The following is a 126,547-nucleotide window of genomic DNA, read 5'->3' as shown; positions in this document are numbered from 1 at the left end:
TTTTTTTTCTTCCATAATTCCCTGGCCATTCTTTTCTGAGTTCGGATGATCAGCTTCGCATAGCTGACTCCCAGCTAGTGAACCTAAGGGGAGAAAACGGTGTGGATATTCTCGATCGACCGAGCTAGGCTCATTTCTAATGTTGTATTAATTGACCAAACCATTTGAACGATAAAAAATTATAATAAAAATAAAACCAGAAACTATTTTGTCGACGGTTTTCTTGTTTTGTCATATTTCCGTGAAAATTACCCTTTCTTTATAAATAATATGATACCGGGAGTATTTCTAAATACCCTAAAATCTATCGTCCATATTTCTTTTTGACCTGTAGTTTAGGGATTTTTAACCCTGATTTGGATAGATGACTAAATAATAGATAATTGTAAGCTTAAATTTATTTGGTGGTATTATATAGTTATCTTAAGTTAAAACGTGATTTTACATATCAATGTTTCTTGCTTTCGTTATTGGTTTCTAGCTAGTTGATACTGCCATGTTTCCGTCTGTCGGTCAGTATAGTTGCTCCACTTTTTTTTTTCTGATATTTCATATATAGTTTCTATTTTTGGCTCTACGTTTATCCTTTTGTTTTTGAGAAAATAACATGATTAAGAAAATGATTTCTCACCTATTTCATTCCTATGTGCATCGACAATTTTGTAGAAAACAATTGAATCAAAATTTCCCTAGCTATATTAATAAACGAGGCCTGAAATTTGAAGGGACAAGAAGCTTCAGTCAGATTTTGTCGTGTTCTAAAAAAACGTTTCTTTTTATATACATTAATAACCCATTAGATAGATATTTAAAACAATATGAATTATGACATTTAGATATTTTTAATGTTAAAAACAAGCTTTAACCTCTCCGTATCAACAATCATCCATTACGAGAAAGCAAAGAGGGACGAACTAATTAAGAATGACTTATAGGAGAACTGATGGCCGGGGCACAGAGCAGTATTATGGTCACTCTTTGCATTAACAGAAAAATAAACTTAGCTTCATGGATCAGATTTATTCAAATTAATTAATATAATTGTTGTTGTAAAAAAAAATTAGATGCCAGCTTTCATTGTCCGAGAGCTGTGAAAAACAATAATACATGCCTTGATCTTCACCCCAAAGTCCGTGTCTGTATTCAAACCAAAATATTAAAGAATGTATTGTGCACAACTTGTGCTAAATAAAAGGGGAAGTTGCAAAGCAACAAACCTGATATATATTTAAATAAAAACTGTAAAATTTTCCGCTTGTTTGTTTCTTTGAAATGTCACATAGGATTCCATCCACTTGACAGCAGTGTGCATTTCTATTACACTAATTTTATCTCAGAGTAAAATAAAATAGAATAAAATAAAACACAAAATATAAAAATACCGTCCACACCTACAACGAACATACGTGTAGGTACGCCAATTAAGCTTATTAGCTTTGCGTGGCTTCCAAACCCCCCTGTAGTCAGTTAATTAAGGGGGAAAAGCAAAAGATTCGTCGGAAGTTTAATGCTAAAAACTACCCTCAGACAAACACCGTTGTTCGTATTTACGGTTAATTTATATCAGACAAAACGTATCTTGAGATATTCAAGGTGACTTTTGTCAAACTCAATATATGTCAGCCAAATTTTAGAGGTGTAGGATATGGGTGTATGTGTGTTTATTGGGGTGGATGTAGGTATGTTATGAGTGTCTTTTGTGTTTTGAAAAAAATTAGATCATGTTTGTTTTAGTTAGAGATTATCGTAATTGAGATTATTAAGTCATATTACTGTAAGCTGGATTATTATGAGCTAAAACAGAAAAAAAAAGTGGGTTTTATCTAAGGGGTAGTGGATCTAAAGTGACCAAATAATATAGAATAAACACTTTTGGATGGGCTTACCAAGCTATAGTAATGCGAGCTCTAGAGTATAATAATATGTTATAATAATTTATCAGTTTATTTCAGCTTACTCCTAATAAAACAGATTATAATAATTCTAAGATGAATCAAAATAGGGCCTTAATCCAGATTATCATATCATAATGCTGCTTGATCAATCAGGCAAAGTAGGGCAGGATTAGATTAGGAATTAAACTTTTTGGAGCTATCATGTCGCCGGCCGGTAGCGTCCGTCCGTCCATGCACCCGTCACACAGGATGCCACGTGGGGCCCACGCGTCATCGCGATAACATAAACAGGATCCAGCCACACACACACCGAAAGAAAGAAGAAAAAACTATAATCTGTAAATTAAGCTCAACCAATGGTGATAGATTAGGGCGATCTGCTTAACGAGCGGGGCCACTCGAGAGCGAGCAGGGTTTAAACTAAACGAGTGGTAATTAATCGCTAATAATTGATAATAATAATACTAATAGTTAGCAGATTGAGGTGGTGTGGTCGCTGTCTGCGTCCCTGCAGTATTTTTATTCCCCTGATGGGCATCCGGACAAGCGTCAAGAGGGGACACGGACATGCCATGTGCCACCTCATCCTCGTGATCCATCGCCCTAAATGCTACGCGCACGCCGGCGGCCCCCCGATCGGGTGTGGCTGACAGGTGGGGCCGTCTGTTAACTGTGGGGATATACTCGTCGGTCTTTCGAAACCATTAATTTCTAGTTTGTTTTTAAGTTTTCATTGGCATGCAAAGAAAAAAAGGTACAACGTAGGAAAATTTTGCTACATGACAAAAAAAAATATGTGTAATTAGGACACCGTAAAAAGATAAACTGACTAGAGGATATATTTTAAAACACAAATTACATGTGTTGTAACTACTCTAAAGTTAACTCATATCTTTGTGGTGTCTCACAGTTTGTGGTGTCTCACAGCTAGTTACTTATTCCGTCCAATAAAAAATCTAGCACTAGACGTGATATATTGATATATTCTAGTATTCATATTGATGAGATATGTCACCTCCAATATATATATATATATATATATATATATATATATATATTTGCCTGTTGTGCGACATATTTTGTGATGTGATTGGACATATGACGTGATAAACACCTCCATGACAAAACCCTAGTTGTCTAAGAGCATTCCCAACAGTTCATCTGTCTCATTCTCTATCCTAAAAATAGAGTATGAAAAATAAAGATCGAGCTCCATTAGAATATATATCTCATCTTCTATTTTTAAGATGTCATCCATATTTGGAGATAGAAACTCTATATTTAGACGTTATCTCTATCCTTAAAATAAATATGGAAAATATCATATATGAATGATTTGCTGGGGTACAAAGAGATATAGAGGATAAAACTGTTTTAAATGATCATCCAAATAAAGATATAGATGACTAAATTTAGATGATCTATCGGGAATGCTCTGAGTTTATGCCCGACCGAGCTATAAACCCTCGTTTATCAAGATCCAGACATGTGATCTTCCCTCCAAACATTAAGTAGTTTCAATGCTGGGATGTCATTTGACTTGTGAACAGTGTCTGATATGTCATTTTCCCCTTGTAAATTCAGCTTTCTTACGTAATCAAGTAGTCAAGTTATCCAAAAATATATTACCATCTTTGTTCTTAAAATATATGTCGTACTAGACTATGTGCATTCAAACCTTAAATAGGTTACGCCTAAAAAACCTTAAATAATTATTTATGCACGTCTTATATTATGAGACAGAGAAAAAAAAGTTATGCATTATATTATGGGATTGAGGGAGTATTTTGTTCTTGAAATATATGTGCTACTAGAATAAGTGCATTCAAACCTTAAATAATTATTTAATTAAAATTACTATGATTGACATGATAAAATGGTATTGGTATAGTTAGAAAAATACTTTCATATGGTTATATTTTTAATAGTTTTATAAACATACAGTAAGGGAAAACCATGTTGACATCAAAAATAAGTACTCCCTGTGGATTCGAACAATTGACACCAGTTACTATTTACTCTTTATTTGGGACTTTAACCATTCGTCTTTTTAGGAAAAATATTGTGTATATCAAAAAATATGTTATATGTGTGATGTATGATGTATAACTAGAATAGGTGCATTCAAACCTTAAATAATTATTTAATTAAAATTACTATGATTGACATGATAAAATGATATTGGTATATTGTTAAAAAATACTTTCATATGGTTATATTTTTAATAGTTTTATAAACATATAGTAAGAGAAAACCATGTTGATGTCAAAAATAAGTACTCCCTCTGGTTTCAAACAATTGACACCAGTTACTATTTATTTGGGACTTTAACCATTCGTCTTTTTAGGAAAAATATTGTGTATATCGAAAAATATGTTATATATGTGATGTATGATGTATAAATATACAGCAGTACCATTTTTAATATCGATTGATTGTTTAATTGTTATTAATGGTAAAGGTTGAAATCGTAATGATTAACTGTGACAAGTAACCGAAGACCGAGAGAGCAGTATGAAAAGAATGGATTTTTCTATCCCGCTGTAAACGGTGTGACAAAGAACTCTGTTGCATCGTACTGAGCCAGTACTCCTAGGTTTTAATCTTGAAGTTTGTGCCATAAAACTGATACCAGTCTAGCTTTGATCACTCGTCCTTCACATGATGTCTTGTCAGAGTTTTGTTTAACACAAGGCTAAATCTCATTCCTTTTTGTGAAATATTTTCTTTTTTTAAAAAAAAAGTGTTACTTCCTAAAGCAATGGAACACTCCCAAATCCCAATTTCACCTTTTGATCAGCAGCACATGCACATGCACATTTGCATACACACACTGCCTGTCTTTTGCTTTGGTCCTTTTGGGCTAGCTAGAAAAGCACTCATCCAACACATGACTTGTTGATCCATCCAACCCTTTAATTTTTTTTATCTGCAGCAGATCATCATTCAGATGGTTTGCAAAGCTGCCATTCTTTTAAGCATCCAAAGAAGATCAGATGCAAACTTTTCTCAGGCTACTGCTACAAGATGGCCAAAAAGAGAGGCACACATGAACACCAATCATTAGCAGATAATTGGCGCACTTGGCCTGGGTGCTTTGCTCTGAATCAAGTCAAACAACACCAGCCAAAGTGTTAGCGAGCCAGAGCCATCCATCACACACGAGTGCAAGAAATTGTGTATTTACTAGAATAATTTTATCATCCTTACAAAGATAACAGGAGTACCTTCTACGTAAAATTTGATACCTCTTGGCACCTTAGATACTAGAAGATATCAAATTTTATATAGACAGCAGTGCTATCTCATAGTATCTTCTTAAGGATAGAAAAAATGCTATATTTACTAAGCAATCATTCATTCATTCAGACTGCCAAAATTTTCTCCAGAGAATGGCATCTCCTTTTCCTTCCTTTTCCAACACATATCGATATCAAAATTATCAATCCGCTAGAAATTCCAGTTCACGTATGATTTTAAAAACCGGGTCAAGGAGCGAATTATGAGCCAGAATATAAGCAAGTCTGCATCAGGACAAGGACATGTTTCCCCCCCTCTTGCAGTCGCAGTTTTTGAATCTGGGAGTAGGAACACAATAATATGGAGAAGAAAACTCGAGTTTAAGCAACAGGGGCCATGGAAAGCAGGATCTTCTGATCCACAAATTGCAATTTGCATGCTCTCCTGACCAATGGAATCATGACCGTGTACTCATCGTCGTCGTCGTCGTCGTCGAAACAAGAACACAAGAAATTTATGAATATGGTTAGTTTGTTAGTACAAGAGATGATGGATAGAGGAAGATGATAGGACCAGGAAAAGGATATTTAGGATATGCATGACACACCTTGATGAGAAAAACAAGCACAGCTGCTTTCTTTGCTTGTTTGGATTTTGTGGCAAACAATGGGGACAAGCCACTGATCAAGGCTTCACAGATAATCGAATTCGTCGTTGTCGCCAAGTTGTAGGTGCTCTTGGATGCTTTGGCACTTCCGTTTCTAACTGAGAATGTAGGGTGGTGACAGCAACCTTAGCTGCACATTTGTCCAAACAAAATTGTGGTTTGGTAGGATATACTGATGATGCCATTGCTCTGTCACCAGTACAGCTCCAAGAAAGAGATGTGCAGTACAATATGATCTAGATGGCACTGACAATTAATTGGCCAATCTCCAGAGGTTTTGAAAACCCATAATTTCCTAAACCCTCCTGCCCCAAATGACTAGCCAGGGACAAGTCTGAATAATATAAGCTGCTAGCTGTTGCTCATAGATTTCCTTCATGATAATCTGGGAGAAAATAAAGACATGAATGGTCAAAGCCTCTGATTTGGACATGTAAATAAATACGCATACTACAAATCTAGAATAGTTAATCCCAGATTTGATCTGGACATGTAAATACCTGAAATTTGGCATTAAAAGTTTCTTATTACTGAGTGACAAGGCTTGAAAAAGGCATGTAACTATAAAGATTTTTTCTTTGCAATCGTCCCCCGGTTCTACCTCACTGTTCTTCCTATGGGCATTAGTTCAATCATATAGAACAGAATGACCTAATGAATTAACCACAGTCAAACAACAGTGGGGTAAACTGTACACCGTACATACAGGAAGTATCCTATTAGAAATTTAACAGGAGCAGACTTGCCCCAGGAAGACTGTAGCAGCTGAATGCAGAGGCCTTGGACTTCAGACATGAACTGAACGGATTCAGGAGTTCCTGTTTGCTGAGGAACGCTGCCAGTTTGATGAAGCAAATGTCGCAGTAGATCTGTGTTTGTCAGCCAGCCTGAGTTGCCCCTGTGGAGGATTAATACAAGTGCAGTGCTAGTGAGAAAGACAAGAAATAAAACGGTGTCAGATAGTGATCGCCCGATCAACGAATGTAGGCGCAGTCAAATTCACTTTCTTTTGAAAAAAACATAGCATGAAAACATTCTGAATACTCAGTTTGGTCCCATGCGACAAAAACAGGTCAGCGAAAAGGGTCAACAAGAGAGAAAATTTTGCACATATCATCGTTGTCGAAGCTGAACTGATCAAGACATAAATGGACTCTGGAATTTTCTGATAAGTAGTTAGGTCCAAAACTTGTACTAGATAATGTCCCAAAGTTCAGGTCAGCACTCAGCAGACAACTCATGTCATATGAAACAATTTATAGGCAGGAAGAAGGACGCAAGTTCATTGTTCCTAGCCTTTTTCATTTCTTTGGACTCATATCATATTTTTTTTCCTATCATGTTCTCTTGTGTAGAGAAATGACAATTCATAACAGAGCTAGAAAGCTGAAAGTGTCTAGTGTCATGATGCTGAAGAGGGACAAAACCAGAAGGAAGTTGAGCTAGAGATTCATCATGAATAGAAACGGTGAGCAAAGGCAGGAGTGACTTCATGAGTCCTTTTCCAAAAGAACTAGGACAGGCAGAGCTTTTGCCATGATCTTCCTACCTGTATTGTTGGTCTGATTAAATGAGTCAACCGTTGACTGAACAAAAACAGCAGAAATCTTCTCTGGCACTGCTGCCTAAGATGACAAAAGGGTAACCTGCCACGCACTAGCTGCAATCTTGGAAGGAGCCAAAGGATTTATTGTGTGAAGCAGATTTCTTGATGTCAAAAACTGTTTTTGTAGCAAACTTGCATGTGAGCTACAGAGTGGAGATATTATTTTCCTTTGTCCAGTGATATGAATTCAGTTGTCAGTGTTGCATATTTTGTCGAGAGCAAAGCAGAATTGCAATTACTGACCAGCAGCATGACAATGGAGAAAAAAAACAGAAAGAGAAAAAAAATGCATTGCTGACTTGCTGTTCGCCATTGTGACCTGCTGATGCCGGAGGAGTGGATTATATATAATAGGTTCCTCTTTATTCATTTTAACTCATCTTGTTTTTCTTTGGGTTAATGTCGGATTCTTTCTTTTTTTACTTATTCATGTTCTGCCATTTACATTTGCTGTCCACTACATACCATGAAGAAAATTATCTAGTGTATGACGCATAAAAAACGTGTAACATCTGTTCTTTTTCCTCGATAGATACCCACAAATATTAAGCACATGATACACATTTTGTCAGAATTTAGTGAGGTTAAAAATTTAGCATTGGCTTCTATTTCTGTGAGCATATGTAGAGAGACTCACAGATATGCGTGTGCTTGTCTTCCATCTAATCGGGAAAAAAGATATTTCTTTGCCTAATAAATAAATCACTTAGATAGGTATAGTATCTTCACATTCTTTTTTTTTTGAGTAAATTTCATAAAACTAGATTGAGTAGGAAAAAAAGGAAGAGTAAATTTTACAGAACTATAGATAATTTGAACAAATTGTCATTAAACTATATATTTTTAAAGATGCTAATATCACAATATTACAATTTCGACAGTAGATTTATCATAAAACTACAAAGTTTAAATGATATAGTATCACAAACTTATGAATAAATTTATTACAAAGTTGCATCTTCTGTAACTCCAACGATACATTAGTACTAGCAATTTGAACTCTATAGCGTTATGATAACTTTAATTACTAAACATATAGTTAAACATCGTCCTTAAAACGTCCTAAATAGAGAAATTAAATGGTTGAGAAGAGATGGTAGGTACATTAGTTATATTCATAAACAAATTTTGAATGCTAAATAACCTATATATTGGAACATAGTAAGTAGCTTTATAATAATAACTTTCATATTAGATCTATATAGTTTTATGATTTGTGATACGGTCTTAATTCTGAAATACATAGTTTTACAAAAGTTCAATCGTAGAACACCAGGACAGAGCTGCGTTAGGTGGGGGTTCCTAGGGGCCCGGTCCAAAAAAAAAAAAATTTAGCTAAAGTTTATCTATTTTTATCATATATACACCACACTCAATCCAAACTCAGTTACCCACAACCTGGACTCAACTGAAAGAAAAAATACAAATAAGTAGCACTTCTCATCATTTTGTTGGAGCTCCGCCTCTCGTAGCAAGCATGGTTTTGTAAAATTTAATCATCATTTTTCTATTCAACCTAGCTCTATAGTTTGGGCCAAGTAAATAAATACTTAAGCTTAACATCCCCTCAAGTTCAGAAAAAAGGGAAAAAAAACAGAAAAGGAATTCCTTTATCTCCAACGCAGACACAATCATAATACCAAGGAAAGCGACCAAGTAGCTACCGTCCACTCCTTTGGGGCTTCCGTTTTCACCTGAGTTGACATGCCATGGAACTTATCCATCTCCAACGCATACAGGTCGTTCAGGTCTTTTCTAGTCAGTTGCTTTCACCAGTGACACAAATATTCCAGTAACTGACCACCGAGATAACAAACCAACAACGCAGGCACGGCTCACATACGTGGTAAAAGTAACCTGCAAAAAAAAAATGACAGTTCCATCTTAACTAATGCACTTCTAATAAATGGGCCGTTGATACAACGAGAATATTTGCTAAGAACGATTCATTTCCAGGAGGTAGGGCCATTACATGAGTAAAAGATGGACTGTTTAGTGAGATAGACAGTCACTGTCACTTGGGCATGTGATGGCAGCAGTGGAGAGGGACATGTAGTTCAGGTGATTCCTTTGTATGGAAGGCACCAAGTGATGAAACGCCATGTGAGCCCTCCCAGGGGATCATGTGAAGCGTAATTCTGAACCGATGCAACAACACCAGCCGGAGATTTTGACAGCAGCTAGGTAGGCAGGGACAGATCCAAGCAAAGCTTGCGATGTAGTAGCAAACAACAATCACACGTTCCAGCTCATACCTGGGGCCTTATCTTCTGCACATGTGACCCACGGCACCAAAGATAGTCTTCAGTTTTTCACGAGCAATTCTGAACCAAGAGATAGGACGGAAATCCAGATTCCAGAGCGCTACGTGCATGTAAGCTTGAACAACCAGGCTGACGCTGGTGTCCTGTGAAGGACCCATGGTTCTGGCACACTTGTAACCCAAAATCATGTTGTTCGACGACTAAAACGGCAATCTTCTAGCTGCCATCGTCACATGGCAATGAAGTAAAGCTTTTGGCTCAAAAAACTTGATGCCCTGAATGCCCGATAAAAAGAGAGATTGATAGGTTAATCTTCCTCTTTTTTTTTCCTACTAATGATAAGCACAGCAGATGCTTGATAGAAAAGCAGCTGGAGAAATTGCTTTGTACAATGTGCATGTTCGTGTGGATGCATCTAGCAATAGACAGCCCAACAGAAAGAAATGTGTGCCGTAATGAATACACCTGACAACAGAGGTACCTCAAAAAAGTAGCCCTTGTACAGATATGAATGACACATCAAATCTCCATTCTCATTTGCTTTACTTAGTCATAAATGGTGTTTAGGAATTCCATGGCCCTAAAATAGAGAGATAAACATCAAATTTTCAATTCCAAATCTGCAGATAAGTTCAACACTCAATTATCACAGGGAATAATTACAACAAAGATCTAGTTCAATATTTCCACAGGAAGTAAACTGTGCAACTCATAAGCATGTAGTTTACGTGTACAGGGTATTTGAATGCATATTTAATGAAAGAGCACGCTTCAAAGTTTTTAACTTTCTGATTATGCATTTAGTCCAAAATTTATGATGAAACAATTGTAAATTTGATCTCTTATTTTATGGTAACTAGGTTGTATTCAATATTCACCTTTATTGAAGAAACATACTTAAACTCTGTAAAAGAAGATTAAGTAGTTGACTATTTCGTAGACGAACAAGCAACAAACTAGTCCACCAAAATCTCATAAACCTCCAAAACTGCACTCCACAAAGACAGACAAATGCACATGCACACAAAATAAACAGTTGTTACTACCATCATAATTCATAGACACTCATAAGTAAATATTAACAAAGAAAACACCAGTATGTGCACAAGTAAAAACAGAGAAGCGGAAACGAGATGGGAAAGAATTATAATCAATGTTCTAAAAGGTTCAAGTTCTATCACGATGAAGCTACTTGTGCCGTCATGAGAAGAGGTAATGTCATTACTCTTCTTACAGAAATTGTGATGACGGTATATTCCTACACCCACCCACTCTTGAATAATCTTCTGTGGATATATACATGCAGACATGTGCACCATGTGCCATTTGCGTATCTTCTTTTTTTAAAAAAAAAAAAAGAAAAAAAACTCTTTACTTTTGCATGTGATCATGTACCATATATTTTTATGAGGGTTATTCTCTATATTGTGAACTTATAAAGTTAAATAAAATATAAATTTGCCATCCATTGCAATGCACAGGTAGGCCGTGTTCTTCTGTGGGGTAAGTAACCAGCACGCAAAACGTAGCAGTGGACTAGCATATGATTAATTCATTATTAGCTATAAAAAAACTTGAAAAGTAGATTGATATGATTTTTTAAATCAACTTTCTTATATAAAATTTTCGCAAAATACATACCGTTTAGCAGTTTGGGAAGCATACGTGCCAAAAATAAGAGAATCTGGGTTAGTTAACCTAGGTAAAAAACAGGACCTACAATGCTAATTAACCATATAAGACTGAAAGAAAAAAAAAATTCTGAGAATGCAATAGTTTGCAGTTTTTTCAGGGTATTGTGGTTTACAAAATGTACTATAGTATCAAATACTCTAAGGAGTTTGAGAACAACAAATAGTTTTCTCAATGCCATTAGTGTTTTCCACTCCTGAACTCCTTTAAAAAAAGGAAAGTGAAGCAACTCCACAGCAATTTTGAATATCAGAAAGTCTTGGGGTATTATACTCTTGTCTGTAAGGTGGTTTTAAGTATATCTCTTATATGTGAGTAAATCTAAGTTTACAGATTGAATTACAAATGATTTTTAGCATGTATAAAATCTAGGCATGTGTCAGTACACATCGATGCTTCCTGTACCGACGTGCTAGTTCCATGCACCCAACATGTCTGAATTTCCTTTACAATGACAAACTAGACAGACAACCTTTTTCTTTAAATACAAAACTGAGGTAAATACTGCAGTTGCCAAAAAAACTATGGTTTTTGCTATACTGTATGCATGCAACTTGAAGTATTGTAGTTCTTTAAGTCTGTAGCATCCTAGATTTGTATATCTGTATGAATGTTACAGGTGGAAAAATATGAATGTTATAGTGTCCTAGAATTCCTAACAGCTAAGAATGAGAAGTTAAAACCATCAGTGTTATCAATCATCTTTTAGGAAAAAAAAAAGCAATAATTGAGTAACAGAGTAGTACTGACATAATATATATCTGTATATCAGCAATGAGAGGGAGCAATTAATGATAAACATTTCTTTAATTAACCCAGAACAACTTACAAAGTGTCTCATGGGCTCTCAGCCCAGGAACAATGACCCAATTATCCAGGACGCGCTTTACCATGGAGCTAATAGCTTGTGGGCCTCCCAAAGGGAGGCCTGCTACGCCAAAAGCAAGAAGAAAAGAATCATATCAACTTTTTCATGAAATTACAGATTACTGACTCAAGGGGCATATTTACTGCAACATTAAGCCTACAACTCAGAACCATCCACTCAATGGAACTAACCTGTGGATTGAACTGAGGTACATTCATTTGACAGCAGCTAATCTTCAAAATCTGACAGTAAATCTTTGTCCCAAATTCTGCAAAATAAGTCCAGAATGAACTTTCTTGGTAACTAAAGCACGATAAAACATCACAGCAATGCTGTTCTTTTTCCTACCTATCAAAACAGCAGTTGCAAGATGCAGTTACAACAATAAAACTGGTGCGCAGAATATCAAAAAATGCTGCATAATCTCATGGGCCTAGGTTCATCACTGAACATCATCCAAGTATGCTGCAAAATCAAAGGAACATTTATTGAACTACCAATGCACATGTGTAGTCTACAGGGTATCAAAGGTATAGTAGTAGTTTCATACTTCACTCTATTTGCCAGGACTGAACAAGAATTCCTGCAAAATCCTAGACGCCTCTGAAACTTCATTCTCAGTGCTTGCTAAGCTGGGCACTGAAGCAGTGGTAGGCAAACTATTTTTCTTTGGCTCTGAACACGCATGTAGATTAGCTTGTTTTGATGAGCTGTTCTCATCCAACAGGGGAGCTGATCTAAGTCCATTGTGCTTGGCAATTTTTTCTCCTTCTGCAGGTAGAGGTTTTCCAAAGTTCTGATGTTGACCACCAATTGGATTCTTATGCTTCTCAGTGGACAGAACATCCTGATACAGAATGTGAGAATCTGAACTGGCTTTATTGAAATGAAGAAACTGTATACCCTTTGGGATACGACCAGGTGCCTTTTGAGCATTTCCTGAGATGCCAGCAAGATTTTTAAGGATGGAACGATGTTCGGTAGGAGCAGAAGGTTCACCACTGTACACTGTCGAAGTTTTCTGACTACTTGTTTGGTCTCGGTAGTTTACTTTTTCAGGCACTGATGACGCATTAGATTTCTTTGCATCTGGTGTTAAGGGACCTTCTGCAGTAGTTATCTGACAACAATTGCACAGTATGCTTAATTCACAGAATTTGTTAATATTTAAATTCTATCAGGCTATAACACCTGTAATTAAATAAGAGAATAATTTGTCAAATTACGTACCACATGAGAAAATTTGCATTTATCACCTCTGATGCACATTCCATTTTCTATAAAATTGTGGCAAGGGTACTTTGACAACTCATGATCATAAGGACAATCATCTCCTTTCAAACAAGATCCGCGTGCAAAATGCGTACAGGGCTGCCAAGAGAAAAAAAAGAACTATTAGAATAAGTTTTGCAAACCCTCAAAAACTAAGGTAGGTACAACAAGAAGTTCCCTACCAATACTTGGATCAAGATTTGGGTACACTTTAGTTTATGATTTAGTACTATACTAGCTAAATACCCATGGGCTGCAAGGAGGTTTATGATTCAGTACAGTACTAGCTAAATACCCATGTGCTGTAAGGAGGTACTGAATATTGTTTTCTCCACTCCAAGGTGTTGAATATTGACCAACTTCGTGGCCCCACATGTCATTTGGTGGGTGGTGGCAGATTTACCACTCACACCACCACTTGAGTCATTTTTTAGAGTATAGATAGATAAGTATTCATAATATGTGCAGGGTGGACCTGTTCTTTGCATGGTTCAAATTAATGTTGATGGCACATTTTCATCTAACAAAATAGGTGGTAAGCATTGGTGTGTACGAAATGTGCTCATGCCTGTGTGTGGGAGGACCATATAGAATACACACATATGTTCAACAGAATACACAGATCTTATTGTAATACACTATGAGTACTGCAAGCATACGATGAATTTCTATGAAATGGATACCTTGGATTTTGTCAAAGGTGTCGTATCGTGGGAGAACTTGCACATATTTCCCTGCAATAAATGAAGAAAATTAGTTATTTAGTAAAGTGAATCCTGTGAAAAATTGTTTACCGATACTTTGCAACATATTTATAATTTTATATATAGCACATCTAAAAAATAATAAAACGGACAGATTACATTGTGGAAACAATATGATTATATAAACTGCCTTCATGTGCTAGGCTCTCAGGCAGCACACCAATGCAGCAAATATACAGACCTAGGCAGGGCTAGTCATCACCAGGTACTACCTAGTGCACATTGAATATAAAATATGCATCTTATGCAATAGATATCGCTCATTACTAAATTATATAAATACAACTAGTGTGTCCAGAAAACTGCTACAACATGTTTCAAGGCAAGGGCATGTTCTGTGAAGTTCACAACAACAAAGAGTATTAATTCTTGTTGATACAAAAGAGAAGCAGAAGATGACTAAATCTGTCCAAACTGAGAAACAGGTTAAATGGCCAATAAACTCACCTGCTGGCACTTCCCAAGCAAGTAGAAGCGGCAATCCTGCACCACCTTAGGCTTTATAACTGGTTGAAGTTTCAGTCTTTTCACACCTTCAGCTTCCCGTTGCAGTGCTCTTTTAATTCGTTTATTTTTCTGCATACCAATAGCATTGAAAGCAATCTTAATACTTCCAAAGGTAAAAACAATTCGAATACCCAGTTCAACAAATAGATTGAACTCAAATGGTACTGAGATCAGAACATACCGTCTTTTTAGCTTTTCTCTCCTCTGTCAACAGGCGCTTTCTCTTGTTCCCATGTTTGGGAGCCTGAAATATTGATATAGAACAGACTGAAAATCCATATTTATGTAGCTAAGCAGAAAATCTTAACACACAAGAATCAATTTATTGTATATCATGTTCTTAAAAAAAATCTTGCAATGTAAATTGACTGTGATGAGGTTACAAAAACAGGCATGCTGCTGCATGAAGTGTAAATTTTCATAATCAAACTGCATGCATTGTATTCTTCTAAGTTTAAGAACTTCAAGCAAGGCATGTATGGCATGATTGAAAAATAAGCTACTGAATACAGTCAAATATTAGACATCAAACAAGAAGTTACAGCTGCCTAGCAAAAAAAGAAAAAAAAAACTAATCAAACTTGTGCATAAAGAACATGAAGCAACAAAAAAAAATAAAGAACATGGCATGCTTGTACTTAATTCTGGTTGATAAATAAGCTATATACATTCAGCAATACCTTATCATCAGGCAAAGGTGTCTCATTCCAATCCACAACTTCATCATAACTGACTGCTTGTGCCCTGGCACCATGCATTTGGGAATCATCCTTGCTATTACATTGCGTGTTCATCACAAAGTTGACATCTCCTTTTTGAGGTATCAAATGCAAATTGTGACTCCTTACATCATAGCTGCATGATCCATTCTCCCCCATCTTTCTACTAACAAAATCCTCTTTCAATTCCTCACCTTTTGCATCTTTATCTTCAAGTTCTGAATTGCCAGAATCATCTACATCTAAATTTTGCATATCATCCTCAATCTCTCCTTCCTCAAAATCACCACCATCTAGATCACCGCCATCTATTGACACATGGTCTGAACTGATCAGAGACGTGTCGTTGCCAATCCCATCTCCCGATTCTTTCACCTGGTATCTGTCATTGCCAATCCCAGCTCCCAATTCTTTCACCTCCTCAGCTACTCTGCTATCACTCTGAAGCTTGCCTCCAGTTACTCCACAGCTCGGTGCTGAGCTTATGCCGGCATTGGCATCACTGGCATCATCAATCAACCCTGAAAAATTGGTCATCATCGCATCGAGTTGCAACAGATCATCATCATTACCCATCATTTCATTCACCAATTCATTATCCTCGCCGTCTAAGCAAGCCTGCATCGACCGCAAGGCATCGTCTTCCCCCATCAGTGTAGCTCCAGCCCCCAACTCCTCGCCACCGTCACCAGCCTTCGCGGAGGTACTTCCTGTTAGAACTAACTCTTCCACACTCTCCACCCGCTCAACCCCTTGGACTCCACTCTCCGGCGTGCCGTGCGGCACCACCCCCGGATCGGTGGTAGAATTCGCGGCGCCATCCGGGAACCCGGACATCAAAGGCGTCTCATGGGGCGTAGGTTTCCCAAGAGCCGCCTCCACCTCTATATTAGTACCCGGGTCGAACCCCGCGTCTTTAGGCGGCGGCGGCGGCGAACCCCCATGCGGGAGCCCGCCGGAGTCGCCGAGGGGGACGGCGGCGGCGGCAGGCTCGCCTTCCGTGCGCAGCGAAGGGTGCAGGTGGAGGCAGTGCGAGAAGAGCCGGGAGAGCGCGCGGTAGGAGGCGCTGTCGAGATGGGCTCTCCGGCGAGAGAGGACACCGGGGGCAGGGGGGGCGGCGGCGAGGGAGCCAGGAGGCGCCGCGGGCGGCGCGAGCGCAGGCTCCTCCATCGCGGAAGGGACCGAAGACTGGGGAACCACTGGACAGGCCGGGGTTAGGGTTTAGGGGTTCCGAGCGCTGCGCCGCCTCGCCTCGCCGCGGGAGCTCGTCGGCGGCGGCGTGACGGCGCGACAGGAAGAGGAGAACCCATCGCAGGCAGAGGCGGCAAAGGGTGTGATGGGCCACGGGCTCAGAAAGAGTACATAGCCTTCTTATATGGGGGAAGAAGTCCACTGCAGGTCCCTTGTCTTGTCATCATTGAGTTTGGAGAACTTCCTTAAACCGCAAAACCCTGCTCCTTTTGTCCAATATACAAGGGATGTTTCTCTATTTAGAAAGATTAAGTATTTAGAAAGATTAAGGATGGAAAAAAATGATTGATTAAGGATAGAAAGAAATGACTAGTATGTCATTTATTAAATGAGTGGTTATTGGGATGGGAAGGTAGCTGAGGGGTGTGATAGAAAAGAAATTTAAATGTGAACCAATAGGTGTGACAACTATTATCCTAAAATATCTTACTTTTAAGAATAAGGTGAAACATAATAGTCTCTTAATATGTTTGGACGGAGAGTATGTTGCAAAACAGGGTTAGTTTAAGTCTTTTTGATATTATGGCCGGTTGTTTTCATAGATATTGCAAGTTGACTCGGGTGCACTTACGCTGAATAAGTGCTTAGATAGCAAAAATAAAATGGACCAATATTTCATCCTCTCTCTCCCATATTATTCTTCCCTTCTCTCTCCCTTTTTCTCTCGGGTGTTCTCGATGGCAAGGGACAAGGACATTAATGGTATGGCAGTGTGCCGATATGTGAGATTATGTGATGACTAGCTCTACCATCGTGAAGTTGGCAACCACAGTGGCATGACTAGCGAGATGGGGTTGGTGGGAGTAAGCTTAAAATGGGCTAAGTTGTGCTCCTGTTGTTCACGCAAGCACTCGCAATTGTAGCGCTAGTGACGACCTTCTCATTCCTTACCATTGTGCCCTCTCTCGATAACTACAAAAGATGATAGCAGTGGTACTCCTAGGAAGCCTAAGGTTAATGGAGGTTGTGGATAGGGTGCTGCTGGTGCTTGTGTCGCGAAGGATATAGGTGTTCATAAAGGCACCACCTCACCATTGTGTTAAGCAAACCTAACGCATCGCCTTGACCTTCTCCTCATCAGCTGACCTGTGGAGCTCAAGCTCGTTGGCACCCTCGCCTCCCTAGTCCTTTGCCACCACAAACCACCATGGTCACCTTCTTAGAGACACGACATGCCTCTAAGGCCCTTCCTCGTGTGGCTACCCTACGGAGCTTGAGCTCATCGGCTCTAGGGCTGGATAACGAGCCAGCTCGGCTCGGCTCGGCTCGGTCCAGCTCGCTAAGATAATGAGCTGGCTCGGCTCGACTCGTTATCGTAATGAGCTAAAAACCTAGCTCGGCTCGGCTCGTTATAAAGCTCGAGTTGGCTCATTAGGCTCGTGAGTCATGCATAAAAAGTTAACCTAAATAATTTTTTAATAGGTTATATAAGCAAATTTTTATTTCAAACATGCAAATTATATGAAATTGTATTTAAATATTAAAGTTTGAACCAACAAATCACATGGTGAACCTATGAAGTACTAAACACATGCATTCCAGGGTGAAATCAATGAACACTGGTGAATCTTGTGTTTTTGGTCTAGCTCGTTAGGCTCGCGAGCAGCTCACGAGCCAACTCGAGCTGGCTCGTTATCTCTAACGAGCTAAAATGCTAGCTCGGCTCGTTAGAAAAATAAAACGAGTCGAGTCGAGCCGAGCCGAGTTTGTCACGAGTCGAGCGAGCTAACGAACCACGAGCTTTCTGTCCACCCCTAATCGGCTCCCTCGCCTTTGTCCTCTCCTTGAGGGAGAGAAAGGGGGAGGATGAGGTGAAAGAAGAAGAGGAGGAAGTAGAGAAGGTAAGGAAGGAAAGAAGGTTTAATATTTTGTTGACATACAAGACCTACATGAAAGGACATGTAATCTGGTAGCTACAGTGAACTGAGTAGCACCTAAGAGTTTTGAGTTCAAATTTTCATAGGAGCCAATTTCAAATTTGGTTGTTTGAGGGGCTAAATTCGTAATTTTAAAAATGTTGCATATATTCAGTTGAATGTAGATGTCAGCTAAAAAGTACCCTTTTGTTGAAAAATATGAGACCAACAATATTTTTTAATAAGTTTTTCTAATTGAAGTGTCACATAAGATCCACGTAGTAGTCATTCAAATTTAATGTTTCACTCAAATGTGGGCACCACTTTTATTTTCACTCAAAAGAGTGGACTTTGGTCAACTTGCCGTGCTAAAACCACGAGCAATACTGCCCAAGGATCTCAATTAACCTGGTTTTGTAAGAAGAAGGATGTGTTTTATTTTGTGGTTCAAACATGTTTTTTTAAACTAGACAACAATATGAGGTACAGGTGGACGTTCGGTTGTTTCGTTTGCTCGGTTCGGTTTCTCCAATTCGGTTTATATCGAGCAGGAGAATCCTCATACATTCGTGGCACAATGAGCAAAGCGTTAATAGGCCTCGTATCTACTGACCATGTCACACGTGCATGACGTACGGTCCACGACGGTTAATGGGTCCCACGACTACTTGGAAAAAGAAAATTATGCGCATGCATACGATAATCACTTGGGACAAGACAGCTAATCAACTCCTACATGAGGACTTCTGTTTGTTCAGTGTCTTCGGTTTACAACAAATATAAACCGATCTCTAAGCCGAAGACCGACCCGGATCAAAACAAAAATCAAACTTCCAATCGATAACTGAAAAAACTGCTACTTAGGTTCGGTGCGACTCAATGTTCGGTTTTTTTCTCACCATCCACCGCTAATAGAGGGTCCTCTGAACTTTTTTTCTTTTAGGCTATGTTCGGTTATTCCCTAAGAGAGAGGGATTGAAGAGGATTTAGAGAGAATAATTCTACACCACAATAGGTGTGGAATAAATCCCTCCCTAATCTCTTTGAATCCTCGTGTGATTGAGATTAAGCGAACATGGCCTTAGGGAGCCCAGAAAGTAAACTCGACTAAGTTAGTGGGCCTAATGGGCTTTGCTGCAACTGGTTGAGTAAGGTGGCCTTTTTATCCTATCATATCAAGCAATGCCATGCTCTGAAAAAAAAATATATAAAGCAATGACAGCAAACTTCGCAGCCAATTTGATTAGTTGAGCACACGTATAAATGTAAAGAGCAATTTTCTCTATATTTCGCATATTAAAAAAACACTATAATTCACGCATCCATATTGGCATAACTGGAGTCCATATATTTTCTCAGCTACATTGCACAGACGGTATACAAAGTTATAAACATCACGATATATTTGCTGCATCTAGCAGAATTTACAAATAACAAAACTTTAATACGCCTATAACTTTTTACAAACACCTGGCTTGCATTACCAGAGTGTTTGTTTCTATATCTGAGCTCAGTGTTCTAGGAGCTCATGCTATTGACAGTACGGAGAGGGCCAGCCTTAAGTTGGTTGACTGAAGTGGGTAATTGATATACAGATATTCATACTCTATAAACAAGCTCCACTATTCTAACGGTAGATTGCATTTTCTCATGCCTCTAATGTTCCACAAACTGCATTGGCTCTACCAGGTATGGGCAATCATCAACCCAACCACAAGGCCTTCCGACGAACTCCTCGACATCGAAGCAAATCCCGGCCTTGTCTTCCTGCTCCATCCCAGTTTCAGGTAAGGCATCCAGCTCTTCCCAGACATCATCACACATATTGTCAATGTTCTGGACACTGAATTTAGGAGTGACCTCGTCGTTCCCAACTGTGCCGCAGCCAGTGCTCCCTGCAGAAACATCAGCTGACATCGCAGATGCAGCTTCCGTACCTTTGTTCAATGGCAAATCAGCATGATGTTCTTCATTTTCCATCAGCCGTTGTCTTTTTGCACTGCCTCTTAGGCCATTCTTCTTCACATAGTTGAGTAAAACCTGCTGCACGAAGACCGGGTTGGTAAGTACCCTGGCAAAGAAGTTGATGGTCTGCTGTTGCCTTCTTTCAATGTTTTGGACCATCTCCTCCATGGCAATGAGCTGAGATTTACAGTTGTTGTACTGCTGCTTAAGCATGATGACCTCAGCTCTGAGAGCTGCACGGTCTCTCTTCAAGCTGCCAACCTCACCAAGAGCCTCAGGCTGTCCAAAAACAACACTGGTTTTATTTCTTAGATGTGAATCCACGAGAGGCTTGGAAACACGCCTCCTCTTGATGTTTCTCAGCAGATGCTTCTGACCAGCTAAGAAGGCTTCATTTGCAAACTCCCACCGATCTGGATTGACCTTTCGGAATCCCTATATAGCAACAGCAGGCAGACATGGTAAATTTTTCCGGAAGTGACTGCAAGGACTTAATCTCAGTCTAGTAAGCCTGCAGCATTTAGGGATTGAAAATCAATGGTAGGTATGTGCCTATTCACAAAGGAATTAGTCTATAATTGTAGTCTGTCAGAATTAAACAAGTAATTGCACTCCTGTCTTTTACCTTTGAACCACAGGACCAGCGTTACCCAGAAGCTAGCTAGAAGGTTCAGCTAATAATGATTTATATTCAGTAGTTGCCTAATATACCAAATGTCTATCTACATCTAGACAAGTATAGCTGCATAAAGAAATTGTGGACAGCAAAAATGGTAAACACAACCAGCCAAAGAACTGAGAACACGGTGAAAGATGCAGTTAGTACTAACAAGTACAAGGTAACCGTCCTGTAGCTCATGAAATCAGAAATGTCCTGGTACATGCCTAAAAAGCATGGAGCTCCACATCATCAATAAAGATTTTAAAAAGGGAGCATAGTTCAGCAAGATCATGCTACCATCTCATCTTTAGTTTTTTTAACTGTTCAAGGCTGGACAGGTCACGAGGTATTTGGTCTTTCAGAGTGGTGGAAAAGAATTTGAGTACGACATATGAGCTACCTGGACACTTGTAATGCCCAGAAGAAGGAATATTATGTGCTTTATTTTATGGATCAGTATCTTGGTTGCAACGTGAATAGACATAACATATGCCAAATCCGTCATAGTGGAGCAGATGAAATCCAATCAAAGGCATCATCACAGAGGGGCTAAAATTGAAACCAAGAGAAAACAATTTGTCCCGTAGTACAGATGGGTCATGGATGCAAGTGATTAGCATGACTTTGCATCACACAAGTTCCATTGAATATTCAGCATCCCACTGAAAACATGGCTGAGAATTTCCATTTTCACGATTGAATATTCAGCATCCTACTGAAAACATGGCTGAGAATTTCCATTTTCACAGTAATACAAAATCTCTACTAGTAGTATGCAATAAACTAAACTAGAGGTAGAACAAAATAGTATATATAGAGGCGTAGCTTGGCTCTATACCATTCGAAGTCTAATCTTGACCAACCTAAGCATGATTTAAATTCTGGTGAAACTCTTGCTATTATCACCGATTTGACAAAAACAGGATGAGTGGACTAACTAATTGTATACGCGTGCTAATTTGCGGACACGAGCAACCTACGACGTAGGGCAGTTACAGCTCCATACTTCATACATGATATGGTTCTTGTTCAGTATGGAAACATAGTACGAATTTCGATTTCGAACGAACTGGAACCGTTTCATCTTTTTTTTCCTCTTCCAGATAAAATTTATTCGATCACTAACAAACAGGTTAGCAGCAGAGGGGAGTATGCACAACCAACACCAACATTTTATGCCGGAATCGAACATCCAAGAGCTGTTTGAAAAGAAATTCAAAATGAAATCACCGCAACCGCAAGGACGCCACGCGGGGGCAACCAGCCAGCCAGCATAGCAATTCATATACAGCAATCTGAATCCGGAGATGACCTCGAGCGCAGGAGAGGAGGGCGATAATAACTTACGTAGGTGTTGAGCTGGCGGACGAAGGAGGAGAAGTTGGCGTGCTTGAAGAAGCGCGGGAGCACGCCGGCGGCGAGCGCGTGCGGGTCCCACACCACGAAGGAGCTCCCCTTCCCGTCGGGCCCCCACGACCACGACACCACCGCGTCGGTGCCCGCGTCCGCCACCATCTCGTACGTCTTCGCCACGAACGGCGCCGGCCCGGCCTCCCCGAGCCCCTCCATCGGGCGCGGCGCCACGCCACCCACCTCCACATCCACCTCCACCCCCGCCTCCGCCTTCACCTCCCGCTTCACCGCCTCCGCAGGAGCCGCCAGTCCCTCCGGGCGGCTCGGCCTGGGGACGAGCAGTCGGCAGAGGGAGGGGGAGGGGGAGGGGGAGGTGGAGGACGCCATCGCCATGTGGCTGCGCGGCGCGGCGCGGCGAGGTGCTGGGGTTTAAGCGTTTGATGAGATTTTGTGAGGAGGACACGGTTTGTGTTTGCGTCTGTGTCTATCTAATAATAATAAAAGCGTTAAGCCCCACGGGGGGAGGAGGGGTCAGGCGGGAAGCGGTGTGGCGTTGTGCGCACGCGCATGGCTAACACGAGGCAGAGATCGCCGTGACTCACCGCTCTCTGCTGCTGCCGCTTGTGTCTCAAAAATGTCTGCCTTCAGCAACAAGGTTTCAAAAGCACATGTCACTGCTTAAAGAAAAAGGACAACGGTAGAGTTGTTTTAAAACGTTATTATAAAATTAGTACTAAAAAATCTATCTATTATATATAAAAAGTAATAAAAAAGGAGTCTTCACGTTTATTCTCATGGCTAAAAAATCCCACATTAATCGAGAGAAAATAAGAAAATTGAAAAATTGAAATCAGATAAGGAAAGAAAACTTTCTATAAGAGAAAACAAGAGATCAAAAAAACAAGAAAAAAAAAAGAGAAAACAAACTTTTTTAATCGTACAAGATAAGAGGGAATATTATATATATAAAATAATAGAAAAAATAGCCTTCACGTTTACTATCACGGGCTAGACAATCCTACATTAATAAAAAAACAAAAAAAATCTGATTATACATACAGTTTCAGAATTAAAAATAAAAAATATTATAAAATAGTCCATGTGTAAATATAGTTTAGAAAATCCAATTTCAGATTAAAAAATTAAAATAATTTATATTGAGGGAAGAGTCCATCTATAAACAATTAAAAATTAAGTATTATCAAGATAAGAGACCCCATATAATAATGCTAGCCACGCAATTTGTGTGGGCCGTCATGCTAGTTATAAAAATATCACTAGAACTATTAAATCAATAACATCCTTATACAATTAAAGAAAAAATTATTAGTAAATTTGCAAAAGTCCATTAACAAAAATAATCCTACTACGCTATCTCGTGAAAATATATGAGGCAATCGTTTGGTTTTTTTCTAAATGATATTTTTACAAATAAAAAATAATTTGTAAATAAACTTGTATATACATGTTCTTAGCCATCTAAAAAGTCAAGACTAAATAATAAATCATGATGAAAAACTCTTCCAAATCAGCTCTAAATTTAAGTTTAAAATTTTAAATTTTGACTTTCTAGAAAAAAATAAGGGCGTAATACTCATGTATAATTTTAGAAACTGGGAAGACGTTCGTGCTATATCTCTCGTTTTCCTTTTGGCATGTATCTATCGTAATATTCCGTCGCATGACATCACTGGTAATAACGTGCCACCGTTCGGTGTATTTTGTTTCTTTATTCGCTCTCGTTTTCTTACTTTGGTATCTCTCGTAACGTTCAGTGCCTCTTTTTCGGTGTGGTAGTGTGAGGGGGGTTGATTATTTGCTCTTTATTGCTTTATTTGTTTCTCTGTCTTGTCTTTCCGTCTATCATGATATTCGACTGCTATCTTTCCTATACTGTCATGGCCTGGGAGAGCAGGATGAACGCAAGGGTTTCTTATAATGATGGGGTTGTGTATAATTTATCTAGAACATCCATGATTGTGAGAATGTTGCAAAGTTTATGATAGAGCCTAATGACTGATAAAAGAAAGTCCAGGTACACCTTACCACAGCAAGTCTTTTGCAGTGAAAATGTTCGCCATCATTTTCTCGCTTTTGTTTACGCTTATAACCCAAAACTTAAATTGTCAATCTTAAATTTGAAGTTGATTTTAAGGGTTTTTTTACTAAAATTTATTTTTCAAAATTGACTTTTAGATCATTAAGAATACATATATAAATTTTTTATTCATAAATTATTTTTTATTTATAAATATGAGTTTGGTTTTTTATCACCCCTGTTGTTTCCAATCATATAATAGTGCCATAGATCCACATAGTGTTTTCCAGCAATGACGAATTAACAAACATCGAAGCTTAAAGTGTAGTGCCAAGACTACTATGTGGTACCTCAATTGGCTATTTGCAGTGTAGCCAGGGGTGTGGTTTCTTCTTAATATCAATAATCTATAAGCGGCTAACTGGTTGTAAATGAAAATTTAAAGTAGCACTCCTATATAGGAAAATGTGTAAAAGATTAAAAAAAATGATCTTATGTATTCTCTTAAAATATACTGGAGAGGTATAACTATGTCATACCATGTGAATTTTCAATATGAATTATAGAACATAACCAATCCATTCTAAAATATAAACATTTTAGGATTTAAATTTTATACCAAAATATAATCATTTCTACCCTGATTCATATTATTTTAATCGTTCTAACAATTCCAAAATCAATCAGATGCGAGAATCTAGTCAATTCAAAAATTAACCATTAAACTAACTGCAAAGAAAATTTTAATCTCTTTAATTTATACAAAATAATATTTATAAATATTTATATTCTGGATCAAAGTTAATACTCTCTTTATTTACTCTAAACATACTTCCTCCATCAAAAAAACATTTTTTAATTTCTATGTCTGTCTTATTTGAAAATTTTATATAAATGTTCAAAAAAATTAGTTAGACATAGAGTATTATTCATGTTTTATCATCTAACAGCAATACAAGTATTAATCAAAAAAAATTTAAATAAAACAACTTAAATGAGCTTATTTTCGACAGAGAGTAATAATACCCTAGTGTTCCACCGTGGAACAAAACAACAATAATCTAACTGACACGTGCGAGTTCACGCCTAGCAGAGATGAACCAAAAGCATGCGGACCAACCACCTGCTTGACTGCTGTCTCATCAGCTCAGGCAGCACAGTAGCCTCACTCTCAGCATCCGCGGCACACACCGGTAATCAGCTCCAGGGCATCCACGTACACACGGCGCTACAGCCACGTCGCAGCAGGTACAGAAAACCAGCCAAGCAAGAGAAACCAAACACGTCCTGCCATGCGCCGCGCAGGCAGAGAAACACCGGGTTTAGCTATCAAACATTCTCAATAATAACAATAATAATAATACTAGTTTTGAAGCGGCAGGTACGTCCAGAATTCTCCTGTCGACAAATGGCGACAGGAGTCATCAGGAGACACGAATGCAGCTTTGCAAATTTTCTTCTCCCCGTCTTCACCGGCCTGGAGGAAAAGATTAATCCCGGTTGGTTACACAGGGAACAAGAACGCCTGCCAAGCAAGCTCAGCATGGCGTCAGACTGCGATTAGCTCACGAATAAACAACAGAAATAGGAGGGTTGCAAATGATCTCACGCACAAAGACAGCAGCTTGGCTTTGGCCCCTGCCAGCTGCGGTTGTGCAGATGGAACTAGACATGGGTGCATACAACCTTTGGCCAAGAGCAGTGCCAATCAGTCCATTGGCTAGTTTATTTTTCATAAAGGAATTCGGTACATGGCACACTGCTTCTGCTGCAAGTGTGTCCCTCCACGGTGTGGGTGGTAAAGCATGCAGAAACTGAGTGTTCTTGGATGTTCATGGAATGGATGATGTGAAGTTGCCGAAGAACCTCCAGAGATGGTTATGAGTTTTCACTACACTGAAATTCTGTGCCTGCCCTTGGCAATCCTCCGAGCAATAACCTTACGCCCACCTTTGGTTGATTTTCTGTTTAAGAGAAAGAAGAGGAGAGGATATCAGTGCACTGAAACGCAAGCACCTGAACCACAGCTACACTCGCTGTAATTGGATTTTGGTAGCCCAAAATAACATGTCCCATAAGTATGTACAAAAGAGAGTGATTGTAACTTTAAATGTTAGCATCTTTTGCACGGGCCTTTACCCCTCACACAAGCAAAAACAACATAAAGTTCAATTAGATCAGCCGTTGTAGATACCGTGTAAGAAACCCATGGGTTCTTTTCCGCTTGATGGTACTGGGCTGGTATGTTCTTTTTGGAAGTAGCTCCAGGGGTTCATTAGCACCAGGATCCTTTCCTAAGAAGAGCAAAAGAGATAGGCAACAAATTAGAAACCATGGAAGCCAGTCTGACTGACAAAAATAACAATTTTATCCTCACTCACCATATCACAATCATATTCCTAGTATATGGAGTAACTCATTAACCATTTCAGTAGCGTACACATAACAATGGCTAGTAAGACACAATTTGAGCAGCAGAAGCACAACAAACAACACCATATGCCACCATGCAGATAAAGCCAGATTGCAAAATAAAATTAGAATGTTTTTCAAAATTCAAAACATTTACAGCCAGAATTTTAATTTGAAGTAACTGAACCACCACTACTTCATAAGTTCAGTAATAGTTAGGCTCCATAACCTCTATTCTATTATCGATATGAATGCTAATTTTCAGTTGGTTGATGAGTAACTGTTTACTATTCCATGTTTTCTGCATCTCTGGTTGGCATGCAAGCTTCAAAAATGGCACCAAGCCATCAATGAAATTGAACATAGTACATAATGGATTCCAATTATTGTACCTTTCTCTGCGTAACACGGTAATCGTTCATTAACTAAGTCTGAAGGTAATTCACCGTTCATTAACTAAGTGTGAAGGTAATTCACCAAACTATGTATGAACGGCATGGTTTCTTTTTCTCTTTTTCATAAAGTAGGTCACTAAGAACTGGTCCATTTTATAGATGAACAATATAATAGAACTGCAAACAGTACTACAATCTATGATTCACATCTACAGGGCCGGCTGAGGGCCTAAGCGGGAGGGGCAACCCGCCTAGGGCCCCAGCTGGGAGGGGGCCCAGTCAAATTTGTATTTATATGCTCATGTGGTTTTTTATCTGTTCTTTCTAAAAAAGTAGATGATTAATCAACTTGCGAAACTAATAGATGATGATAGTCTATTGGTTAAGGTTGGTAGCTCTATCATTTACTTTTTTGCTTATTTGCCATAGCCAAAATTTGAATTTTGAAACTTAATATTAGACTTACAGTTGATCTTAAGGTATTCTTATTGTAGTTTAATTTTTCCAGCATTGCCTTTTAAATCGCTAACACAAATAAAAAAATTAATCATAAATTATTTTTGTTGATTTGGTTCATTTTTTACTCATATTCATTTTCTTTATTTTAGTTTTCAATTTAGTGTCAACATTATTTATCAAAATTTAGAACTGAGACTATATTGCAAGTTAAATCTTAAAGAGTTAATACTTGGTTTATCATGTTAATGATGTTTATTTGTGTCCCTTTAGAGGATAAATGATTATACAATATATACTACAAGTAAAAAATATTAAGCCTAAAGAGCTTATGGCACCGAGTTCGCCCAGGGCCCTCGAAATTATAGAACTGGCCCTGCAGATATACGAAGTATACACTCTAGCAGACCAGATCAAACAATCACACAACTTATCATAATGATGTCAACCTTTTCAAAATTTCACATCCAATAAACAGGAAACAGAAGACATCTTCTCAGGTCATATTAATTTCAATTAATAAACAGATGTATATACTTCATGCTCATGCCACCGTTAAGCAGTAAAAAGATTGCAGAGTAATTGGCTGACGACCAACCAAATCAATCAACAGACCTTAATCAAATTAAAATTTCCTAAACCATTCTGACAGAATCGAACGAATGAAGAAAATGGCCTAACCCACTCTCACTGCCACAGGGTCAAGAGTGAACGAAGCACGGCAATAAAACATATATCCCAATTCATCCTGCACACAACCACAAGACGGCAACCATATCGGCATATACACGCTATGCGACTGCTACCACAGAGCACAAGCATTCATGTGGAAACCGTACCTTCGTCGATGAGGAACCGGAGCGAGGGGAGGCCGCAGGGGAATGAGATCTCTCCGGGCAGGGAGCTCAGCCTCGCCACCGCCTGCGCCTCGTAGGCCTCCACCGTCGTCTCCGGCGGCGGCGGCGGGATGACGTGCGGCTGCAGCCTAGCGAGCAGAGGCGGCGGCGGAGGGAGGCCGGCGCGAAGCGGGGACGGGGAGGCGAGGAGGCGGGCGAGGAGGGAGGAGCCCGCCCGCGCTAGGGTCTTCGCCTTCGCCGACGCCATCTCCTCAGAAACCCTAGCTAGTAGGAGCTTCCGCCCTTTCCGGTCAGCTCGAGCTATTGGTGAACTGGTTTTCGGGCTGAATGGGCCTGACGGTGTGAGCGTATACGGAGTCGAGCCCAGTTAAGGTGATAATGGGCCAGTACCCTATGATCGTGTCAGTGTGTCACCGCCCTACTTAATCTATACTTAATCGTGTCAGCGACGACTCATGGTGTTCTGCTCCATAGCCGGTTTTTTAACCACGATTTCGATAGCAAACAAGACACTCGGCGCTGCTGTACGTGACACGCTCCTCTGCACGATGCAGCTGTGCTCCTCGCCATCGCGATGCTGATTTCTTGTTGCCACGCTCCTCACCGTCGTGACGCTACCGATGTAGCCCTCCTCGCTGCCGATGCATGCTGCTCGCGCGTCTCCACGCACTCAACGATGCTCAACGACGCCGACGAGGAGCGCGTCCGCTGCATGCAGTTGCACGAACAAGCTTTCGGCGATTCCTGCCTTTGCACGCTCAATCTCGCTCAACGGTACAGATGAACAGAGAAAGAGTTATAATACATGTGAATGTGTTTGGTTTGTACTCACCATATATTTAATATATATTTAATGAAGTGTCCAGGTAACGTGGTATCCCTAGATAACATGTTTGGTAACATGTGTGCTACCTGAAAGGTACGAGGCTTGGTAACATGGTCCTCCCAGGTAACAAGCTTAGTAACATGAGTACTACCTACCAGGTAACATGGTACTCCTTAGGTACCATGTTACCTCATATATATCGTGTATGATATCTCAAGGTATTAGGTATGGTGCCTCGTATGTATAGATGTAGCATGTCTGATATCTTGAGGTATCATGCATGATACATGTAAGGTACCATATTACTTAACATAGTACCAAGTTGGTACCTTTTAGATATCACTTATGTTACACACTGTGTTACCTACGTAATTTCTATGAGTATCAACTGGTTTTAAAACAAAGTAGCAAAAAGCAAAGTACGATACCATGTGTCTTATATCTGTTATGTTATGTTTAGTCACACAAGGAAAGTACATGATACTTATTATGTATTATCAAGATGGTACTTTGTGGATATATACATATGTCTCAACATTACAAGACATAATACTACTAGTTTCAGACATGATATTGTTTAGGTATCGTACATGTTACATGTGAGGTAACATGTTGACTTATCATGGTACCATGCCTGATGCTTTAAGATATCATACATATATTCTTATTCTCTTCTTTAAACATCTTATATATGACGTTGCGTACTGAAATATCTCTACCATTTTCTGTGAACTTGATTTTTTAAGCTAAGATCCATCTCTCTTGAGAACTTCATAAGACATACATCGTACGCTGTCACAACCACTATCATGTGTTACTTGTCTACAACAACCATAAATCAGCTTGCATTTTCATACAGTTCAAACCTAAATAAACAAAACAAAAACATTCAAGAACGACAACTTATTTCACTGGAACATAGTTAAATTTTGACTGTGCAACAAACAAGACCATACATAAACATTAAAAAAAAAGAATGCTTAATTCAAACAATCAGTTAAACTTTGACCGAAACATCAACTAGTGTCCAGCACAGCTACTGTTGTGCCGATGCAACCAAATATCTCATATTCATACACGCAGTAAATATTTAACTTCATAAACCCTGTACGCTATATGTTCTAATGCAAGATATGAGTTAAAAGTTAACTGACAAGTGTTATCAAGAACACAATTGATGAAACAACGAATGAAAAATTTGTGAAAAATGTTGAATGTTGCTTACATCGTCGGAAGCGGCGGCATCTTCCCCCAACGATGCACGCCGTCTCCGTTTTTGCCGAGCTTGTGCTGCTCCATCCCCTCCAAATGATGATGTGGTTTGTTCAGCACTAGCTTGGGTCTGATCGATCACTACCTCGTATTCGTTCCGCGAGTCGGAAAACTTGATCTTCTTCACTTTTTTAGGCATTTTACCCAAAACCTTCATGATCAGGGATGTGAACTGTGTGGGAATGCAGTAAGCGATAAAACCCTAGGTGTTAACATGACAGGCGAATAAGTGAGATGGTAATTCAAAATATCGACGATGCTTGTACTGACCTGTTGTTGAACTGAGATCGATGGGAGAACGATCGCCGGAAAATCGCCGCGCCGTCGTCGGAGATCGCTTGAGTTGAGAACTGATGAAGCGAAGAAAACGAGGAGGGGTTCGTCGCAAACGAGCAGTGCGGGGTGAAACTAGAAATGAATCGTCCGAAAAAGACGTGCACGGCCATAACCGTGCCGGTTTTGATGTGCAATCTACCATAAGATTCACCTGCCGCTGTTAACTGTAGCTGACGTGACAGAACAACTATATTTTGGAAACCGCACGACACCGCCTCCCATTATCCACCAGCGCTACTAAGTTAAATTTTAACTTAAAGATCAATGGATCACTCGCCTTTCTCTGATTAAATTATAGTTGATACAATAAATCATTCAATATACGTTTTTGGCTTTCATCTACTGGTGATTTCCTGGATTCTGATGATCTGATCGGCGGCATAGAAGTGACGTGATCTGACGATCTGATCGGCGGTATAGGAGTGACACGATCAAGTTAGCGGCGACACTGGAGCGACACGATCAACGTAGCAAGTTTCCATCATTTCTTTGACAGAGGTAATCTTTTATTCCGTGAAAGATTTTTGAGTTTTGGTTTTTTCTACCATTCACCCCCTCTGTTAGGTTTGTTTGATCTTGTTTGATTTTGCAAGTGGTATCAGAGCCTCGTTTTTCTATTCAATCATTGCTGATCTTTAGATCTATTTGTCATGGCTAAAAAGTTTTCAAACAAACCTCACATCTTTAATGGACCTGATTTTGATTATTAGAAGAAAAGGATGGAATCTATATTACATCTCAGGGTTATGATATTTGGCATAAAGTTGATCAATCTTATGAGATCCCCGACCGCATTAACGCTCCTGCTTTAAAATTAGATTTTGAAAATAATTGCAAAGCACGCAATATTATTCTCAATGAAATTTCTCTCTCCGATTTTGATTGTGTTTCGCATCTTGCAACTGCTAATGATATTTGGAAAGGTTTAAATGATTTTCATACTGGAACTTCAAATATAAAAGAGTTGCGAAAAGATGTTTTCGAAAAGGAGTATATAAAATTTGAGATGGAACTTAAAAAATCTTTGGATGACTATTTATAAAATTTTGAGTGATTTTAGATCTGTTGATGGTTCTTACGATGTTAACTATCCTGCTTCTTATTATTCTCAATCTTTTTGAAAACATCGTAAGAAGCAGGATAGTTAACATCATAAGAAGCATCAACAGATCTAAAATTACTCAAAATTTTATTAAAACGAGCCAAATAGTCATCCAAAAATTCTCCAAGTTTCATCTCAAATTTTATGTACTCCTTTTTGAAAACATCTTTTCGCAACTCTTTTATATTTGAAGTTCCAGTATGAAAATCATTTAAAGCTTTCCAAATCTCATTAGCAGTTGCAAGATGTGAAACACGATCAGAATCAGAGTGAGAAATTCTATTGAGAATAATATTACGTGCTTTGCAATTATTTTCAAAATCTAATTTTAAAGCAGAAGTGTTAATACGGTTGGGGATCTCATAAGGTTGATCAAATTTATGCCAAATATCATAACCCTGAGATGTAATATAGATCCCATCTTTTTCTTCCAATAATCAAAATTAGATCCATTAAAGATGTGAGATTTGTTTGAAAACTTTTCAGCCATGGCAAATAGATCTAAAGATCGACAAAGATCGAATAGAAAAACGAGGCTCTGATATCACTTGTAGGATCAAACAAGATCAAACAAACCTACCAGAGGGGGGTAAATGGTAGAGAAAACCAAAACCTAAAAATCTTTCGCGGAATAAAAGATTACCTCTGTCGAAGAAATTGACGGAAACTTGCTACATTGATCGCGTCGCTCCTGTGTCGTCGTTACCTTGATCGCGCCGCTCCTGTACCACCGATCAGATCATCGGATCACGTCACTTCTATGCCGCCGATCTGATCGTTGGAATCCAGAAAATCACTAGTAGATGAAAGCCAAAAACGTAGATTGAATGATCTTGACTTTATTGCATAACTAAAATTTACAAAGCGCACCAACAACACTTCTTTCAAAATTATCGATCTACAATCAACAACTATTCTAAACTCTAATTTTCTAATTCTAAATCTCACAAAAAAGCACACCGGGGAGATACTCCTCGGTGTCTATTTATATCATAAAAATCTATCTCCAATAAGGAGTAGGACTCCTTATCCTAATAAAACTCATATCTTAGTTTTCAAAACTAATTCAATTTACCGAAATTGAATATCTTTCTTTCGATCTCCAAAGATCCGCATGCACATCCATCGTCAACCAAAGCAATACAATGCACTGCCTCCTCCTGACATGCATGCATGCTACCGTGCCAGGCGGTGTACTATCGGGAGAAAAACAAGTCCATGAAAAAAGAAGAAACTTCTATTTAGGAGAAGAAACTTCTATTTAGGAGGGAAACGAGAAAATGCATAGATCAATATCTGCATGAATAGCCGCTGCATAAACAACTCTAGCTCTAACTCAAGAAAAGAACTACAAAGAACAAAAGAAAGAGTTTCTCCTCTGCAAAGTAACAGCAAGTGAAATTAGCTCCCTGTCGGGATAGAGATTCTCTTGAACTCACTCACCAATACTTTAAGATCGTCAATAGTCACATCACCAAAAAAATGCACCGGAAGACATCATCCAACAGTTGCTCACTTCTCATACCATCGAACCTAGCTCTAGTCCTTACTCATCTCCTGCCATTTTGGTCAGAAAGAAGGATGGGACCTGGCGCATGTGCATCGATTATCGTCAATTGAACTCACAGACCATCAAAAACAAGTACCCCCATCCCAGTAATTGAAGATCTCTTGGATGAATTATATGGAGCTAAGTATTTTTCTAAAATTGACCTAAGATCTGCCTAAGTTTTCCAAGCGTTCGCATATATAATATATGAAACTCGTTACACATCCATCCTCATAACGGTGTTCCTCCACCATGTGTCATTTTGTATTCAATATCATCACTCGGCATTCTCGACCGTTCGGACCTTAGCTCCTCCATGAGCTTAGTCACGATCCCACCGCCACTGACCGATATTGACCTTAAGTCACCTGCACACATAGAGACAAACCAACTGTTTTCGGGCACAGATATCTTAACTGGACCCACATTAATCACGCACACTCACGCCAACATCATAATTATTTTCAAACCAAATTTCATTTATAAACCAATTCGCAAGTCAATTGTTCATCGGAAAATATAATTATGCATATGATCTTACAGTGGTGGGACCCATGTTTGGCAAGGCTAGATGACTTGCTTAATCTAGCAAGTGAGGAATGAGTTTGGCAAGTTGGATGACAAGGCAACCTGTTTGGCAAATTTGTTGGAGGCCAATTTTTTGTCAAGTTTGCCAAATTTAGTTTGAAGAGGTCTATGCCAAGTTTTTTGGAGTTGCTCTAAGCAATCAAAAGCATGGAGTGCACGACATAGTGTTTTCCAACCACAAAGACTATAGCACATTAGCCACCATAGATCACTTAGATAGAATCATAGAAATGCTAGTGCATGTATGTTAGAGTAGAGTATGCATGTAGAATGTGGCACCATAAATGCATATATCCGGTGTGGGCATTGCATCTGTGTCTTCATTTTTAGTGATATGTCCTAGAGGCAATCATAGAGATGATTATATTACTTACTATATTTATGGCTATTATGAATAGTGTTATACCGTTTCTTGAAAACTTAATGTTGATCGATGAGTATGCGACTAATTCATAAAACTCTTTATGTGTTATGTTACTATTTCTAAATGGTCCTTAATCAAATCATATATGGAATGAATATGATTCTAAGGTTAACACATGTATTGATTGATGACCATGTTTCATGGATCATGGTATGGAGATACTAAATCAACAATATGGACACATGTTAGAGATCATGTTGTTGAACAAACCCATATGAAACACCCCAAGGATTACTATGTGTCATTAGTTGGTATCAAGTATTGATGATATTGATTCCTTAGACTTGAGATTGTCATGGTTCTCAACATGTGTGGTGGTCTATTTAGGGACTACCAAATGTTGCAGTGTGAATGTGTAATTATAAAGGTACTCTTCGGGTTTTAATTGAAACTAATAGTGAGATGTGGATGATCAAGATGGGATTTACCCCTGCTAGCTTATGAATCTCATGGGCAAGCATGTTCAGGTCTAGCCCGCCCCGGCCCAACCCAAAGAAACCCAAGCCTGACTCGACCAGACCATGCACTGAGCCGGGCCTAGTCATAGATATTGAAGCCCAAACTCTAAAAATTATGAAAAGCCCGATAAAACCCAAGAAAACCTAGGGGTCGGAATGGGCTTGGGCTTTGTTTTTGCTAGAAATGTCGAGCTCGGGCCTAGTTTTTTTGGTCGGGCTTTTTCCAGGGCTAGCCTACTATAGGTTTTGAACAAGCCTACTCATAGTCTCCTTGACAAAATAGATTACGAAAGTGCATGGCGTGATTGAGGAGTCAATCATGAGAAAATTAATCTACTACATGCTTGAGTGCTTGATTAAGCTATTGAAAGGATGACACATGCCTCTCCTTGTGCTTAATCGATATTGGGTGATAAAGGGAATTGAACATTAACATGCTACAGGTTCAATCGATGTGATCTTTATGATGTCTACTCGACACATCAATATATCTTACTAGAGGCCAGTTGCGGGTGAGTGGCTATGGTGGCGCCAACGTCTTAGCCATAGGAGAGAAGGGTAGCCATAGTAGAGAAGTGTAGTATGACCAATGTTGGAGTGTTTAGATGTCAATCGGTCCGGTGGCAAGAGTCACCGGAGACGAAGAAACGTGGTTGCATGTGGACATCAGAGCTAGAGGTGGACGAGAACCGTGGCACGGTGTGGCAGACCTCGTTAGCGCTAGAGGTAGAGGCGATGCTAACGAGGCAGAGGGCAAGGGGAGTAGGGGGTGGTTGAAAATCGAGTGAAATAGACACTTTTAAGCCTGTTTTAATAGCTCAATCCTAAAAACAAACCGTTGCCTGTAAAACCAGATATTTATGCCACTTAACTATCAAAACCGGTTAAAATTCCTCTCTAAGGATATTCGACTTACGGTAAAAAAAATGCCAAGAAACATTCATCAAAACCAGCCTCATAATAAGCTTTGACTCCGTACTAGCTAGCACTCTACAGACGAGTTGTGCATGGCATAATGGCTTAAAGAAATACTCCAAAATGGCATATAAGCATATTCCAGTTGCTACGCCGGAATATGAAACGGTTGATCCCATATCGATTGCCCGGATTAATCGGGCCTGATGCATCGTTGACGTACACAAAGAGAGAAGGAATCACGGAGCTAGATTATCCACTCGTGCACGTACGCCCTCCTACTACTCAAATCTCCTCCAATTACGTGCAGCTAGCTAACATCCATGACGATTACTTGTCTGCTTCAAGTAATCAACTCGCATGTACACAGTATACAGCAGCATTTATTTTTGAGATATAGACTGAAACACATGTCGCGTTTCAGTGACAAAATCGATGAAAAATATTGCCGCGTTTGAGATATTAGTATTTTATTTTTCGTTGAATTATAAAATGGTTAAAATCATCAGGAAATTGCCCTGCTGCAGATCGATCATTGTAGACGAGGAATTAGCAAGAGTGTCAGCATCAATCCAATTCTCGATGACACGCATGCCATCAATGGCTTCGCCGATTAAATCGCTGATCTTGATAGGCTGCAGCAAGAACCCGACGTGAACGTGTTCAGCCTCCTCCTCCTTCTCCTTCTTCTTCCTCCTCGTGTTCCTTAAAACCAAGTTGATGTCGCAGGTCTTAATCTCTCGCTGCTGGCTAATTAAGGGCCATCGTGAGCTGTCTGCCGGCTCGTTCTTCTCTCCTTTCATCTGCTCCTGCTTATCCCGATTCAATTCAAGGCGCCGGCCGTGACTCCCTGTCAGCTTCTTAATTTTTCAGATGTTTCTGTCCATCATGAATGGTCTTCTCTTTCTGATAAAAAGGAGAGGCCTTTGGAGCATGGTTTTTTTGGTTATGAAATCTGCAGCAAAATGAAAAAAAAAATTCTGTGAAATTTGTCGGTCAAATTCAGACAGTGCGGTCTGTTTGCAAGAGAGTGTGTTTCTGAAAAAAAAAAATAACGGGGCAAGAATTTATCTTGAGTTTATCGTATCATCTGGCCTCTGAATGGTGCAAGGTTTGTATCTGAACATGAGTTTTTTTTTCATGTGGTAGCAGGATTAGGATAATTTAGGCAAATCAAAACTCTCAAGATACACGTGAGGTGTATATCTCTGAAAGACTGGTTCAATCATCTGGGCTGCTGCAGCAAGCAAAAGAAAGTGTACAAGATAGGTCAAGGGGGCTCCTTGTGTAACACTTCATATTCAACTTACAGTTTATTTTACTTAACATCTAATCTGCATGGGCATGTGTTCACCTTTCTTTGGTGCAACAACCTCTCTCTGATAAAAACATGATTGTGTGCTGGTTGAGTCAAACACACAGGAGGACATATCCACAACAGTATCAGAAGAGAGCACAAAACCAATAGTTTTGGTATCATGTTGTCGAGTCAATAATAAACAAATGAAATGCTCATCTCTGCAAGTTATAAACATGAAAAAAAAGATTTAAGAAATTAGAGGCTAATGGTTGCTGGTTGAGGGGTACCTGCTGACAAGCTTAAATTGTGGCAACGACTAACAGCTCCATAAAAGGAGGATCACTTTTTTCCTTTGCATCTCCTTTGCTCTCCTCTCTTTCTGCTCTCATCTCCTTTGCAACCTCTCTCTCTCTCCATTTTCTGTTCATATCAACTTATCAAGGAGGTAGGTAAGATATGCATATGCCCCACTTCTATGTTTCTTGTCTTCTTTCTTCTGTCCCTTTTTTGTTGTTGTGTTTCCCTACAAGTTTAGTGGAATCATGAGTTTTTAGCTGGGTCGGTTTAATGATGAGTTAGTTAGGTGTTGTTGCTTGCCATGAGTTAAAAGAGCATATGTGTTGTTCTTGTTCACCTGATCATATCAGATCATCTTTTTCTTCATTTGTGACAAAGTTTCAGAACATTTATGTTCAGATTCCTCTCTCAAATTTCAGTAAGCAGGAGCAAATTTGTATGATATGAACCAGTAGAAACCATCGTGCAGAACCACCAAGGGTGTTCCACTTTTTTTTTAATCTGCTATATCGTTAGACATCATGAACCATATGAATTAAACAATTTTTCTGTGTATGGTGTAGTTTTTGGGATAAAGAAAAAGCTTGGCAGAGCTGAAGTTAGCATGAACTGCATTACATGAATCTGCAGAATATGCTCCAGTCAGTTCTGAAAGAGAGTATAATATGAGGAAATAAAATTGATGAATGGGTTTGATAGATGCTTTGATAGGTCTTGATTTTTTCATAGCCAATTGGCTCAACAATATAACTAGAGTTAATACAACCATCTCTTAGTATTTCTTGAATCTGCTGCTGGTGGACTGCAGATTGCTTATGTTTTCTCCTTTCTACATAAACTGTTGCAGTGTAAGAGGAAGAACAAAACAAAATGTTTTTTCAGAGAAAGAATTCAAAGAAAGTGAAGGACTCCAACGGATCGTCATCGAAGAAGGACAAAGATAGCCGCAGGAAGAACATTTTCGATAGTGCCAACGGAGGACTTGGTTCCATTGTAGGAACTCTCCAGACAACAAAGAACGGTTAGTCACTCCATTTCTTTTTAGCCAAGAAACTAGTTTACAGGAAGAGTTTTACTCCCATCCTTCCTTTTGTACGTTGAGGTATCGGTATCAAATTGTTTCTCACCATTGAATCTAGCTAAATAGGATGTGCACTGTTGGATTTAACGATCAGAAACAATTTGGTACCACTAGGTACCGGTACCTCGAGGTAAAAAAGAAGGATGCGAGTAAAACTCTTAAAAGAATGCTATTCAGGTTGAAACAAACCTGTTCAGACTTTCAGTTCTTCAACCTCCAAAGTATTATCATACCTGACATTAACAGCATGTAAGAGTTCAGAAAATAAGGAAATCTGAATGATTCGTATTTGAACTATTGACTGTCAAATTATGGTTTGTTCATCGTGGTGAATTCACATATGCTTGGCCAGTTAGATTGCTTGATTATCATCTCAATAAACTGACATTTTTATGGCACACGTCCAGAGACAGAGGCATGCAAATGCCCTTAGAAGTGTCAAAATAGGACAGTCAATGTATTTTAATTTCAGATAAAAGCAACTGTTTTGGCAAACTTATCAGTTTGCAGCAACTTTAGCTAGTTATTTTAGAGAACTACAACAATAGTGTATGTTTTTATTAGAAAACTACAACTTTATTAGTTTAAAAAGTTTTTAGCCCACATATTATCCAAACATGCTGGTGTAAGTTGGTCCCATGTGTCATATACAAGAAGGGAGTAAAATTACAGTTTCATGTTAAAATCGTTGTTTATTATTGAAGTTTTGTGAAATATCAATCTAAAGTTGTAGCAGAGTGATAATTTTGACAAAATAATTACAGTTTTTTGAAATTTACTCATATATTTTTTATGATGGGTCATATGCTGCAAACCAACACAAGAAAAACTCTGATGATCACACGAACTTCAACAACTAATAAAAATAGAAACAGCAATAGTACTTAATCAGACCTGAAGGTTTCAGAGTTGAACTGAAAAGAGTTCGTCGTGCCTTGCATATTCCCCACACTAGCTGTTCGAAGTCTTAATGGACAGCAAGCAGATCATGTTGTAAATTCAATATTGTCATGCGCCCCTGACCTTTGGAATCGATTGATAGATGCCGAAGAGAGCGCGGGAAATCTTCAAGATGATGTGAAGACGACCCTCGGATCAATCATCCATATTGAAGGACATTCAGAGGCCAGACAGTCCAAGGATCTAGGTAAATTAGAGTACTGCACCCAATTCAGATTCAGAGTGATTTTGAAATCCTGCATATTATAAGATGTTTGAAATTATCCTATGTTTTTTTGTTAGTTTCACGGAGATGTAGAAAAAAAAAATGATCTATTGGCTCAGTTTTAACTTTCAACTTCTAGTTAGACCACAATTCATAAAAAATAAGTACAAACTTAACCCAAATTAGGTTCTACAAATAAATATGCGCCGGGTAGGCGGGTAGTAGTATTTGAAGATTAGGTCCCATGAGTTCTACAGTGAGATGTACTGTGTATCAGCAACTTAGAATGTGACAGCCCCCTAAAAGAATTAGTGTGATAAACCACTTGATCATGGATGGAGCTAGCTAGTCTTTGCATCAACATACAATCTCCCTTGTTAGGTGAGATATCTTTTTCAGAAATGGCCCCTTTGTATGAAATCCACAAACCATCTAATTTACAGAAGAAAAAAAGATGTAACATATTATGCCTTCAGAAGGTAACTCCAGTCATCATTTCATTCAGATCATGAGAATCCATATGTAACACTTTTTAATAGAAAATGACTGAAATTTTTGGTTGAAATAAATATACCACGGACAACATCAAATATGCACAGGTTGTTCTCCAATGATACAAGGATGACATGTGAGCAAACAGAGAAACTTAAATCTGACAAATGCAAAGTGAGCATGGAAACTGGCAAACAACTAGAGTTATGAAAACAAATTTATGATAAAACTTGGTTAAGTTCAATAAAACTAACAACCACATGAAGGATTACTATTTGAATGGTCCAGCCACCAAATTGTGGCTTGTATTTGAGTATTCCATAGCTTGCAAGAACTGCATTTTTGCATTGGTCTAGCTTCAGCAGAATAGGTTCACCCAGCCTATAGGATTGCTTAGCTTTACTTCAAAGTAAAAGCTACTTTTCTGCACAATGATTATCTGGGATGTTGGGCATGTGTGGTTGAGTACCTGATACCATTTTCCAGCTTGCTTTTGCCCATGAACAGAGCTATTCATACAAAAGATCACACAACTAATTCACTACATTTCATATTCAGAGGATCATTGCTAGCTGAATACAGGAAATATCTGTTTTCTTTTCATTCCTTAGAGACAATTACAGCTCAAGCAACATGTTCTTGTGTCCTTAGTTGGCTTCCATGTGACAGATGGTTAGGTTGACCTTAGTACACACGCACATAATGTACAACAAAACCGTCAACTCCAACTCAGCTATTTCAACTAAGAATTCAGAAAACAAAATCCTAAATAACACAGGATCCAACTATTATGCCATATATTCTTCTCTTAAGTTCTTTGGATCAAGCAAAACAAACAAAAATTCAGAGAAAAGAAGAAGAAGAACAACAACAATAATAATAAAGCATCATCCTTTATACTATTTGATTGACCCAGTTGGGGCAATGAGCCAATGACACTCTGTCAAACTGCATCGTGCAAGCCAACACTGCAAAATCATCTTCGACCAACCACAATCAATGCCTGCAATTTGCTGGTGTCTATTTAGCTGTCACTCTCCAGCAACTGCCCTACCATGTATGATGCTCCAGTATTATGTCTGTATATATATATCATGCAGCACCATTATCCTTTTTTAATCCAGATCAAGGGGCTTCATTAGAGCCCCTATACAGACACAGAGACCCAAACCCAACAGCCAGCCCAGAATTCCCAGTCTTCTCATTCACACTGAAAGCTTGAACCTTTCAGTCTTCTCTCTTCTTTTTAGCTTTCCCCAGTTATCACAAGCTTCATTTCCATCTATAAGCCAGCAGTTTTGAACTGGTAAAATTCTCTCTCTCTCTCTCTCTCTCTCTCTCTCTCTCTCTCTCTCTCTCTCTACTTTGATTGATCCAAGACGCAAGATGGGGGTGTTGATGTTCTTGCAAGTTTGTTATCCTTTTCTTTTACTTTCTTTGACTGCATGATTGTGAATTTGTGATACATGTTCTGCAAGGGGATTCAAGGGGACTTTGATACTCCTGCTTATATTTTGGAACCGTAGGATGTTCTTCGTTTCGATTTGATCAGTAACTGGAGAATCCTCTCCCCTGGCATGTGTTTGATCAGATTCTATTAGAATATTTTGGAGGAAAAATACGGTGATTGTGATTCTTGATCACTCCACTTTGTTGTTAATTATTGTTTAGTCTTAATTTCTTGTCATGTATGCTCCGCAGGAATTCGTTCTATCCAGTCACTTAGAAATTCAGTTGTCGTTTACCTCTTTCTTGTCAAGTTGTCATACATATTTCTGAACTACTGTAATATCCATATGCAAACACTGTGATTTGCAGTTTCTTGATAGCCTAGCATCAGGCCAACCGATACGTCATGTTTTCTATGCTCCTGCGAATTGTAATCAGAAAAGTAACATGTTAGAAGATGCAATTGATAATGTTAAAGAATCTTTTGTGATGTTCCTGACATTAAAATTGCTACGGATAGGCTTCCATTTCTTACTGTAACTCGTCTGACTGCATAATATTCTCTGAGAGGAACTCTTGTTGATTTTCATAGAGCAAGGAAGTGAAGAACAAGGGAAGAAAGATATGGAAGCCTTCAACAAAGTCATTGACAAGGTCAAGGATGTGAAGAGTAACCCAGAAGTGGTGGAGAAACTGGACAAGGTCAAGGAAGAAATCACCAGCCTTGCTCATGCTTTGCATCTGGGGAAACATGGTAAATTTTCTTTTGAGATGTCTAATTTCTAGGTTAGAATAAACATAAGTTGACATGTCTACAACAATCTCTAATACTAGTAGAATCCATTCATCTTTTCTAATCTGATGGTACCACCTAAAAACTGGTAGATTTTTTTCTAGCGGTAGTAGAACTAACGAATTAACAGTTGAGATCACTTCTACTATTGACATCTAACAGTATTTAAGACCTAGGCTGCGTTCAGGAGATGGGTTGTTAACCGGCGCGAAAAACACGGTAATAGATTTGTACATGATTAATTTAATTATTAGTTATAAAAAAATTAGAAAATTAGATTAATCTTAACTTTTAAAGCAACTTTCATATAGAAAACTTTCGCAAAAAATACACCGTTTAATGGTTCGGGATGTGTGCGTACGAAAAACGAGAGAATCTAGGGTTGTTAAGGGGGGAATCGAACGAGGCCCTAGCCAGATTAGTTATCATTCAAGGGAAGCACTTGCATTGTGTACACTCTGAATATCCAAAACCTGAATATAAACTTCTCTGCATCTTTTCCCCTACTTTGTGCATGATCCAACCAACAAAGATAAGGAGCCTGAGCCTGAGGAGAAGGCGAAGGAAGGCGAGGCTGCGAAGAACGCCGACGAGGGCGCCTCCGCCAGCAAGGCCGAGGACTCCAACGTGGCGGTACAAGCCGTGGAGGAAATTCAGGCCGTCGTCGCTGCCGTGCAGCAGCAGCTGCACCCAGGAGCAGAAGGAGCTGCGACTGAAACTGCAAACGAGGCTGAGGCTGCTGCTGAAACTTCAGCAGCAGCAGCAGCAGGAGAGGAGCCTGAAGAATCAAAGAGGGATGTGGAGAAGGATGATCCGTCGAAGCGGCTCGGCTTCATTGGCTACTTTGCAATGCTGTTCGAGAGGTTCTGCAACCCTGGGAACAAGAAAAAGGATTGAGCTTGGCAGAATCTGATCATGTGGATTTTATTCTTTTTTGTGTGTGTGCGTGTGTGTGTGTGTGTTCTTGGAAACTGAAGAATGATGTCCATGGGGGCTGTGGATGGATGGATGGATGGTGTACAGTTTGCAGTTGTGTGCTTTCTTTCTTCAATTGTTTTCTGCTTTTGGTGTTCTATTCTCTATGTTGATGGATGTATGCCAAAGTGTACCTTGTGCAATTCTTGTTAGCCTCTATGAGCTTGATCTTATTTATGTGAATGAAAGAATTGATTTATTTATTTTAGAAGACTTCCTGAGATTAGAGAAAAAAAGCAATTACTTTGGTTAGAGTGATGTATGTATTTCAAGATAGGGATTGACATGCGAGGATTGTGTGAAAATTTCGTTGCAACTAAGGTTTGGATGACATCGGAAGTGCCAAAGAGAAAATCAATCAAGTGAGGCTCCAGAGAGCCGTTTAAATTTGGGAGGAGCATCATGGAGTTCTCCTTTTCATCTTTCATGAGCTCTGCTTCCAAAATATCATTCAAGCAATGATTTATGTATAAGTAGAAGAAATACATAAAAGAAATATCTAATTACGGTTAATACTGTACTAGTATATGTACAACTCAGGTAGGGCAGTCTTAGGTTCAATATCTGATCAAATTGAAGCATACAGGCAGCACATCCAATATACACAACCTTATCCAAGTCTAGAGTAACTCAGCTGACCATCATTCTTACAAATGCAACAGTTAATTACTGAATTATATCCATCCAATGCAACATAGCGATAGAATTTACGGTTAAAAATACAATGCCACCGAGTGGAGTTTATTAAGTTCATCCGTCACGACACAAATAGTCCAGTGAGACGTTTCATGCGTTACCGGATGATTGGTAAAGTCTCTCTCGGGGTGGCACTCTCAGCAAATTCTTCATCATGTCATATGTTGTGAAACCAATAGCAACCGAAGGGACGACCTGAAAAATGATATGTTCACTTTTTTTAGACATCACTGCATATCTAAGAAACAGTTTGAAATGACCATCTCTGATGTCCCTATTCAATAGATGCATATAAATGAACAGAATAAAAGCAACCTACTACAAGTGCTGCTTACATATATAAGAATCAGTTACTTTTTACATTTTGTAAATGCTATTTCATTTTTTTATTTTTCCTTTTCCCTCTAGGAAACTCACTCGGGCTTATTACCTTCACATAGTTAAGACTTAAGCCAGCGAAGAGTTGCCTCCACCCCTGGCACCTAATAATGAGTGCTAGGCCCTGAAATGTCCCTCTTATACGGAAGGCACCATTTGCATTATGAGGTTGCTTACTCTGAACCTGAACACGGAACAACAGGTCAAGAACTAATCAGGCATCAAAATTCAAATCATAACGCACAGATTATCTTTGACTGAGAGTTTAGTTTGTACCTGCATCTGTCTTCGGACAACATCCAGTGGATAAGTGAGGGTTTGCCCAAAAAGACCAGCTAAAGCACCACAAGAAAGCTTCAATACAACAGATCTCTTGTAATCTTCTGGAACTCGAGATTTCAGGTCTTCATATATATAGAATTTTAGGCCAGCATATGGTAGGATACCGATCAGAGTTGGACCTGAAATTGATTGGAGTTATTTTTTGAACTCATATCTCAATACACATATCGGAGGATGACTAAATAAAGAGTAAATTTCACTTTGGTCCAGATATTTTGACCAAAGTTTTACAATGGACTAGGGCCGTGTTCGGCAGTGAGGAAAATGGGTGTTAGTTATCCGGCGCAGAAAACGTAGTAATAGATTAGTACATGATTAATTAATTATTAATTATTAAAAAATATAAATTAAATTAATATGATTATTAAAACAACTTTCCTAAAGAAAATTTTCGTACAAACTACACCTTTTAACAGTTTGAAAAGCGTGCGCGCGAAAAAAAAGAGATTTAGATAACTTATTGGTTGTATCAAACGCGGCCTAGGTCTAAACCAATCTTTTCACTTAACACCATATATCTTTGCATTAAATTTGCAATTTGTACTAGGGAGTCAAAACACAGAAAATATATGAAAAAAATTCATACAAGGAGGATGAATTTTAGAACAGTAAAATGTTGTATGATTTCTTTATTCTTTTCTAGTGTGAAAGTTATCTAACCAACTACTTTTATTTCTATTGCCCTTCTACTCATTTTCCCCTTTGATGCAGATCAACTTATGCCTTTCTTATGAACATATTCACATCATCTCTGATTTCTGTGATTTTGCTAGAAGAAGGATTCTGAGGTTATAGCTTAAAACATATTTCACGTGATTCTCAAAACATATTTATATTAATACAAATGAAGATGATGGTTAGAACTAGCTTTTCTCTCACATGTGCTATTTTTTACTAAACCTAGTCCAAATTGATTGGAGCTAGAAGGTAACTAAATGGTGGTGCCTTGTTTTAGACGATACTGAAAAATACAATTCAACATGCTTATGGGTCATTAAGTTGAGCTTGCTGAACCACCAACTTGCTACAGTAGATTTTAGGTCCTATGTGCATATGACCCTATTCTGGTCTGTATACCTGGCCACTTAGAAAACCCTTAGAATGTAGAACACATGTAGGAACAAGTGAGTGAAAAAAAACATTATGCAAAATGTGATTGTCTTTTTGTATAGTACACATTGTTGCAAATATTAGTTGCTCTTAGTTTTTTGAAGTGCATAATTACCCAAATGACAAAAAGAATCATAGGTTCATGTGCAATTAATTGCCAATTTTGATTCATGCCTTGCTACAATGTAAAGAAAGCTGCACAAGTGCACAGCATTTGATGATGCAAAGCATAGAACAAATGCAGCAAATCAGAAGAGAGATGATATTATGTTACGTTCACACTAACAAACCTAATGGTGCTAACTTCAACCATAGCAAGGGGCGTGGGGTCACATAAGACTTACCTACTCCACGGTATAGAGCTCGTGCGCCTCCTTCCTTGTAAACAGTTTTGAAAACATCCTTGATACCACCATATGTTGGTTGTCGACCAGAATTTCCCAACACATTGCCAGGTTGACCCACATTTGAAACCTGCAGTGATTTTGAAGAAAATTAATAAACACAACCGAGAGCTAATGGTTCCTTATAATGAATGGCTAGAGATGGCATCACGTAAACTACTGATATTTGCAGGAAAAAAAATACTCTCTTTGTTCCAAAAATAAGCATTTCTAGGTTTTTTTTAGCAGAGATTAAGGTTAAGGAGAAAAGACTTTGGTGCCCCTCAATAAATGTGGAATGAATGGACATTGGTAGGGGTAAGAGAAGAAATTTGAATGAAGTGATTAATGAAACAAGTAGTACTACGAATAATGCTAGAAATGCTTACACCATGGAACAAGATTGGAATGCTAAAAATGCTTTGTATTTTGGAACAAAGGAAGTAGCCAACGACTAACAGAGATCATCAAATAATTCAAGTAACAATTCTACTGATATAGACTCCTGACACTACTAATAACAAAAAAGACGACAACTAACAAAGCATCAGCATGGGCATGAAATACCTGATATGCCAGCTTTGTCCTAGCAAGGTCTAATGGGTAAGTACATAGAACTGCAGTCCCACCTGCAGCCGAGCCAGCCAATAGATCAACCACAGGCCCTGTACCCACTGATGGAGCATAATTATTCAATATCCAACACCGATACTGTTCGTATGTCATGTAATGCAATGCCGCATATGGAACAATCCGAAGCACACTCGCGCCATTCCCTCTTCAGGAACAGTAACACGGCATTAAAATTAAGAAATCAAATTCAGCAATCAGAGCTTAATGTATTTCTGCATGGAACTCACTTGTAGAATCCTCGAACTCCCTCATACTGCCACAGCTTCCTCAAGGATTGCAGGATACCAAGGGATTGAAACCCTTGAGTCCTCGTCTAAAAAGCAACAGCATACATACACTTAGAAGTTAGTAATTCAGTTTAGTTGTCATTCAGTCACCACATATAATGAAATGGAAATTTGAGCAGTTCAAACCTGCAGTAAGATCTTGACCCTCTCCAGTGGCGCTACCGCAGTCTTTGCAAATGCACCAGCCGCACCCCCGGCAATAAGCTCCTTGGCATAGACTGGGAGCAGGTCCAAAGCGCAGGCATTCACTTGCGCGGCCGTCGAGGCAGAGGAGAAAGTGGATTCCTGCGATGAACCCATCTCTGCCTCCCCAACTTGACAGGCAGATCAGAATGCGTATTATCTGCCCTCCCCACCACCACTAACATTAACATTAAATCAACTCAGGGGCAAAGGATATCTTTACAAGCCGGAATCTCCCAATAGGATATGCCCCCGTAATCGGCAATCCAAATCGAAAACCAAATCGCAGACCTTTACGTTGCTTGCTAACCACTTGCGCTAACGGCGCACGAATAGGTTAAATCTTGGATAAGCTAGAATCCTGCACGGTGTTAGGGTGCTAATCACCGAAGAGGAAACGCAAAACAGAATCCAATCTCTTCACTCCCCCTCCCCCAAAGGTACACTAAATCGGAGATAGTTCTAGCATAAGCTGTAGCAGGATTCACCTCCTCCCAAATTAACACTTCGGATCATCAGCAGAAAAAAAAAAAAGGAAGAAAGAACTGTACAGCGCTTCACTTGCATCAACAGAAAACCCGATCCAGATAGTAACCAGCCAAAGGCGCGATCTTCGCGGCGGCGCTTCTTCAAGAAGCAGCGGGAAGGGGCCGGAAGATGCCTACAGCAGCGACAGGGCACGGGCAGCGGATCCCGCAGCCGCCGCCGGCGATCGCAGGGAGAGGGCGGGCCCACTAGCCCATCGGCGCCCTATCCCCGGCGGCGGGAGGCGAAAGGCGGCGCCTTTCCGCGGCGGGGACCGGAGAGAAGGCTCGGCCTCTGCGGCGAGCTCCCTCGCATCCAAATCGCGGCGGCGAGGAACGGGGGGAGGAATACTCATCAAATGCAAAGGATTTTTTTTGGGGGGGGAGGGGAGGAGGACAGCGGGGAATCGGGCGGGCGGGGCTCGATCGAGACCGAATCAGTGGGGGTGGGGTGGGGGGACGCGAATCGGAAGGAAGGAGAGAGGAGAGGAGAGGAGGGGGGCCGACGGTGAGCTCAGCCGGCGGTGCTGATGGAAGATGGAGGGAAGGGAAAGGTGACCCGACCCCACCCAACACAACACACGCACACACGTGCAAAACGCAGCTCAAGGAAGGCCTACGTGTAGCCTCGTTCCTCGCATCGCAGGAATCACAGGCAGCGAGAACGATGTATCGCGTGTCACTGACGTGAGATTATACGTACCGGCTAACATGGATTAACATGTGATTAACTAATTATTAGTGGTAAAGAAATGAAAAATAGAATAATACAATATCTAGAATTCTGGTAAAAAAACATCATTTAGTAGTTTAGGTAGCATGCGTAGAGAATATGGGTTGAGAAGAAAGGGTATCGAACACAAACACACAGTAGTTTCATCGATGAGTCAGTTCTCTCGTGACACGTAAGATTGTATGTAGCCAACATAATGGCATCTATAAAATATAGACCTTAAGTAATAAATTATATGCTACAAACTTGGTTGTATACATTAAGGTTCATATACATTACGGAGAGGTAGTCTTATGTCCAAAAGATTATGTAAATTTTTGGATGACCTGCACGTGAGAATTACGCTAGTAAATAATACTATCTCCGTTTCATAATGTAACGTTTCATAATGTAAGATCTTTTAACCATGTTTAAATTCATCAATTAATGAATGTATATAATTTATATATATATATATATAGATTCATTAGCATCTATATAAATCTAGGCAAGACTAAAAAATCTTATATGGTAAAACGGAGGGAGTACATGTATTTTTCTCCTTCCGTTTGCACGCACAAACATTGCAAAAAAAAAACATCTTATCCCTAAATTGATTGGACACAAAATGTTAATAGTACCAAGATTAAGTCAGAGAGGAAAGAATAACTAGGTAAATCATTGACAGATTAAACCTATGATTGCGCGCTAGGTACTTTATCCGTTTCATACTATAAGAATCTTTTAATCTTACCTAAATTTATATAAATATTAATGCATCTACACATATTACATTCACATATACATTCACAGATCAGACTGAAAAACTTACAGTATAAACTAGAGGCAGTAAACAGTAGGAACGGGCTTGCATCTGAAACTTTCTACTGCCTCTTGAATGGGCTCCCGGCCCATTAGTTTATATTTTTATCATCACTGAAATTCTAGTATTTTTTTTCGAAATCAATTGTTCCCAGATAATCATCATGCTTAATTTTCTAGCTTAATTCTTCGCACGTGCACGTCATCCGAAAATTTGCTAATAGCTTTCTGTGCCATCTCTTAGTTTGACTAAAACACACGTGTACGTGGCATGCAGGACTTGGTCGTGATGGCACGTCATAAATAAGTATATATTTTAGACACATATGAATGAATATACAAATATTGGCATGCATGAATGTAGAATGCGTAACACGTTAAAGATAGACACCTGGCTTATATCTAGAGGGATTAATTATCACACGTTAAGTATAGCACTAAAGGTAAAGATAAAATAGGTAATTAAGCTAACGCTGAGCAGCGTTAGAATGAAGCTAGCTTGCTAGCAAGTCAAAGTCTAGTGTTGCGTGTGTATGTACGTGTACCCTTTCTTTTTTGAAGAAAAAAAATTGTTGAACCAACCAGATGTACACATGTATTACGTACGTATGCCGTATGAACATTTACGGCTACTACGTACGGTAATTTTCGAAATGGCGATTAACTTTCAAGGTTCAAATTCGAAGTACGAGTTTCGATAGGGTGCCAAACCGAAGTTATACGTGACAAAAGTTTTTAGTGTCGCTAGTAGTACATAACTGGATAACACCCAGTAGAATTAATATTTGTTGCTGAAAGTTTTCATCTATAAGTATTGAAAACTAGAGAAATAATTATGCAATACAATCATTGCCAAATTAGCAATGAATTTTCTTTTATATGATAATATTCGGATAGTATCATAGTATCGGTACAGCCTCCACTCATTCCTCAGTCCAGACTGAGGCCTCCAATTAGGACGACACTATCCTCATTTTTGGTTTATACAAGTCATTAAAAATACTCCATCCGTTCCTAAATATTCGACGTCATTGATCTTTAAACACGTTTGACTAGTTGTTTTATTCAAAAAAATTTACATAATTATTAATTATTTTTATATTATTTTGTTTATTGTTAAATATATTTTTATGCATATATATATATATATAGCTTTACATATTTTAAAAAAATAAATAAGATGAAGTTAAACGCTAATAAAAAATCAATGGCGTCAAACGTGTAGGAGCGGAGGGAGTAGTTTACTAAAGGTGAACCCACGACAAACCTAATATTTTGGGTTTATACAAGTCATGATAGTTTACTAAAGGTGAGCCCGCGAGCCGCTACAAACCCAAGAATTAATGGTTTGTCCAAAACCTAAAATAAATTTGGAAAGTCCCATTCCTATTGGGATTATAAGGTTTGGCTAAACTAGGTACGTTCCATGCAAATTTCTCAACTGATTAGGCGGCTTTAATTTAAGTTTTAGACTTATATGAATGCTCACATTTATGACTGCAAGTCTGCAACAAGGATTCTCCTACGATGACTTCGTAGATGTTAAGATATACCAATTCAATATTGGAAGATACTCATAAATTTAAGGTATGTGTAGAATCATAGTTACAAACGTGCACATGTGTATATAAGCGCGTGCATTTATAGTTTGTTCTGTTTTGGGAAAAAAAGAGACATTAGGGCTGTTTAGTTTTCAAAATGAAATCATTTTGTGTCATGTCATAATTTAATCGGATATCGAAATGGCCTAGAAACTGCGAGATGAATCTTTTGATCCTAATTAATCCGTCACTAGCACATGTGAGTACTGTAGCATTTATGACTAATTATGCTAAAAAGATTAGCCACTAGGGACCACCGCATCTGAACTGGTACATCACTTAGGCCATTTTCGTTGCCCCCTCTAACTTAACTTATCCACTCGTTTTCACGCGTACTTTCTGAACCGCTAACAGAGTATTTTTTGTAAAAATTTTCTATAGAAAAGTTATTTTAAAAAAATCATATTAATCTATTTTATATTTTTTTAATAATTAATAATTAATTAATCATTCTACTTTTTCCAGATAACCCCTCTCAAACGAACCCATCCTTATTCACTTGCCAGAGGCCCAATCAAACCGCTCATTGACCACATGTACATGCTACATGCCTTCAAGCCAAACGAATATATATATATGTGTGTGTGGGCACAGATTTATTTGGATTAATTAAGCTGATCCAGATGCATGCCCAAATCGGCTGTTCAGATCTCATAATCGCAAGTACAAATTCGTCCATCCATATGGATCAAAAGCAGGTGCTAATTAACTGCCAAATTATAATCAAATTAACAAGTGCAAGCTGGCAGCTAAAATAAATAGAGCAGGAATCTTCTTACTAGTTCATGCACATACAGTACACCTCTCGATCTCATCCTCCCAATTGTATGCTATACCACAATTTAATTATAACTATAGCTATTAACTAATTAAGTAGAATAATTTAACATGACACGCGGCGCAGATGGCGAATCAGTTTGTTCAACGGAAGCAGGTCGGCACGCGCGCATTTTCCTTCCGTGTCCAACGGCGCATGTGGATGCACGCCTGAAGACAGTATTACGCGTCCTACGTGTCAGTGAGGCCTAGCTTGTTGAGTCCAACCCTTAATTTCCTCTTTGACACGAGAGATGTCGCACACGACACGGCTAGCTGGTTGTGTTCTAGTCAAGTGCGTGCGCCCCCTTTCGGCTAGCAGACAAATTAAACAGCAGCTGAAAATTATTGTCGCGTCGCCTAGTAATGTAAGTAATACTACCTCCGTTCCATAATAATCTTATTTTTCGTCGTTTGACCATTCGTTTTATTTAAAAAATATAAAAACTTAAAAATATTAGTCCTGTATAAAATACTATTTATATTTTATCATCTAGTAATAATAAACATTTTAATCGAAAAAAATTTCAAATAAGATGAATGGGGTGGTTGGGGAAAAAGGCGACGCACCCATCATAGCGATATCCCCAATGCAAGCTTGAACCCACCCATGTAGTCTTTGTTGTAAGTTCATCATTGCCAGCGCCACATCCACCGCAAGCTAGTTCTGATTGATGCATGAGACAATTTTTGAGACAATGGTTTCATAATCAATTGAAAAGGAAAACAACGTGAATCGAGAAAACCTGTATGTTTTGGAGGGTAAGAAGAAGCCATGTATACACATGATGTCTAGGTGGTGGGTAGTTTTCTACTTTTTTTTCCTGATGAAATATTTTTCTCAAAAATTTCAATAGCATCCTACTTAGGCTGCACTCTTTTAACAGCTTATCACCGTATCATTTTTTTTTAAGGTGCACGCTACCCGAACTGCTAAAATAATATGTTTTTAAAATGCTTATATATAGATATCCATCATCTCACCTTACTAAAGTAGATTTTTAACTTACTAGTGAATTCTATCATTTATATTATTAAATATATATTAAAAAATCAAATAATAATTTATCTTTCATCTAAAAACACAGCTCACGTGGACCAAACCGTACAACCACCTTTAGGGCTGGTTTAATTTGCAAAAATTATTTTAAAAAAACATCACATCAAACTTTTAAACACATATTTGAAGTATTAAACGTAGTCTAATTATAGAATAAATTTCAGATTCCGCCTAGAAATCGCGAGACGAATCTTTTGAGTCTAATTAATCCGTCATTAGCACATACTGGTTACTGTAGCACTTATGGCTAATCATGTTTTAATTAGGCTTAAAAGATTCGTCTCACGATTTTTCCTATAACTGTATAATTAGTTTTAATGTTCATATATATTTAATGCTTTATTTAAGTATCTAAAGATTCGATGTGATATTTTTAGAAACTAAACGAGGCCTCATGATCCGCATGGTAATTAAAGAAGACGTGTGTCTGCTTCTTGCAGGTCCTTGTGATTTATGATGCTACCTATTGTTAGCGTTGGTTTGCTAGGGACAATAAATCCTCTCAAACAGGGCCGGGGTGAAAAAAATAGACTCGGGTAGAATTTCAAGGGACCTTTAGTTAGTGCCTTGAGAAATCAGGCACATTAATATAAGTTGATACAGAGCCGTCCAACTTTTATGCACATTTCCTAAAATTCATTCCTGGAGCAAATCCCAGAAGAACGGCATTAATTGGTTCCTAAATCATCCAAGAAGCCCAAATTTTGACAGGAAGTAGAAAATAAGAGCCATTGGGTCGATCGAACTCGCTCAAGACGGCGGGCAAGATCGTCCAGAAGCCACCAGGCATGCATTTGCTTAAATTCCAAAAAGACCGCCCTAACAGACGAACCCATCCTGCATCTTCCTCTTCGGAGCATAAAGGTACTACTTTCGCTTGCTTAAATTCTGGTCCTGCTTCTTTGACAAACAGTATACTCTCAACTTTTCATTTCTGTTTATGCTTATGAGCTAAAATTTAAATTTTTAACAGAGTTGATTTTAGGAGTTTTTCACCGAAGTTTATTCTCTAGCCTTGGTTTTTAGATCACTAAGAATATGTATATAAAGTTTTATTCACAAATTATTTTTTTGCAAATTGATATTTGGTTTTTTTCTATATATAAAAAATCCAAAAAAATCACCCTCCACGGAAAAAACACTCCACTCTCTCCATTATTTCTTTAAGTACTCGATAATACTAACCGATAATGTTACAGTTTTAGAATTTTGATTAACGAAAATTATATGGTTGCATGTAATGTATTCCAACAAATACAGTAGTATATTTATAAGGGTTTATATAAGTGTATGCCGTGCTAATATATAAACGGCAATTAATATCAGTTTCAAAATACTTATTGTTTTATATAAAGATACAGTTTATAAAGTTTATAAAGTAAAATTTTAATTTATTTATAATTAAATTTGTAAAAGTTTAACACCAGCATTACATAAAACAACATATATTATGAATAGGATAAAGTATCAGATAACAAGTACTACTGCTACATCCTTCTCCTAATATAAAACTTTATAATTTTTCTATATTTATATTTATATGGATGTTAATAAATCTAGATGAATTTAGCCGTATTAAAAAAGCCTGATAACATAAAACAGGGAGTGGTATTTAGAAACAAAGCGAATGCTTTTTATTGGTGAGAGCACAAAATGCATCCTTCAAGGAAACCTGCCTCAGTGGCACTAGCTTTTGCATGCCTTGTCATGCAGATCACGTAAAAGATAGTGGAATAAACAGTAGCATGACAGTAAACTACCAGAACTCCTTTTCATCTCAGGCACTGCATTGCATTAGCATGGAGAACGGGTGGCTGCCAGCTGCAATTCGTGCGTGATTTTGACTTGACGAACGATCGATCGAATTGAATGCCATGCCATCCAAGCCCAGGCACCCCAGATTTCCAACGAATTTCCATTTTTCCACGTTGACTGGAAACCTGATTGACGATTAATTGATTCGACCTGTGCACAAACAACAAACTCAGTTTTGGATTTGGGTCAGGAAATCGACCAGGAAGGTTTCAAAAAGTTAATTTTCATTTTCCTCTCAGGAAAATCTTTTGAAAAAGTTAGTTTAGTTTGGCTCAGGAGTGCTTCTCTTTCTTTCCAAAAAGTTTAACACCTGCTATACGCGTACGATATGTATGTGTTTAGTGGGAGAAAAAAGGGCAAGACGATGAAGATCGAGAAAGGTGGGCAGAAAATGGAGCAAATTAGATCAAATCTGACGGTCAAGTCCGTTATTCTGTTCAGTTTTTGCTCCAGTTTGCACGGCTTTTGCTAATGCTTTTTGCCGCTGGAAATTGATCGAAAATTAACTAGTGGTGACTGTAATTTTGGTCAGGCTCAACTGACAAGCACGGGCCGACATATATATATGTCGTAGGGTCACTGCCAGAGCAATTAATTAATTAATTAATTAATTAACAAGTAGGATCAGTAGGCTAACAATCAGTTTCATGGTAATGGCAAGTTGCTCGCAAGTAGTCGTCGTCGATCATGCATGGCAAGTTGCCATGCGTTTTTCTATATATATTTATATAGCTGATAGCAAATGATCATAAAACAAGAACATTTTCAGGTACATTGACGGTCCATTCGCTCTGTAATTATTAGCACTTGCAGCATAAGTTTAGTCTTATAATAAAGCAATGATTAGATATATAGATGATGCACGCTAGAAAAAAACTCTAATCAGGATATGACTTTTCTTGCGATATTCTAAGGCCACGTTCGAATCTAATTATGAATTTTTAATTTTTATAGGTACGCTTTCCAAGTTAAACATTGTATTTTATATTAAAATTATTTATATATGAATTTTTCATCTAACATTTCTAAAACATTTTTATTTTGAAGTAGTTGAGTCAGTTGTTTATACTCTCAATTAGCCATAAAAAAACATATAATCGGAGCTGTCTCAAACACCACCTAATTCTTCAAGAAACAATCAATTAATGAACTTTTTGTCATGTAAACATGCATGCTAGAAACCTATGTTTCATGCAGCTAAATTAACTACCAAAGCCTTATCAAGATTTAGCTTGATATATCAAAGTATTATTAGAAAGCTATGTTTGGCCAAAGTCAATGCTAAAAAGATTGAGAGAGAGAGAGAGGAGAGAGAGAGAGAGAGAGAGAGAGCAAGTTGCCATGCGTTTTTCTATATATATTTATATAGCTGATAGCAAATGATCATAAAACAAGAACATTTTCAGGTATGTTGACGGTCCGTCGTTATGTAAGTATTAGCACTTGCAGCATAAACATAGTCTTATAATAAAGCAATGATTATTGATACATAGAGATGCACACTTAAAAAAAACTCTAATCTGGATATATATGACTTTTCTTGTGATGATTCTAGGCCACGTTCGAATCCAATTATGAATTTTTAATTTTTATGAGTATGCTTTTCAAGCTACTAAACATGGTATTTCATAATAAAATTTTATATGAATTTTTCATCTGGCATTTCAAAAATATTTTTTATTTTACAGTAGTTGAGTCAGTGATTTGTACCCTCAGATAGCCATCGCAAAAACCATATAATCGTTCGATCTCAAGCTATCTCGAACACCATCTAATTTTTCAAGAAACAATCAATTAATGAACTTTTTGTCATGCAAAAAATGCATACTAGAAAAACCTATGTTTCATGCAGCTAAATTAACCACCAAAGCCTTAACAAGCTTTAATTAGCTTGATATACCAACTATTATTAGAAAGCTATGTTTGGCCAAAGTCAATGCTGAAAAAAATTTTAAAAAAAAGAAAGAGAGGGAGAGTCAGACATTCAGAGACAAAGCATGCAGGGTCAAACCAAATAGCTAGCCTAGTCGTCACATCTTGCATAATTAAACACGTACTCCGTATTGGATCGTACACTGTATTTTGTGCAATCCCGTTTGCTGTTCCTTGTAGCTTTCGATCATTTGGACCGTACAAATCATATCTCTCTCACCATTGGATGTTGTATGCGTGTATGTATGTATAATAAGAAAGTCAAATTCAAGTACACGTTAATTAAGAGGCGGCTGCCAAATTTCTATCGCCACCATGAATGCTTACATCGTAATCGAATGTGGCTGCTGCAACTGCAAATGGTTGAGTTGACGATGTCATTGATCTTCTCTCGCTTATCTGTTTGCAGCCAGGTTGATTGCAAATATTGCAGCTACTCGCTCATTTTTCTCCCATTTGCATTTAGAACATCGATACACAGCGGGGGTCATATTTTAGCTATTTAAAGAAAAAAAAAAGACAAATAACATATTTACAAATAAAAAATAATATATAAATAAAACTTTTATATACGTGTTCATAATGATATAAAAACCAATGTTGAAAAATAAATAACGATGAAAAAACCTTAAAATCAACTTCTAATTTAAGGTTAAAAATTTAAACTAATATATTGTAAGATGACATTGGGGTGGTTATTTGGAAAAAACCAAATGATATATTTGCCAAAGAAAAATGCTTTATGAATAAAACATTTTATATGCGCGTTCTCAGTGATGTCAAAGATGAAAAAAAAAGTTTGATAAAAAAAATCCTAAAAACAACTCTCTAAATTTAAAGTTAAAAGTTAAAAGTTTAGTTTATAAAGATAAGTATAAGCGAAAAGACGGACATGCTTATTTGGAAAACACAAAATTGACCAAAATATAACAGAACCCAGACCAATTCTCCAGAAAATCCCACATCCAAATTTTTGCAGTGTTGAAAAGGCGACGTAGAGGTAGAGGCGACGGCGGTTTTAGCCGATAGGGAGCTCTGACCACGGGAAGGTCGACGCACGGCATCCGGACGCACTCTCCCATCTCTCTATCCGGGCGTCCCCATCGATCGTTGAGTTTTTTACTGCGATTTTTTACTACCACTTGAAATGGTATCCGTCTCCGCTGTTTTGAGCGGTGAAAAACCAGCCCGGCACGAGCAGCCTACGACAACCACTTGCGTGTGTCTGTGTACGGTGTACCACGAAGAGCCCCCTTTCACTCTCGACTGTTCACAAGTGTTCACGTCAGTGTCAAATCGGGAGGATTTTACTCACGCGACACGCCACAAAAAACAGCGGTACACAGTAATGCATGGTGCTCTCTCCTGTTTGAAAAAATACTGTTGGTTTTGTATTTTTCAAGCTTTTAAACAAACGCTTGAAGTTTTAGTCTTAAATTTATATTAATTTTAGGAGTTTTTTTATCGTATTTTATTTTCTAGTATTCGCTTTTAAATCGCTAAAGACAAATACATATATAAGTTTTATTCATAAATTATTTTTCTTTTCTAGATAAGCCATGTAGTGACCCTAAATTATTTCTGTTATTTAAATATCACAATACAAGTATTCATCAACTAATTTTCACGATTCTCATCACATCATTGATTCGTTGACCAATTAGAAAAAAAATCTAAACAATTCAAAATTTAAAAAATTATCACTTAAGTGACTAAAATGATATTTCTTAACCTGACCCTATTATCTACTAAACAATATAAAAATATTTATATTTTTAAGCGAATAGAATACCATCTTTTTACATACGAAATATTTTTAAATACGAAAGGTAGTATAAATATATACGCTCATAACATGTATACACTCATCGAGTCATCCTTATATACTTTAATTATTATATTCACAATATATTTGCATCAGTCATAGTTTATAATCAAAATTTAAAAACTAATCACCAAAGTGACAAAAATAATATCTTTATCTAACCTTAATATTTACTAACTAATATAGAAATATTTATATTTTCGAGCTAATAGAATACCAAACATTGTATAAACATATACGCTCATAGCTCGTACACACTCATCAAATCGTCCTTATATACTTAAATTACTGTTATATTCACAACATATTTGCACCAGTCGTAGTTTCCATATATTTTCAGAGGGATATAAATTTTGGTAAAGCAGATTTAAATCCAGATAGGAAAAACCATGACTTACCATTGAACTTGTAAAGGCACATGCAAACAGTATTTGAGTTCTTCCTCCTAGCATCAACTCGTTTACCAGAAGCCAGCTGCGACCGGTGGAAGAACGGAGTCAGCGGCAACACAGCTGAGCAAAAAATTGCACATTAGCGGTAGAAAACAACGGTAACTAGTGGAGTTAGTAGAAAATTCCACCGCGTTATTAAAGGCAAAGCAAGCAGGGTTTTTGGTCTGACTTGTTATCTACCGTTGATTTCTTCATTCCCCGTCGACTGTACCTGCCTCCCTGTCCTTTAGTACGGATATATTTTTAAAGAAAGGGGCAAAATTTTCACTTAGGACCCTACTTAAATACGTTTGTTACATAACTGACCCTCTCCTTAAAAATATCTTACTCCCACCGTCTAAAATATACTACATCTGTCCCATAGCGACTTTGTATTTCAATTTCTATACTTTAAAGTTTGATCATTTATCTTATTTAAAAAATATAAAAAACTTAAAATTAGTCATGTATATAGTACTATTCATGTTATACCATGTAGTAACAATAAAATATTGATAAAAAAATTCAAATAAGACGAAGAGTCAAAATATTATATCGAAAAACTGAAAAAGGAACTTAATATGTGACGGAGGTAGTAGCTACTTCTGAGGTTCAATTTTTTTTATGAGAACACAGTACAACGCTCACAACACACGCACACTCTTCCCGAAGAACACACGCGCGCAAACCCCTATGAGCACATCCGAGGTTCAATTTTAACGTAAATTATAACAACTTCTCCACCTATATTCATCCCTTGAGAAATCGTAATGTTTTTCTATTTATTTTTTCTATCTACTTCTCGAATCCAGCCAATTACATTATTTCTTGCATCAACTTGATCCCTAAATTAAAGCACAAGTTTCTAATGTATATTAAGACTGGGGAAGTACTATATCGCACATCTGTGGTGTTATAAAAACGTTGCACTATGGACCCACGGTACCGTGTGGGTTTCAATTGTGCTCACCTTCGCTTGCTGGGAGGTACCTCCCTCGTTCACAAAGACTCTATAGTACTGCTTAAATTATACGAATGCAAAATATCTAAACACATATTTCAATATAGAATAGAGGGTATTATAAAATAATCAATCTGCGGTAATGTGGTGCCCAGGATAGACAATAAAGACATAATATCGCAGACAGTATGTTGGTGAGGATTTGTTGCCCTTTAACGTTTGTGCTTTTTTTTTTAAAGAACCAAACAACATATTTACAAATGAACAATAATTTGTAAATAAAAAATTATATACGTGTTTTTATGGTACAAAACAAAAACTAAAAATAAACTTAAATGAAGAAACCCCAAAATTAACTCCAAATTTAACTTTAAAAATTTAAATTTTGGTTTATATACGTAAAAAAATGAAAAGACGACGATGATAATATCACACGATTACATTACATGGTAATATGAGAAACTCAACTTAACGTTAACCAGATGACGGTAACTGTGATACTATTAATTAATTGTAACATCCGAAGAAATGGGCAGAAGAAATCCATGATATCACTAAGATCCGTGAACATATTTAATACTTACAAACCATGTAAAAGCTTATGCTCAATCAAAGATAAATATGTAACGCAACGACTACAGGACTAAATCCCGTTTGAACGGGATACATTATAAACCAGAGATAATTGGTTTTATGTGGCGAGGGCAGCACGGAGGGCGGGCAAAGATCGGTGCCGACACACGGGACAACATGGAGGAGGGGGCGCTAATGCGCAAGGCAGCGCATTGGAACGGCCCCGACGATTAACGTAGAGGAGACGACGCCGACGAGCAGGCGCGTGGAGAGGGCGCACATTTAGTTGATGCCGTCCTAAACGGGAGTCCGTCGTGTAGACTATCTGATCGTGTAATAATGGTTAAACCAGGAGGACTAAACTGAAATTCAATTATTTTTCCAACAACAAAACATTGCTGCAGTTTTTGGGTCCTCCAAATACCGCCTCCGCATTAATAGTCACTAAAGGGTGTTTAGATTGTAAAAGTTTGTGAAACAAATATCACATCAAATGTTTGAGTGGTTTTCGGACAAATGAAAAACAAATTACACGTTCAGCCAAGAAACTACGAGACACATCTTTTAAGCCTAATTAATTTGTCATTAGCACATGTTTATAGCACTTATGACTAATCATGGTCTAATTAGACTCAAAAGATTCGTCTCACGATTTTTCCTATAGCTATGTAATTAATTTTTGTTTCATCGATATTTAATGTTTTATTTATATGTTAAAAATTCGATCCGTTGTTTTGGGAAAAACTTTTTAACTAAACACACTACCCAACCGGTGAATTCAACCTCATCTATCGACCACTGTCACTGTACAAACAGCGCTAGCGACAACCCCCCACCGCTTCAGTCAGCAGCAGCGGTAGCCGTCATGGGAGGGACTCCAGACAGACGGAACCAAAACCGAGGCCGCGGCGACGACGTACGCGGGAGGAAGCATCCCTCCTTCGTCAAGCTCCGGCGCGCGCGAGCGACGACCGGTCAGAAGAAGTCGGTCTCCACCTCCCCACTTGCTTGCCCCCTCCTCCGCAACTTGGACTTGTGCTCCCCTCCCCCTGCTCCCACGCTCAGGCGGCAGTCAGTCAGCCAGCCGTGTAGTAGTAACATGCAACCAACCACTGATCCATCGTCTCCTGCTCCTATATATGACCGAGCCCTACCCCCCTCTGCCTCCCAGTCACCAGCTGCACGGCCTCATCCTCGACCAACCATAGCATAGCTTCACTGCTGCGTCTCCTCCTCCTTCGTCGCCGCCGTGTGCTCTGCCGGTATGGACTGGACCAGCTCGTCCTCCTGCTATGAATATTTTCTTGGCTCAAAATCGTGGTGTTCTCTCTCGACTATCTCTTCTGTTTTTGTTGTGGAAACCTGATGAGAGGACGGATGGTGGAAAAGCTCATGGGTTTGTTGTAAGGCCAACCATTTTTTTTCTTCCTCTCGGTTGACGGCTTGACTCTACGGCCCATGAATAAAGATCGGTTTTTTAGGGGTTTTCGTGCGCGTGATTTTGATGTTTAACTCTGTTCTTTTCCAAGCTCGACTGGTTGCTATCGCGGAGTAAATGGATTAGTTTCTTGGAGAGATTTGATTTATCTTGGTCCATGGATTTTGCAGAGCAGTTTGGTGGTGGTGCTGTGCCGGGAACTAGTCGTCGTGATCGTCGTCGTCGTCTTCTTCACGGACAAGCCGGGAGACCGATGACTCTGCGGCCACTCAACACAGAGAGAAACTTCCTCCTCTCCTCACCGAAGCCACAGAGCCCCAGGGATGCCTGCTCGCCGCCGGTGAGGTCGCCCACCACCAGGGTCGTCGCCTGCAGGAGGCTGCCGTCCTCCAAGAAGGCCATGGCGGGCGCCGGCGTCCTCGAGAGGTCGCTCAGCTTCAAGAACTGGGAGGCCGCGGCGGAGGAGGCTGCCGCCGCCGCCCGCGGGCCGGAGCAGGTCGCCGTGCCGCCGACGGAGACGGCGAGCGGGTGCATCAACGGCGCGCGGCCGGGCGTCCTCCTGCTGCAGAGCCCCAAGGCCAGGCAGGGCGACGCCGCCGCCGCCGCCTTGTCCCCGGCGCAGGCCGCCCTCATCGAGTTCTTCTCCCCGAAGCCCCGGGCGGAGCTCGACCAGGCCGCCACCAAGGTGCAGAAGCTCTTCAAGGGCCACCGCACCCGGAGGAACCTCGCCGACTGCGCCATTGTCATCGAGGAGCTCTGGTGGAAGGCCTACGACTCCGCCTACCTCAACATCAAATCCATCTCCTTCTTCGACGAGGCCAAGCAGGAGACGGCGGCGTCCCGGTGGTCCAGGGCCGGGAAGAGGATCGCCAAGGTCGGCAAGGGCCTCTCCAAGAACGAGAAAGCCCAGAAGCTCGCGCTGCAGCACTGGCTCGAAGCTGTAAGCTTCTTGAAAAAATCCATCTTTTGTTTAATTCGTTTCGTTTGCTGCTCTTGAAATCATCAGCTCATCACTCATGTGCTCAAATTTTTTTTCTGCTTCTTCAGATTGACCCGCGCCACCGCTACGGCCACAATTTGCATCTCTACTACGACATCTGGTCTGCGAGTTCGAGCACCGAGCCATTCTTCTACTGGTATGTAGTAGTATCTGAATCTGAAGCAACTGTTCAGTTACAGTTAATCTGACAAAAGCTCCACATTGGTTGGAACCAGAGGCTGGTCTTGATGATCCTGACAGTTTTGGTATTGTTTTGTGCTGTTTTCAGGTTGGATGTAGGAGCAGGGAGAGACATGCATCACCCAAAGTGCCCAAGAAGCAAGCTTTATTCGCAGTTGATCATGTACCTCGGACCAGTACGTGCCCTCAGCATCCTTTTCCTTCCCCATAACATCTAAAAACTTGCAGTGGCTTACTAATATAGGTGTTACTTCTATTGCAGAACGAGAGGGAAGCTTTTGAAGTTGTTGTGGAGGATGGGAAGCTTCTGTACAGGAAGAGTGGAGTTCTTGTGAACACCACTGAAGATTCCAAGTGGATATTTGTATTGAGCACTACAAGATCGTTATATGTTGGACAGGTAGATAGAATTTAGTACTGTTTTGGTTTTTATTTTACTGGTTCCGCGCACCGCATTCGGTGTTATGATGAATTGTTGTCTAACTCTATTTATTATGCCTTTGTGCAGAAGAAGAAGGGTAAATTTCAGCACTCAAGTTTCCTAGCTGGGGCGGCTACAACAGCTGCTGGAAGGTTGGTAGCCAAAGATGGTGTTCTTAAGGCAATATGGCCATATAGCGGCCACTACCTCCCGACAGAGGAGAACTTCAGAGAGTTCATCAGTTTCTTGGAGGAGAACAGTGTTGATCTTGCCGATGTCAAGGTAAATTTAACACCAAACAGTTCTTGTTTTTATCAAACCAACATGTTTCCAGGGATGATATCTGATGAACATTTCTAATGCAATTTTCAGAGATGTTCAGTCGATGACGATGAATTCCCGTCATTCAAGAAGACAGATGAGCAACCAGAGGAAGCTGATAAGCCTACTGAACCAACACATGATGAGATCCTGGAAAGCTCACAAGTTGAGCTGCCTGAGGTAGACATTGTCAAGGAAGTGGTTGTCGAAAACAGCGAGGACACCGAGGCAGCGCCGAAGATGGTGAACCGCCCATCCTTCAAATGGGCAACCGCCAATGGCGCTCGCATTGGCTGTGTCCGGGACTACCCGGCTGATCTCCAGAGCATGGCCCTTGAGCATGTCAATCTTTCACCAAGAGTGGTGCCCTCTCCAACCACAAACAGGCTACCGATACCGTCTCCTCGCCCGAGCCCCAAGATCAGGCTGTCACCTAGGCTTCACTACATGGGTCTCCCGACGCCTACCGGTTGCAAGCTCCCTATCCCGAGCCCGGAGATCAGGAGGTCACCAAGGGATCAATTCATGGGGTTTCAGACGCCGGCAGTGTCTCTCACACTCCCAAAACTGGGGAAGTGAAGTGATGCCATGACATTTGTTCATGCGGCGGTCTCATAATTATCATACCTGCTGTTACTGAAGCTATAACAGCAAATTTTTTGGTTAGTTGTAGCTTAGATCAGAGATAACATTTTTGTCGTATGTCTTGTTTGTTCATAGTGTGATACCATTCTTTAGTATGTTCGTTCATCTTCTTTGACCTGAGGACTGAGGTGTGCATCCAGGGCACGGTGTAAACATCGAGCTGTGTAACCTGGATTCACAAACTTTCAAGTACAGAATGTAACACTGGAATTTTTTGGAATAAAGGACTGTTTTGTTCAGATTTGTCTGTCAAGTAAACATTTAAGTTCAAGAAATGCTTGCCATGGTGTTGTACGACTAGTTAATCACCAGGTTGCCAATGCTAACACAAATACACAATGAGTCTGAAGTTAGTATGAGATTCAGAACTCATACTATGAGAGGATGCATAATTGCATAACAAAAGGGAAAAAAACAATCCAGTAACCTATTAAAGAGAAGACAAATTATGCAGGTCAATGTCAATTCTGCCAGCTGAAAATCTTAGACGCGCAGGAGAAACAGACGCTTATTTTGCAAGTTTCTGAACTTTTCCTCTCTTTCTTTTTCAGTAGTTGACCCGTTACTACTTGAATAGAAACAATGCGATGAGAAGACGTTGAGCTGTATTTGACTTCTCCAAAAGGGAGAGGAAGATATATAGGGCACGTTTAGTCCTAAAAACATCTTAGACCTAAATACCACATTAAACATTGATGAAAATAAAACTAATTGCACAATTAGCAAGAAAATTGTGAGATGAATCTTTTAAGCCTAATTAGTCCATGATTAGCCATAAGTGCTATAGTAACCCATATGTGCTAATAATGGATTAATTAGTCTTAAAAGATTCGTCACACGGTTTTCAGGCGAGCTATGAAATTTATTGTTTCATTTGTGTCTGAAAACTCGTTTCGACGTCCGGTCGTCTAACATAACACCTCTTCGAAAAAAAAATTGAAAATTAAACAGGCCCATACTTGAATATGATGAGGATAATCAAGTGTAACTTGTTTTAGTTCCATTTGATGATCAGATCTGATTGCGTGATCTTTCTGAAATTCTAATCCTGTGCCCCAATTTCAGGGATCTGTGTGCGATGCTACTCAGTCGAACTTATTATTTTCAAAACGTCTGAAGCCCACTATTGAGGACTGTGACTAAATAGGCTCCCAAATATAACTTTGTTGACTTTCTTTGTAAAGAAAAAAAAATTGAACAGAGGATTGGCAAATCATGTTTTGAGATTTAATTTCCTAAGTGTTTTCTTTCTTGTAAACCCGTTTGATTGTTAAGAAAAGATAGGAAATATTTCATGTGATTGATTCCTATCATTCGATTAGCTGGAAAAAATAAGCAAGAGATTAAACCTCTGGAGGTGAGCTGCTTTTCTAAACTCATGTTTTTTTTTCTCGCCGTAGGATTGAGAAAAGCATGAGATTGTGTTCCAGTAGGATTGAGAAAGCACTTTTAGAGATTTAATATCCTAAGGATTTTTTCTTCTCATAAACTTCTTTGTTTCTTAAGAAAATATAGGAAATATTCCACGTGATTGTATTCCTATGGTCCAATTCAATAGAAAAATAATCAAAAAAATTAAACCTCTTGGGAACTTTTGTCTGTTCAGATTCTTTTGTGATGCAACGAAAGGGCTGCTCTTTTAGTTTCATGTGTTTCTTATCGTCATAGGATTGGTAAAACATCCCTACTTCATTCCGTGCATCCCTCGTGTTCCTATATTTTTCCTATCCTGCGTTTCAAAGGGGCTGAACTATATTCTTTTAAAGCTTTTAATATCCATTATTTGGTTTCGAAATATAGGGTGGAACATAAAAAGGGTGCATATGTTGTTTCTTAAATTCAGTTTGTGCAGATTCATAGTATTCTCTGCACACGCAAGATTCAGAGACTTCACACTTGTGTTTGTTTGCTCCCTTTTGGAGGACCCAGATGAATGTTTGGTCGTTGAAAATCGATTCAAATTGTTGATGTGAATGCGTATCTATGGTTGGTAGGCGCAGCTCTTGTTCCAATCCAATCGGTCGACCTGAACAAAACATCTCATAAGTCATGATTGGACAATTATAACCTGGAATTATTGCAAAAGATTACCGAACGAACACGTCTTTGCACAATCATTCAATAGGAACCAATATACAGTCCAAAAGTGTAATTAACCAAAGGAATTGACTGATTTGCTGTATGAAGAAATTTTAGCAGCAATAGACAAATGTTCTCCTCATAGATAAGGATTTGATCGGTGCAAAAAGATTAAAGATAAGACTTCCGCTAACAAAGAATTAGAAACTAATCACTCTATTCCAAAAGGTAAGCATTTCTAGAATTTGAATCTTATACCAAAACATAAGCATTTTTAGTGCTATTCACAATATTTATCACATCCATCCCTTTTCATTCAAAATTCTTCCCATTTTACACCTTATCTATTTCTCATTTATTAAAAGACAATACAATATTTCCTTTTCAAACTTAATCCATGCTAAACAATCTAAAATGCTTATATTTTGGGATGGAGGTAATACAGAACAAATTACATGAGAGGGTTGTGGCCAAAACCATGGTAAGCAATCTCACTTGCATTGTTAACTTTAGGGGCAGCAGAGGAGTAAATCATTATCACAGAATCTGGAGTCGCATACAATATATAAGTCGGCACAAATTTGTGCCACAGGAATACAAGTACAAGCTCCAGAGAAGAAATGGTTTCATGACATGCAACCGGGGCCTTATTCTGTGGATGTTTGGCCCCTAATGTTACACAGTAAATAGTACTACGCAAGACAGTTTGAGACTATTACTCGCAGTCAACAACATGTTTATACTTGCGCATGCAGTAGGTGTGATGATGCTAACAAGTAAACAAAACCCTACAGAACAGGAGTCTATAGTTGATACTACAAGAGCTTTAGAAAAATGACAATAGAAGGGCATGATCAGTGGCCCTAAGAGGCAGTTTGTGCTGCTTGCAAGTTCTGGGATGAATCTGTAGTCTGGAAGTAGTCTTGCAATGCCAGAGTCTCAATTGATTTGTTCTTCAAGCTTTTGATGGCATCGATGGTGGCACGAGCCCCATCCACGGTAGTTATTATCGGGACCTTGTAGGCCAGGGCCAATCTGCGGAGCTGGAGGCCATCCTTGGAGTCAAGGGCGTCGCCTGAGCTAGTTATCACCATGACCTGTATCTGACCATTCTTAAGCATATCTCTGGCATTTGGTCGCCCCTCATGTATTTTCAGAACTGGCTCCACTGGGATGCCCTCCAGCTGAAGTACTTTGGCTGTTCCAGATGTGGCAATGATGTCAAAGCCAAGTTCCCTAAAGCCTCGTCCGATTTCAGCAAGGTGACGTTTCGTCAGATCATTTAGACTAAGGAAGACAGTTCCATTTAACGGGAGCTTCTGTCCAGCGGCAATCTGCGCCTTTGCGAATGCACTGGAAAACTCATAGTCAATGCCCATGACCTCTCCAGTGCTGCGCATCTCTGGTCCTAGAAGAATGTCGCAACCTTGGAATTTCTCGAATGGAAGAACAGCCTCCTTGACAGAAACATGCTTAGGAACAACTTCTTCAGTATATCCAAGCTCTGGCAAGGTCACACCAGACATGACCAGGGATGCATATTTTGCCAACGGATGTCCAATTGCTTTTGAGACAAAAGGGACAGTGCGTGAAGCCCGGGGATTTGCCTCAAGAAGGAACACCTCACCAGAAGTAGTAATAGCATACTGGCAGTTCATGAGTCCACAGACATTGAGACGCTTTGCCAGCTGCGTGGTCCATGAACGAATGATATCTAAGCACTTTGTGGAGACTGTTCTAGTGGGAAGGGAACAGGCAGAATCACCAGAATGGATACCAGCCTGTTCAATATGCTCCATAATTCCACCAATCACAACATTACCAGCTGAGTCAGCTAATGCATCAACATCAATTTCAATTGCATCAATTAGATATTTATCGACCAAGACAGGCCGCTCTGGATCTACTTGCACTGCAGTTGCAAGGTATTTAATAAGTTTCTCATCGTTGTACACAATTTCCATAGCTCGCCCACCAAGAACATACGAAGGCCGGACAACAACAGGGTAACCTACTTCTGAGGCAATAGACAAGGCATCAGATTCACTTCTTGCAATCCCACCTTTAGGTTGCTCAATTCTAAGCTCTTCAAGAATAGCATTAAATCTTTTTCTGTCCTCAGCAGCATCAATAGAATCTGGTGATGTTCCCCATATCTTCACAAGCCTGGTGCCTGAAGCAGACACCAGCTTCTTATCCTCCAAATAACGTTGAATAGGAAGGGCAAGCTTTAGAGGAGTTTGCCCTCCAAATTGCACAATAATTCCATCAGGGCGCTCCAACTCAATAACATTGATTACATCCTCAACTGTCAATGGCTCAAAGTACAAGCGGTCACTGGTATCATAGTCAGTTGAAACGGTCTCTGGATTGGAATTCATCATTATAGTTTCATATCCAGCCTGATAAATCATTAAGAGAAACAGATTGTTCCATGAGCATTGGTTAAATGAAGGTAGGAGCATTTACAGTAGTTGGCCATATAGCTTCTAGATAAGGCAGACTTTTTTATTTAAAACATACCAGCAATACTAATTCTAATAATTTAAAAGGTGGAAATAAATGAAGTAGAAACAAACCTCTCGAAGGGCAAATGAAGCATGACAACAACAATAATCAAACTCAATACCCTGGCCTATCCGATTGGGCCCACCACCCAAAATCAACACCTTTTTCTTATTAGTTGGAGCAGACTCACATTCATACTCATACGAGGAATACATGTAAGGTGTATTGGCTTCGAACTCAGCAGCACAAGTATCAACCCGTTTGTATGTTGGAGCAACTTGTAGTGCCAAGCGCGTTGATCTCACATCACTTTCCGATGAAGATGTCGCAAAGGCAATCTGCTTGTCACTAAAACCCCTCCGCTTGACTTGATAAAAATCATCTTTTGACAACTGACCTAGGCCCCTTGAAATAAGGAACTGCTCAACATCTACTAGCTCCTTGAGCTCGGTAAGAAACCATTTATCAATAAAGCTAATTTCATGGATATCCTGAATCCTCATGCCTTTCTTGAAAGCTGCATAAATAGCATGAATCCGGTCTGGGTTAGGTACCCGTAAACTATACTTTAACTTTTCCCAGTCCCAGTCAAGTTCCTTGATAGGCGCACAACCCCATCCTGCAAAGCCAGTCTCCAATGAACGGACAGCCTTCTGGAACGATTCCTGGAAGGTCCGCCCTAGAGCCATGGCCTCACCAACAGACTTCATCTGTGTGGTTAATACTGGCTCAGAGCCAGGGAACTTTTCAAATGCAAATCGTGGTATCTGCATCATAAATATAGGACAAGTCAGGAAAGAAGATTGCAATTCTGCACTAATTTACAAGTAGAAATTCTGTACGATGAACATTGTGAGGAACATGTCCGAGTCATCAACTTGAGTATGTACTATAACCAAGAAACAAGTAGGTTTAACATCATCAAGGATAGACGCGGGTAACTTTGTGGGTGCTAATTGACCCACCGCAGTTCAACAAAATGAACTAAAATGCAGTTTTCTGGTTCATATTGTCTTATTCTGTTCATAGTTGAACTAAAGTGGGTCAACCAAGCAACCCATGTCCATCGCCAAGCATCAATGAGTAATTGCATCGCTGTTGCTGGTAGAGCATGTTCCAATATGTGGAAGCTTAACTGCATTAAATTAGTTTATTACTATGCTGTGATGTGTGGACAGAAGGATAGTATATCTGAGGAGTTAGCTATCACATCTTACCTGTACACAATATGCATTTGATATAAAATTCTCAATTTTCATATTGCAGATTGGATATCCAAGGGAGGTTGGAAGTAGTACTGGAACAATCAGAATTGTAAATATGCGGCACTCCAAGATATGTGGATAGATTAGCACAACTGATTGTGATATTTTGGATCTTTATTTGACTACCATGTTAACAAAGTTTTACAGTTGCACGAGTGAGATGATAATGAAGCAATGGGGAGCAAACCATGTGAAATTGGACAAAAGTATATACCAAAAAGCTAGTAAGTGCACAGTTGAGTAAACACTACTGGTAGATGCTAGCGCACAACTTCTTTGAAATACCAATTTATTCAATACAAAAATGGAATGGAGCCATTCCAAGAAACTGAAGTTATCATGTTAAGTAATACTTATGAAAAATGAACAAGTGTTCTTGCAAAATCTATAACTACATGTTGCTAAGTTATGAAGAGTGAACAAAGGAGAGACAGTGTTAGTCTGTTATTGTGGTCATATCTGGCATTACAGTTGCAAGCTACACTAATCAAGCATTATTAGCGCAAATAAAAACAAGGTAGTGTGCTTCTAAATACTCCCTCCATCCCAAAATGATCGTCGTATAAGTGTAGCACACAGAGACCAAGGGATAGCAAAACTTCGGTCATCAGATATAAAAGCCTCATCGATATGGGTGCTCTATCGCTTCGTGTTCTGCAGGGTTGTTGTGCTTTTGCATGCATGTTGCATGCGTATTGCAACAAAACTGCATGTTCTTGGTGGTTTACATGCATGAGATCGGCCAACAGCAACACATTAATTTTCAGCGGAAACCAAGGAAACGTCTGCATGGCTCCCCAGTGAAGACACTCATTCAACTCAAATGCGACGATCAATTCAGGATTTTCGTTTTTCCGTAAGACGACCATCATTTTGGGATGGAGGGAGTAAGGATTAAAATGCAACAATTACATAATGCACCAAATAGCATTGCCCAAGGAATCTCAGAAAAGAGGTAAAAAAGTACCTTTGTGACCACATAATCAATGGAAGGCTCAAAGCTAGCAGGAGTCTTCTTTGTGATATCATTTGGAATCTGGTCCAAAGTATAACCTACAGAGAGCCTTGCAGCCATCTTGGCAATTGGAAACCCTGTTGCCTTTGATGCAAGAGCTGATGACCTCGACACCCTGGGGTTCATCTCGATCACCATCACCTCCCCATCAGCAGGGTTCACTGCAAACTGCACGTTGGAACCCCCGCATTCCACACCAATCTCCCGGATGATTGCCACAGAGTAATCTCTGAGCCTCTGGTACTCCTTGTCGGTGAGCGTCTGCGCAGGCGCTACCGTGATCGAATCCCCCGTATGCACACCCATGGGATCGATATTCTCAATGGAACAAATGATGACCACATTGTCGGCCATGTCACGCATCACCTCCAGCTCGTACTCCTTCCACCCCAGCAGCGACTTCTCCACGAGCACCTGCTGTGTGTGCGACGCTGCCAGCCCAGCCCGGCAGATGTCCTCAAATTCCGCCCGGTTGTACGCGATGCCTCCCCCGGTGCCACCGAGCGTGAAGGCCGGGCGAACGATCAGCGGGAACTCCCCGATGTCCTCGGCGATGGACAGGCACTCCTCGAGCGTGGTGCCGATGCCGGACGGCGGCGTCTTGAGGCCGATGCGGTCCATGGCCTGCTTGAAGAGCTGCCGGTCCTCGGCGGCGCGGATGGCCGGGAGGGAGGCGCCGATGAGCCGCACCCCGAGGCGGTCGAGCGCGCCCGATTCGGCGAGCGAGACGGCGAGGTTGAGCGCCGTCTGGCCGCCCATGGTGGGGAGCAGCGCGTCGGGGCGCTCGGCGGCGATGATGCGCTCGACGAGCGGCGGCGTCATGGGGCCGATGTAGGTGCGGTGGGCGAGGTCAGGGTCGGTCATGATGGTCGCCGGGTTGGAGTTGACGAGCACCACCTCGTACCCTTCCTCGGCGAGCGCCTTGCACGCCTGCGTGCCGGAGTAGTCGAACTCGCACGCCTGGCCGATCACGATGGGCCCCGCCCCGAGGATCATGATCTTCTTCACCCCGGCCAGCTTCCCGCCCCTGGACGGCGCCGCCGGGAAACGGCGGACGGTGACGCCGGCGGCGGCATCCTCCTTGGGGGCGGAGGCGCGGACGGAGAGGCCGCGGCGGTGGCGCTGGCCGTGGCGGCGCGGGAAGGGGAGGAGCGAGAGGCGGCGGTGGGGAGCGGACGGGGAGGGGCGGAGCTGGGACGGGGTGGTGGAGGAGAGGGAGGTGGCCATGGTGGCGGCTGCGAGGGAGGAGGAGGAGGAGTGGGCGGCGGCGAGGTGGGGGGAGAGGAGTGGAAAGGAGGTAGGGTTTTTTTTTTTTGTACTAGAAGATGATGAGAGAGTCAAGGGTTTAACCCTTCTCCTAATTTTCTACTCTAATACTACTGCCACAGCTGGCTTACTATGTTTTTCTCCACTGATACGACATCCGTTTTATATTATACGATGTTTTGATTTACTTTATCTTTATAAATATACTAAAAAATTTAGATACATATAAAAATATGTAGACCCATGAATAAATTTAGATAGGATAAAAGATATCTTATAATATGATGAAATGGAGGGGGAGTAATGGCTTAAGCTATATAGTTTTAAGGGCAATGAGAAATATTTATAATTGGTTGATATAGAAAGAAATAAGCAAAGGAACCAAGAGAGAGATTATTGAGACTGACTAAGATGAGAAGGTAGATCAAGTACTTGTATTTTAAGATAAATTTGAACGATATGTAGCTATATTTTGAGATGTATTGAATAAACATCTGAATATTGAATCACATTACAACATAAAACATTTTTTCACTGCGTCCCTTTCTTTTCCAAAATTTGACTATGGGTATCTTGTCATTTTTTTTCCTTGGAACAATGCGATGGCTGTACATAGCAACATAATTTAGAGAAACACGGTCAATTGGTCAAATGGTTCTACTACGAGAATACCTGTCTTTTCTTTTCGGTATGCCGTCGCTTAATGTCAACATATCTTACCCTACTTGTCACTGTTGCTGGTAATTTTGAGTTTTATTTTTTTTTCAATTTTCTGTTGGTGCATGGAAACAATTTTTTTTGGCGTTACTTAAAGAAGTTCGATGGTTGGAGAGTAGACAATTTCTTTTCATAGCAGGAGAGAAATTTGACTTCCTTCCTATACATGTCTTTTTTTTTCCTCCAAAATTTGACCCTCGGTACTTTGGGTGTATTTCAGATAGTTGTACTAGAAAAGACGAAAAATAATTTTAGCTATTTAATAATACAAATAATAGAATTAGTGACTAAAAAGTTTAAAAATTACTTTATAAAGGTTATTTCCCCTCCCTCAACTATTGGTTGAATTTAGTTTATGTCTCTCAACTATACAACCGGGTATATAAGCTCTCTCAATCATCACTACCGATTTAATAAATATCTCTTGGTTGTTTTGGCTGACGTGACGCTTACGTAGCGTTGACGTGTCGCTTACGTGTCAGCCAAAACCTCTCTTAAAATAGTTCAGGGATTTATTAAACTGGTATTGATAAATGAGAGAGCTTTTGTATCCGGTTTTATGGTTGAGGACGTAAATTAAATTCAGCTAATAGTTAAGGAGGGAAAATGACCCTTTCTCTTCAATATAATATGTCATTTTGAAAAATGTGTACAGAGTTAAGGAAAAAAATGATAAAAAGAGAAAGAACGCTGCCTTGGTCCCACTGCAGAGACTGGGATGCGTTTCGTTCATGGGTTGGGTTGACTTTATCCTTGGATTATAGGATAAGTTGGTTTTATTTTTTTTGGTTGGATGGATGGGTCAGACCCTGTTTTTTGTTTGGTGGAAGGGATGAGATGGGATATGTTGGACATGTTTTTTATTTGGTTGAAGGGATGAGATGAGATAAATATTACCTCTTATATCCAAAATAAAATATTAAATACTAGAATTAATATATGAATAATCTAAAGTAATTAAAAGTATATTTATACAAGCAATGTATTTTAAATAAATTTAATAAATAAAATGGACATCCTATGACGTATCCGTCCCACCGTTTTGGTGGGATGAGTTGGACCTGGATCTGTGAGTAATATTCCTCTTCTGGATCCAACCCAGCCCATCCATTCACCAACCAAACAGAGTCAGGATGGGTTGACTCTGTCCTAACTCATCCCATTCCTAAAACCAAACACATCTATTAATGAACAGTGCATTTCGACCCAAAATTGTGGGGAGATTGCCTGTCGATAATTTTTTTTAAAAAAAATTGAAACATGATCGGTAATTTCGATTAGGGGAGCACTAGGTGCAGCAGGGCTTACTTGGAGCATTATAAAGGTAAGTCCACGATTAACACTTTTCTCATACACATAAATAACAATAATTTATTTTATAAACGTATGTATAATGATAAAGTAAGATATGATTTCTTTATTAATACAACAAAACATATTTTTATTATTCTTTTCTGTTTTATCTACCCCATGTAACAAAATATACTTAAATAAATGCTAAGAGTCATCTATAAGCCGTTGTCATACATAACAACCACTTTCTTTTTCTCTCTTATGTTTCTCCATATTATTATATTTGCTCCTGTGATAACGAAGAGAGAGACAGGTAATAATTGTCTTTGTATATGCCCTTACGTGTAAGCTGCAGAAGGGCTCATGTGTGTTGAACTGTTAGCTTATCAAGTGAGAGCGGTTTAACTTACAACATCAACAATAGCAGCAGGAAAAAAAAAGAGAAAAAAGATGCGGATGAGTTGTTAGTACGACAAAAAAACGAACATAAAAGACAAAACTTTTGATTTTTGAATTTTGCTGCAATAGCATAGAGCTAGATAGATGCTGACGAGACTGGGAATATCTTTTTTGCGATGCTAATCCAGTAGTAATGCTCCTCGCCTCTATATATGGGCCAATAATTTAAATTCATGTCATGCTGCTCTGCTGCCCGATGATCCTGCAGGAGGGTGTAATCGACGTAGTAATCATATCGCCTGATTACTGCGTCAGTGCTTAGTTAATATTATACCTAATTCCCCATTGATAACTTTCCTGTTTATATAGTTTTAGTTCTCTATAGCTCTGTCAGTCTGTGTGTCATGTTTGTTTAATCTTTTCTTCAGATATCTCAACAAAACCTGCGTCGTTAAAGATTGTAGCAATTTTAAGGGATATTTGGAGGAAATAAACATTTTTTTTAAAAAAAAGTCCAGCAGAATTCGTGTATCTCGAGGAAGCCCTTAAGGAAAAAAAAAGGTAAATACATTTAGGGACAGTCGTTTGAAGGATAAATATAAATTTTAATTAGGAATTCTCGTAAGGCAGTATGCTTTCTCAGTTCCAAAATTCCATCGTAAGAAACTTTGGTGCTATAATTCCAAAATTATCTATATGTAAATATAGCAGCCATAAAACATCTTATAATATTAAATGGATGTCGTCTTGATTAAGATGTCAATCCTATGAAGGATTTTTTTTGGAGCAAATACTTGATATGAGGTCGACATTTGGGACGATGAGTCACGATTTCGTGGACGGGTTTGGTTTAACGAAAGAATAATCGTAACGAGTGAACCACGCGATTGGCGCCATTCAACGGCGGTGGACCCAGCGAGAGCGCACGCCATAAAGCCGATGAAAGGCGAGATAGATAAGATGACCCCCCTGGTCCCTCTAATGGATAAGAAGCCAACACATTATTGCAGGAAGCCTACTTGCTTGGCCCTAATTCCATATTTTTTTTCTCCAAGAAAAACAAATGCTGCTTGGAGGTTCTAATGTGACACACCGATTACCCAGCTGACAGGAAAGAGTTGACACCAAAGCAGAGCCCAGTTGCAGCTAGCCATGAGGTTGAAATGGATTACGGCAAAATAATGATGATGATTGTGAAAACGACTGCAGCGAGAGTAGAGATGGCAACGGGAACCCGATCACCGACTCCCTACGGTGAATTCATCCATTAGGAGACGAGGATAGTTAAGAACTCATCCCGTCGGGGATGGCGGGGACGGTACGGGGCACTACTTCCCGTCTGCTTCTCTGGAATCAAACAGAAAAATATCGTTGCTGACTGCTTCTCCGGATTGAAACAGAAAAGATGTTACTGCTAGTTTCTGATGCATCATTCTCCCGATTGAAACAGAAAATAACGTTGCTGCTTTTCCGGCTAAAAACAGAAGTTACTATAGCATGATTGATCCAACACTGAAATTTCGAAATTTATATTCCTCCGGCTAGAAAACAGAAATATTGTTGCTGCTCTTCTGGATTAAAAACAGAAATTAGTATTACCTTTCGAAATTTGTATGCATCCAGCTAGAAAATAGAAAATATTGTTGCTTCTCTTCCGGAATAAAAACATAAATTAGTATTACCGTATTCATGATCGTTTCTGCTTCTCCGGCTAGAAAACAGAAAAGATCGTAGTTGTATTCCTCTGGCTAGAAAACAGAAAATATTGTTGAAACAGAAAATAACGTTAAAAAACAGAAATTAGTATAACGTGATTGTTAAAAAACAGAAAATAACGCTAAAAAAACAGAGAATATTGTTGAAACAGAAAATAACGTTAAAAACAGAAAATATTGTTAAAAAACAGAAATTAGTATAACGCGATTGATCCAACACTGAAATCTTGAAATTTATATTCCAGATTAAAAACAAAAATAGTATTACCGTACAAATCGTTTCTGCTTCTCTGGCTAGGAAATAGAAAAGATGGTAGTTGTATTTCTCCGGCTAGAAAAAAGAAAAGTTCGTTGAAACAGAAGATTACATTGTTGCTCTTTCAGCCAGGAAACAGAAAGGATCCTTCAAACAGAAATTAGTATTACCGTATTTTAGATGTTGGATGCTTCTTCAACCGGGAAACAGAAAGGATCGTTCGTACTTTGTTGCGGCTCCTCCGACCAGAAAGATTGGTCTGTTATTTTTCCACCCATCAGATGCTCAGTATAAGAGTAGTATATATATATATATATTACTGAATTCTTTCTACATCATAGTACCACCGTAACTAAATGGTTAATGGTAAATATGATTGATTATTTATGTAGTCATATTACCGTTCCTTAGTAGTTTTTAGTCGAAGCTAAATGAGTCGTATCATTGCGTCGTTTACCAATGCACCGCGCCATGCAATCTTTGAGCCCAGGGTCGTCTCCAGAAATTTGGGCTCGAGAACAAAATACAAGTTGGGGCTCCAAATTAAAAAAATAATATGTCAATCTAAACAAGAACCTTATGCCTTATCATTGATCTAATGAATTGATTGAGGGAAAAACAAATAAGATACGAAGCCAACTAGCCAAAAAGGAGACAGCGAGGGCACGAGGCAACAGTACAAAACGCTAGCACCCAGTAGATCATGCTAATATGCTTGAATTGTTCTTGCATCCGGATATGAATGGCAAGGTTGGCACTAGCATTGCCTAATGAAGAGCTAATGTGTTGTGTAGCGTGTTTGACCAGCACAGCCTGACGACCAAGCGCTCGTGCCCAAGCCGGCACTTGTCTGGTCAATCCTCATGGCCTCATCGACATCGCTGGCACTGTGTTCGTGTGGTTGCCTCACCGTTACGTACTTGCATGCCTATTTTTCACAAGTCGCTGTTGTGATTGGGAAGATCGATCCAAGACGAAAGGACGCACAAAAATAAAACGACGCAATTTGTTTGGTAGCATGTACTCGCCACTTTGGTCTAGTTCGTCGAGACGCATAGGTCCATGAGAAAAGGGGTGAGGTAGGGGGCCTCTAAAATTAGGGGGCATGTGCAAACGGCCAGCTGGCACATGGCCATGGATGGGCCTGCTCGAGCCTCACTTGCATCACATCGTGTTCACTACGCTATCCAATATTGCAAGATCACGTCACATGTCATCCGTGTTGTCTCTAATTCGTGGGATCCATCATGTGCCATCCCTGTTGTTGCAAACACCATGCACGATCATATCACACCATCATTTATGTCGTCTCGCTTCTGAGTTCTGACCAATCTCAACATATTGGTCCTGAAGCTATAGTCAAAACTGCATGAGATCGTTGGCCGATACAACCAACTCTTTCAAAAGTTGAGTGAGGCACGCTCCTCCTGAGACATATTATACCCCATATCGTTGTTCCTTCTAGTAATCTCATCCCTGCATATGTTGTCATCCCTTTCTATCATCTCTTTAGCGCATGGAGATACTAGATTTTGATCTCAACACCGAGACATGATTGGGACCTAAGCGATTCCATCAGCTAGGAGGAATTGCGCATCAACTTGACTTCCACTTGGTTTGTGATGATGAAGGTGATGCTCGATTGCAAAGAATCTAGTTTGTTTTGGTCCATTGGAATGATATTGACTTGTTTTCTTGTTATGTGTCCTAGATGGAGATGAACAAGGAGAAAATTGTGCTAATCATGAGTCTCCTGATGCGCATGTAGAAGGATGAGCCGTTAATCCTGTTGGAGAGGTGAAAGGGTATGTAGTCTGACGACTATGATGCTCAAGTATAGCAGCCATAATTTTTGCCTTGGTTTAAAAAGGTCACTCACTGACTCATCAAAAACATGTTCTAAGAATCAACCCTTGGTGGATGGACTCTAGTGTATAAGGCTGGGGACTTAAAACATAGGTTAATGGGTGATCCATAGAGGATGAGGATGCATGTAGGGTGCCTAGGTTTATGGTCTTTCTTGACTGGTTTGGTTTTGTGTACTTCTTTTAAATGACATGTCGTGGAGACGTTCATTCCCCATCGGCCGAGTTTTCTTTTTTTAATTCTAGTGGAGAATAGGGTATGTGAACATCGAATTCTGCATGCCATATTCAGAAATTTAGACTAGACATTTACTTATTCACGTAGCAAAGTGTAAAATAAAGTACTTCCAAAATGTAATCTTATTTTGGATTTAAATCTTGTAGCAAAATATAAACAATTTAACACTATTAGAGTATTACTTGTCTCATCGATTACTTTCAATTCTAAATTCTTCCACTTTTAATCCTAACCTATCTTCCTACATTCATCTATTAATTTCAACCTTAATTGTAGAGGTTTTTTTTCACATCCTTAAAAAAGTACCTCAAGGTACCACGTTTTTCAGTGTAAAAAATTAGTATCTTGAGGTACCATAAATTTGCAATAAAAGTTTTGGTACTTTAAGATACTTTTCAAGAATGGTAAAAAAACCCTTAATCATATGATGTGGTTATGCAACTTTAGTCCTTTTGCACTGAATGGACAAATATTGATGACCTAGTTCCAAAATGAAAAATCTTAGTTACTTGTTAAAAACTTTATTGAATTCAGTGCTGAATTCTACTCCTAAAATTCGTAGTCACTTGTTGAGAATTATTGAATTCGGTATTGAATGAAAGTACTAAATATATAGTACGTTTGCTACAGTGATTGCAGATTGTACCAGTAATAATTTTAAGGAACTATGTACTACTCGTTTTTGTTAGTAGAAAAAATTCGTACATTTCAATTACATTTTGAAAGGATATGATAGCTCCAAGCTTCTTTTCGTCCTTTATAATCCAAATATAACCTCCTTCTCATCGTTGGCTCTCTGTTTGATTCTCAACCACTGTTGTGTCTAACAAGCACACCACTATTAGGTATCATCCTCTTCCAATCTGATGTCTAGCCACCCTCATGTTAACACCAAAATTTGATAATTTTCCATATTGAATTCGGATAAGAAAATATGCAATCGCCAATAGATGTTTTATCCGGAAGAGTTCGAATTCAACATGGAATCATGAAGACCAAAGCTTGGCGGCGTAATTTTATCTAGTAGTTAGAGTTATTTAGGATTTTATCCCTAAGAGATTAGAATCCGATCGAGACTTATTTGTTTTCTTTTATCTATTAGAAACCGTGTCGTGTTAGAGATATAGTTTGTTATTTCTTTTTATCTATTAGGAGTCGTGTCCGATATGGACTAGCATCCACCCGAGGGTATAAATATGTATGCCCGGGGTCATTGTAAACTATCTACACATCAATTAGATCAAATACTTTCGGCGCATCGCCACCTTCTTGTCCGAGGTTTTCAACTCTGGCGGAACTTGGCACCTGCCGCGGGGCTGCATCGTTTCGATCTCCGGCAGATGGGTAAGTCCTACGTTTCGCCGGGCCACAGTAATCGCATCGGCTAGATTAGGACTGTCTCAGTTAGGTCCGATTTTCTAATCTAGTCGCGCGATTGCCAGTTATTGTATCAGTTTCAGGTTAGATCACTTTCGTGCTTTGAGTTGATCTGGTCGATCACTTTGGGCGATTTATGTTGCCTTGATATTTGCTATTTGACATATTTAATCTAGTACTGTCTCGGTTCGGTCCGATCTCGTAGATTGCATTTATCAGATAGTTTATATCAGATCAATGTATTTTGCTCACTGTTTTATTGGAGTTTCAGCTGATAAGTTATCAGTCATCGGCTCATTAGCTTGATAGCAATCTAGATCTGTTTAGTATCTAGCCTGACATTGCTAGGCATAATCTTGAACTGTCTCGGTTGGGTCTGATCTTCTTAGGAATCTGGGCTAGACATTTTATAGATCTTGATTGTTTGTCTGTCATATATAGCCGATGATTTTTAGCCAATCTACATGCTTATCATATTTAAATCAATAGAGTAGTTGATTGCCTTAATGTGTTATTTTTATACCAATCGACTTGATTTACTTTAGATCGACAGTTATTTATGTTTCATCGGCTTGTGAGAATTATACGCAAATTGGGTTTAGCCGATCATAACATGTGATTCATTGTTTATTCCAAGTAATTTGTCGGTTTATTTATTAGTCTTATTGATCTTCATCTTTCCTGCAATCATATCGTGCCCGACTGCATACTGTCTTGGTTAAGTTCAATCTCTATACGTCTAGTTCGATATGGTTATAGGGGCTCGTCCGATCGACTAAGATTAATAAGTAACTTGGCGGATTACATTGATCTAATATTTAATTCAAGACTATTTTCGTCAAGTTTCTAGCCGATCCAAGCTTTTACAGCTGTTCATCCTATCGGCTAAATGCTGCTACACCAACATCCGATCGGATGGATATTTAGTCACCTATCAGCTCGATAGCCAATCGGCGTGTTTTACTGTTCATCTTGTCAGTTGCAGGATCAAACTGACTGGCACGTCCGCACATTCTAAGATTTAGGTCATATACTGGAGCTGTCTAAGATTGACTCACATGCCTTCGTATGTGATGCGTCAACGTTCACATTTTGATGTCAACACCTCCATGTCACCAATGCTAGCTAGAATTTCCCTCCTCGCCATCATCTTCTTCCTCATCCTCTCCTAGATGTACCACCATTGTTGTCTCAACTATCATACATCCTAGATCCAACAACATTCCCCTGCTCCCTCCCCACCTTCTCCATCTCTAGTGGATTACCACTGCCACTTAACTAGTCTAGCATCTATGACCCTATCCTGCCTCTCCTCAATCGTCTCCTATGGTCGTCACTAATCTTGTTATCTTTCTCTATCCACTACTCTTGTTCACCACCCTCCTCGAACCCCATGTCTCTAGTGACAACACTATAGCCTCAAAGCATCCCCATGTTTGTCCCCCACTGTGCATGCCTTTAGACCATGAGAAACCCCCTCTCCCTACCCTCTCTCCTAACCTAATCCCTACATGGCTACCTCTAAACCTAATCCAACGTGCCACTACCATCCATGGCTTTTGTCAATGTTGATACAGAAGAGGATGAGCTCTTTGTCACTGGAAAAAGTTGGTTGTCATCACCCTCGGCAGTCAATTACCCCTCCTTCATCACCTCACCCTCTTATCCAGAGCTTGAAGACGATGCCTAGCCATTGGATCGAACAGGCGAAGCAAGCCTAGCAATTCCCACTTTTATGAAATATTTTGCATAAAAGAACTCATCAAAATCATAATTGGACATTACTAAAGCACAGAAAACCTGTTACGTGAAGTTTATGTGTATACTAGAAAACATTTTAGATGGTTTAGATATTTACTATTGGCATGCAGATAACTCACAAAACATAATTTCAGTGTTGGTACTTGTCAATCAATTCAAAATGGAAAAAAAAACTTAGTCGATTAGTGTCGGTTGATACATATTGATCATACTCAATCATATTCTATTTCACGTTTATTATTTTGCCATACTCAACCATACGAATTACCAAATAATTGGCATAAAAATTGCCACCCATTTGGTTTGTAGCCATAAATTTGACAATGCTCAAGTTTTTTTGGTACGTGTGTAATCAATCTTGGTAAAAACTTTTGGTAGAAATCCAAACAAGCAACTACATAATGTCATAGGCAAGGCTAACGATGAAAGAATCAAACAAGCAATAATATCCAATAGTTAACATGTGTGAGGGAGGGAGCAAAGTCATCTTGTAAGCGTTTTCATATTATCACTGCACACTTCAATAGACTCTTCATATCCTACACCGAAAAAAATCAGCATACAACATAGAAACATATCAACAACAATTCAGTTAAATTAAAGGGATTGAAAGAATTAATCAATAGAGAAACATGTCACATGCTGCCATTTCAATCATATTCATTCGTAGCAGTAAAGGAAAGCAAGGAAATACAAATCTCACCATCTTCCTCTAGATGGGATGACAAGGATGAAGCAAGTGGTCGAGATGATGATGGCCATGCAGGAGGTGGCATTTCCACGGTTCTAGCATAGCAATGACGTCGTTCTATGGAGGACACCGTGGTGATGGCCTGGTGTGGATGGTGGAGAGGCACGCTTGGCAAGTTAGAGGGACGGGAAAAGAGAGGAAAACACAATTTGGGGTAATGAATGGAGAGTTCGATCGGCTCAATTTGGTCATCGAAATCACTTGTTTAGCTAGTAAAGTGGGATTGCAAAGGAGATGTACAGTTTGTTTGATCATCTTCGACCGTGCAAAATATGTACTCCCAAAACTTATTGTTGGGAAATTAGTCTAAAAATCAAATCTCCAACAGTTTTTAATACATGCTTTCAATTTTATCTTGCTCCTAATAACCAAAAAAATAAGCCAAATTTGGAGGTCTCTTTAGTGCCCCAATTGCTTCAACCAATAAAAATTGGAGCATCGTTGGAGTTGGGGAAGAACATAGAGTGAGTATTATTTTGCGATAACTCCTAATAAAACAATTTCAGGACTTGATTTTTGGCTCAGTCTTGGAGATGCTGCTAGAGCCACTATTTTGGGTAATATTTGCTTTCGTTTTGGATGAAGAGGTAAATAGCCACTCCATTGGAGATGCCAATGAGCCAACAATCCTAATTTTGTCTCATTAGTAAAAACATATCACTAGGTTTATTTTCTTTAGAGAAATCCAAAACACTATTTATAAGAGTGGTGAACACATGTCCCAGCCACATCCAAGTTATCCTGGGGCCTACGTACAAAAGCCCACATAGAATTATGCATTCTCACGACATTTCACCATGCTAATTTTTATTAGTTGAGTAAAACACTTAAAATCATGTCCAACGCACTGAGGTGGCTAATGGCCATAATTTATTGGAGCTGACTTTTTAATGGGGACCGTGGTCTCGTAAGGCTCTATGGAGCTCTGCGAAGCTCCGATATCTCGAGCGTGCCTCATGTAGATACATGAGCCGTGGAGGGCCATATTTTGTATGATATGTATTGAATATGATCTTATTTGTTAGACCTAACAGAGGTCACATGATGTTGGAAGTTGTGTGGGCTACTGGTTATATCATAGGCTAAGACAACTAGCTGAGACTTCCTGCTGGGTTGAGAGTGCTCTAAGAGCAGGTACAATAGAGGTGCTAAGCTGACTTCAAAAAAAATATTGCTGAATTGGTAAAAACAAAGAAGGAGAGAGAAGATGGATGGATGCTTAATTTAGAGCCAGGCTGCACACACAAACCAAAAAAAATACCACTTACAAGATAAAGAAAGAGATATGATAGGGTACATAAAGAATATAATATTATTGTCAGGATAGAATAAGCTGAAAATTAGTGCCACTTATTGTATGTATGAGCTATAAAATTATTTGTGTATGACGAACATATGCTACTATTGATCTTGTTCTAATGGGCTGTCTTAAGGCCTATTAGCATGCTGCTGCATGAATTGGCCAAACCAATTAACCAACCATGCACACGCGCGCAGCCACGTACTGCATCACTCCGGCCATCCATCGCCACCTTTCCCGGATCCCACGAACGCACGCACGATCGACGCCACCACCACTGCCACCTTGCCTTCGATCTCTCCCCCTATATCCGAAGCCCCGATCTATCGATCGAGCTCATGAACGCACGCGCGCGCGCGCGGTGCTCTCTCGATCGATCCGATTAATGGCGAGGACGACGCTCCAGCGCGGCCACCACCGCCGGCTCGTCCTCTCGTCGTCGGCCGCCGTCGTCTCTTCTCCCGCGATCCTCCACGCCGCGTGGATCGCGGCACTCGTCGGCGTCTGCCTCGCGCTCTGCACCATCCACTCCCGCAGGCGGCGGCTCAGGCCGCCGTCGTCCTCCTCCTTCTCCTCCTCGAAGTCTTCCAGTTCCAGGCGCCGCGGCCACGGCGCCGCCAGTACGACACGGCGCCGTCCCGGGCAAGGGGACGAGGGAGGTTCTGTTGGCGGCGGAGGGTCCACGGCGGCTGCGGCCTCCACGCCGCCGGCCAAGGTGTCCCCGACGCCGAGCGACAGCGCCGCCAAGCAGGGCAACGGCCGCGTCGACGGCGGCGAGACGCAGGCGGCGGAGACGAGGCGCCGCGGGGCCGGGGACGACGACCGCGCCTCGCAGGACGGCGCCGCGTCCCTCCCCGTCACGGTCATCGACGTCGGGACGCACGGCCCGATCGCGCCGGCGTTCCTCCCGGCGCCGGACCCGCTCCCGCCGCGCCGGAGCCTGTCCGTGAAGCACATGCGGCTCGCAGAGCGGCTGGGCTCGCGGATACGGTCGACGCGGTGGGGACGGGACGACGACCACGGCGACGGCGGCGATGACGAGGACGCCGGCGGCAGTGAGCCGGCCCCCGAGGGCAGCACCCTGTGGACGAAGACGATCATCCTCGGCGAGCGTTGCCGCGTCGGGGACGACGAGGACGGCGACCACGCGGTGGTCCGGTGGAAGAGCTACCGGCCGAGGCAGCCGCGGTCGATGCCGATGACGCGGAGCAACTCCTTCGCCGGCGTCGGCACCCTAGGCTAGGTAGCCTTCTTTACTTCTTAGTGTTTCTTACTATTACCAAGGATGGAATGTGACGTGGCGAAGCGAGGAGCAAATTGATCAATTAGTTTAGTGTGCATGTAGTTTGGTTTCTTCTTATGCAACTCGAATGTTTTAGTCAAAATTAATGTATGCTTGGGGGCTCCTTTCAACCACATGATTGAAATAATAGAATAGAAGAATAGAAAAGAAACGCTGTATGCTGACAAGAACCCAAGTGTAAAATGGATTATAAGGCATGTTTATAGTCCTACAAAATAGCATTTGTGGTGAGCGGTGAATCTGGAATCACCTCCGGCCCAACAATTCCTTGTTTTTCAAAGAAAAAATTACTTTACTTCGCGAGCTACTTAACCCCTTAAACTATCTTTGGCTCATTTTACCCACTAAAATATTAAAAATGGTTCATTTCACTATTTATAACATTTCTCTTTTTTGTTATTGTTAGTACTACCCCCATTTCATAATGTTAGATGTTTGACTTTTTTGATAGCAACGTTTGACCATTCGTCTTATTCAAATATTTAATATAAATATAAAAAATAACAAGTCGTGCTTAAAATTCTTTTGATAATAAAGTAAGTCCTAAGAAAAATAAATGATATTTTCATAATTTTTTGAATAAGACAAACAGTCAAACATTGCAAGTAAAAAAATCAAACATCTTACATTATGAAACAAGCTGGTATTTAAGGTCATTTTTTAGCCATAGATGACACCATTATTGAAGTTTATAAATATTTTCAATTTTCGTGACTATTTGCTTGAACTCTGGAATATTGATGTTTAAATCAATTTATTTTGCTTCCAACCTATATAAACAATTTGAAAAATTCTAAAAGATTGACGAGCTGTAAGTTGTAATGATCTATCATCCTAACATCGGTGGAAACTATTACTTATATATATATTATATATATAGAGAGAAACTAAAAACAGAAGTAGCAGTAGAGAGTAGACTGAACCTTTTTCAATAGTTCAGTGTGTGAAATAAGTAAAAAAATAGTTTAGGGGCTCTCATCTTTTTGCTTATGCTTATAAGCAAAAATTTAAATTTTAACCTTAAATTTAGAGTTGATTTTGGGTTTTTTCGCCGAAGTTTATTTTACAACCCTGGCTTTTAGGTCGCTAATAATACGTACATACAAATTTTATTCACAAATTATTTTTTATTTACAAATATGCCGCCTGACCTTTTTCCATTAAACACCCAAACTATAAACCTAAGTGCTCCGATGGAAATGTTTGAGGGAGTAAAATAGACTTGTGTCAACCTTCATTACTAGCTGTTTATCTGTGTAGAAAAGTAATTTTGGAATTCAATACTCCCATATGTCACTAACAAATACATCAAACGATTAAGAGGTGATATATGCAAAAAAATGTTAATAACATGCTAATAATACTTTTTAATATAGCCCTGTTGGAACACACATGTAATATGCATGCCACCAAAAAAGGTAAGGATAGTTTAATTAGACCTAAGAAAAACATTTTCCTGAGGTTAAATTTTCTCCAAAACAGGCGTAAATGAAATGAGGCATTGCATATGATTCAGTAATGTCCATAGGAAAAAATCATATAGAAATAAAATTCTCCAAAATTTCTATGATTGTCCTTCAAAATGGAGCCTTAATCTCAAGCATTCAAACAATTTGGAGAATGTACGTGCATGCAAACACATTTCATGTACTGCTTATGCTAACCGCACGCACATACGCTAATCAAGCATTCATCAGGGAGTATTCAGGTCAAGTTAATAACTTGTTGTGCAGTTGTTTTCACACCGAGCTCACCGACTTACCAAAACCGGATCCACTGAGATCCATAGAGCACAAACAGTTCCATTTTACTCAGCAAGGGAAGCAATACACTGTACAAAGTCCAACATTATTTCATAACAGATTATATATAATACACATAGTAACTTAGTTTTCGTCGGAGATAACAGTCCAGAATGGCTGATAAATCTTCTCTCTAGACAGTGCAGTGCTTTGCGGCCAAAAGAACATGTCCAAACTAACAGAACGCACCCGAAACACGTCAACAAATAATCACTTTTAAGTTACTTACAACTCCACACTTGCTCGGAGTGCAATTGCATATATATATTCAGAAATGCAAACGGCACGTGATCCTGAGGATAGATATCTTGATAATGTTGATATATACAAGAAGAGCATGTACAGGGGGTCATAGCACTGGAGTACCAGGGCAACGTTTTATTTTAGCCAGTAGGGCCTCCAGTCCTTCATGTCAGCAGGCGTGCCATCCCACTCCATCATATGGCTCATCCATCTCAGATTAGGGGAAGCATGAAAGCTAAGTAAATAATTTAGTATATATAAAAATGCATCCATATCATGCTAACGTAGATTCAGGAAAAAACAAGTGAGCGTTTAATTGTTTATTACAAATTTGTTTTCTTTCACGGCATGGATGATCCCAAAAGCCCACTGGACAGCCAATTCTACCGAGAAAAATAAAAAGCTCCAGAATTTATAGGTCACCGGCAAAAATAGTCTTTTGTTTCAAGTATGTCATGGTATTTTTGTCGTGCACCATTGCACTTAGAGTGGCCTTATTCACTTAATGGTCATAAAGACATGCCTGATTTTTTTTATTTAATTTACTACTAATATGCATGAAACAGAGCATGAACCATAGGCATAAATGGAAAAATTGATAAGATTATTGTTTATTTGGCTTTTAATTATGTTGAGTTCGAAAGAAATGCAAGTCCAGGTTAAGTAGTCTGATGATTTGAATATCATTCAAGTTCTTTTAACTGATGCATTTAAATTTATTTTAAGAAATCTTTAAAGCTTCGCATATGCAGAATAGGCCCTGATTTTCCTTTTCTATATAACATGAATCTAAATAGTCATATGTGTGCCAAAAAAATCAATAGTATCATTTTTAAAATACGGAGGGAGTAAAAAATAGTAGTGTAGTTACCATCAATCATTAATGTGTGCTAAAAGTTTGATTTTGCTTTCTGTAGCAAGCGGCAAAACAACATGCCAGCAATTCAGAAATGCAGGTATTGTAATATTGCCAGGTAACATGCATGGTCATCAAGGCCAAGCAGCCCTGTCATCGCCTGTGCTAAAGCATGGCTAAGATGCTGGTGGTGGAGATGATGGTTTGGAGCAAACATAGCGCGCTGACGTTGACACAAGTCATGTATTTATTCATTAGTATCCAAATATGGCGACATACAGTATCTTTTAGGAATCAAACAGCATTCAAACTAAAGAATTTTGGCCCATCTTTTAAATAAGCATTACCATGTTAAAATATACAATTACAAAATTTGTGTTACAAGAGAGCAGGAAATTCGATGGATCGATTTATTCTACTTTTGGTCACCATATACAAATTTTCCCTCCCATATGAAAATGAACATTTCATTCTAGTTGTAACTTGAACAAACAGACTAAAACCACACGAGTAGGAAAATGAAACCAAGCAGAGAGGGGGGCATCGATCACCTCACCTCATGGCCATCGTGGCAGGTGAGGCAGGAGAAGACGGCCTGGCGCTTGAGGTACCCGCCGCTGTAGGTGCACTCCTTGCCGTCGTCCCTGCCCAGCACCAAATCTGCCTCCTAGGGTTAGGGCCAAGCAACCAGGCAGCGGCGTGAGCAAACCGCGTGAGTCGAATCGAATCGAATGGAGGGAGGGTGACAGAGGGAGGGCGATCGAGGAGGGAGTGGCGGCGGCGGCGGGGCGATAGGAGGGTGGCGATGGCGGGAGGGCAACCGATGAGGGAGGGCAACCGTGAAAGGAGTGGAGTGGTGGCGGCTAGGGAGTGGGAGGCAGTAGAGGGAGTGGGCACGTGGGAAGGGAGGGAGGGAGGCGTAGCTGATCTGGGCCGTCCAATATGGTATAGATTGATTCAGGTCGTTGGATGTGTCATATTAGTATGATGATGAGTAATTTTTTTCTGCACTATAGCGTGGATTGTTTGTGCACTATAGGGTATAGACATGGGCCTCATATGTTATGTTCTTAATTATGTAGGTCTATTTTAATGCTAGGTCTATTATAATAGACGAGCATAATTATTAGGACTCATATTTGCCTCTAGTTTATTTCTCTTCTTTTTAGAAAAAAACGAAGGATTCAACCATACGTCGATCTTACTAAAGAGTGTTTATTCGAGATTTAGTTTAGTGTCTCGTGCATCTCGTGGGTCACCACACATGTAATGAATTTAGATGTGGAATTTGGTTAGAGCATTGAGATAAAATGCCTAAAAATGTTAACACACCAGTTGCACAAATAGTGTGAAGCGCTTGATTGGAGTGGATGTGCAGCCAATCATTGACATCCATGTGTTACATGCAATCTGCAGTATGCATGTTCTAAGAGCAAATCAAATCTAAGGGCACGTTCAACCCACAGGAGGTGAGTTGTTTGTAAGTTAATGAAATATGAGTAAAAAAAAATAGACAGCTCGTACAATGAATCTTTATGTTCGGTTGTCCGTAAGTTACTTGCATGACTAGATACCACATAATTAAGACATTCCCAAGATGCTACCACATCAACAAAATGTGTACAACGAGTGTGTCGATGTCTATTTGGCATGGTAGCATGAGACTGTGTCGTCACCTCACGAGACAATGAACTCATTGTCACAAGACACATACGGATTAAAGCAACACATTGTATATGCCCTAATGAGTGATTATGAAAGCCTAAAAAGCTTAGAGATTGATGGTTTGCTTGCATTGAAAGGGGCCAAACATATCTCTTTATGACGTGATAATTACCTTGTCTTTAAGAGAAAAAAAATGTTGCGGGAGGCTAGGCCCTGGCTATCCTTCCTTGGCTCTGCCATTACAAATAGTACAAATTAAGTATAGTACAAAATTGCGACTAGCTCAAAATAAGTTATATATAACATGAACATTGCAATGTAATGGTATTTGTCTAATGGGTACAAGTATATCAAAATATCAGAAAGAGTCGCAGAGCATACCAAAAGGTGATGTATCTTGTTCTAAACCTCTTTAATTTGGCGCCAATTCAAAGGAGAGATCGGGTGACTCCAATTATCATTGTTTTGACTTCAAAGTCTTCTTGTCTTTTGATCGATCGTGGTGTAATTTATTAAGGAGATATCACCATGATAATTGGAGTCATACTCCATGCGGACAGCATTATTAATTGTCATTTTATAGGGATTCCATGAGCAAGTTGAACACTGAAAGCAGTAGACCCTATGTGGCACACTTTAACTCCTAGTTGTCTTTAGCTATATTTTCTAGCTTTAAAAGTTCTTGGAATTGGATCTCCTAGTAGATTAAGTTTATTAGAGTGAGATATTGTTTTTCATATTTTTGACCAGAATAAGAGCATTAAGCCACTTTAATCTAATCTAGAAACTCTATCTGGTACATGAATTCAGGAGATGGAGCCATGGCAAAAAAGAGTCGCCTAATTTTGCCCATGTCATTTTCTCATCAGTTGAGAGATGACATATATAACACATTATCTGTGCATTGGCCTTTTAATATACACATATCAATTTTTAGACTAGCACTCGAGCCTTATTATATTGCTCTTGGGAGGGGTAAACTTTTACATGGGAAATTACCGTGGAGCTGTCAAAATTCAAATAATTTAAAGTGATGGTAAGTATTTGGTGAGACATTATATATATGTGCCATACTAGGTGACACAAATATTATTAGGATAAATATAAATGAGCATGAAGACTAAAGCAGACAAATATAAGTTTTTGAATATATATATACTTATCAAAGTAACAAAAATATTGTCAAGCGCTGTCATCGTGCATCCTCAACCATAAGGTGTGGGATATAACAATGTCATTTCGATATTCATTTTGAAGAAAAAAATTCCTATTCCTTTTTTTCCACCGTGCTAGTTAGATTGAAATGTACTGGTACTCGATCCGTTTCAGATTATAAGTAGTTTTAACTTTGACAAAGTCAAACTGCTTTAAATGTAGCAAAATTTACACAAAAATAAAAGCATTTTCAACCCAAGACAAATATACTATAAAAATATGTTTATTTGTAAATTTAATATAACTAATATGGCACTATAAATATTTTTACCTTTAATCCAATAAACATATGGTGGTGGCTGGTGCGCCAGTGAAGCTGCCACCGAACCTATCAACCCCTGATTTTTTTTAAAAAAATGACTATAGATCTACATGTCAACACCATCTTCCACTAACTCTATTTTTCGTGAGAAGAAAAAAAAACTATGCAATGAATAGAGACATATGTAAGAAATAAATATATGCAGTAATTAAGAGATGATAAATATAAAAATAATATTAATAACATTTTAATGATACTTTTTTAATAAAATACCGTTGCAACGCATGGAAAATATACTAGTATTTGTAAATTTGGTTAAGCTTGAAGTTGTTTGACTCTCATAAAAAGCAAAATAACTTATAGTTTGAGATGGAGGAGGATATATGTTTAGAATTGCATTGCTACTAGAACCATAAAAGGGAAAAATAATTAATACTTCTGTTCTGTTCTTTTCTAGCTGAAGATGAAGGATAAAAGATTATTTGATTTTTTTATACCTATTAAATGGTGTAAACGGTGGAATTAGTTACCACAAAGTTAAAATTGTATTTTAGAAATGTAAGATGATAAACTTCTGCATAGAAGATTTTTGTAAAAAAAACATCGTTTAGTATTTCGCAAAGCATGAGTGCAGAAACCGAGTGCAGAAACCGAGAAAAAAATCTGTGAATAATTTAAGTAACGAAGGCGGTCTATGATGTATTGGTTTTTCTACATCTCTCCGGGATGTTGTTTAAATTTTACAATATGCGCCTGATCTAGTTAGCATGCATTCTTTTTATTTAGATTATTTCACGGCTTTTGGACGCACGTTTTTCGTTAAAGATAATTTTTTTACAAAATTATATATATATATATATATTTTGATCATCTCATATTTCTAAAGTATATTTTTAAATTTGTAGTAGTTAATTCCATGGTTTACACCATAGTTATCACAAAATCAGGTATTTTTCATCTTGATTAAAAAAACGCAGCTTTAAATGTATGCTTTTGTCTGCATATATATTTTTTTAGGGTAAACTGCAATGCGGAATTGAAATCGCAGTGAAAAGACTCTCGGTATCTTCTGGGCAAGGTCCTGATCAATTCAGGAACGAGATTAAACTTATGGCAACTCTCCTACACAGAAACCTTGTCAGGCTTCTTGGTTTCTGCATCCAAAACGAAGAAAACATACTTATATATGAGTGCACGGAGAACGGAAGCTTGGATGATGTGCTCTCTGGTCCGTATATTACAAAATATATCTACTACTTTCGCTTTTAATTATACAATAATGCTGATTTTGTTTGGTCGAACTTTTCCAAACATTAACTGTGAATAGTATTTACTTTGTAAACATAAAAAACATATATATAATTAGATTCTTTTCTATAAATATTTTTATAATATCTGCTCCGTATTTTGATTACATGGTATAAGCTATATATCTAAAGAATTTTATATGTACAGATACTGGAAGAAAAGCTCGTCTGCTAAATTGGTCTACGCGCTGCAGTATAATTGACAGTATAGCGCATGGACTTCTCTATCTTCACAATTTCGCGAGACAAGAGTACATGCATCGTTCACAGATACATAAAAGCTAGCAACATCCTGTTGGACGCAGCAATGAACGCAAAAATCTCAGACTTCGGAATTGCCAAGATATTCTCCTCAAATCCGATGGAGGCAGCGCCAACAAGAGGATGGGGAACAATGTAAGAAACTGATTGCGCAAATATAACTGATTTAGCACCAAAGTTTTGCAGTTTCAATTAATCATGTTACTGATCATTCTGTTAGAAAACTAAATAGGTGCTGTTTCAGATTCAGAAAATGTTAGACTAATCTCAAAAAATAAAACGTAGTAATGAACTCAATAATATAGGCACAGGCATTAGGATTTGATAGAAAATGACATTTGTAGATTCGTTAATGAGATTAATCTTAATGTGATTATTTCAATGATCTCGCATATTTGAGAACCCTTAGTGGAATACTAAAACAATCAGAAAAAAGTAAAAGAGTCTAATTAGAACAATAACATGTACTAAACCTGCACATACTATATCACGTCCCCTTAACCCCACCCAGCTCACCCCTAATGTCATAAGACATCTGAGGATCCCCTATAAAACAGTCTGTTGCAAATTTCACCCTTCTAATTCATCTTGGATTTGATTTATTGTGATGGGAAAGGCAATAATTATCTGTCTCACTCTCTCATGAGATGGACTCAGCTAATATGGTAGATTTATTGAACACTTTGAGCAAAAGAAATCTCAGGTCATATATTACGAAAAATGGTCAAATATGACCAAAGTGAATTAGGAGATCAAATTTCCAACAAATAATCTTAAAAGGAATCTTAAACTCGGGGTAACATTTAGATGGTGATTTGCAGTTTTCTCCCTTGATAGGGAGTAAAAGAAAGACACAGAAAGTAACCCTTAGGCAGCTATTTCTATTTTTGTTTAATTTGTTAACATCATCCTTTATATGCTAATGATAAAGTTACACTGTAATTATCAGTGGCTACACTGCACCTGAGGTTTTCTTCAACGGTACCATCTCCAATAAGTCTGACGTGTACAGCTTTGGTGTGCTCGTCTTGGAAATCATAAGTGGGACAAAGGTGAACTCTGCTTGCTTCCACCAGTATGGAAGATCAGACAACCTACTGACTTGTGTATATGCTCTCTCCTCTGAGCTCATCACCTGCATGTTATGTTTGTAGCTACAGGTCTATGCAGCGTGAGTGCGTTACATATTTTTAAAAATTAATTATTAATGTATTATGTAGGTCTCAGTGTACATGACCGAATATATTGTCATCGTATCTTTTTCTTATGCTTATGTTCATAAGGCAAAATTTAAATTTACAATCTTATAATTTAGAGTTAATTTTGAGTATTTTTCACTAAAGTTTATTTTTCTGTCTTGCGTTTTAGATCGTTAAAAGAATACATATATAAACTTTTTGTCCACAAATCATTTTTCGTTTATAAATATTTTATTTTATTTTTTTTCATAAAACATCCAAACAATCACGATGGTAACTACGGGCACGGCAACTGTGGGAAGCACACAGATGAACCGACCTCGTCGATCATTCTCTAAAAGCGTCAGGAGAAAACGTCTCCGGGCTGGAGGACGCGTTAGTGAGGTACGTGCAGGTGGAGCTCCTGTGCGTCCAGGGCGACCCCGACGAGCGGCCCATCGTCGAGAAGGTGGTCGCCCTGCTCAGCAGCACGGAGGCCCTGGCCGTCCCCGCCGACCGCCCCTATTACTACAACATTAATAATATGCAACCGCACCACGCCGCCGGAGGAAGATGCAACAACACCGCTAGCTGCTGCTAATGCGTGTTCCACACTACTGCTGCTGGCTAAGCTCATGAGGGTTTTACAAAAGCCGTCCGTTTGACTGCCACGAAATTACGCTTATGACGATAACTGCGATTATATAGTGAGAAAAACAGTCAAAAACCGCGATAACATAAACTTAACCCTGGCTAAGCTAGCTACTACCGTTCGACTTAGCTCCTTGCACGCTCTTGATATATATGTCAAGCAGATTACCATGGCTTGTATTTTAATTTGCTCTCTTTTTTTCCCTTGTACATATATAATTTCTCCCTATATAACCTTTTCTACTGACTAGCATATTACCCATGCGTTTACAACAGGATCTTATTAAAAATATCATTAGCATTCTATTAGAACAAAGTTAATAAAAATAGTTTGATTTATAGGTCTCAATTATTTTTTTTTAAAAAAATATGAGGGGTTGGTGCTGGTAGATGACAGATTCACCAACACCACCACCATTATATAGTACTAGATACTAGATTAAGGTTATAGCTAGTTGTTTGCTTAGTTTTCTTCGATACTACTGGTTTGGTGTGGGGTAAAGGCACACAAGGATTTTGCATGCTTTTGGTTCAATAAATCTGTGTTTATGTGTGCTGTTTGGTATGACTGGTAGAGAACATCGGCAGAAACAAGTCACGCGGGCATAGGGATGGCAACATCACCGGCGGGGCCAGGGGCGGGGGACGGTTTTAACCCGTGAGGATCCGGGGGGGGGGGGGGGGGGGGGCGAGGACGAAATTTAGACTAATAAAATACAAAGCAATGCAAGCCCACGGCTTATATCTAAAATAAGAGGATAACCCTAGCTCTATCTCCCAGCCTCCTAGGCAGCTAGGCTCTCCCTCGCGTGCGTGCGTACAGGGGTGGCGGCGGCGGCTCCAGCCGGCGGCGCGGCGACTGGTGGTGGCGCCCTGGCGCCTTCTCTGCCCACGCTGCCCTCTCCGTCGCCTGGCACCTCCGACGGCCCATGTCGCCGCCCACGCGCCCTCTCCATCGCCGGCACCGCTGTCCGCACCGGCCTCTCCGTTGCCTGTGCCCCTCTGCCACCCGCGCGCCTTCACCACCGTCTTCGCCGGCCCCGACAGGCTCCGGTAGACATCCTCTCCATGCATTTCCTGCGAGGCGGCAACCAAGTGCTCGTCTTCAAACTTTCTTTCTGGGCGAGCAGGTCCCCGTTCGGGGCCGGGGATCCACCGGAAACGGGGGCGGGGAGCTTTTTCCCCCCGAAATCTTGTTCGGGGCCAGGGATGGGGCCGTTCTTGCCATCCCCGGCCCTGCCCCGCCCCGTTGCCAACCCTACCTGGGCGGGTGATGACCACAGCCTCCCGCCGCCGCTCCTCCATCCTCTTGCCCTTGCCCGAGTGGCCGCCGACAAACCTATCGGCTGTAATGACGGTGGCAACAAGGCTCTAGCCATCGCCTGCAAGCGCTCGGGATGGGGGGACGGGGGCGGCCCAGGTGGAGGCTGTTAGATAAATTAGTTTCATAGAGATAGATAAGGACTCTATTATCACATGTATTGTTTTGTGTCTATCTCTATGTGCCGGATTGTCTTAGGTTGTTGAGATATCTGGAGAAGTTGTATGCAGGTTTCCCTTACCGTTCTTGCCGCGAAAACCGCGGTTCCGCGCTCCCGTGGATCCCGCAAGGTAACCGTAAAAACCGCAACGAATTTGAAAACAAAAAAAATGAATTCAAAACCGCGCGGTTTTGCACGGTTACCGCAGTAAGTTCTTGCTGAAACAGCGCATGAGAACCGAGGAAACCGTGGTTCCCCGCGTGGTTTTTGCAGCCGAAACCGCGGTTACCGCGAGGAAACCGCGGGTGTGATGTCAAATGCAAAAAAAATTAAAAAATCTTAATAAATACATGAAAAATAGGAAAATATTTTTTGACTATATTTGTGAGTTGTGGCATAGGAAAAATAGGAAAATAGAATATGTTTTAGGGAAAACAAGAAAATTTTCACTTGACCTTTTTCTAAATTCTTGATATTGCAATATATAAACATACACCGTCATATCACCATTCACTAAATAATTCACACCAATAACAAGTAACAACAAATTCATTTTGATTACTGCGTCACAACTATACCTACTACTAATTATTACTAACATGCACGTACAATTTTTCTCCATACATATTTTCCATATATCCATCGTTGTATATTTGTATTTCAACATTATGTACCCTAGTGTCTAGTGTAAATTAATAATGACTTAACAACAAAATATTCTTAACCATCTTACTATGAAATATTATTTGCAATAGGCTATTTTTTAATTTTGTTTCCCGAAATTCTCGTTTATGATTTTTAATTACACCGGAAATACATTTTTTTCATGAATTTCTTTGACAAAACTACACTATATATCAACATATACAATATATATTTTTTAATTAAATTTTCTCAATTTTTTTAAATTCTCCTTAAATTTAAACTCGGTTACCGCGGCTTACCAAAGTCGTGCCTCTGCGGAGGGCGCAGTTACCGCGACGGTAACCGCGGTTTCGATAACCCTAGTTGTATGCACCACGGTAGGGGCGATTCCTACTCTATATAAACACAGCTGCGGCCCCTACGGGGTTTAATGCTTTTCCATTGATATCTTCACATGATATCAGAGCAATCCGATCTCATCTCCCCTACTGAAACAATCCAATCTCATCTGCTAGCAACACCATGGCCAGCACGTCGAAGATCAATGCCGACAATCCCTTGGTAGGCCAACCAGTATCGGAGAAGCTAGGGAAGACAAATCATGCTGTGTGGAAAGCGCAAGTTCTAGCCACAGTTCGTGGCGCCCGTCTGGAAGGGCATCTCACAGGAGATGATGAACCACCGGTCGTTGTTCTTCAAACGAAGGACGGTGAAAAGGAGACGGTGGTTAGCAATCCAGAATATGACGAGTGGATCGCAACAGATCAACAGGTACTCGCATATTTATTTTCCTCCATGACTAAAGACTTGCTTGTTCAAGTGGCTACATGTAGAACAGCAGCTTCGGCATAGAGTATGTTTGGGTCAATGACCCGAGCGCGAACAATCAACACGCGCCTCTCCCTCACCACTCTGTAGAAAGGAGACATGAATATCACAACATATGTTGGGAACACGCGCCTCTCCCTCACCTCTATGCGGAAAGGAGGCCGGAGGCGGTGCAGGCAGGACCGAGGGAGGTGGCAGCGTCGGGCGTGTTATCGCGTGGAGTGTCGGGCGTGGGCGTGGTCACATGAAGCGGTGGTGGCGTGGGCGTGGGCGTTATTGCTACTTTGCTAATTGGGCTAGCCCAAGTTTTTCCTTTTATACAAAATTAGAGACCCCATATGGATCCCCACGTGGATTTTTGAATCCCCGGACCCGATTCCCTGTGGGGTTAAATTGCTCCCCGGCCCCGGACCCGATGGGAGCGGGTCTGACGAGGAATTTGCCAACCCTAGCTCTACGGATGCTGCCTTTATGAGAAAGTACATAAGAGAGAGGAGATAAAATGGGTGATTGGCGGAGGAGATAAAATGGGTGATTGGCGGGGTAGGATATCAGTGGGTGGGAGTAAAGTACGGTAGAGAGAGGGCTCGTTCCTACCCCAGGGTGCCTATAAATCTAATCACCGCACTCAAAATGTAGAATGTAATCAATATATGATTAATTGAGTATTAACTTTTGCAAAGTTGACAAATTTATTAATTTAATTTTTTTAAAACAATTTTTATATAATTTCTTTAAATACATCTTTTAGTAGTTCGGAAAACATGCGTTATGCGTTGGTTATTTGTCAGTACCGGTTTAGCTTATGATGTGTTTGGAAGTCCTTGGCCAAACGAGTATTTCACAGAAAGCCGACAAGGAATTCCGTTAATAACCGACCGTTTTGATTCATTAGAACAACTCAATGGTTTTAGTAGATCCTTTTAGGAGGCTGTCAATGACCATAGATCGAGCCCATCCTATTTTTATAGTGCAATGGCTAGCTGTTCACGGACTAGCTGTACCTACCGTTTTTCTCTTGGGATCAATATCAGCAATATAGTTCATCCAACGATAAACCAAATTACAACTATAGAACTATTACACAATCAAACCCGAATGAATAAAATGTTGAATTGAATCGTACCAGTAAAAAGGTAAAAGAGGGTAAACGTTGGCTGAAACGCTTCTTGCGAACGTGCTGGGTCTTTCCTATAACGGACACAAATAAATAATCTACGGAGTACCTCTCTGTTCTTCGTGTTCCCTATAGCCGGCACTGTCAAGTGTTTGTGTTGGCAGAGCTTATTTCATCTCGCGCGTACTTACGCTATCCCGGTCTGTATTCTCTACTATTGAGACGCGCGTCAGCGGGGACGGGAGCGGCGGCGTCGGACGGTATCGGCGGGGACGGGGACGACGCGGATGGGATGATCGCGACGTCGGTGGAGACGGGGACGATGGCGACGTCGATGGAGACGGGGACGGTGGCGTCGAGTGGCGGGCCGGTGGCTTTGACCGACGTCAGCAGGGATGGGGGCGCCGACGGCGAGAGGGCTGAGGGGATCGACGCCGGCGACGAGCGGGTCGGTGTGAGGGCGAGGAGATCGGCACTGGAGAGCTGGTGGGGCGCATGAGGGGATCGCCGTGTGGGGGTCGAGAGGGAGGCGGCCAAATCTGGATTTGGCAGGATGGAAACCCTAAAAATTTCTTTATATATATATATATATATATATATATATATATATATATGGATACTTGGGCCCACCTATCAGTCTGGGTATAAATGGGTAAACGGGTGAAACGGGTAGGCTACCCATACTCGTACCCGTTGGATACTACTTTTGACCTAATAAAATTCCCACGGTATTAAATAGGAAACATATCTGACTCTATTAGGATTTTTACCCACGGTTAAACGGATAAACAGGTATGATTGCCATCCCTAGCGACGACGGTATGCAACGGAGGACACGACAGCGGGGAGAGAGGACGCGATGGCGGGAAAAGAGGGGGATGCGACGGAGGGGGGAGAGGGGGACACGACGAAGAGGAGAAATAAATGAGGATGACATGTGGGCCCGCTTGATATGAAGGTACGCATAAATCTTTTTTTTTTGTCTCAGGTGTTTAAATGTAAAATATTCAATTGATTTGGCTAATAGAAAAAAAAAAGGAATAACTGACTTATAAAGATGCAAGGGTTGAATATAAAATGTAGTAGAGTGGCTTTCATTGTAAAACTAATAACCTCAGCTTACGTGGCATGCTGAGACCTCCATTGTGTATGCCCACAGGGCATGGACAATGCATAGGTGGTGAGTCCATGCATACGTGGTGAGTGGCCTTGTCAATCTTTACGTAGGCATCGTGCTTACTTGGAGAGAAGAGAAGGTGCGGAGGATGGTGGCTCTGTAGAGCTGTTTCTGCAAGGGATGGTGTCTTTGTCAGATTCGTCAGAGAAAGGTGGGTGCAGCGCCTCCTCACGTGGAGCGTGACCAAGCTCCGCTCGTCGGAGCCGCACTTTGTCGCCGGAGCTCCGTCGCCCAAGCCCCGCTCCCCGGAGCTGCGTCAGACCCGACAATCGCGCTGGCGGAGCCGCGCCTCGCTGCCCGAGCTCCGCCCGCTGGAGCCGTGCCCTACCGCCCAAGGTCTGCTCGCCGGAGCTTCGCCTGACTTCTGCGCCGGCGGAGCCGTGCCCGCCGTCGGAGCTTCGCCCCTCGACATCCACGCCCCGCCACCGGATCTCCCTCCCTCCGTGCCCCGTCGCCGGAGCTCCGCCCGCTGGAGCCACGCCACGCCGCCCGTCCTCGACATTCGCGACCCGTCGCCGGAGCACCCCTTGCCACCCGAGCTCTGCCCCCCCTCCCGACCTCCACGTCCCGCCGCCGAATCTCCCGCCCTGTTGCCGAAGCTCCAGCCCTGGCCTCCAGATCCACGTCGGTGACCGTGAGGGAGGGGAAAGTGGTTTGGGGGTATTCTATATTAGTTTGATGCTTGTGAGGTGCTGTGGATAAAAGTTTGGACCTAAATGCAAATCTATAAAATATTAGGGGCTGATTTGATAAGTTAAGACCATTTCTTGAGGTCCTTGTACTGTGTAAAGCCCAAATTTTAATTGAGGGATTAAGTCTACATGGCTTAAGGATTCATGCATTGTTCATGCCCATATGTGTTGGATGCTTCCAGTCCGCCCTCAGTTCATGAGAAGAAGGACAATACAGAATGCGTAGAGGCAGAAATCGCCTGGAAGCAGCGTGGAGCCGTGGACTGTATAGCTTGAAGCAGTACAAAGTTTCAGACTACTGTGCTAGTACTGTTTACTGCTAGCTAGCCTGCTTCCCGCCCTGCTCCGATAAAGGTTGTCCCCAGACATTTTTAATTACTTAGTTTTTTGAACTCCCTCTACGGCCAAGGCCCTTCTAGTTGCTAAAAATTTTATCCAAAAACATCATATCAATCTTTTGATATCTAAATAGAGCATTAAACATAAATAAAATTAAAAACTAATTACCTAGTTAGGTGGGAAATCGTAAGACGAATCTGTTAAGCTTAATTAGTCGATGATTATTCATAAGTGCTACAGGAACCCACAATGCGCTAATGACAGATTAATTAGATTTAAAAGATTCGTCTCGCGGTTACTAAGCGAGCCGTGAAATTCGTTTTTTTTATTCGTGTCCAAAAATTTATTCCGACCTCCAGTCAAACGTCTGATATGACACCCAAAAATTTTCATTTCCCCAACTAAACACCCCCTAAATCACTACAAATAGTTTGTTTAGTTCGTGAAATTTTTGGTTGAGTGTCATATCAGATGTTATATCTGATGTTTTATTGGATATCGGAAGCCTATTTTAGCAAACTAACTACCAGAGTGAAAATCATGAGATAATTTTTTAAGACTAATTAATTCGTTATTAGTACATGTAGATTACTATGCAGTTATGACTAATCATGGACTAATTAGACTCAAAACATTTGTCTTGAAAATTTCTTCCAAGCTATACAATTAGTTATTTTTTAACTATATTTAGTATTCTGTGTATTTAAATAGGCCCTAAAAGTCTGCATACAGTGCAATAATTTTAGCTAGCTTATCTGCATCATTTTCTTTTCTCATGGAGCGCTACTGGTTTCATCCAAATAGCCAATAGGTCATGCATGCACCAGCTGTCTGGCTGAGAAGGCACCCAACTGCCATTCCCTATAGGCTAGTAGTACTAGCCTTGCATGCATCATGCTCAACAATGATATTATTATTTTCTTCAGTCAAGATCGATTTTTAACACCACCTTCAATTCTTAATCAAAACGGACTGTAAATTAAGTAGCGTTGTAATATTTTGCTGGAATAGAAACACATTTTTCTATACTTTATATATGCAAGCAATAGGGTGAAATAAATCTGAACAACCAATCCCCTAAAGTTAATGCTGTAGGGAGGGCATGAGCTGTTTGGTTTGGTTTGTTTCCAGTCAATGACGAGAAAGCTTCTCTTGTCTTGTTCCCTCCTCTCCTCTACTAGTAAAAAGTAAAAGTAGTGGTAGCTAGTACTAGCAGTAGCCTACAGCAAGCTGCAACTGCAAAGCCTGCAAGTGCAGTGCAAAGCCTGCCTGTATACAGCAGGCTAGTATACAGAAGGATGAGACTTTCTGGGAGGAGACAGGGTAAAGAACGAGAAGATTCTTTTCGGTCGTTGGTCACAAGCATATCTTCCTGTTCGCTTGATACATACTACTACTCTACATACGACTAATTGATCACTAGACTATTTTATTTACACATAAACCAAATGAAAATTCAATCAATATATCTGGATTTGCTTGTGAATTCATTTTCTTCAAATGAAAATGCAATGGTATCACATGGATTGATGAATAGTGGATCCCAATATGTCTCAAAAGAGAAGGATATATAACAAGTATCAGTCGTACTCTTTAGCAGATGTGTAAGGTTAGCATCCTAATTAGGGTGTGTTTAGCAAGGCTTCAAACATGACATGCTTGTCTAGAAGAAGTGGAATTAGACCAAACGCCAAGTGATCTAGAGAAGGAAAAAAACAAAGAAAGCAAGAAACAGGGTTGTTTTACCAATTGCACATCTACTTCACAATTATACTCCAACTTTACCATATATTCCATCCATCCATCATAAATGATGAATTGAGAGAATAGTTGGGACTAATATCAGAAAAAAAGAACGAGTCATGGTTGATGGATAAATACCATGCACTGTGACAGTGGTTGTAGAAATTATTTTATTTTGGAACAATATTTAAATGTGAGAAGTTCTTGTATTTCATGAAAAAGGGATCAAGTTTTTTATGGTACACGCTGAATCTATGCTAGCAAATTAATTATGGAGGTAGAAATTGAGGGTTTTCTAGTAAAAACATGGCCTTTCTGGTTTGAGCAAGTACTGATAACCACCGTCAAATTTGAATTTTGGAACTTGATTTTGCAGCTATTTAGAACTTTTTTCCACCGTTTTTATTTTTTCATCCTTAGGTGCATAGACAACTCAGAAAAAAATAAAAATCTCATAAAATATATTTTTTCTTTAGTCATATATGTTTTGCATTATCAAATGGTAGCCTAAAATTGGTCGAAGCCCCCCCCCCCCCAAAAGTAACAATTCATGTAACCAGAGAATCTAAATTATTTTCATATGTTGGCTCTAGATCGAAGAAATAAAATTTTTCCTAGGACTAGCATATTGTCCATGTGTTACAATGAGATTGTATTAAAAATTATCATTAGCATCTTATTAAACCAGAGTCAATAAAAGTGGTTCGGTATATGTCTCAGTTATTTTTTTAAAAAAAGGAAGAAATTGATGGTGCGTACATGATAGATTCACCCCACCACTATCTTTTTTATTATAAGAGTATAGAGTAGAGATACGGTAACTCCTATGGTTAATTTACAGGCTATGGTATTACTATGTACTGGCACACATTGGCATGTATATATACTTCTATAATACTTTGTGAGCCGTGTATTCTAATTGGACTTAAAATACTGGTAGCATTACCTCATAGAGGAGTAGTAAAAACTTCCATCTATATCTGTAGTATTTTCAAATCAAAGACAAATCTGTATCTGTGTGTTTGTGTGGAGGTACTCCTACCACTTCACTCCAAACCCCTCCACCCCTCCCTCCAGTGTACTCCCTACCATTTCACCCCAAACCCCTCCACGCCCTCCCTCCACTGTAGTAAAAGACTAGTAAAAGGTAGTGTGATTGGACAAGACTCTCACGATCACATCGCATTGAGTTCTTCCTCACATTTCTTTGATTTGAGGTGAGCAGAGAGAAAGGAAAGATGTCAGGAAGGATGTCCGACGACAGCGACGAGATTTGTGAGATTGAACTGGCGAGGCAAGAGGTTAGGTATGACATGCCGCCGGAGGAAGAGCAGGCCGCCGGTTACTCTACCGACGGCAGCACTCGTCCGATCCTGCCTCGTCCCCCTGCTGCGGCCGGAGAGGACAATACCACGCCCCCTGGTATAATTTCTTACTACGTAGTAGTATAGTCGGTTTTTTTTTTTTTTTTGCATTCTTGCATCCTCTAGATTTTTTATGTACATAGATATATATGTACTGGTTCTGTCGCTAGTCATTAATAATGAGTTTTCAAGTGCATATATATATATGGTGCTGAGTTTTTTTCAAGTGTATATATAAATATATATGGTGCCGAGTTTTTTCAATATTCATTTCTCATACTGTTTAGGTGATGAGATTGAGGAGCCCAGACTGACATTCAAGGATGTCAAGAATGCCCTATCCAACTCACAGTTCCTTACGAGGACTGTCTTCTTTGCTGCTACCGCCTATTTCATGGTGATACTTCAGCAGAGGTTTGTCTCTTTTCTTCTGTTGTTTGCTTCTTTACTTTCCTCCTCTCTGTTTTTTCTTCTTGGGGCCGAACCATGGAAAAAAACTAAATTTATCAGTCAATTTGCTTGCACACCAATTGATCAGCATCTAACGGGAGGTCACACCAAAACGTGCACCCAAAACAAAAAAAAAAACAACTGCAGCCAGCGTGCCATTCTCACGTGGCCTCAAATGGGATGCGTGGTAATTTTGTTGGGCTTTTATTTGATTTGTTGCCTGATCTCACGGTAGCTCAAATGGACAATGTAGTAATTTCTTTGGCTTCTATTTGATTTGTGGGCCTGATTGCACAGCAGAACATAAATTTGATGGCCCCTTTTGCGTGCTTTTACCCTTTGTGTCACTTTTCTACCCACATAAAGCTTAGAATGTAGGCTTGAATCTAGGGCTTGTGTTTGTTTGCTGCTATTTCTGTGCACGTCAAAACCATTGAGCAAAAACACTAGATTGATCCATTGAGTAAAAGACAAGGGAACACATGATATATGATAAAAAACAGAGCATATAGGGGAGAGTGGATTAAAAGATACAAGAGAAAACATCATAAAAACCAGAATCTGGAATATCGAGGATGTGTTGCTTGAACAAAGTCAGGAAAATTTGCCAAGCATCCAGAAATAGAACGGTGGCAAGTACTGCTTCAAAAAACACCACAAAGCAGTTGGCAAGTACCGCATTTTACATCCAAAAATTGTAGCAAACACACAAATCAAAAAAATTGTTAGCAAAAGTTTCATGACCCCAAGCTTGTTTATAGAACTTTATGAATACACTTGCAAATGGTTCAAAATGGCAACTACAAAAATCTATTCCCAATCATCCAAAAGGAAAAATATCTACTTCCATTCATCCAAAAATCTACTCCCATTCATCCAAAAGAAAACAAATCTACTCCCATTCATCCAAAAGAAATTTTCAGATTTCAAAGGCCTTTTTTGTTTGTCAAGTACATGTCCATGCTGAACAAAATTGTTTACACAGAAAAATTTAGAAACCTATACTGTCGACTTACAAGGATACACTTTTCTTAGGCTCTTAGCTATAAGGTTAATATTACCAGAGCAGGACTACAAGTAGTGAAGCGAGCAAAATACAAAACAGTTCAGAAATTTAAGTTGGCCAACTGCCATCTAAGCTTATAGTATCACCGTATCAGCAAGAGCATTCAAATTTTTAGTTCATAAAAACTTGCAGATAAATCCAAAGAAGTTAACCAAGACATTGCTAAAACCTGCAAAACTAGAATATTAGAAATGTTAGTGTATATGTTATTCATCTGCCATCTGATTTCTAGTTAGACTAAACAATGAACAATAAAATTGCCTCCCCCCTCCAATTCCAGACAGAAACAAGTTTGCTACAGAAACATTGGAATCATCTCATCCTACAGATAAAAAAATTCAAGCATTTGATGAATAGTAAAAATGTTTTTTCTTTCTTTTGTTTTTCTTTCTCGTTTGTTTCTTCCATCTTACCCGTTCTATCTTGTAGGCCTAATGCTCCAGCTCTAATGAAGCATACTCCTAGCATCACCAATCGCATGCAATTTGAGTTTAGTGTGGAGATGGTGTTGGCCTTCAGCATGGTCACTGGGCTCCATATTGTTCTTCAACTACTGGAGTTTGTCTACACGTCGGCACCTAGGATCACAAGAGGATTTGCTCTGATTGGTCCCTGGGTGTTAGGATGGTTTGTCTCATCCTGGATGGTCATGTATACAATACATGTTCCATTTTTTAACAAGAGAGGCTGGCAGTGGCCTATGACCTGGTGCTTTGTCATCGTTAATTTGCTTTATGCTTTGATGATTGGCACTAGGGTAAACTATATTAATTGTTCTTTTACTTGTTTTATTTTCTTTTCATGCTACTAATAATTTTGTTATGAAATTATGTAGAGCCTGAAGATTAAGGAGAACTCCATCATAGAGGTCTAGCTGATGGGCCACACAAGCCACGAGCAACTCAAGTTTATTCTCATTGCAAGAAGATACTTATCAGTCAGCTGATTCAAATAGTACTAGTGAGATATGTTGGGCTATATGTGCCTTCTTTTGTAGACTTATGCTTAGGCTTAATAGTATTTCTTTTTAGGGACAATCATTGCTGCTGTGGCTTGTGTGTTTGATTTGGGTGGGCTGGCCTGTGGGCGCCAACTTTTGTAGAATTAGGACACTCGTAGTACATAAGACATTTATGCCAGACCTTCCATGTAATGGTGGCATGCACTTAATGATGATTTGGTTATTTCACTTTGCGGTATTCATACCACGATCCTGGATGGTGGTTTCCTTAGAACTTTGTTATACAGGTGGCAAAACACCTGACCTTTCTACCTAGTAGTAGTTTTTCTTTAGTTCATTCTACAACAAAATTAGAAATGTGATCATGCAACTACATTAATTATTTCAACTACTTCTGTCTGGCGTTATTTTTTTTTCTAGTTTGCTCAATGCAGTTGGATCAATGTCACCTTTTTTTTTGGGGGGGGGGGGGGGTGTGGGGGGAGGGGGGGAATCAATTACGAGGATGTCTTCTTAAGTTAGATTTCATTTTTTTAATAGCATTCTTAGGATTAGGGATAGAATCCTGCTAATGGGTCACAGTCCAACCCAATCCAAGTGCCACGGTAGCCAAAGTGTAAGTTCAATCCAATCCAACCATCAACCCATGGATTGTTAGGGGATAGGGCAGACAGTAGTGACCATTGGCCAACCTATTATGTGCTGAGGACTGACGTAACGTGCATGCATTTGAAAGATCAACTAAATTACATAGGGTGTATTTGGTTGCCTGTATAATTCTAGCATGGTCCATATCCTCTAGCCTGGCTGCTCTTAGTCTGGATAGAGTCATGCAATTGACTGTGTTTGGTTGTCTGTATAAGTTTGCTCTGGATGACCTGAGATTCTGTTTGATTGGTTATATCTCTGTATGTTGTATGTAAAAGATGATGTTTGGTTGGATGATTTTGACCTGAGTTCAGTTAGGGGATAGTTGAATGGGAAGGTTGCATTTTCCATTACTAGACATCTCCGGTCCTAACACCGTGGGGTTTCTCGGAGACGTCTTCCACCGTGCGAAGAAGACCGTCGGCCGGCGGTGGGATGTGGGCCATGTGGCGTTCGGGCAGCCGCCTGAAGGTCAAGAATCTGAATTGGTTGCAGCAGATGAATCCACGGCGTCGCTGCCGTTCAGGATCTGGAAAAGTAATGTTAGTTGCTTACGTGATATACGTGCAAATCCGCATTACACGTGTGTTTACTAGTAGCTTTTGTAATTTGTTTCACAGATGTTCATGCGATACCTACCAGAGTTTAGGGATGGAAATGAGCCAAACCCCGTGGGTTCTTTCACAATCCTAGTTAATTTTTAAAATAATTTTGGCTCAAAACTCTATACAATTTTATTTTCGACCCGTTTTGAGCCCGGCCCTTAAATTTTGTTGGCAAAATAATTAGGTCCATTACCACCCCTAACCCCACTAGAACAATGTCGATGGGTACGTAATTTGTACCAATATGTTTTATTGATGAGGGAGTGTATAGCAGTACGACACACTGGAACTTCCCCCAAACAAGAGAGCTTCATTTGCATCACTAGACCTCACTCTTCAAAGCTAATATTCTCCCATGAAAAATTCAGTTGTCATAACAAATGAGAGACAGACAAAACAGAGGAGATACTGAGAATAAACTAACGTAAAAGGATTCTCACATTATTTCGTTCAAAAGATACATGAAAAACAATATTTACCAGCCTGGCAAGAAGGATGATTTTAGCTTAGAAATAAGAAGGTCACCACTAGATCCACAAGCTAGAGTGGTTTGTCGGCCATCGCCGATGCAACCATGGAGTGGATGCGGAAGGATTTGTGATTGTGTGAAATCGAAGTAGGAGGGGAAAGTGGTATGCATTTTCCTCGTGTATTATAGGGTTCATTATACTAGCTCAAAATTCCCAGGCGGCCAATTTCCATTGCATGAGCCAGGCAAGTGAACTCAAACACACCCCGAGAAAATCACAGGCTGGTGCTGAGGTCGGGTTTCTTACCTCAAGGCAGCAATCAAATGTCCTATTAACCCCCTATAGTATCACAAAGATGGTGACATAGTTGAATAATATCTAGGGAGGTAAACCTAGAATTAATTTACTCTTAAACTAGTAAAGTCTTGGTCCGTAACATCCCGAATTTAGCCAAGAATTCAAATTTAAATTTAGATTGTGTTTAAATTTAATTCAATTATTTGCGGGTGTTTTTCCTTTTTCCTTTCCTATTCTCTTCTCTTTTCTCTTTTTGTTTTCTTTCTCTCTCTCCTTCCTGGCGCGGGCGCTAGCTCACCGCCCATGTCGCCGGTCATCGGCGTCGCGTCTCATCCCTGCCGCCGGCCAACTTGACACGTCACCATCACCAGCTCGCATCGGCCCAAGCCGTCGCTTCACCGTCACCTCCAACAACTATGCTGATGTGGACTAGGGTTCCCGATCTTCCGAAATGTTCTGATAAATAGTCGATTTGGGCGAAGTTACGACACACGTCGATCTGGCTTCTTGAGCCCCGTAATCGCAGCACCACGTCTCCTCTGGTTATCACCGTGCCAGAACACAGATGGCCTCGCCGAGAAGGCTAATCCCTGTTTGTGAATCGAAGAACACAAACAAGAACAAGAAGGAAAGCAACCAAAGCAGATGAATGATTAAACTCACGAGTTGGGGTCTTACAAACCGATCTAGCGACGAAATTGTACGTGACAGAAATAATCTTAGCAAAACCCGCCTCTAAACGATGACGGCTACTGAATAAATAGAATTAAGGCCGTCCTAGGGTTCTCCTAGGGCGCACACCCCCTGGGCTAAGCCCATGACAATTACAAGGCCCAATTATATATGTATATATTGCTTCTAAATAAATTGATATATTTCTTTATTCTGAACAAATATATTGTGGGATACCTATACCGAGGGTATCCGGACACTACACGAATACGTATGGTCAATGGGGTACCGGATAGGAAGGAAAATATATCTGTATGGTGTCGGCTAGGAGTCTGGTACGTACCGGATTGCATGCCGTGTACTTTGGACCCGAGCAGTAACTGAATTGGGATAGATCCTAGTCTTTTTAGATTAGGACTTTATCATATCCGTAGCCCCTCCCCCACTATATAAAGGGGACGGGGCGTCCCCTTGAGAGCAACAGAGATTTATCTATGCAATACAATCGCCAAGCAGAAGTAAGGTATTATCTCGCCACGCCGAGAGCCTGAACCTGGGTAAATCGTCTCCCTCTTCATCTTAACCATCGAATTCCAAGCTCGATAGCCACCCTGTAAGTTTATTGCCGATATCAATCGTCGACAGTTGGCGCGCCTAGTAGGGGGTGCGCTATCTTTTCTTTTTCGATCTAAAGCTCTTTTCAGCAAGTTCGATGGACTTCAACTCGGACATCATGAAGAGGAAGTTCCCGTTGGGCTCGACCTTCAGGTTCAGCGGCATCAGGCTTCAGACCGACCAGTTTGGTGCGTTGTCGTACACCGACTCGAGCTCCTCCGATCCGACGAAGAGGTTTGCCGGTTTGAGCCCGACGAGAAGACATCGGGTCAGACCCAGATCCAATCTGGGTCACACGACACCGAGATGCTCTCTCCTAGGTCGGACCGACAGGCAAGTCAAGGCGTGACTCTGATGGAGGTGGAGACCAATCTCGAGGCGGCGCCGACTCCCTTGGTCGACGCTTCCGAGACTCGTAGCAGCACCGGAAGCTTCGTGCCGCCCCGAGAGGTCTTCGCCGCCAGCAAGCCAGCATCACCTTCCTCCATAGCCAAGCGGCAAGAGGAGGAGGCGGCCCGACTAGCAGAAGAGCGCCGACTTGAGGAGGAAAAAGAACGCCAAGAGCGAGAGGAAAGGGAACGACAAGCAACATAGTCTCACGCCACGCTACGACTCCAATCTCGAAAGATGTAGCGCGATCTGCTCCAAACACAAGTCGATGGGCATGACGTCTTCAAGACGCCCTAGCAGAACGTTCGCACGGCCGCCGATCTACTCGGCGACATCCTCCAGCAGCTCCCTAGCCAGATCTACCTGTGGTAGAAACCATAAACAAGGTCAAGGCCATGGTGACCACTGCTGCAATCCAACACTCCCTTCAGGGCATGAAAGGTACCCCAGCCGCTCGTTCGGAGGCTCAGTTGTCCAGGTCTTCTAGATCTCGGGCGAACGTCTCCCGGCAGCCGACTGGGTCCCGGCCGCATAGCGAAAGCAGATCACGCCGACATTCTCCTGACTCGGCGCAGAAGAGAGACTCCGTCGAAAGGCAACGCCACATCGATGACGAGATTCACCGATTGGATCCACAACGCCAAGAGCTCAGGGCTGAGATGCGGCACCTCAATCAAGAGGACTCTACCGACCTCCGTCGCAAGCTCGAACACCAACGCCACATCCGCCGGGAGGACCGTTGCCACGACCAGGACCACCAAAGTCATAGCCAGGCGTCTAGGAATCGGTCACCCGAGAGCTCTGACACTAACATGACAGATGACGTCCCAGCCTTCACCAAGAACTTAAGTCAGTTGACTTAGCCGACTGGTTTCAAGCCCATAGGCATTAAGAAGTACGACGGCTCCACTAACCCGAAAGCATGGCTCACGGTATACTCCATGGCCATCCGGGCCGCAGGAGACGATACCAAAGCCGTGGCCAACTATCTACTGGTTACCTTGGACGATTCGGCCAGACATTGGTTGTCGGGGCTACCCAAACGGTCTATTGACTCATGGGCAGAGCTTCGCAACCGGTTCATTGCCAATTTCCAGGGCACATATGAAAGGCCAAGGACGAAGTACGATCTTTACCAAGTCCAACAAAGGAAAAACGAATCCCTGCGGGCCTACATTAAACGGTTCTCAGAGGTCCGCAACGCCATCCCGGACATAAAAGATGACGTGGTCGTCGTCGCATTCCGGAAAGGAGTACGCGATGAGCCATTCATCACCAAATTTACCAAGAAAGAGCCGAGTACTGTCAAAGATCTCTTCGACATGGCTAACTCCTATGCAGTGGCCGCCGTTGCGGTGTCCGCCTCACGGGGAGACAAGCACGATGAGAAAGGAAAATAAGCACAAGAAGGACTCAGACTCACAGAAATGCAAGCCCGAGGAGCTGGTCGCTGTTGTAGATCGACAGTCGATTCAACGCCCCAAGATGTCTGATTATGACAAAGTCATGAACAGCAAGTGCCCCTACCTCCTGAACTCCTCCCACTTGGCCAAAGATTGCTTTGTCATGCGTCAGTACGTAGAGCAATTAGCCAAAGGCCAGTCGGGGGCCGCTGGGCCAAGCAAGACGAAGCTCGCCGACAAGAAAGACGACAACTTACAGGATCCGCAAGCCGAGCTAAACCGCATCTTTGGTGGCCCGCTCGCATATGAGTCCAAGCGGAAGCAAAAGCTCGCATCAAGGGAGATAAACACCACAGCGGTGGACGTCCCCCAGTACCTACGGTGGTCGAAAGTTTCGATCACGTTTGACCGCTCGAATCACCCTGACCGAGTGGCCCACCTAGGGCGGTACCCACTGGTGCTAGCCTCAGTCGTCAAAAGCGTCAAGTTGAAGCGCGTGCTTATTGACGGCAGAAGTGCTCTTAACGTCCTCTTCACCAAGACGCTCGACGACATGAAAATCCTAAGGTCGGAGCTACGCCCGAGCAATGCGCCCTTCCACAGGGTCATTCCTGGGCTGTCGGCAACACCACTCGGGCAGATCACTTTTCCGGTGACCTTCAAAACAAAGGATAACTATCGGACGGATAATATCTGCTTTGAAGTCGCTGACTTCGAGACAGCATACCATGCCATCATTGGCAGGCCCGCGCTGGCAAAGTTCATGGCGGTCCCGCACTACACCTACCTCATGGTCAAGATGCCCAGACCATATGGCGTCATCACCCTGCGCAGCAACATCAGGCAGGCCTTCAGCTGCGAGGCGGAGAGCTGCGAAATCACGCAACAGGCTGAAGAGTAGGCCAGCCGGGAGCAGATACGTGAAGCCTCAACTCACAAGACGGAGGACGACGTCTACCGTCCAAAAAGACGGCAAAAATCACCTCCAACAAGAAGAAGCAGATCACCCTCGACCCCGCCGACTCGTCTAAATTTACATTTATAGGAACTCAGTTAGATTCTAAATAGAAACTCGCGCTCGTCACTTTCCTCTGAAATAATAAAGATATTTTTGCTTGGAAACCGTCTGATATGCCGGGAGTCCCTAGGGAAGTGATTGAGCACTCCTTGAATGTAAAAGACGATGCTAAGCCAGTTAAGCAGCGCCTTCGTCGCTTCACACAAGACAGGAAAGACGCGATTAAGGAGGAGTTGACTAAACTGCTCGTGGCTGGCTTCATCAAAGAAGTCAAATACCCGACTGGTTGGCCAACCCCGTCATGGTCAAAAAGAAGAACAACAAATGGCGAATGTGTGTGCATTACACGAACCTTAACAAGGCATGCCCTAAGGATCCGTTTGGTCTACCGCGCATCGACCAAGTAATAGACTCGACGGCTGGCTGTGCATTACTCAGCTTCCTCGACTACTACTCGTGCTACCATCAGATCAGCCTAAGACAGGCCGATCAGAAGAAGACCGCCTTCATCACACCATTCGGTGCATACTGCTACATCACGATGCCGTTTGGTTTAAAAAACGCAGGGGCAACCTATCAGCGAACGATCTAGGGTTGCCTCCATGACCAGATCGGGCGCAACGTAGAAGCATACGTCGACGACGTGGTCATCAAGTCGAGAAAGAAGGATGACCTACTAGATGACCTAGAGGAAACCTTCAACAACCTCCGACGATACAGGATGAAACTGAATCCTGAGAAGTGTGTGTTTGGCGTCCCCTCCGGGATGCTCCTTGGTTTAGTCATATCTCGACGAAGCATCGAGCCAAACCCGGAGAAAGTCCAAGCCATACTCAACATGAAGCCTCCCAGCGAGCTCTGACACGTCTGGAAGCTGGCCGGATGCATGGCTGCACTTAGCCGATTCGTATCACGACTTGGCCTTCGAGGGATGCCCTTCTTCAAACTGTTGAAAAAGACCGATCACTTCACCTGGACACCGGAAGCACAAGAAGCTTTCGAGGACTTCAAGAAATACTTGACCTGTCCCCGCGTGCTAGCTTCGCCCAACCCAAGCGAGCCGCTCCTACTCTACGTCTCGGCCACAGAACAAGTTGTCAGCACAGTCCTCGTGGTCGAGCGGTAAGAAGACGACACGCCCAATTGGTGCAGCGACCAGTCTACTTCGTCATTGAAGTACTCGGAGAGTCCAAACTAAAATACCCACAAGTCCAAAAACTGCTCTACAGCGTCCTGATCATGGTAAGGAAGCTCGTCCATTACTTCGAAGCCCATCAGGTTTCAGTTGTCACGTCCTATCCTCTCGGCGACATCATACACAACAAGGAAGTGCAGGGCCGCATCGCAAAGTGGGCACTAGAGATGATGCCATATGACATCACCTTCAAGCCTGGCACCGTGATCAAATCACAGGCACTCGCCGAATTCGTAGCCGAGTGGACCGACGTACAGCTGGAAACACTGCTAGAAGAACTGCCCCACTGGACGATGTACTTCGACGGCTCCGTACACACGTCGGGGGCTGGGGCTGGAGTGGTGCTTATATCGCCCAACGGTGGGAAGTTTAAGTATGTACTCCAAATCCACTTTCTGGCCTCGCATAACATAGCCGAGTACGAAGCGCTCCTCCACGGGCAGCGGTTGGCTATATCCCTCGGGATTAGGTGGTTGCTTGTTCGTGGGGATTCCCAGCTAGTAGTCAACCAGGTCATGAACGAGTGGTCCTGTGGCGATGAAAACATGCAAGCCTACCGACAGGGGGTGCGCAAGCTCGAGAACAAGTTCGAAGGACTTGAGCTGGTCCACGTTCTGCGGCACAAGAACGAAGCCACCGACGAATTAGCCAACCTTGGCTCAAAGTGACTACAGGTGCCAACCGACATATTCGTCGATCACCTCACAAAGCCAACAGTTGAAAAGAAGGGCGAACCCAAGCCAACCCCGAGCGGAGCAACATATGAATGGAACAATGGCGAACCGCCGAACCCTGACGACCATACGATCGCCATCATCAATGATGACTAGAGGACCCCGTTCATCAAGTTCCTCACGGAAGAAGTCCTCCCGACCGATAAAGCAGAAGCCGAGCACGTCAGTCGACGAAGCTACTGCTACATCATGTCAGACGGAGAGCTCCTTCGACGAAGCGTGTCGGGCATCCTTATGCGCTCTGTGCTCCCTGACGAGGGAAGCCTACTAACGCCTGCCAGAGTGTGACTATAGGCCCATAACATAGACATACCGTCGATTCCCGATTTGAAGGAAATTACGAATTTCATATCACCGTCTGGCGCATCCATAAAACTCACAACATTCCTTCAAGACGGCATGGTACCCGTTATGCCAGCACCAAAAATTTCAGTCCACCCTGCCCGCATGGGAACATAACGATACTTAGCCTGGTAACGGAATTTTTCTAGCCGTTAGGCCTATTAGCCGCCCATTTAAGCCTCCAGTTACCCTGCCTATTCATCTTCTTCTTCGCCGCGCTGGTCACTGTTGCCCCAATTTGCTCCGGCGATCCTGCGCTCACCAAACCCTAGCCTCCGCGCCCAGAGCTCTAGCCTCCGCTCCGCTCACCGCACCCATGCTTCCCCTCCAGCCTACCGAAGAAAGCCCCCAATGGCTTTCCCGGTGGATTCTGGGAAGACGCTACCGCGGCACGCCAGACAGTCTTCATCATTTCCGACCAAAACCTCTCCATCTTCTCCGGAGTCGGCCTGATCCAGAGCAAGGAAGTAGCCTGGTACCGCGGCGCTCACGGTGAGGAGTTTCCTACCCCCGACTCACGGGAAGTAGCAGTATTTGAGCCTTTCTTTGAGCGAGGTTTCGGGCTGCCGGTGTCCTCTTTTTTCTAGGGTTTGTTGGATTTTTATGGAATCGAACTCCATCATTTGAACCCCAATTCCATTCTTTAGATCGCGGTGTTTGTATACACTTGCGAAACCTTCCTTGGGATCCCCCCTCACTGCAACCTCTTCCGCCATTTATTCGCCGTTAAGCCCCAACCGAACCGAAATCATCCTTCGGTGGTGGGCGGCGCCGGCATTTAGCTCCATGAGGGGAGCAAAAAAACTTGGCTATCTCTGCCCATGAAAACTTCCCTTAAGGGCTGGCATGTGGCGTGGTTTTATTGCTCCAACCTCGCCGACTCCCTTCCTTCCTTTGTCGGCCACGCCCCAGTAGCCCGGGAGGCCTGGTCATCACCCCCAACAGCAGAGGAGATGCCGCAGGTGAACTCATTGCTCAACCTGATCGAGAATTTGAAGTCTGCCGGCCTAATCGGCGTTTGGGTGACGTGACACTTCATCCAGCGCTGGATCCAACCTCTCAAGGACCGAGTCCGGTTCGCATTCGATTACACTGGGAGTGATGACCCAACTCGAGAGACTACGGAGATACTTCGGCCAGCGGATATCCGGTCGCGAGCCCACAGGCTATTTGCTTCGAACACCCTTATCCCGGCCGATGTCTCCGGCTTTCCATCTCCATTCAACGCTGGGAACGCCCCACCTCCGGTGAGCCCTTCATCTCTTCTGAAGACTCGTTTTCTACTTCTTGGGTATTTGCCCCGATGCGTCGTAGTTTAACTTCTGACATTTATGCAGGATCGGCACCAATTCCTATCCTACCCCCCAAGTCAGGCATCGCCCGTGCTCAAGAGAGGGTCGGAAGCTTCGGCTGATGAGCCAGCCGCCAAGAGGATGGTGTTTGATTTGGACGACGAGCTCGCCGGGGTGCCCAAGGATGACGACGCTCTGACCCCGGCTCGTTCTCCAAGCCCTCCTCCTTTGAGGCACTTGAGGAAGCCCACCTTCAAGACGGGACCAATGTAACACGACTCAACGTTTACGCCATGATTCGAGTAGTACTCTTGTACTTGTTGGAATCATACTACCTGGTTTTTTTCAGGAAATCAAGCAACATTGACCCAGCCGCACCGGCCGGCTTTGGGACGCCCAGCCCCTAGGTCCGGTGGCAGCCGTGGCTCCCACTGCCCCGAGCGCGACCCCTGTTGCAGTGGCTAACCCCGCGATGGGGCCAACCACTAAAACAACTCTGGTGATCGTCCCGGCTGCCGCCGCGGCGCCGACTATGGAGTCGGACGTGCCCGCGGTGCTCCCTTACACAAGTGCTACAGAGCCGAGCACCGGGGTGTCCGTTCCGCCGGTTGAAGCGACGGTCTTGGCGGCGCCTCCATCGAGGGCCCGAGAGAGCTGCCCCGACCAAGTCAAGATAGACCGTTTGGACGACTCCAAGGACATCGCCAAGATTGAGCGATACATCGAGAAGTCGGTCAGGCTTATGAAGGTACGCTCCTTGACTACCGCCTTATGCACACAACCCCGTTAACTCACGTCGTATTGTTCAGAGAATCGAGGCGCGCTCTAAGGCGAAGTTGGAACCTCTTCGATTGCTGAATCCGTAGCTGGGGGACATGGATGCCCTACGACGGGATCGTGACGAAATCTTGGAGCATGCGAAGGCCATGGAGAGTCGCCTGCAAGGTGAAATAGCCGACCTCCACGTGGAGCTGATGTCGAGTCACGCCCGAATCAAAGGTGCGACGTTCTTCCTTTGGTCATTGTTTTTTTCTTCATAGCTGAAGGTTATCTTCTTTTGCCAGATCAAGACGCAGCCTTAGGGGAGGTGAAGAAGGCGAACACCGTGCTGCAAGCTGAGTGCGCCAAACTGCTGGCGGCGAAAGCCGAGCTTGAGGCCGAGCGCTCCCAGTTGTCAACCTCGAAGGCCGTGTTGGAAGCCGAATGCACTCGCCTCAAGAAGGCAAAGGACACTGTCATCGCCAAGCTCGTGGGTAAGTTTTTCTTTACCCCGTCCTTCGTTCCTCCCTTCTGGGTGATTCCTGACTTGTATGCTAATAGCAGAGGCACAGTCCCGGGCGAAGTCTATGGTGGAGGTTGCTGAGGCCAGAACCTAGGAAGGTGAATTGGCTTGGGCGACGTCGCTGTTGGCGCAGGGCTCTTCGTCGATCAGCATAGACGGGGTAGTCCAGCAGCTGGAGAAGATGCCTGCGGCCCACGATGCCGAGTTGCGGGAGACGGCATTGTGAAGTCGTTGTACCCCCGAGCTGAGGTCGACGCCATCTTCGACAGGTTTGCTGCTGACTGCGATGAGGAGACGGCAATAAAGTACGTCAACGAGGCGCAGAAGGCCGCTGAGTCAGTCGCAGACAACCTTGGCCTGTAAAGAAGTAGGAGAACTTGCAGCAGTTTGCCATATTTAGGTCGAACGATTGTAATGTGACTTTGTTTAATCTATTTGCTTTTGAGTCTTTGGTTGTGGTGTGTTTTATTAAAAAGAACCCAGAGGCGGAGTACATTGTAGCCCCCGATTAGTCTTCCGAGTGGGAACCACTTGGCGAGGGCAGTCAAGGGTAAAAAGAAAGAAGAAAAAATTATAAGAAATCGACTATGTGTGGAAGGGACGTAGCTGTTCGATGTTCCATGAATTCTCTAGCAGCCTTCCGCCTTCCATCCTTAGTCGGTATGAGCCAGGCCGAGTGACCTCAGCTATGACGTAGGGCCCTTCCCAGATTGGAGAGAGAGCTTATGTCGATCCTTTGTGGTTTGTACTTTGCCTAAGACCAGGTCTCCGACTAGAAATGCCCGCCCGCGAACATTCCTATTGTGGTATCGGCGGAGTCCCTGCAGGTAGCGTGTTGACTGGATGGTCGCGATATCCCTGGCTTCTTCTAGCCAGTTGAAGTCGTCTTTCCTGGCCATGTCTGCCGTGGACTCGTTGTAGTTGTGTATGCAAAAGGATTCGTGGTCGATTTCGGTGGGTAGGACTGCCTCTGCTCCATACACGAGGAAGAAGGTTGATTGTCCCGTAGCCCGACTGACGGAGGTGCGGAGTGCCCAGAGTACTAGTGGCAGCTCTTGCACCCATCGTCCGGCTTAGGGATGTAGTCGGTCGAAGACTCTGGTTTTGATTCCTTGAAGGACCATGCCGTTAGCTCTCTCGACCTGCCCATTGCTCTTCGGATGTGCTACGGTCGCGTAGCAAATCTTGATTCCACGTTCCTCGCAAAAATCCTAAAAGTCTCCAGAGATGAATTGGCTACCATTGTTCATAATGATACGGTTTGGAATGGCGAAGCGGTAGATAATGTTCTGTATGAAGTCCCTCGCATGCGCCGAGTTGATTACGGCCACTGATTTTGCTTCTATCCACTTGGTGAATTTGTTGATGGCGACGAACAGGTGAGTGAATCCTCCTGGTGCCCTCTTGAAGGGCCTGACAATGTCGAGTCCCCAGACAGCGAATGGCTAGGAGATCGGGATAGTTTGCAGTTCTTGTGCCGGCACATGTGTCTGCCTTGCGAAGAATTGACACCCTTCGCATTTTCTAACCAAATCTTGCGTGTCTGTGACGGCGGTTGGCCAGAAGAACCCTTGCCTGTACGCCTTTCCGACTAGCGTCTTGGCTGAGGCGTGGTTGCCGTAGAGGCCCGAGTGGATTGACTGGAGGATTTTTTTTGCCCTTGTCGGGGAGCACGTAATGCATAACAATGCCCGACGTGCTTCGTCACTACAAGAAATGTATGTTTTTTGACGTATTTAGTATGACAATAGGATATAATATCACTATATCATTCGTTTTATGACATTATGTAATATGCATTTCAATTTAATGACAATAAAAAATCATATGTCACAACAAATGTCATATAGGTATTGCAATGTCACCCAGTGATGATATTTGCTTATGTCATAAGGCCTATTTTGTAATGTCATAAATATATTTGCTTATGTCACAAACTACTTAATGAATTATTATAATTTTTTGTCCATGTTGGCATCACTATTGCCACGTTAGAAGTTGTTTTTTCTTTGTTTCCTTTATTTATTTTAGCCCAACTTCGATAACACCTACAATGTTCAACCACATGAGAAGTCAATGGGACGACATCCGCTACAACGCGGATCAAAAAATTAAATAATAATTTAAATCTACAATTTATACTAAAGGTTAAAAGAATTAACAAGTGAAGTAAATACGAAATTTATATTTTTCGAAAGTCAATTATGGATTTTTTTGTAAATAACCAGAAATTTATAAAATGATAATATAATATAATATTTATAAAATTAATATGTCACGACCCAAAAAATATTAATTACCAATTTATTTGTTTAATATTTTCTTTAAAATAAGTTTAAAATGCAAAAGGAAGGATTGGTTAAAATTTATGGAAAATTTTCCACATGAAAATAGTCAATATAAAATTTTGTTAAATACTTTGTGTGCTCATTTATTTTCTAGATTTTTCTAGGAATTATTTGAGCATGTGCAGTATTCTTAGTAAATAAAACATCATACCGGTCTTTAAATGAAATCTAAAATTTTAAAAACTCTCCCATTTCTTTGGGCCATTTTTGGCCCAGCGACTCTCTCCCTCTCCCCTCTTTCGGCCTGGTCACTCGAGCCCAACTCCCCTCCCTTTTCTTCGGTTTCAGCCCAAAGAAAGTCCATTTCTCCTCTCTCTCTTGTTTTTTTAAGTTATTGCACTATTATATGAATAAAACATAAAAATTATTATCTTACTTATATCATTTTATTTTCCATATGTAATAGTGTACGTATAAGTTGTCTATTATAAGTTTCAATAATTTTGGAGTTAATTTACTATTTTCTATATGTTAATTGAATTTCTACAAGATTATGAAAATTAATTCAAAATTGAACTACAAGTGCATGTAATAAAATACTAAAAATTACAGAAAAATAATATTTAGTCTCATATGTTATATTATAGCCCATGTCCTTGAGATAGATGAAAAATTAATTTGTCTTGGAAGTACAATTTAATTTTTTATCCCTTAATAAACACATAATAATTACAACAATATGTATATTTGTCAGAAAATTATGCAAAATGACATGACAACATATTTTTAGTTCATAAGCTTAGCATAAAAAATTAAACGATTTTAATAAAGTGGGACCATATATTGTTCACAAATAGATATATTTGTTTTCACTTATAAGAAACAACATGCGAGATCCGTCGATTTGTGAATAATGTATGATCCGATTTTATTAAAACCATTCAAGTTTTTTATGGAAAGCTCGTGGACCAAAAATATGGTGTCATGTCAGTTTGCATAATTTTCTGATCATATATAGATATTACTGTAATTACTATGTTGTAATTTAGGGACAAAAATTTGAATTGTCAATATAAGATAATTTAATTTTTCATCTATATCTTGGATGTAGGCTAGAATGGAACACATAAGCCCAAATATATTTTTTGCAATTTTTTTATCTTATAAGATGCACACGTAGTTCAATTTTAAATTAATTTGGATAATCGTTTAGAAATTCATTTAATGTATAGAAATTCATATGATGTATAGAAAATTCATAAAAAAATATTTATGATCATATGTTCCATTATAGCCCATGTCCTAGAGAAAGATGGAAAATAAAATTATATTCTATGGACAATTCAATTTTCTATCCCTAAATTACCACATAATAATTACAATAATACATAAATTTGGTCTGAAAATTCACCGAAGTGACATGACAACAAATATTTAGTCAATAAGCTTTTCATAAAATACTTAGTTGGTTTTAATAAAGTGGGACAATACATTATTCACAAATTGATACATCTTTACCGTAGTTTCTTGTAACTTAAAACAAATGTACATTTTTTGAACAATGTTAAAAACCGCTTTGTCTGATGAAGAAATGACCCAAATAAAATTTATAGATCTTGATGAGCTACTGACGAGCTGACACCTTGCCGAGATGTAGCTTCTTAGGAGCTATGAGCGTCCCTTCCACCTTATCTCTTCCCTTCCCACTTGTTGTCCTTTTTTTGCGGGTATCAACCAGCGGTGGAGAAGATTTCGCCCTCCTGAGCCTCTTGGCATGCGGTGGGAGTTGTGCAAGACTGTCACGCCCAGAAATTTAAACCAAATTTCTGAACAATAGCATGTATTAAATCTCGGTCCAGGAATCAGCCCGAGTACACACTATGACAAATCAATACACAGTTCCACGACTTAAAAACAAATAAAAACAATTATCTACCGAAATGCAGCGGAAAAGGAAAACAAGACTAGACCATCTAATCTTCAGCTTCAGCTGGCGATGACGGCTCCACACGACAGGCATTCTTGACGGCGGACTGAACCTTACTTCAACCTTCGGAACAACCTTCTTCTAACGCAGGCTCTGGCACTTGCTCTGGTGGGGGAAAATTAAGCAAGGCTGAGTACAAACCACCGTACTCAACAAGTAACACCCAAGAGAGGGAGAATAATGAATGCAATAGGGTAACAAGGATAGGCTAAGGTTAAATTGCACAAAGCTGCAGTAATTTAGCAAAACAATAGATAAAATAAACTGAAATAAAAGTAAAGTAACATTTAAAATAAACATCCACTGTCCAACGTTACACCACGTTGCAACAGGCCCAAACCACTATCGAACGTTACACCACGTAGCGACAGGGTCAACCCTCTGCCCAACGTTAAACCACGTTGCGACAGACCCAAACCACTGCCAACGTTACACCACATTGCGCAGGGTCAAACCAGTTCCAAGATTAATAAAATTATTAAAGGGGTTCAACTAATCCCAGTGAGTCTGTCAGTTCGCCCAATAACCACGGGCACAGCTATTCGAATAGTTTTACTCTACAGAGGTGTACAACTTTACCCACAAGACATGGCTGCCAAGCATGTCACCATGCCCCAACGTATCACCACGATACCTCAGTACGGAAACCATGATAAGACCTTTCACCTAACCCTCCCTATGCAATCGCACCACACTTCAGGTTTCACCCCCTCCTTTACACCAAGTCGGGCAGTCCTCTCTTGTGCCTTGGTAGATCCGGAAGCAGCAAAGGCTTCCGTTACACCACGATTGCCCGTCCATACTCCATCACGCCTACCCTTGCCTCGGTACGTCGAATAGGGACAAACTAGATTACGAGTCTCACCGTTGCCCATTCTGGCTTGTGGTTAGTACGTGTAAGACCTTCTAGGTTCCCTGAGAACCGGTCCTTAATTGCCATGGGCACGACTCTCAAAACCATGCACCCACAGCCCACCATAAGCAATATTTTAGTTGTATTAATCCACATCGAGAGATTAATAATGATTACAACCAATAAAGGTCTATCAAAGTTTAATCAGATAATTAAATAAGAATTGGTGAGCTAGTTAAACTAAGCATGGCTAAGCATTGACTAACCCTAATTCTAGTCAAATTAGCCCTGGGGATGACAATAATAATGAATGGAATCAACGGGTATAAAGGTAAATGCCCAACAGATAAAGAAAGTAAATACATTTGAATACAATGCATGTTTGAATGTAAAAGCGGGGGATTTTATAAACATAGGTTCAATATGATCAAATAAGGGTGCCACTTGCCTTGCTTAGACCCACGAGTAACTTCGGCGACGACTTCGGGAACGGACGGTGCTGCGACGGGGTCAAAACCTACGACAAACAAGGCAAAACAAGAAAAATAGGCTATAAAACTACTGAAACAGAGAAAGAAAATATTTTTAATGGATTCTTGGCATTTTTCTGGATTTAATGAAACTTGACTGGACCTAAACGGAGACTAGATGAATTACTTATGAATTTTAGAAGTTTTCTGGGTTTTTTAACTAAACAGAAAAGTCCTAAATCAATTATTGCGCAATTAATTGGAGGGATGACGTCAGCACTGAGGAGAGAGGGAAGCTGACAGCCGGGACCCACTGGCAGTGAGACAAGAGGAGAAGAGGGCCTGACAAGGGGGCCCACGAGAAGAGAGAGAGATCGACTGGCCGGGCCCGCTGGACAGAGGAAGAGAGCAGAGGAGGGAGGGGAGAGCGCAGGCACGGCAGGCCGCAGGCGGCGGGGCAGCGGCGCGAGCGGTGACCGGCGACGTCGGCGCAACGGCAGCGGGCGGCGGCGACGACCGACGGCGCGGCGAGCGGCGGCGCTAAGGATCGGCGAGGTGAGGCGGCGGCCGAGGTAGAGAGGAGGCGCATGGCCGACGGCGGCAACGGCGCCCGACGGCGACGACGGCGCGATGGGAGGGCGACGGCGCTCCGGCGTCGGCGAGGTTGCGTCGGCGACGGCGAGGCGAGGGTAACGATGGGCGGAGGGGCGACGGTGACGTCTGGGGCACGCACACGCGTGGCGGCGGCGGCGACCTCAGCGACATCGTGCGGAGGGAAAAAGAGAGGGAAGGGGGACGACGACGGCTTACCGGCGGCGACGTCGGTGAGTTGGTGTCGTGGCGGGACGGGTGGTGATGACCGGCGGCGTGGATGGCGGCGCACAGGTGGCGAGATCGGGCGCGGCGGCGAGGTGGCTAGGCACAACGGCGGCTCGGGCGGAGAGGGGAAAGAAATGGCGGCGGCGGGCAGGGAGGCGAATTTTATAGGGGCGGCCGGCTAGGGCGGAGGCGGCGGTTAGAGACCACGTTGCACACGCGGGCGCGGCGGACGGCGGCCGTTGCGGGCGCGGGAGATGGAGTCAGCAGCAGATTCAGCGCGGGAAATCCGGAGAGCGCGGCGGCGCGAGGCGGCGGCTGGCGGCCGGGAGAAGCGGGGCGGTGGTTACTCCGGGCAATGGATTTGGCGGCGACCGGGGAAAGCAGAGTGGCGGTTGCGCCGGTGTGAGGGAGCGGGGCGGCGGTGCACGGCGAGGCGTGACAGCGGCGCAGCACGATGGTGCCGGCGCGGTGGCAAGCAGAGGAGGTTGGACGGACACAGCACAGCGGCGCGAGCGCGAGGACGACGCGGCAACGGGCGACGCATCGTGGGTACTCGGCTTGTGCCGTGGCGATGAGGGGTGCAGGCAGAGGAGGGCGGCGGCATCCGGCGCGGGGGGCGGCGAAGGACGGCGGTTCCGCGGCGGCGATGGCGAGGCGATGGAGACGGCCCCGAGAGGGTGCGTCGGCGGCGGCAAACGGCGCGCGCGCGCGACGGCGACACACCCGTCGACGACGGCGGCCGAAGGGGAAGAAAAGGAGGGAAAGGGGAAGGGGATGCTCACCGGCGGCGCGAAGGGCGGCAGCAAGTCGGCGTCGAACGGGGATGGGTGATGACGCGGCTCCGCGACAGCGTCCGGAGGTGAGGCGCGAGCTCGACTGGCGGCGGTGAGGCAAAGGGCGCAGCGACGGCTCGGGGACGTGCGAATAAAGGCGGCGGCGGCTACGCGGTCGGCACAGCGGGGTGACGCCGGCCCGAGAGCGGGGCGGCAGCGGCAAGGAGAGGAATGAGGGGGATCGGGAAGAGGCGACGCACTCCGACAGCGGTGACGACCTGCGCGTGCAGAGACGAAGAGGGACCGGCGGCGGCCGGGGAGACGCGGCAACGGCCAAGCGGCGACGGCGCGGCAGCGGCCAAGGTGACCGAGCGAATGGTGACGGCGACGCGGAGCAGCGGTGACCCGAGGGCGGCGCGGTGATGACGGCGAGCGGCGGCCAAGCACGAGCGCGAGGCGCACGCACCGCGTGGCACGGTGGGGACGCGTCGTGGCGTTGGCTCGGTGGCAGAGGCTAAAGGCGGCCGGTGACGCGGCGCGACTGCGCGGATGCGGCGCACGGTGGTGAGCGCGGTGACGAGGCAGAGCGGAAGCGTGCGCAGGTGGAGCGGCGCAACGCGGACGGCGTGGCGGCTAGGCGCGACGACACGACGTCGGGCGGCGCGGAGCGACGCGACGGCAGGTGCCGAGGGAGAGATTGAGGAGGAAGGGGAGAGCTCACTGGGTGGACAACGACGACGGTGGGGCGGCGGACGACCGACGATGGCCGTTGACCGGCGGGCGAAGGCGCAAAGGTGGAGACCGGTGGCGATGGCCGACTGCGGGGAGCAGCGCCCGACGGTGAATGCGGCGTCGACACGACGGGAACACCGGGCGGCTCGGGGAGGCGACGACGACGCGACGGGCGCGGCGGCGCGACGACGCTCCGACGACGGTGGGGTTGCGTCGGTGTTGGCCGGAGGAGCTAGACGGGCCCGACAGATGGGGCCCACCTGTCGGTGTCCTGGGAGAGGGAGAGGGAGGCGAAGAGGACTTGGGGCTCGGTGGTTTGGGCCGTGGCCTGGCTCAGTCCGGTGCGGGAGGGAGAGAGGTAGGGGCGAGCTAGGCCGGGAGAAGGACTGGGCCGGCCCAGCG

General features: G+C 41.3%; 8 protein-coding genes across 16 annotated transcripts; 3 read left to right on the top strand and 5 right to left on the bottom strand.

Annotated features, from left to right (window-relative positions):
• Positions 1-8,630: 8,630 nt before the first annotated feature.
• LOC102714507 (zinc finger CCCH domain-containing protein 7) lies at positions 8,631-16,824 on the bottom strand. Of its 6 annotated transcripts, none has more exons than XM_015832726.2 (12): positions 15,456-16,824; positions 14,957-15,019; positions 14,716-14,844; positions 14,188-14,238; positions 13,463-13,603; positions 12,581-13,352; positions 12,424-12,500; positions 12,194-12,295; positions 10,551-10,660; positions 10,154-10,252; positions 9,381-9,947; positions 8,631-9,265 (listed from the first exon to the last, which is right to left on the bottom strand). In XM_015832726.2, exons 1-6 carry the CDS (start codon positions 16,662-16,664, stop codon positions 12,789-12,791), a joined length of 2,157 nt encoding a protein of 718 aa, XP_015688212.2. In that variant the 5' UTR covers positions 16,665-16,824; the 3' UTR covers positions 8,631-9,265; positions 9,381-9,947; positions 10,154-10,252; positions 10,551-10,660; positions 12,194-12,295; positions 12,424-12,500; positions 12,581-12,788. The 6 variants fall into 6 exon arrangements, with proteins under 6 accessions (XP_015688212.2, XP_015688211.2, XP_015688210.2 ...); XM_015832725.2 differs by having other exon boundaries at positions 12,194-12,292; XM_015832724.2 differs by having other exon boundaries at positions 12,194-12,500; positions 12,581-12,697; positions 12,783-13,352.
• A 3,098-nt stretch (positions 16,825-19,922) lies between these two features.
• On the bottom strand, positions 19,923-23,017 carry LOC102714232 (heat stress transcription factor A-6a). Its single transcript, XM_006644238.3, has 2 exons — positions 22,575-23,017; positions 19,923-21,001 (listed from the first exon to the last, which is right to left on the bottom strand). The coding sequence occupies exons 1-2, from the start codon at positions 22,971-22,973 to the stop codon at positions 20,258-20,260; spliced, it is 1,143 nt and encodes a 380-aa protein (XP_006644301.2). The 5' UTR covers positions 22,974-23,017; the 3' UTR covers positions 19,923-20,257.
• A 2,578-nt stretch (positions 23,018-25,595) lies between these two features.
• LOC102713953 lies at positions 25,596-29,062 on the bottom strand. 2 transcript variants are annotated; one of them, XR_005812048.1, is made up of 4 exons: positions 28,721-29,062; positions 26,813-26,912; positions 26,004-26,582; positions 25,596-25,905 (listed from the first exon to the last, which is right to left on the bottom strand). XR_005812048.1 is itself a non-coding variant. In XM_040525129.1 (3 exons), the coding sequence occupies exons 1-3, from the start codon at positions 28,983-28,985 to the stop codon at positions 26,510-26,512; spliced, it is 438 nt and encodes a 145-aa protein (XP_040381063.1). In that variant the 5' UTR covers positions 28,986-29,062; the 3' UTR covers positions 25,940-26,509. The 2 variants fall into 2 exon arrangements, 1 of the variants encoding a protein (XP_040381063.1); XM_040525129.1 differs by lacking the exon at positions 25,596-25,905 and having other exon boundaries at positions 25,940-26,582.
• Positions 29,063-37,873: 8,811 nt separating this feature from the next.
• LOC102713681 lies at positions 37,874-43,860 on the top strand. 2 transcript variants are annotated; one of them, XM_015843728.2, is made up of 5 exons: positions 37,874-37,953; positions 38,653-38,826; positions 39,929-40,033; positions 42,585-42,746; positions 43,318-43,860. In XM_015843728.2, exons 2-5 carry the CDS (start codon positions 38,676-38,678, stop codon positions 43,680-43,682), a joined length of 783 nt encoding a protein of 260 aa, XP_015699214.1. In that variant the 5' UTR covers positions 37,874-37,953; positions 38,653-38,675; the 3' UTR covers positions 43,683-43,860. The 2 variants fall into 2 exon arrangements, with proteins under 2 accessions (XP_015699214.1, XP_006644299.1); XM_006644236.3 differs by having other exon boundaries at positions 37,876-37,957.
• Positions 43,861-44,163: 303 nt separating this feature from the next.
• Positions 44,164-48,674, bottom strand: LOC102713409 (mitochondrial carrier protein CoAc1). Its single transcript, XM_006644235.3, has 7 exons — positions 47,716-48,674; positions 47,530-47,615; positions 47,237-47,447; positions 46,631-46,760; positions 45,111-45,295; positions 44,887-45,018; positions 44,164-44,651 (listed from the first exon to the last, which is right to left on the bottom strand). Exons 1-7 carry the CDS (start codon positions 47,887-47,889, stop codon positions 44,547-44,549), a joined length of 1,023 nt encoding a protein of 340 aa, XP_006644298.1. The 5' UTR covers positions 47,890-48,674; the 3' UTR covers positions 44,164-44,546.
• A 13,353-nt stretch (positions 48,675-62,027) lies between these two features.
• LOC102708113 (IQ domain-containing protein IQM1) lies at positions 62,028-65,092 on the top strand. 2 transcript variants are annotated; one of them, XM_040520078.1, is made up of 7 exons: positions 62,028-62,106; positions 62,453-63,222; positions 63,330-63,418; positions 63,551-63,638; positions 63,725-63,862; positions 63,971-64,165; positions 64,256-65,092. In XM_040520078.1, exons 2-7 carry the CDS (start codon positions 62,536-62,538, stop codon positions 64,781-64,783), a joined length of 1,725 nt encoding a protein of 574 aa, XP_040376012.1. In that variant the 5' UTR covers positions 62,028-62,106; positions 62,453-62,535; the 3' UTR covers positions 64,784-65,092. The 2 variants fall into 2 exon arrangements, with proteins under 2 accessions (XP_040376012.1, XP_040376011.1); XM_040520077.1 differs by lacking the exon at positions 62,028-62,106 and having other exon boundaries at positions 62,209-63,222.
• A 2,344-nt stretch (positions 65,093-67,436) lies between these two features.
• LOC102707828 (carbamoyl-phosphate synthase large chain, chloroplastic) lies at positions 67,437-73,006 on the bottom strand. Its single transcript, XM_006645954.3, has 3 exons — positions 71,669-73,006; positions 69,508-70,203; positions 67,437-69,330 (listed from the first exon to the last, which is right to left on the bottom strand). Exons 1-3 carry the CDS (start codon positions 72,941-72,943, stop codon positions 67,792-67,794), a joined length of 3,510 nt encoding a protein of 1,169 aa, XP_006646017.3. The 5' UTR covers positions 72,944-73,006; the 3' UTR covers positions 67,437-67,791.
• A 31,663-nt stretch (positions 73,007-104,669) lies between these two features.
• Positions 104,670-107,173, top strand: LOC107303596. The gene is made up of 4 exons (XM_015833573.1): positions 104,670-104,841; positions 105,071-105,197; positions 106,729-106,915; positions 107,135-107,173. The coding sequence occupies exons 1-4, from the start codon at positions 104,670-104,672 to the stop codon at positions 107,171-107,173; spliced, it is 525 nt and encodes a 174-aa protein (XP_015689059.1).
• Positions 107,174-126,547: the final 19,374 nt, after the last annotated feature.

This window comes from Oryza brachyantha, chromosome 1 (genome assembly GCF_000231095.2).
Source record: "Oryza brachyantha chromosome 1, ObraRS2, whole genome shotgun sequence".
Classification (NCBI taxonomy): Eukaryota; Viridiplantae; Streptophyta; class Magnoliopsida; order Poales; family Poaceae; genus Oryza; species Oryza brachyantha.
Note: the sequence above shows the minus strand (reverse complement) of the source record. Positions and strands in the feature narration are given on the sequence as shown.

Excerpts from the sequence above, each read along its gene's own strand:
- LOC102714507 (XM_040526367.1), bottom strand. The coding sequence starts at position 16,664 with ATGGAGGAGCCTGCGCTCGCGCCGCCCGCGGCGCCTCCTGGCTCCCTC. Across the intron at positions 14,845-14,956 it reads AGAGAAAAGCTAAAAAGACG|AAAAATAAACGAATTAAAAG; the intron begins GTATGTTCTGAT and ends ATTGGTATGCAG. Across the intron at positions 13,604-14,187 it reads CACCTTTGACAAAATCCAAG|CCCTGTACGCATTTTGCACG; the intron begins GTATCCATTTCA and ends TTCTCTTGGCAG.
- LOC102714232 (XM_006644238.3), bottom strand. The coding sequence starts at position 22,973 with ATGGCGATGGCGTCCTCCACCTCCCCCTCCCCCTCCCCCTCCCTCTGC. Across the intron at positions 21,002-22,574 it reads TCCGCCAGCTCAACACCTAC|GGATTCCGAAAGGTCAATCC; the intron begins GTAAGTTATTAT and ends GTTGCTATATAG.
- LOC102713953 (XM_040525129.1), bottom strand. The coding sequence starts at position 28,985 with ATGGCGTCGGCGAAGGCGAAGACCCTAGCGCGGGCGGGCTCCTCCCTC. Across the intron at positions 26,913-28,720 it reads CCGGTTCCTCATCGACGAAG|GAAAGGATCCTGGTGCTAAT; the intron begins GTACGGTTTCCA and ends TGCTCTTCTTAG. Across the intron at positions 26,583-26,812 it reads ACCCATGGGTTTCTTACACG|AAAATCAACCAAAGGTGGGC; the intron begins GTATCTACAACG and ends TCTCTTAAACAG.
- LOC102713681 (XM_015843728.2), top strand. The coding sequence starts at position 38,676 with ATGTTTTTTCAGAGAAAGAATTCAAAGAAAGTGAAGGACTCCAACGGA. Across the intron at positions 38,827-39,928 it reads TCTCCAGACAACAAAGAACG|ATGCCGAAGAGAGCGCGGGA; the intron begins GTTAGTCACTCC and ends ATCGATTGATAG. Across the intron at positions 42,747-43,317 it reads TTTGCATCTGGGGAAACATG|ATAAGGAGCCTGAGCCTGAG; the intron begins GTAAATTTTCTT and ends CAACCAACAAAG.
- LOC102713409 (XM_006644235.3), bottom strand. The coding sequence starts at position 47,889 with ATGGGTTCATCGCAGGAATCCACTTTCTCCTCTGCCTCGACGGCCGCG. Across the intron at positions 47,448-47,529 it reads GGAGTTCGAGGATTCTACAA|AGGGAATGGCGCGAGTGTGC; the intron begins GTGAGTTCCATG and ends CTGTTCCTGAAG. Across the intron at positions 44,652-44,886 it reads TAAGTCTTAACTATGTGAAG|GTCGTCCCTTCGGTTGCTAT; the intron begins GTAATAAGCCCG and ends ATCATTTTTCAG.
- LOC102708113 (XM_040520077.1), top strand. The coding sequence starts at position 62,440 with ATGGATTTTGCAGAGCAGTTTGGTGGTGGTGCTGTGCCGGGAACTAGT. Across the intron at positions 63,419-63,550 it reads ACCGAGCCATTCTTCTACTG|GTTGGATGTAGGAGCAGGGA; the intron begins GTATGTAGTAGT and ends TGCTGTTTTCAG. Across the intron at positions 63,863-63,970 it reads GATCGTTATATGTTGGACAG|AAGAAGAAGGGTAAATTTCA; the intron begins GTAGATAGAATT and ends GCCTTTGTGCAG.
- LOC102707828 (XM_006645954.3), bottom strand. The coding sequence starts at position 72,943 with ATGGCCACCTCCCTCTCCTCCACCACCCCGTCCCAGCTCCGCCCCTCC. Across the intron at positions 70,204-71,668 it reads TTGATTATGTGGTCACAAAG|ATACCACGATTTGCATTTGA; the intron begins GTACTTTTTTAC and ends TTTATGATGCAG. Across the intron at positions 69,331-69,507 it reads CTTCATTTGCCCTTCGAGAG|GCTGGATATGAAACTATAAT; the intron begins GTTTGTTTCTAC and ends ATGATTTATCAG.
- LOC107303596 (XM_015833573.1), top strand. The coding sequence starts at position 104,670 with ATGTCCGACGACAGCGACGAGATTTGTGAGATTGAACTGGCGAGGCAA. Across the intron at positions 104,842-105,070 it reads GGACAATACCACGCCCCCTG|GTGATGAGATTGAGGAGCCC; the intron begins GTATAATTTCTT and ends CATACTGTTTAG. Across the intron at positions 106,916-107,134 it reads TTGCTCTGATTGGTCCCTGG|AGCCTGAAGATTAAGGAGAA; the intron begins GTGTTAGGATGG and ends GAAATTATGTAG.